General features: G+C 45.3%; 1 protein-coding gene and 1 long non-coding RNA gene across 5 annotated transcripts in view; one reads left to right on the forward strand and one right to left on the reverse strand.

Moving 5' to 3' along the window:
- Window positions 1-2,619: 2,619 nt before the first annotated feature.
- LOC144688928 (interleukin-6 receptor subunit beta-like) lies at window positions 2,620-119,873 on the forward strand. 4 transcript variants are annotated; one of them, XM_078555965.1, is made up of 18 exons: window positions 2,621-2,777; window positions 10,912-10,959; window positions 12,129-12,317; window positions 51,230-51,318; window positions 59,080-59,394; window positions 72,088-72,220; window positions 76,959-77,140; window positions 79,641-79,798; window positions 91,360-91,513; window positions 91,991-92,073; window positions 93,001-93,205; window positions 98,173-98,358; window positions 106,320-106,421; window positions 109,335-109,481; window positions 116,311-116,451; window positions 118,008-118,104; window positions 118,235-118,316; window positions 119,048-119,872. In XM_078555965.1, the coding sequence occupies exons 4-18, from the start codon at window positions 51,234-51,236 to the stop codon at window positions 119,561-119,563; spliced, it is 2,586 nt and encodes an 861-aa protein (XP_078412091.1). In that variant the 5' UTR covers window positions 2,621-2,777; window positions 10,912-10,959; window positions 12,129-12,317; window positions 51,230-51,233; the 3' UTR covers window positions 119,564-119,872. The 4 variants fall into 4 exon arrangements, with proteins under 4 accessions (XP_078412092.1, XP_078412091.1, XP_078412090.1 ...); XM_078555964.1 differs by lacking the exon at window positions 12,129-12,317; XM_078555966.1 differs by lacking the exons at window positions 12,129-12,317; window positions 109,335-109,481 and having other exon boundaries at window positions 2,620-2,777; window positions 119,048-119,873.
- An 18,967-nt stretch (window positions 119,874-138,840) lies between these two features.
- LOC144688931 (uncharacterized) overlaps window positions 138,841-144,179 on the reverse strand; it is a 7,838-nt gene continuing 2,499 nt past the window's right edge. Inside the window, exons 1-2 of the long non-coding RNA XR_013578509.1 lie at window positions 143,482-144,179; window positions 138,841-139,814 (exon numbers count right to left, since the gene is read on the reverse strand). The exon at window positions 143,482-144,179 is cut by the window's right edge and continues 2,499 nt beyond it. This is a non-coding gene — a long non-coding RNA (uncharacterized LOC144688931). The remainder of the gene's footprint in view (window positions 139,815-143,481) is intronic.

A 144,179-nucleotide genomic window follows, 5' to 3' on the forward strand; every position in this document is an offset into this window, starting at 1 on the left:
GAGGCCAAATCCTGGCAGATGGATGGAAGCGGCCTCCTGACGACAGACTGGAGGCCGGTGGGGCCTCCACAATGATGGCCTAGTAGCTGCAGCCACACTTATTTTAAAATATTTTTGACACCTTCAGAAGGTATCTGCACCTTGAGGCGCTCTGCGTTGTTGCTGTCCTCCTTGGCAGCGCCTGCCTATCCTGGTGGTTACCGTCTGTACCCTGCCTGTTGTGAACAGTGGCTGGGATGTGCTGTTTGATACGATCCACCAGCCTTTGGGATGTACGGCCTACATACCTAGCATCACACTGGCACTGAAATTCGTATACCACATTATTCATTTGTCTGATAGCCAGAATGTCTTTTTGGCTTGACGGCAGCATCCTGCTAGTGGTGAATATCACTTGGGTGTTAAGAAATGACTAACCAATCAGAGCCGCAGTGCTGCAATGATGCACTTTCGGAAGCGAAGTGACTGCATCCAATCAGTGGTCAGCTGGAGTGCCTGAATGTTCGGCAAGCACTGAGGCCGTAACTGCAGGCCCCACACATGTGCACCAGTGTCAGCTACCTGCATTAAAGATGGCGCAGAGCAAACAAACACAGATCAAACATGGATGGCAAGCCCAGTCTGCCAGCCTGCTCCCTTTGCCATTGATGTGGCTTAAAATCTCCTGGAAGGCTCTCTTTAGCCATTGGGAGATTAGTGACAATTCCAGGAGATCCCTGGCCATTCCGGGAGGGTTGCCAACCCTATTGTGGATGTTTTTCTTGAGTTCAGCAGAAAGTGCGGTTGCTTCAGCGCTGACCTCAAGATCTAATCCATTGTTTTAGGGCCATCGACCTGGACCTCTGTATATCATTGGCTAAGCAAATGTCCCCTCAAATTGACTCAAATAAAGTTCAGAAACTCATGTTTTATCTAGTTTTTGTGTATTCATGGGGAAATAACTTCACAGTAGCTTTCTCAATGTTCACCAGCTCTATATACTGCTTCCTGGATTTTAAAGCTGTCAGGCCTATTTTACTATTGGTGGAGGAATGGGCTGGGGGAGACCTACACATATCAGTCCCGGTGCAATATAAATAGTCAGTCTTATCATCAATCATAGTAAAACCTTATGCGGTTCCAAATGCTCAAATGGGGAGGGGGAGGGCTTCATTAGACACCGCTGGGACAATGATTGATTGATGAGGAGGTGTATAGCTCAGACTATTTAACTGTATCTAGTTGCTCCAGTGTGTTCATTAGCCAAGAGAATGAGAAACGTAATGAACCCAAGCTTCTCAGAGGTGGGTCCGATTCCAGTGGAAATGCTCTGTCTCTAGCAGTCCCTCGAAATGAGGAGGACGCTTGCCAGGGAGTCCATGACAAGCGCTTGCGCGTGGCGTCTTACAACATGGGGAGGCTGTTGTACTGCAGCTACCTCGCAGAGTGGAGACACTAAGGGCGGAATTTTGACGCCAGCGGGATTTTACAGTCCCGCCGCAGTCAATGGAGTTTAGAATAGCTCGCCACATTTTACGGCCCCATCGCCGCCGTGATGGTGCTGTAATATTCTAGCCTAGGCCATGGGTTTCATCAAGATCCCAGGTTGAATGCCTGACATATGCTGAGTTATCTGATGTGAGGTGGGTCAGCTCTGCAGCTACTGCAGTTGCCCTCAATGATTCTAGATCAAGGAAGGGGGAAATGGTATAGCCCTCTTTTTCTAGCAGACGGTGTCATTTAAATCTCTGTCTCTATGTATGTGAGGGAGTTTTTTTTTTAATTCATTCACAGGATGTGAGCTTCACTGGCTGGGCCAGTATTTATTGCCCATCCCAAGTTGCCCTTGAGAAGGTGCTGGTGAGTAGGTGGTGGTTGTTAAATTAGGGCAGGATGTAGCTACTTTGCTCCTTATGATTAACTAGCTCCATTCACATCCATCTTTCAAATGAGACCAAGGCTAAACCAAGGCGCCATCTGCATTCCCAGGTGTCGGTAGCACTCAGTCAAAGAGGAGCAGGGGAGTTTGCCCCGGTCTCCCAGCCATTACTTATACCTCAACCAAACTTAGTAAAAAAAATAGATCTGGTCATTTATCTCATGGCTGTTAGTGGGAGCTTTGTTTCCTACATTGCATCAGCCGCTACTCTCTATAAAACACAGTTTGCTGAGAAGGGTTTTGGGAAGCCCTGGTGTATAAATCCAAGTTCATTCACAAATTAAAATCAGTCACTTCAAGGGCTGTCAGTGCCAGTAAAACAGGTACCCCAGCCTAAATCGGAGCCTTCAAGAATAGGTCATACAGTCATAGTGAAATGCTGTGTACAGATCCAGTACAGCCAGCATCAAAAACAAAAACATTAATACCTGGAAAAACTCAGCCGGTCTGGCAGCATACTGTTCTGTTGAGGGGTCATGAGGACTCGAAACGTCAACTTTGCTCTTCTCCACCGATACTGCCAAACCTGCTGAGTTTTTCCAGGGATTTCTGTTTTTGTTTTGGATTTCCAGCATCCGCAGTTTTTTGTTTTTAACAGCCAGCATCAAGCATGACATTCTTGTAAACTGATTGGTGATGTAGCGCTGGGAGTCGCCCTATCTCAATCTTTCATTGGCTTTTGGCGTTGCCAATGTTCCACACAAAGCAACCAGTGGGTATAAAATTTCCACGAACCGAAGTTGCCGGAATAATGCTCCCAGATGTTGGCTAGAAAAATATATTATTTTTAAAGTGTTAAAATGTGACAAGTAAATGATGCTGCCCTTGTAATTTTGACTGGAGTTCGGCAGAGTTGAAGGTAAGTCATTTTTAAAATATATATATATATACGTTGTTGCGAGATAATTTTAATGTGCCATGTAGTGTATTCGGGGTGGAAATGTTTCGGGGAGGAGATTTGAAGCAGCGCAATAACCTTGATTTATTTTTTTTTAAATGCCATACTTAAGAATAGATTTGAATCCGAATCTGAAATGAACTGGGTTTTAACATTGTGCGGCATTCTGCACTGACCCCGCTCCAGTTTAACCTGCAGGACCAGCGCCTGTTTCACCACAAGTCCCAGTTACCTTCAAAATAACGCGCCTGACGTGAGACAGCATTCATTGCTTTCTGGAAGATTAGTGGGGATTGAAGTTTATAAACTTAAGAGAGGTGGTCGTCTACTTTCAAGGGCTCAACGTGGAGGTGAAACAGACAGATCGTAAAAGTTTCATGTTCACTCCTTCAATGTTATCTGCGTTTGTGATTGGCAGAATTATGTCGGCAGCCCTCTCACGAGTTACTGTAACTTTGTGGAAGTGTTGTGTTTCAACAAAGATGTGTGAGTTAGGTAAAAATGCGTTTTCTTTAATACAATGAAGCAGTTAAAAGTGAGGGTTCAGGTCTCACTCAAATGAAGACAGGCGCTCCAGTGAGGGGTAAGTTGGAGTACTGAGGGAGTAGCGCACTGTCAATCGTGCTGACTTTCAGATATGAAGTTAAACCGAGAGCAGCCTCGTCTGCTCTCTCTCTCTCGAGAGTGGTTTTAAAAGCTCCCTCAAAAGTATTAGGAAGAAGAGCAGGGGAGCTATCCCCAGTGTCTTGATCAAATCAACATCACAAAATCAGGTTACCTGGTCATTATCACGTTCCTGTGTGTGGGAGCTGGCTGTGTGCAAATTGGCTGTACCACATTTCCTACGTTGTAACAGTCACTACACTTTAAAAGTTCTTCACTGGCTGCAAAGCACTTGGGACTCCCTGTGGTTTTGAAAAGCACCATACTGGTCACAAGGCTTTTGTTTAAACTGAGTGAGTGCCCTCAAACTTATTTTCAGGATTTGAAGGGTATTTTCTTAAACAGTACAAAGAATTTTGAAATAGCAGGAAAACCAGTTTGAACTAGCAGGAAAAGATTAATTGCACCCTTGGAAAACCTTTTGCAAGAAGCTGTTAGTCACACTGTTCATGCTATCTAACTGCACTTTGCTTGACATTTTTTGAATCATATGTTTAATGTGTTGGAATAAATTTTAACACTAATAGGCACACTGTGGTTTGTAGAATTGTGCTTTGTTAGATAGCAATGTCAGAGCAAATAAATAAGACTAAATTAAAATTGTTCTGAAATAAATGGAATGCCCGTTACCTTTCTCAGGGGTGGTATTGATGCTGAGTGGAAAAAAAATTATGACGTTAATTGAAAATCATTGAAAATGTAGAGAATATTGGATACACTGAACAAGTTAAGAGCTTAGCTTAAGAATTCACATGATCACATGTCTTTTCAAACAAATACTTTCCTGTCACGAACATACATATGAATTATGAATTAGGAGCAGGAGTAGGCCACTCAGCCCCTCGAGCCTGCTCCGTCATTCAATAAATTCATGGCTCTACATTCCCACCTATCCCCCCGATAACCTTTCAGCCTCTCGCTTATCAAGAACCTATCTACCTCTGCCAGAAAAATATTCAAAGACTCTGCTTCCAGCTATGCCTGTCTCTTTATGGGGTATGTGGAACATTCCTTGTTCCAGTCCTACTCCAACCCCCTCCCACAACTCTTTCTCCGATACATCGATGATTACTTCGGTGCTGCTTCATGCTCTCGTCAGGACCTGGAAAAATTTATTAATGTGGCTTCCAATTTCCACCCCTCCATCATTTTCACATGGTCCATCTCTGACACTTCCCTTCCCTTCCTTGACCTCCCTGTCTCAATTTCTGGTGATAGACAGTCCACCAATATCCATTACAAGCCTACCGACTTCCACAGCTAACTCGACTACAGCTCCTCACACCCCACTTCCTGTAAGGACTCCATCTCATTCTCTCAGTTCCTTCGCCTCCGTTGCATCTGTTCTGATGATACCACTTTCAAAAACAGTTCCTCTGACATGTCCTCCTTCTTCCTTAACTGAGGTTTTCCACCCACGGTGGTTGACCGGGCCCTCAACTGTGTCCAGCCCATCTCCCGCGCATCCGCCCTCACACCTTTCTCCTCCCTCCCAGAAACATGATAGGGTCCCCCTTGTCCTCACTTATCACCCCACCAGCCTCCGCATTCAAAGGATCATCCTCCACCATTTCCGCCAACTCCAGCATGATGCCACCACCAAACACATCTTTCCTTCACTCTCCCCCTCCTTCGGCAGCATTCCATAGGGATCGTTCCCTCCATGACACCCTGGTCCACTCCTCCATCACCCCCTACTCCTCAACCCCCTCCCACGGCACCTTCCCATGCAACCGCAGAAGATGCAACACCTGCCCCTTCACTTCCCCTCTCCTCAGCGTCCAAGCGCCCAAACACTCTTTTCAAGTGAAGCAGCATTTCACTTGCACTTCCCTCAATTTAGTCTACTGCATTCGTTGCTCCCAATGCGGTTTCCTCTACATTGGAGAGACCAAACGCAGACTGGGTGACCGCTTTGCGGAACACCTTTGGTCTGTCCGCAAGCATTACCCAGACCTCCCTGTCGCTTGCCATTTCAACACTCCACCCTACTCTCATGCCCACATGTCCGTCCTTGGCTTGCTGCATTGTTCCAGTGAAGTTCAACGCAAACTGGAGGAACAGCACCTCATCTTCCGACTAGGCACTTTACAGCCTTCCGGACTGAATATTGAGTTCAACAATTTTAGTTCATGAACTCTCTCCTCCATCCCCACCCCCTTTCCATTTTTTCCCCCTCCTTTTTGTTTTTTCCAATAATTTATATAGATTTTTCTTTTCCCACCTATTTCCATTATTTTTAAATGTATTTCCATCCATTGTTTTATCTCTACCTTTTAGCCTTTTTAGATTCCTTCACCCCACTCCACCCCCACTAGAGCTATCTGTACCTTGTTGGTCCTGCTTTCTACGCTTAATACATTCCTCAGATAATATCACCACCTTCAACACCTCTTTGTCCTTTTTTCTGTGACATATTTTGGTTATCTCCACCTATCACTGGCCCTTTACCTAGCTCTTCTTGTCCCAACACCTCCCCCCCCCAAACCAGCTTATATTTCACCCCTTTCCTGTTTCTACTTAGTTCTGTTGAAGGGTCATGAGGACTCGAAATGTCAACTGTGCTCTTCTCCACCGATGCTGCCAGACCTGCTGAGTTTTTCCAGGTATTTTTGTTTTTGTTTTTGTTTTGGATTCCCAGCATCCACAGTTCTTTGCTTTTAACTCTGCTTCCACTGCCTTTTGAGGAAGGGTGTTCCAAAGACTCACTACCCTCTGAGAGAAAAAAATTCTTCTCATCGCTGTCTTAAATGGGCAATCCCTTATTTTTAAACAATGACCCCTGATTCTAGATTCTCCCACAAGAAGAAGCACCCTCTCCACATCCACCCTGTCAAGGCCTCCCAAGATCTTATATGTTTCAATCAAGTTGCCTCTTAATCTTCATGTGTGGAAGATAACCTGAATCTGGGGTGGAGTCTGCAACATGTGGGGTATTTCACTTATGAGTTGGTTAAGTTCAACAGCTTATCCTTAAGTTCCTGTTTGTATGGGTGTGACATGAAATTTGGGGAAATTATTACTTATTTTAGACTATCACTGGTGTGAAGATTGCCTCAACGTCTCCCACAGCATTATGTTGAAGCAGCGTTCTATTCTTTCTGGAAGATTTGTGAGGATTGACGTTTATAACCTGTAGAAAGTTGGACAGCAACTTTCAGTGGATCAGTGTGGAGGTGAGGCATTCAGATCAAAAAGGTCTTGTATTCAATCATTGGACTGTACTGAGTAAGCTGATCTCAGGTTGGGTTTGAGTGGACAGGGAGGATAATCTTTATTGGCCTCAGTGGACCTATGGAAGAGAAATAACAAACACAAAGCCTGCTCTCACTTGCTGTGCAGTGACTGCTGCTGTAAATGTGCATTTGTGGATATCAAGTGAACACTGGGCTATCCTGAACTCTGGCGCCACCAACCATTGAATAACGTGCTGTGCTTGCTGCCTGTTCTCCCACAGGAGAAATAGCCCCTTGGATAAGATACGAGCAGGTGCTTGTGCCTGTTGACCTATACAAGGCAATAAAGAGAAACGGAAGGTAAACTTGCAAAGACAAAAGAAATTACAAATGAGCATTGCCTCAGCAAATGCGTGCATTGATACACCTACCCTTAAAATACTCATCCTTGTTTTTACGTTCCCGCTGAAGTCAATGGAGTTTAGAATGGCTCGCTGCATTTTACAGCCCTGTCCCCGCTGCGATAGGGCCATAAAATTCTGGCCTTTATCTCTGTAATCTCTCTCAGCCCCATAACCCCTTGAGATCTCTGCACTTTCCAAATTCTGGCCTGTGAGCACCCCCAATTATAATTGTTCCACCATTGGTGGCTGCGCCTTCAGAACCTGAGCCCTAAGCTCTGGAATTCCCTCCCTATATCTCACCATCTCTCTTCCTCTCTTTCCTTCTTTAAGTCCCTCCTTAAAATCTACCTTGTTGACCAAGCTTTCAGTCATCTGCCCTAATATCTCGTTATGTGGCTTGGTGTCAATTTTGTTTCGTAATGTTCCTGTGAAGTGCCTGGGATATTTTATTGCATTAAAGATACTATATAAATGCAAGCAGTTTTTGTTGTTTTATTTACCCTGAAACAAACTTAAGAAGCATACTTGTGAATTGTAAGAGCTAACTGAAGACAGCGGACAGGGAAATCTTCCAGGTATTCCTTTGTAGGATGGGAGACTGGCAAATAACACTACACAATTTAAGTAAGCCTGCAAGAAACTATTACTGCCTCACTCTGTGGTCGGTAACTTTGCTGTTTACACTGTTTCACAAATGTTGGCTGCTATTTTTTGTTGCAAATTTGGCTGTTCTGTATGGGGATTGCCCACATAGTAAAATACATGGTGAATCTAGAAACTAAATACAGTGAAATCACGATGAGTCAGACTTGGACGACGTGAAATTCCTGTTATGTCGAAATCATCAATCTTTCCCGCCAGCAGAATAGCAAATCCCATAGGACGATGCCTGCGATAAGCTGGCGATTCTGGATGAGCCAAACTCGTCTAAGCTTGTCATATGACCGCACCAACCAATCAGAGCGAAGTTAGACCACACACGAGCACAAAATCATGCTGCACTGGGCAAGCCATCGTTTGACATCGACCTCCCTTTGAAAGGATGTACAGAACTTGCGAGCGTGGGTAAACCTGTGAGAAAGTTAAGAGTTGTCGATTGGAGAGAAGGTGAAGTTGATACAGCAAGTGAAAATGGTGGTGTGAAGTGGAAAGCAGACTTTGTGAGGGGGTGGGAGATTCCACCATCGAGTTTATCCACCATTGTGAAATACAAGACAAACATCTTGGAACTGTTCAACAAACAGGCATTCTCTCCGTCGAGGTAGAGGATGTGGACAGCTGCCTGTCTCAATGTTGGATGAACCCTGCTAATGTGGCTCAAGGCAGCCCAAGCAGAGAATGTCCCCATCTCCGGCCTAATCCTGTAGTAAAGGGGAGCCACCTTAGCAAAGAATCTGGGCCACATGGAGCTGACCTGCAGTGACAGATGTCTAGACAGATTCAATACAATGCATAGCATCACCTTCCATGTGGTAAGTGGTGAGGGTGCAGGGTTACAGGATAGATGACAGATGATTGGCTTAAAAATGGCCTGGCCCAGGTCACGAATGAGTATGACATTTTTAACACGGATGAAACTGGACTGTTTTACTCTCTTTTGCCAGACTGCGTTTTGATGTTTAAAGTTGAAACATGTATAATCGTGAAAAGCAGAGCAAGGAATGTGTCACAACTGTGGGCTGCACCAACATGGATGGCGTCATAAAACTGCTGCTTCTTGTGATAGGAAAGTTTTTTTTTTAAATCCAAGAAGGTATGTTACTTTGTGAATGTCAAGACACTGGCCACACAGCATGGAGGCTAACTAAACAGCTTGGGCGACCTCCAGCAATTCTGAGGCGTGGATCAGGAAAGTGGACAAATTGTATCAGCGAAAGAAAAGGAAGATTGCCATCATTACAGACAACTGCCTTGCTCACCCGACATCACCTCAACAGCTGATGTTCTGATACGGGCTCAAAGTCAACTCAATTTCTCTCCCCACCGATGCTGTCAGACCTGCTGAGTTTTTCCTGCATTTTCTGTTTTTGTTTCAGATTTCCAGCATCCGCAGTATTTTGCTTTTATCTTAAGCTGATGTTCTTACCTCCCAACGCCTTGGCCAAACTCCAGTCAATGAATCAGGAGTGATTAGGAACCTGAAAACCCACTATCAACAACAACTGATATCTCAGGTTATCAAGGCCATCGATAAGAAGCAGGAGTACAATCCAACTAGAGGCCATGTTCGTGACGAAGAAGGTATGGAAAATGGTGACGGAAGCCACGATTGCCACCTGCTTCCACCACACTGGGTTCAAACGGGTTACGACTGCATGAGACGCCAAGAATGAGGAGGAGTAGTGTGAAACCTGCCTGTGGGAGGCTGGCATGGAAATTCCAGCAGAGATGCCCATGGAAACTTACACAGAGATGGACGATACAGTACGCTGCATGACACAGCTGACAGATGATGCAATTCTAGATTCAGTACGTTCTTCAACTGAGGAGGCCAGTGACTCTGAAGAATCTGATGAACGCCCATCCACTTTCCCACCTGTTTCCCCTAGCTGATGCTGCAAAGGCTGTAGAGATGCTCTGGGATTTCGCACTGCAGCACAAAAACATTGAAAACATGTCTGTCTGCATTGACGACATGGTGGACTGTGTCGCGTACTTCTGAAGCCAGAATGCTGAGCAGAAAAAAATTACGCAGTTTTTCCAGAGCTAACTCCAGACATTTTTCAACGCAAGGCCCTGGCCTTTAACAAGGTCAGGCCAGAGTAAGGTGTAAACAAATTGAAGAAAGACACCCTTACTGCTTTACCGTGTTTTCACTCGGCATTTGAATCCATTGTTTTTGACCACATTTGTAGGCCTACCGGGTTACATAGTGATGCATTCATGTGGGAATGGGGCCTCCTTGACTATCAGGAAGCTCTGCTTAACATGAATTTGTGGTCCGATCCCTTGAGATTCGATTCTTTGGAATTTTACTGTAGATCACTGTCTTACTGTAAGGAAATTATATCAGTTGCTATGAGTAGAATTGCATAAATTCCATTTTAATGCTATTCCTATAGACTAGGAACATTTAACACTTGGGACAGAATTTTACGGCCCCGTCATGGTGGGGACAGAGCTGTAACATGCAGTGAGCCATTCAAAAGCCCATTGACTTCGGCGGGACCGTAAAATCCCACTGGTGTAAAATTCCGCCCTGGGTTTATGATTGAACATAAAATGAAAGAGATAGCAAGATTGGTTTTTTTTTTGAATGCGTATAATGGTGGGAAGCCTCATGCTGCAGATCAGGAAATCACAAGCGCACCACCTACGATGTGTCATTGTCTCCTATACTTTCCTGACCTTTGTGCTAATGGTGGTCAAGCTTCCCCAGTGGTAAAGTGCATTCATAAAATTGGCATAGGAAGCGATGATTAGCAAACCCTTTTTACCCAACAACAAGGTTATACTTCCTTTTGTTTCCATCCACACTGTAGTCTATTTTAATGTTGTTAATTATTCTTTTTTCCCCTTTTTGGAATGGATGCAGTTGCCATTGTGTCCGCCAATGAGTTAGAGGTGCTTTGGGACTTATCTTTTTAATTTGGAGGTGTTTCCAAACTCATCAAGAAAACCACAGAGTCCCTCGAATACAACAGGATTATTTCCCCAGCAAAATATGGTGAGTGGTGGATAGGTACATAATACAAATTGATCATTTGTCTTTTCCAATCCCAGTTACTTACAGCAGTGGGAATTACTGAATGGTCTCCATTCTGACCAGGATATGTGGTATCACTATATGCAACTTTCTCCTTTTGTTGTCTCAGTTAGTCCCATGCCCTAAAACTGTTCCTTTTGTTTCAGATATAAAGAACTCTGAACCAATTGAGCAGATGCTGCACTGAGCAACAGGTGAGTCTTAATGTAGATACTAATGCATAATGGATCAGATCATATACATCAGACAAACTGATGCTTTATCTGATAACAATGGATTTTAGTGTGAGTATTGTTACAAGTTTACATTTAATGTAGATAAAAAAGAGCAATTAAATACAAGGATGCACCTCATCTTGTTATAAGTCATTCTAATTTTGTGTAGGTAAGCGGTTGAAGTATTAGGTAAATTTATGATATTTCCCCAGACCAGAGCTTCGCATGCTAGGGGTTCCCATTGAAAATTTGGGTGTATTTCCCTGTGCCAGGATTTTTCCTTCATCATGTATGGAAAATGATAACAGTATACTTGCAGCTTCCTGATGGGCACTCCAGCCAAGCACATTAAGCCTTTCTTTGTGTTCATTATTTGTGCTTTTGTTAAGGTCAGCAAACTTTTTCCACACTTTCTGTCAAATGTGTGGGGTATACGGAGTTGTATTTCCATTCTTGCTATTTTTCACCTTTTCATTATTCTTTCACGTGATGTCAGCATCACCGGCAAGGCCACATTTTCCGCCCATCCCTAATTGCCCTTGAGAAGGTGGTGGTGAGTTGCCTTCTTGAGCCACTGCAGTCCATCCGGTGCACATGTACCACAGTCCTGTTAGGAAGGGAGTTCTAGGATTTTGACCCAGCGACAGTAGTTTCCAATCAGGATGGTGTATGTCTTGGAGGGGAACTTTCAGGTAGTGGTGTTCCTATGCAACCACCGCCCTTGTCCTTCAAGGTGGCTTGGGAGGCTTGGTGCAGCACATCATTTGTATAGGACATACTGCTGCCACTGTGCGCCGATGGAGAATGGGAATGGAGCTGGGAATCCTGGGATTGGGCCTCCCTGCCTCTTCTCCTCCTGCTGATGCAGGTTTCCCCATGTCAGGATGGCAAAATCCAGCTCATGGTGTTTTGTGTATCCATTCAATGCAATCTATGTTGCGAGTGTGCATTAATAAAATCATGATCAATTGCCACTGACAAGGACCCAGAATATCTACCTTCATGAGTTAAACAGAGCATCAGAATAGGATTTACTTCCATATGTCATGATCAACCTATACAGTGCTTTCCCCTATATACTGATGTAAACATGGGAAAACTGACTGAGGAATAATTCTTAAAGTGAACCTTTTTTTGTGATCTTGTAGATATTTGATCTTCACATCAAGCTGTTATTCTCAAAGTGTAAATTGGTGGGATTTTTCACACATTGTACTAAGTGCTGGAGCGGGCATGAAAACTGGCGTTTTCTGCGCCAGCTGCAATGGCGGGTTTTTGCGCCATATCGTCCGCTACCCACCTCATTAATTACGCACGGGAAACACGCCAGATCACTGGTGGGTTGTTAAATGTCAAAGATGTTTAGGTTTTCTCTTGTTGGAGATGTTCATTGCCTGGTTTTTGGGTGGCATGAATGTTACTTGCCCAAGTAGGTCCAAATCTGAATGTTGTACAGGTCTTGCTGCTTGCTGTCTTCATTATCTGAAAGGTTGCAAATGGAACTGAATTGGCTACCAATAAAATTCAAATTTAGATAATGTTCCAAAATTTGTCAACAATCTGTTGGAAATAATTAGTTGGTAAAATAGGGCATGGCTCACTCTGTTCCCTTCACCTCTGGTAGTTTGTGAACAATCCAGACTAATGGAAATACAAATCTTGTCTCCTTGCACATTGTTTGAGTGCAAGCGAAATGATTTTGGATGTCTTAACTTGGTTTCCAACAGACCAGAGCTGAGACTGACAACCGCTGCAATATCTTGCCTCCAAAGTGCAGATGAAATTCAAATCAAGTGTTCTATCAATAGGAAGATAAATGTTGATTTAAAATCACCTCTGTCCTATCCATAGTAAAATTTTGAGAGGCCTACCATTAACTTATATCATACAGAGATGTAAAATCACCAGCTTGGTAAAGTGAATGTGTAATTACATAAATGACATGTAATGGTTTAATAGGCTATTCAAAGGGATATGACAAAGCTGACGGCCGACCATGTCTTGCATTTCAACAGAAATATACTGTATACTAACTCTTGCCTGTTACCTGTATTTGTATCTTACTGTCTTTTTTTTGGTATGTTATCCTTTTGTGCTCATCACTGTGAAGAACATCAATGTTGAAGAGTGGATTACTGTTCTATTTCTCACACCAAGTGGCATTCGCACGTCAAGGTGTGTTAAAACTACCGAGGCATTCTCATTCCCTTCTGTTCCTACAAATATTCACAAATCCAACTTCACCAAGAAGCCCTTTGCCCTCACAGACCTAACCATCCATCCCCTGTATTCTTTGATCCCATTGTGCTTCTGGTGTATGTCTGTTTGTTAGCCCCTGAACACTTTGAAGTGGATGTGCCTATGGCCCATGTGGACCTCACCCATCCCCATCTTGAGGCCACACACTGTTCAACATCAATAACCCCCCACCACCGCCCCCCCCACCCCACCCCACACCCTCCCCCAGTCATGTGTCTGAGTGCAACTTTCCCTGCTCATAACCCCCAGTACAGGCCTAGCCCTGCAGCTCCTTCTCTTGCCTCAGGCCTCCCCCAGTGGAGCCATAGCCCGGCAACCCCTTTAAAGGCACACCTACCTTAACGCTGGTCTGGTAGGTAGCGACTTGCCTGTGACAATGCCCTGAAAGCAACGTGGTGCCGCCTGCAAAGCTTGGCACTGATTCCTGCCAGTGCTGTGCGATACCATTCTAATTACGCGCTGGCGTATCATAATGATCCAGCGTGGTGCGGGGGGAGGGAGGTGATTCCAGCAAGCAGGGCTTATAAATTGATCCAAATATATTAAAATGATGTTCCTGAAATGCTGCAGTGGGAAACACAGCCTGCCATCAACAGGCGGAGCGGACGATCGCAAAACTGGTTTCATGGCGACGTAAAACCGATGTTTGGCCTTCTCACGATATCTTCCGCGCCTGCCCACCATGACGCCCGCTGCGAACAGGGGCAGAAAATCTCAGCCTTAGACAATTATTAAGTGTTACATGAACACAGAATGTGGCATCACAGCTAACCCTCGAGGTTACAAGAAATGCACGTTACAGCCAGATGAGCTCAACCTTATATCCGCTCTCCTAATTCAGATTGCAAAAGCCTCCATTCGTATAAATCCTGAAGTACATTCTTTCACATGATCTTGGTGCGCTTTATCAGTTCTTCAGTCATTATGAAGATGTTCCAGGCTCTTTAAATATCTTACCACACAAGGCTTGTTTCAAATGTCTGTGATTCCATTGCGGTCTGGCATTCAGGTTCTAGTTGAGTGTAGAGTGTGTTTTTTTTTGGCTTTACCACAAATAACTTAGTCTCCAGGCATGCAGAAAAAGTGACAAAGCTAGACTTAAATGTAAACAGCTGTAACCTAGCCTAGAAAGCAGGCTGTTTCTGACCTCTGTGCTGGGACTGCAAAGCTCTGCAGGATTTTAATTTTTAGTTCTAAATATAATACAGATTCTTATTAAAAATTGGTCTTTTTACTAACTCCTGATTTTGCTTTTTCACAAGAACACGAGTTTGGAAGCTCAGCTCAGCTTTGTGTAGCGCACCAAAATTTCAGAGATGGAATCATTGGTGAGGATTGAAGATAATGGTTTCAGGCATCTAGTACTTAACTGGAAAAAAAATTACAGCTTGTCCAAAACTGGACTTTGGATAGGAATTTTGGCCTGAATTTTGCGCTCGTCGGGCGCGCGCGCGATCAGCGAGCCCAGGAGTGGTCAGAAAATGGTCCCCTGGCCACAGTTTCACGCTGGCTGGCCAATTAACGGCCAGGCAGTGTGAAACGCGCCCTGGGCAAAGCTCAGCACTGCCGGTGAGGACGGGAAGAGGACAGGTGCCGACCTCATCATGGGTGCTGGCGAGTACTTCTACTGAGCTCCCTGAAGGCAGACAGATGCAGCTGCAGGCCTCCAACAAATAAAAGAAAGCACCAAAATGCTGCAGCACAATCAAGCACCCGAAAGCAGGCTTCATAAAAAATGCTGCCTCCAGATATTTATTTTTATTTTATATCCTAACGGAGATTTCATCCCGCCCTTGGATGAGGTTTCATCAGATATGTAAAGCTCACCTGGCCGATTAGCCTGCCCGCCAACCATAAGTTGGACGGGCCACGAAAAATCGCTTACAATTGGGCAGTTAATACCCACTTAATTGTCGGTGGATGCTCTTTCAACTTTTGTGGCACCCCCCCAAATGAAATATCACATGAGTCATCCTCATCCAACGTCATCTCGTACAATTTTACGCCTGTTTGGGTCGGGTGTACGTGCACCCGCGGGACGTTAATTCTGGCCCATGTCTTTGCATAATGTTACAAATTAGATGGGGAAGAAGAGGGGGCCAAGGAGAGATTCTTGGGGGCTTGAGAGACAATGTTGCAGGGGTGGGAAGAGAAGCCAAGTTGGCGATGCTGTGGCTGTGATTGGATAGACAAGAGTTAAGCCAAACAGGTAGTCCCAAATAAAAACAGAAAATGTTGGAAATACTCGGCAGGTCTGGCAGCATCTTTGGTAATAAGAACAGAGTTAATGTTACAGGTCATTGACCTGTCACCAGAACTGGCAAAGGCAAAAGGTTGGACAGAGGTAGGGGAAGAGGGAACAAAAAGAAAAAGAACAAACTGTGATAGGGTGGATTGCATGAGAGAATAAATGAGAAAAGAGGTGTTGGGACAAGGCAAAAGGAGATGGTAGTGGAACAAGTAAAGAAACAAGACCTGGGTCAAGAGGAGGTGTAAATGGCAACAGCAGAAACATTACTAGCACCTGCTATCCAAAAAGTTGGGAACACGGGTTACGATCTGAAATTATTGAACTCAATGTTGTGTCTGAAGACCATAAAATGTAATCATTCTCAAATATTCTCTGACTTGTAGGAGAGTAAATTGTGAAGAGGACATGAGGAGGCTACAAAAGGGCATAGATAGGTTAAGTGAATGGGCAAAGATCTGGCAAATGGAGTATAATGTGGGAAAATGTGAAATTGTCCATTTTGGCAGGGAGAATACAAAAGAAGTTTATTATCTAAATGGTGAGAGATTGCAGAACTCTGCGATTCAGAGGGACCTGGGTGTCCTAGGTCATGAATCACAAAGGCTAATATGCAGGTACAGCAAGTAATTAGAAAAGCTAATAGAATGTTATCATTTATTGGGAGGGAAATTGATTACAAAAGTTGGGAGGTTATGCTTCAGTTGTACAGGGCACTGGTGTGACCACATCTGGGATATTGTGTAAAGTATTGGTCTCCTTATTTAAGAAAAGATGCAATGCATTAGAAACAGTTCAGAGAAAGTTTTCTAGACTAATACCAGGAATGGGTGGGTTGTCTTATGAGGAAAGGTTGGACAGGTTAGGTTTGTATCCACTGGAATTTGGAAGAGTAAGAGGCGACTTGATTGAAACTTTTAAGATCCTGACGGAACTTGACAGGGTGGATGTGCAGATGCTGTTTCCTCTTGTGGGAGAATCTTGAACCAGGGTCACTTTTTAAAAATAAGGGGCTGCTCATTTAAGTCAGAGATGAGGAGAATTTCTTTTTCTCGGAGGGCCATGACGTTTTAGAACTTTCTTCCTCAAAAGGTGGTGGAAGTAGAGTCTTTGAATGTTTTTATGTTAGAGCTGGATAGATTCCTGATTAACAAGGAGGTGAAAGACTACCAGGGGTAGGCAGGAATGTGGGGCTGAGGTTACAATCAGATCAGCCATGATCTTATTGAATGGCAGAACAGACTTGAGGAGCTGCTCCTAATTCATATGTTTATATGCATGTAAGTTCGTTTCTAAAGCTGTTTTCTAATTCCGGCTAAATGAGCCTTTCTCTACCATGCTTTAAAGCATGTTGAGATATATCCCTTTGTCACGGGCAGTGTATGGGTTCTCGTTAGTTGAGCATTTATATTGGTTAAAATGTACATTCCAGTCAGAATGGGGAAATCTTAGATAGAAAGATCAAAGCAAGTAAACAAGCCAAAAGAAAGTGCATTTGATGATTAAGAAATAAGGTTAATAAGAGAAAGCCTTTTATGAAATTTTCCTATGTAACATTTCTGCCTTTTAAATCTATAGATTTTGCAGTAATTGATAGATTTCATTCTTTTATTCATTCATGGGATCTGAACGTCGTTGGCTAGGCCAGCATTTGTTGCCCAGCTCTAATTGCCCTTAAGAAGGTGAACTACCTTCTGGAATTGCTGCTCTCTATGTGGTGTAGCCTAAAATGCTGTTAGGGAGGGAGCTCCAGGATTTTGACCTAGCGACAGTGAAGGAAGTATCAAGTCAGGATGGTATGTGGCTTGGAGAGGAACTTGCAGGTGATGGTGTTCCCATCCATCTGCTGCCCTTGTCCTTCTAGGTGCTGGAGATCGCGCGCTTGAAAGGTACTGTTGAAGGAGGCTCGGCAAGTTGCTGCACCGAATCTTGTAGATGGCATACACTGCTGTCACTGTGCGCTGGTGGTCGTGGTGGTTGAAGGAGTGAATGCTTAAGGGGGTGGATGGGGTGCCGATCAAGGGGGTTACTTTGTCCTGGACCGTGTTGAGCTTCTTCAGTGTTGTTGGAGCTGCGTTCATTCAGGCAAGTGGGGATTATTCCATCACATTCATGATTTGTGCCTTGTAGATGGTGGACAGGCTTTGGGGAGTCAGGAGGTTGAGTTACTTGCCACAGAATTCCCAGCCTCTGACTTGCTCTTGTAACCACAATATTTATGAGGTTGGCCCAGTTCAGTTTCTGGTCAATGGTAACTGCTAGAGTGTTGATGGTGAGGCATTCAGCAATGGTAATGCCATTGAACATCAAGTGGAGATAGTTAAATTCACTCTTGTTGGAAACAGTCATTGCCTGGTACTTGTGTGTTGCGAATGTTACTTGCCGCTTATTAGCACAGGCCTGAATGTTGTCCATGTCTACTTCAGTATCAGAGGAGTCACAAATGGTACTGAAAATTGTTCAGTCATTAGCAAACATCCCTACTTCTGACCTTATGATGGAAGGAAGGTCATTGACGAAGCAGTTGAAGATTGTTGGACCCAAGGCACTACCCTGAGGAACTCCTGCAACAGTGTACTGGGGGCTGAGATGATTGGCTACTAAGAATGCAACCATTTTCCTCCTTGTTAGGTATGTTTCCAAACAGTGGAGCGTTTTCTCCGTGATTCCTACTGACTTTAATTTTACTAGAAGCTTCTTGATGCAACATTCGGTCAAATGCTGCCTTGATGTCAATGTCAGTCACTCTCACCTCGCCTCTTGAATTCAGTTCTTTTGTCCATGTTTGGACCATGGCAGAACTCGAACTGAGTATTGGCAAGCAGTGCTGCTTGATAACACTGTCAATGACGCCTTCCATCACTTTGCTAATGATTGAGAGTAGACTGATGGGGTGGTAATGGCCAGATTAGGTTTGTCCTGCTTTTTGTGGACAGGACATACCAGGACAACATTCCACATTGTCAGATAGATGCCAGTGTTGTAGCTGTACTGGTGCAGCTTGGCTAGAGGCACAGCTAGTTCTGAAGCACAAGTCTTAAGTACTACAGACAAGATATTGTCAGGGCCCAGAGCCCTTGCATTATTCTTCGGCTATTTCTTGATATCACGTGGCGTGAATTGGCTGAAGACTGGCACCTGTGATGCTGGAAACCTCAGGAGGAGACAAGATACCTAATCCACTCAGCATTTCAGGCTGAAGGTGGTTACAAATGCTTCAGCCTTGTCTTTTACTGAGTTCCCCATCATCGAGGATGGGGATGTTTGTGGAGCCTCCTCCTCCAGTTGGTTGTTTAATTGTCCACCAGCATTCACGGATGGATGTGGCAGGATTGCAGAGCTTAGATCTGATCTGTTGATCGTGGGATCACTTTACTTGCTGCAATTCCATGCTGCTTCCACTGTCCAGCTTGGATGTTGTCCTGTGTTGTAGCTCCACCAGATTTTGGGAAACTGCACCCTGCTGTCTCATTGCTTCACGTAGGTGGCTGAAGTGAGGGGAGATGGAATTGACCATCATCACAGAGGTGAAACTTACAGAATACTGAAAGGCCTGGATAGAGTGGACGTGGGGAAGATGTTTCCATTAGTAGGAGAGACTAGGACCTGAGGGCACAGCCTCAGAGTAAAGGGAAGACCTTTTAGAACAGAGATGAGGAGAAACTTCTTTAGCCAGAGAGTGGTGAATCTATGGAATTCATTGCCACAGAAGGCTGTGGAGGCCAGGTCATGGAGTGTATTTAAGACCGAGATAGATGGGTTCTTGATTGGTAAGGGGATCAAAGGTTACGGGGAGAAGGCGGCAGAATGGGGTTGAGAAACTTATCAGCCATGATTGAATGGCGGAGCAGATTCAATGGGCCGAATGGCCTAATTTCTGCTCCTATGTCTTATGGTCTTATGGTGATGACTGAACAGGGTTTAGTGCAGGGCAGAATGCAGAGTATTGAGATTTTATGGAAGTTGGAAGTCTTTTGATGTACAGCGACCTTTTCCATTAAATATGCAAACTAATAAAATGTGACTGCAAACAAATACATGGTAATGTGTTTATTATACAGTAATGAGTGCACATTTTTACTTTGTAAAACTTTATTATATTTCTGTTCCCAGCTTGCCTTAGCATCTTCCGGATGAGAGGAATCAAAATATTTATAAATTGATAGCCTGGGGTACAATAAGTAATAATTTAGCAGGATGAGAAACTGACAGTAGTTTTATTAAAAAATCTGTTAATCACTGTGCTGTATGAAACATTACATATTCCCTGCTACAAGCAATAGTTTATTTTTTTCTAAATGATGAGACTAGGTGCCACTTAACTCCGGAATGCTGAAAGCTCAGGAACAAAGACTCTTGGATTTATTGTGCTTAGGATGGTTCATGCAAGGACAGAAAGGAAGAACCTGCATTTATAAGGTACCTTTCACAACCTGAGGGCATTGACTTTACAGCCAAGTAAAGTGTAGTTGCCATTGTAATGTGGGAAACACATTATTTGTACACAGCACAATGTGATAATGATCAGATAATAGGCTTCAGTGATGTTGGTCGAAAAATAAGTATTGACCAGGGCACCAGGAGAACTCTTTCCTCTTGTTCCTTGGGATCAACTAAATCCACCTGGGGGCGCAGAGAGGTGCTTGGTTCAAGGTCTGATCTAATAGGCAGCGCCTCTGATGGTGCAGCACTCCCTCAATACTGCAGTGAATTGTCAGCCTGGGTTACGTGGCCCAAGTGGGAACTGAGTCCGTAACACTCTGACTCAAAGGGCAGAATTTAATGTTGGAGGTGTGATGGGGTGGATGTGAGGTGGGCAGGGTAGGGTACGGGTGAGGTGGGCGAAGTGGGGTACGGGCTGTCATCCACAGCGAGATACGTTGGCACCCCCAGCGACCCGATCTCCACAAGCCCTGATGGCATGAAGTCCCGAATTGGCAGTGGGAACCCTGCCATGGGGCTCCTGGCTCCCCATGGGGCCATTAAATCGATGCATTTGCTCCTGTGGGATGGATATTCCACCCCAGGAGCTGCTGGCTAATCAGAACCTGAGCCGGGAAAGGTTTGAATGCTGGCTCTTCACCTGACGCGTGATGAACCTTCTGCAGCTTTAACTTCAAAGGGGTTTCATCTGTGAAAAACATGGACTCAAATTTTTAAACTTTTCTCGCTTCCATGATCGGCCCTGGCATGGTCTTGTCCTACCTTCAGCTGGAGTGATACAGACAGCAGCTGAACGCCCGCAGCCCCTGGGTTTTAGGCTTTTAACAAGCCCTGGACTACTTTACTTAGCCTGTTTGGAAGCGCGGGTAAGCAGGAGGTCCCCTCCCACCCCTCCCCCCCTCCCCCCCCACTCGGGAAAACCAGCGACACCAGGAACGAAGGTGGGATGACTGGCCGTCTGGCGTCACCGCCATTTTTGTCAGGCTGCCCATCTCCGTTCCCGCCTGAATCGGCCTGCGAAACGCCAGGCCCCGGAGCCTCGAATCAGGGCAAGGACGACCCACCCAGTGCCAGCGAGGGTCACCGTAGCCCTTTTGCTCCCCGCAGCCGTTTCCTTCCAGCCGAGGTACCGCAATTCACCCTCCGCAGAAGCTTCTGCGAGGTCTCAGAGCTGCTGTACAGGAGGAGAGGGAATTTCATCCTCTTCTCCCTGAGGAAGGAAGACAGGGTTGAGAAAGCACTTGGGGTTCGCCATAGTACCGAGCATACTATCGGCTACACTCAAGTGGCTCTGCAAGGCAACTGGGGATACCGCAGCTGTAAATTCAGTCAATGTGCAGTTGGTGTGCAGGCACACCAAGAAATTCACCTTGGTAAATGCCCACTATTGTGGCAGCACCCATAATGTTTTCACCCAACAACGGTCAGCAATACCAACCATCTACTGGCCACCAAGACAGACAACAGGAAGGCTGCTTGGAGCCAAGGGATAAAAACAGGAGGACACAAGAATTAGGAGCAGGAATAGACCAGATGACCACTCAAGGCCGCTCCACCATTCGGTGCAATCATGGCCAATGTTCTGCCTCAGCTCCACTTTGCCACCCCCTCTCCATATCTCTTTATTGCCTGGGAGATCAAAAATCTGTCTATACCAGCCTTGAATATACTCAACGATGGAACATCCACAACCCTCTGGGGTAGAGAGTTCCAAAGATTCACAACCTTCCAAGTGAAGAAATTTCTCTTCATCTCAGTCCTAAATAATCAGCCTCTTATCCGGAGATCATGCCTCTGTGTTCAAGATTCCCCAGACAGAGGAAACAACCTGTTGACCTTGGCAAGCCCCTTCAGAATCTTACATTTCAATGAGATCACCTCACATCCTATTATACTCCAGTGAGGAGACCCCTTCCACACATGGCTCAAGACCCCTGCCACCATCTCATCGTGGAAGGTCAGAGGGCCATCACTGAACACTTTGGGGCCTCTGGTAGCAACATGGAGCAAGCTATTGGTCTCCTCCAATTTTGTTGCCTAGATCACTCAGGCCGTGGGTGGGTGGGGGTGGGAGGGGAGAGTGGGGTGGCGGGGCGGAGGGAGGTGCTTGGGAATTTTTCCCAGTACTCACTTGAGAGGGTCTTCACATTTTTGGTAGTGTGATGTGTCCTGCGTAGCCTCGCAATTATGAGGGCCCAACCACCACCTCCTGAGATTTGGAGCCACCTCAGTTCAGAGGGGGAGAGGGAAGGGAGGCACCACATGCAGCAGATGCAGCTGGATGGAGCAAAAGAGACCAATTGGTGAGGTTTTCTCTTCAGTTGAATAGTTCCCCACTCCAACATGGACACACCATCCCCTTACTATACATCCATTTCTGGCTCTCCATGGCAAAGTCCCCTTAGGCTATATCACTGAATAAAAATCAACAGCACTAATCTTTACAGAACAACTTTATCCATCAAAACATCAATTATACAAAAAATCCAGGACTAATTACCCTCATGCATTCCCTTAGTGCATGCCTTGAAGGCGCCCTTGCCTGTCTTAGTGTACCTACACCGTGTTACTCAAATGGCGACAGCATGGCTGCTGACTTGCACTGGGGGAGACTTCAGTTGGCCTTGCAGGACAATCTCAAATAGCTCTGGGCCTTGAGGGCCTGGCTTGGGACTGCATCACCATGGTATGGGTGGCAACAGCCTGGGCTGATTGACCGAGAGGCACCAGCAAGGGCACTGACAGAGTGGCAGTGGTGGGTGTACAAATGCAGTCATCCTGAGGGAGGACAGGGGGTTGTGCTCCACACTGCCACAGCAACTCACATGGAATGGTATCTCAGCAGAATGTCAGTGACCGTGTTCAGTGTGATTGTGTGATACCTGACATTGCCAAACAGCTGGCAACACACGGAGGCAGTGAGAAGTGTTTATGGCTGGTGTGCTTAAGTTGTGTGTGGGTAAGGATGTCGGGGGGGGCTCCTGAGGAGTGCTGTTGGGTGAGTGATGGACGTGTGGAGCACTGAGCAGTGTAAGATGCGTTTGGGTGCGAGATGTAATGAGCAGGTACATTTACTCACCTTGACTGTCTGAATCATTAAACTTTATTGCGGGACTGCTACCAGGTCCATGATGCTGTATACTGGGCTTTCACCACCCTTGCCATGTGCTCCAACTCACTTTGGAGGTTCAGTCTGGAGGCTTCTTGCCCCTGCCACCCACCCACAGAAACCTCCTCCTTCCTGGCTTTGGCCTCTCAGCAGAGTGAGTCCAGGGCAGCATTGCTAAATCTTGGAGCCCTTTCCTTCCCTTAATTGGTGTGAGATTACCTCTATCAGAGCCCAAAAGCAATGTATTGCTGCAACTTCTCCTTTTGTCGGGACTGCATCTTTAAGTTGGAAATAAAAACAAAATGCTACGGATGCTGGAGATCTGAAATAAAAACAGAAAGTGCTGGAAAAACTTAGCAGGCCTGGTAGCATCTAAGGAGTGCGAAACAGAGTTAATGTTTCTAGTCCAATATGACTCTTTGGAACTGATGAAAGGTAGATATTTCAATCTTCTTCACTTCTGAGGAAGAGTCATATTGGGCTCAAAACATTAACTCTGTTTCTCTCTCCCACAAATGCTGCCAGACCCGCTGAGTTTTTCCAGCCCTTCCTGTTTTTAAGAAGGAAAGGCTGCTGAGAGCATGTGGTTTCTGAAGACCATTCCTCAGCCCCCTGGAGTGTGCAAAGGACGTATGCATTGAAATGAAGTGTGGAAGCCACTCCATGCCATGTTACAGTCATGGAAGTGAGATGTGTAGACGCACTTCATGGGCTGAATTTTCCCCCCCATCGGGTGGGAGTTGATGGGTGGGCGCGTACAGGCACGCTTCTGATTGGCGTCCCCAATCAGAGGTGCAGCGCCATTTTACGCGGGCGGGCCAATTAAGGCCCACCTAGTGTGACGTCCGCATGGAAGCGCTATGCGCTCCCTGTGCGGGCGGGGGGATTCCTAAAATCGAGAGTGTACTCTTTCGCGCATGCGCACGAAAGAGCGCACTCATCTCCCTGAAGCTAAGTGCAGCCTCAGGGAGATTGGCTCTAAATGTGAAAAAGCTCAAAATAGAAAAATAAAATTTCCCTAACATGTCCCCTCATGTGACAATGTCACATGAGTTGGGACATGTTCATAATTTCCAAAAAGATTTTACTAAAATTTTTAAAACCCTACATGAAACCCACCCGTGGATGAGGTTTCATGTTTTTTCTACTTCCCAACGGGGCTCCTGGTCTGCCTGCCAACCTTAAGGTTGGACGGGCAGGTCCACTAATTACTTCAATTGCTCTGTCAATGGCCTCAATTGGCCATTGACAGGTCGGCAGGCGTGCTGCTGATTTTGCTGCGCCCCCGCCTTGCTGAAAATTTAAATAGGGCGCGGTGATGTTGGGAGTTCCGCCTGACATCACCGCGTGTCATTTTACGCATCGGCGAGCGGGCCCCACCCCCGCTCACTGACAGTAAACTCCTGCCCCATGTCTTACCATGCAGTTCCCAACAGGCACAGGCACACCATGGCTCCTGTGCCCAAAATTCAGGGTGATTAAATTTCATGTCGCTATTTTCCAACATGGTATTGGAAATCATTTAAAATAGCCTAATGCTCAGTTAAAGTAGCAAAGAATTTGTGGTTCAGTTTTTTACATTCTGACTGGTTAAGTAAAATATTTAGATATTTATTAAAATACATTAATTTTTCAACATTATCCACTTTAAGGCTGATTTCAGCAAAAATAGTACTGGGATTCCTCTGCTGTTGTAGCACATTGCACTTCAAGAGTAGTGAGCTGACCTCACTCATAACTTGGCATGTGTGTTAATTAGATTAATAATAATCTTTGTGGTTTCAAAAGGTTCTTTTGATCAAGCATCTTTTACGTCCAATTGCGATTCCTCGCTGATGTTCCCAGTACCGTAATCACTTCTCATGATTATTTACTCCCTTCCTATTGAACCATACTGGACCATGGCATGGTGATAATGCACTGTCCCTGGACAACAGTCTCTTGGGCTTTGACCTTAAAACATGCTTTCTGCCGCTAACACGACTTTATTTCTCTTCTCCATCTTCTCCAGGAACAGTTGGATTTAAAGTTCATGTGTTAAATAAAGCAGATCACTAGTTACTTGACTTGATAGAAAAATGTACTAACTGCATTATGCCCATTCAATAAGATTAGTTGTTGAGTTGTGCATCCATTATGAAAATTAACTCTTAACTTATACAAGTCTCAAGATCTCATCATTGAGGCATCTAAAGAACGCATATTACAACATGTTTGGCAGCGGTGGTAGCTCCTAAAAGATATCTCATCAGTGGTGATCTGAAAGGTGGCAGCATTTTAAACAATGAACCCAGAACAGTATCACAAAGTGTGAAAAACTAAAAACAGCTGAAAAAAAACTAGACAGATGTGTACATAAGAAGAATAATTGAAGAAACAATTGCAGAAGCTTTGCTATAGCCTTAGAAGTTGAGGAATCCACCAGAATGAGTGGAAATTTATTGTAAGACCCCTAAGTGATGCGGAGTAAAAAAGGAAAAAAAAAAACTGGTCAGGTCACAAAGACAGGTGATCAAAAATACAAAATTTTCAAGATCCTAAGTGACACAGTTAAAGAACCTGGTCAGATACGGGTGAGCAGATTACAAAAAAAAAAGATGTACTTACATTAGAGATTAGGTGGCAGTCCCTTGGCTCAGCATTTCCAAAGAGTAGCTGGAAGACAGCTGCGAGTTAAAAAAAAAACCTGTAAAATTAAAATCAGATGGCAGAGTCAAGAAAGAAACGTGCAGGGCACAGTAAAAAAAAAGGAAAAAGCCTGCAGAGTTTGAGACTGGGAACCCCTTTCAATCGGGTAGAGTTTTTCAAGAAAGGGAAAAAAAAGAATTGTTGCTGTTCTCAAGAGTTTAATAGAAACAGCACTGAGAGTAAAAAAAAAATCAAAACCTGCAGAGCTGACAGCTCATGGCTTTCAGAAACAACACGCCTGCCAAAACTCTCAAAGCACAAAAGCTCAATGAGACCTGCAGAGTTTGAAAAAGCAAGAATCGCCCAGCAAAGAAATGTTGCAGCATTTTCATTAACAAAAAGTTTGAAAGAAGGCCCGCGATCATGGGGATTCCAAAAAACCGCAGGAAAATTATTAGAAGAAAACCAGCTGGCTGCTGACAGCCCCCAAAGTTCAAAATAAACTAGATCTGCAGAGTTCAAAAAGAAGAAAAAGGGAGAAGAAAATATTACAGTTAATTATTATTTTTTTTTAAAAAGCAGCCACGATTGCCAGGGAGCCCACCGAAATCAGAAAAGCATCAGAAAATCACAGTGACAGAACCAACAGCTCTAGAAATCTTAAAGTGAAAGCGAATGGTTACTGCACTGACAGTCATAAAGGGGTAACAAAATTTAAAGCTGTAACTACAAACAAAAAACAAACAGCCATGGACAGTAAATTAGAGCCAGGTGCATTTTTGCAATGGAAAGGGCTAAACCAGACCCAAGAGTGGGAGTCTTGGAGAAGACAATTTTTAGCTTACAGAAGACTTACAGGATTAAGTAAAAAATCAGAAGTACAAATTGATCATTTTTACTTGTGTTTGGTCCATTTGCTGGTGCTGTACTCCACAGCCAACATACAGATCTATAGTTGACAATATTTGGTAAGATATTAAAAGGCTTTGACAATTTTTAAAGTCCAAGTTGTGGAGAGTGCAGACTCCAGAAGAAAGTCCAGCACACACCCAATAAAGTTCCAAGGCCAACAAGAGACCCAAGAGAGAGGGCAACAAAAGACCCTAGAGGGAGGGTGACAAAATACCCCAGAGAGGGGGAGCCAAAAGGTCCCAGAGCAAGGGAGACAGATAGCAGTACAGAGTGCGCAGATGGCTGCGAATGAAGAAAAGCTATCTGAGGTAACTCAAAAGAAGCAAAACGTGCAAAAAGTGAATGAAGCTGTTCTACAGGAAAATGTTTGCATCAGAGCTGGACTGGAAGATTTGACGCACAAGATTCAAGCTGAATATATACCTCTAAAAACACATGATAAACTGAAGTCTTCAATAAACAAAGGTATTCAAGATCTGAACAAACAAATCTCAGAGATGACACAAAGGTATCAGGAGGAGATAACAACTCTCAATTCCACAGTTGGCAACTTAAAGCAAGAGTTGGGAAAACTCAACCAGATGAACAGCCAGGCAAAACAGCAGACAGAAAAGATACACAAAGAACTGAAGGACTCCTTGAAGAATCAATATATAGCCATGGAAAAACATGAGGAGCTAAAAATGATGTTGAATTTTGCTTCAGAAAAAGCTGCGTTAGAACTATCAGTAGCAAGGAAATGGTGCACTGCAGAATCTGCGACACATCAGGGAGAGGGAATGTTGCTAGATGCTTTGTACCAGGAGGTAGTCGCATTCCTTAATGATAGGGCCTCCTGTGACTGCGAGAGAGGCAGGCAAGAGGACCCAATGCAGGAGTGAGAGCTCTGCAATTGTCCAGTAGGGTTGAGGTTCTCTCAACTTGTTCGGGTGAGAGCGAGGGTTGCAGAGTGGATGAGCAAACTGACCATGGCACCATGGAATAGGAAGCCATTCAAGTGGTGGGGGAATGGGGAGGGGAGGGGAGGGAAAGGAATGTAGTGATAGTAAGGGACAGTATAATGAGGGGGATTGACACTGTTCTCTGTAGCAAAGAGTCCAAACAGCTATGTTGCCTGTCCAGTGCCAGGGTTTGGGACATCTGCTCAGGACTGGAGAGGAACTTGCAGTGGGAGGGGGCTGATCCAGCTGTTGTGGTCCATGTAGGTACCAATGACATAGGTGGAACTAGGAAAGAGGTTCGATGCAGAGAGTATGAGGAGCTAGGCACTAAATTGAAAAGCAGAACCCCAAAGATTATAATCTCTGCATTATTACCTGAGCCACGTACAAATTGGCATAGGGTACATAAAATTAGAGGGATGAACATGTGGCTCAAAGACTGGTGTGGGAGAAGTGGGTTCTGGTTTGTGGGGCACTGGCACCAGTACTGGGGAAAGTGGGGGCTGTACTGTTGGGACGGTCTACACCTGAACTGGGCTGGGACCAGTGTTCTTGCAAACCACATGACTAGGGAAACATAGAGGGTTTTAAACTAAATAGTGGGTGCAAGGGATCAAATGTGGAAAGATGTGACATATCAAAGAGTAGAGACAAGGTAAGAGAGGAAAATAGTAATATGGGGATTGAGGGTTGCAAAATGGCAGGAAGGGACAGAGTAAAAAACCTAAGATTGCACAAAGAATCAAGACTAGCTGTCACAAAGATAACAAAAAGACTGAACTATAGGCTCTGTATCTGAATGCGCATAGCATTCATAACAAAGTAAACAAATTGATAGAGCATATTGAAGGAAATAAACATCATCTGATAGCCATTACAGACACCTGGCTGCAGGATGACAAGGATTGGGCCCTGAATATTTAGGAGTATTTGACCTTCAAGAAGAATAGGAAGCCAGGTAAAGGTGGAGGGGTAGCACTGTTAATCAAGGATGGCATTTGTGCAATAGTTAGAGATGACCTTGCTTCAGGAGACCAGGATGTAGAGTTGGTTTAGGTGGAGATGAGAAATAGTAGGGGAAATAAGTCACTAGTGAGAGTGGTCTGCAGGCCCCCTTACAGTAACCACAGTGTAGGACAAAGTATACAAGAAGAAATATTGGGTGCTTGTGATAAAGGGACGACAATAATCATGGGTGGAAAAATCAGATTGACAGTAGTAGCCTGGATGAGGAGTTCACAAAAGGCTTTAGAGATTTTTTTTAGAGCAGCATGTTCTGGAACCAACCAGAGAGGAGGTTATATTAGACTTGGGCCAGGATTTTACCGCCCCTCCTGCCCGGCTGGATATTACGGTCTCACCGAACTGGATGGAGATTTAAAAGGCTCGCCGCATCCACCAGGGGAAGACATGCCATGAAGGGGCCATAAAACCCTGGCCATGGTATTGTCTAATGTGACAGCATTAATTAATGACCTCAGAGTAAAGGCACCGCTAGGTAGCAGCAACCACAATATGATTGAATTCTACATCCAGTTTGAAAGGGAGAAGAGTGGTCTAAGACTAGCACTTTAAACTTAAATGAGGGCAACTATTTGGGCGTGAAAGCTGAGCTAGCTGAAGTGAACTGGGATATTAGGCTAGGGGATAGAGCAATGAAGAAGCAGTGGCAGACATTTAAGGGGATATTTCAGAATGCTCAGAATAAGTATATTCCTACCATAAAGAAAAATTCTAAAGGGAGAACGCACTTGGGAGAACTAACAGATGGTTAACTAAATAAGTTAGGTAAAGCATCAAACCTAAGGAAAAGGCATTTAACTACGCAAAGATGAGTGGCAGATGATTGGTTATGATATAAAGAACCGCAGAGAGTGACTAAAAGGTTATTCAGGAGTAAGGAATTAGAGTGAGAGGAAGCTAACTAGAAATGTAAAAATGGATAGCAAGAATTTCTACAGGCATTTAAACAGGAAAGGAGTGGGTAAAGTGAGTGTCGGTCCTCTAGAGAGTGAGAATGAGAGTGAAATTAATACTTGGTAATAAGAGAATGATGGATGAAATGAACAAATATTTTGCTTCTGTCTTCACTATAGAGAATACAAAAAACATTCCAGTAATAGCTGTAAATCAGGAGGTGGAGGAGGGGAGAGAGAAATTCGGGGAAATTATAATCTCTAGGGAAGAAGTATTGAACAAACTGATGGAGCTGCGGGCTGACATATCTCCAGGTTCAGGTGGGCTTCATCCTAGGGTCTTAAAAGAGGTGGCTAATGAGGTAGTAGATGAGTTGGTGTTAATTTTCCAAAATCCCCGAGATTCTGGAAGGGTTCCATCAGACTGGAAAGTAGCAAATATAACCCCTCTATTCAAGAAGTGAGGGAAGCAGAAAACAGGAAACAATAGGCCAGTTAGCTTGACATCTGTCGTGGGGAAGGTGTTAGAGCCGATCATTAAAGAGCTGGGCACTTAGAAAGGTTCAAGGTAATTGGGATGAGAGAGCATGGTTTTGGTGAAAGGGAAATCATGCTTAACCAATTTATTAGATTTCTTTGAAGGAGTAGCATATGCTAAGGCTAAAAGGGAGCCTGTAGATGTACTTGGATTTCTAGAAGACATTTGATAAGGTGCCACATCAAAGGTTATTGTGGAAAATAAAAGCTCATGGCGTAGAGGTAACATTAGCATGGATAGAAGATTGGCTAGCTGGCTGGCTGACAGAAAACTGAGAGTGTGTATAAATGCGTCCTTACCGCTTGGCAGGATGTGACGAGTGGAGTCCTGTAGGGGTCTGTGCTGGGGCCTCAACTTTTTACAATTTACATCAATGACTTTGATGAGGGGAGCAAAGGCATGATAGCTAAATTTGCAGATGACATTAAGAAAGGTAGGAAAGTGTGTTGTGAAGAGGACATGAGGAGTTTGCAGACGGATATAGATAGGTTGAGTGAGTGGGCAAAAATCTGGCAGATGGCGTATAATGTGGGAAAATGTGAAGTTGTTCATTTTGGCAGGAAGAATAAAAAGCAGAGTGTAACTTAAATGGAGAACGACTGCAGAATGCCGAGGTACAGAGGGATCTAGATGTTCTCATGCATAGGTCACAAAATGTTAATATGCAGATACAGCATGTGATCAAGAACACTAATGGAATGCTATCCTTTAGTATTAGAGGAATCGAACATAAAAGTAAGGATGTTATGCTTCAGTTATATAGGGCATTGATTAGACCGCATTTCAAATGGGCAGGTCCTTTAACTACTTCAATTAATTTTTAAATGGCCTCAATTGGCCGTTGACGGGTCGGTGGGCGCACAACTGATTCGGCTGTACCTCCACTGATCTGAAAATTGAAATGACGCGGGGTGACATTGGGAGTTCCGCCCGACGTCATCCTGCGTTATTTTACGTGTCGGCGAGCGGGCCCCGCCCCCTGCTCCCCAAACTCAATATCCTGCCCCTGGGATCTGTAAATAGTTTAAAGATGAACAATAAAGGGTTCATTTTGAATTTACAAGTCTCAAGATCTCATTATTGAGACATCTAAAGAATCCATGTTACAACACTTCTGTTCTATTTCATAGTTGGTTTTCCATTGTACTTTCTTTAATTCCGTTTGCATCCCCTTAAAATCAACTTTTTTTCTGATGTATTACTTTGTCTTATTTATGTCCTTCTCAATCATTATTTTAACATGATGTCATGCTCAGTAAAGGCATGTCATTATGTTAACTTTACACGTGGATTGAGGTCATATGGAAGCTTCTGGAGCTGTCTTTTATTTATTTAAAATGGATATTGATGAACTGTTAAGATGGTTGCCAAGGGGTCAGATGATATTTGCTTATTCAACACAGACTATCAAGCTTCTGGAAAGTTCTGAATTGAATAACAATGCCCCGGGCCTCCCTGGAATGGACATGCCAAAACAAATGCTTACTGTGGAATTCACCCTTGCCATTATTTGAAACTTACTCAAAACACAAAATCAATGGACTCCTAGACACTATGTCTCTAGGTTTTCAATTCAACAAAGGAAAGCTGGTGAGACTAGCTATGCACAAGTTAAGCATGAAACACCACCATCTATCTCCCATCATATATCAATGGCCTTTTAGCTTTGAGCCATTCAGGTGGACAATGGCTGTGAACCATGTGAGTGAAACTGGCTTCTGATACTGAGATCCTTTATTATCCCAAGACCCTGAAAAGAAGGCAGACTGCAGAAGAATAGCCTTAAGACAACAGCTGCAGAGAAAGGCTATGCTTTCTTTGCCTTTTGAGAACCGTCAGTCGGCAGCCACTCTGAGAACCAGACTCTGAAACGAACTGTAAATCATCAAGCAGCCAAAATACTTAACCTATTCCAGTTTCAAATTTCACCTGAGAACCAAAGTCCTAGATATTCAACTACAAGAAATTTCAGAACCTGCAACGAACCCTTCACTTTACAAGACCCTCAGCTCAACTTTAAATCATTGAATCCATTCAAGAAACCATTGGCCTGCCACATGGGAGACCGGGAATCATAAATCAGAGACTGAATTAACTGTAATCTGTAAAAGTGTACTATCTTTATCTGTGTCCAATCTTTGTGTGTGTGTCATTGTGTCACATCGGGAGAAATGTGTGAAAATAAATAAATTTCTTTATTTTAAACTCATGGAAGTTTGCTGCTGAATTATTTAATTGGAATACACACTCCAAGGGTAAGAGAAGGCACACCTTTTTCCATATAAAACACACTGATTATGGTCAGTAAGAGAGCAAATACACACTGTCTGTAACACTTATAATGTTGTGATCGCTATTGCCTAGATGCTCTCCTGCGCTTATTTCTATTAAACAATTCTGTTTCATTTTCCATGACTGAAGAGAAGGGATATGCCAATGAAGATGCGGGGTGGGAGGGGACTAACATGGAGCATATACCAGTTGCGCCCATTACTGTGCTGTAATTTTATGTCATTTGTTGTCTATGCCAGATTGGTGCAGTGCTTTGTGGACATAGCAACAAATGGGAAATCTGGGCTGATTAAAAAAGCACCTTTGTGCAAACACAGAGGGGGAAATGATTCCAAAGTGGGTGGGATCAAGGGTTTGCATACCAATCAACTTTGGTGTCCAGATTTTTTTTAAAAAAGCATTACATAGAGACTCTAAGAGAAAGATTTTCGACCTGCTTAAGGTTTAGTTTACAGTAGATTCTGGGTGCACATTGGATGATAAAAGAACAGAGTACCTGCTAGTTCAAAACCTGTCCTTGTTCTTCATTCAATATTAATGTCCTGCAGTGCCTTCCACAGTCTAAGGTGGCATACAAATGAGATTCATTTAACCCTCTGAAATACAAGGTTGGACTTTCCATTTTTACTGCGTATGGATTGCCTCCAATAAAGAACAGCTGTGTAAAAGTGTTGTTACTGGTTGCTAAGATTGGCATCATCCAGTTGGAAGTGCCGTTAAAGCTATCTTGTAGGATAATGTCCTTTGCCGAGAATTATTGCTAAAGAATTGATGACTTTTTTCAGGAGGTTTTTCTTTTTGCATCTACCTGATTCTGCACCACTTCTGGTACTATGGAGATTGTTTGGATGGTCAGCCCTGAAGCACAGGGCACTAAGATGCCCCTGTAAAGGAATCCCTTGCATCTGCATTATGAAGTGGAGGATGAGTAAAATAAAAGAAGAGGTCTACTGTAGAGGTAGCCCAGAGCAACCAGTTGCCAGCTGCTGGACTTTGTAATGCAACTGAGAAGTGACCTAAATTAAACCTATGACAAATGAAAATTCAGTCTTGCCATCAAGAACCTCTTGACAACGACATCAGCTTATTCATTTGTTGCAACTTGGGTCTGTTTCACAGCTACCAAGAATGTCGTCTGGCATTCTGGTACTCTTTTTCAGTGGCATTCCTCCACCCTGCCCTGAATCTGTACATATTCTGTCAATGCTAAAAAAAAAATTGAAATAAAGGAAATCTTTGTGCCCTCCTAATGTTTCAATGAACGGTACAGTCCCAAAACATAACAATTTTATAAACCTTATAATTGTAACATGGGTTTGAGAGGTTTTGCCAAAGAAGACTTGGTGACTTGCTGCAGTATATCCTGTGGATAGTAAGTGCACCAGCTGCAATATGCTGGTATGGAAGGGATGGATGCTTAAGAAGGATACTTATCAAGTAGACTGCTTTGTCCTGGGTGGTATTCAGCTTTTTGAGTGTTGTTGCACTGCACTCACCTATTTAAATGTAGAGTATTTTATTAAAGTCCTGACTTGTGTCTTGTAGGTGGTGGAAAAGTCTTAAAGGCTGTGCCACTCATGACAGAGTGCCAAGCCTCTGGTCTGGTCTGTTTGCCATGGCATTTGTGTGGCTGCGTCAGTTGAGTTTCTAGTCAATGATGATCTTGAGGATGCCGATGTTGGAGATTTGGTTATGGAACTGACATTGAATGTCAAGGGGAGGTGGTTAAACACTTTGTTGTTGGAGATGTTCATTGTCTGGTGCAAATTTTACTTGACAGTTATCAGGTCAAGCCCGAACATTTTCCAGATCTTTTTGCGTGCAGACCTGGACTCCTTCATTATCTGAGGAATTTTGAATGGAGGTGAACACTCTGCATTCATCAGATGGAGGGAAGATCATTGGTGAAACAGCTGAAAATAGTTGGGCTTAGGACAGTGTCTTGGAGAACCCCTGCAGAAATGTCCTAGGCTAAGATGATTGGCCTCCAACCAACGAAACACATGAACCCAACGAACTCCCACTAACACTACTAAATAAAAAACAAATCTAAAGCCTTCCTTCCATATGCATGTAGAACATTAAACTGCACTGCATGTATTTTTATAATTATGTTTGTACTTTGAATCTAATAACTTGGAGATGTGTGATGGATGTTCCAAGACAAGTTTTGCCAATGAAGCATTCTGTGGTTTCCTTTGGAAAAAAATGCCAACATGTTTCTATTTAATAAGACTGCAAGTCTGTTTAACAAATGTTTTGTTAAGTGTAGACCACTTGAGTGTTTCATGTTCTTCGTTAAGAAAAATTTACAGGACTAAAATTTAGTTAGAATATTAGAAACCAAGTCAGAAGTTTTGAGCTCAATTTCCACCATGGCAAGTTACGAATTGAATCATTAAATTTGCTGAATTATTTGCTAACTCACTGGAACTGACTATCATTGAAACATTTGTAGACTTCTGCAAAACAGAAAGAACTAAAGAAATGAAAAAGAAGCTTAACATGAATGTTAAGTCTAATATTTTTTGGGAGTTTAGAGAGTGACAATGCCTTGAAGTGAAGAATTCTATGGTATGCAGTGGTGAGGGTTGGTTTTGAAGTTATGAAGGAAGATGTCAGGGGAGCTGATGGCGTGGTGGCATTGTTGCTAGACTAGTAATCCAGAGACAATGCTCTGGGGACCTGGGTTTGAATCCTGCCACAGCAGATGATGGTGGAATTTAAATAAAAATCTGAAATTAAAATAAAATAAATTAAAATGTCTAATGATTACCTTAAAACCATTCTGGTTCACTAATGTCCTGATCTGGTCTGGCCTACATGTGACTCCAGACCCAAAACCAAGTGGTTGACTCTTAAATGCCCTCTGAACAAGGAAGGGTAATTAGGGATAGGCAATAAATGCCAGTGACAAATTAAAAAATATATATATACTGGGGAAGAACAGCAGGTATCAGACAACCTACTGGCTATGACAGAATGAAACCAATTCTACAAATGCCTTGTCAAAATTGATTGAATTGAAAATCTGTGTCATCGCCTGCAAGGGAACCTACAGTCTGTATGGTACTGCCAGTGACCCTTAAGGTCACCTTGTCTTTTTTTGCCTCTCCGAAGCTAGCATAGGAGTTATTGTGATATAAACCAAGGTGAGTGATGTGTAGATAAAAGCAAAAAACTGCAGATGCTGGAAATCCAAAACAAAAATAAAAATAAAAATACCTTGAAAAACTCAGCAGGTCTGGCAGCATCTGCGGAGAGGAACACAGTTAACGTTTCGAGTCCGTATGACTCTTCAACAGAACTAAGTAAAAATAGAAGAGAGGTGAAATATAAGCTGGTTTGGGGCAGAGGGGGGGATGGGGCAGGTAGAGCTGGATAGAGGGCCAGTGATAGGTGGAGATAACCAAAAGATGTCACAGACAAAAGGACAAAGAGGTGTTGAAGATGGTTATATTATCTAAGGAATGTGCTAATTAAGGGTAGAAAGCAGGACAAGCGAGGTACAGATAGTGGGGGTGGGGTGGGGTGAAGGAATCAAAAAAGGCTAAAAGGCAGAGATAAAACAATGGATGGAAATACATTTAAAAATAATGGAAATAGACTTTAAAGAAGGTGCAGAAAAGGTTTATGAGAATGGTTCCAGGGAAGAGGGATTTCAGTTAAGTGGATAGATTGGAGAATCTGGGATTCTTCTCCTTAGAGAGAAGAAGGTTGAGCGGAGATTTGGTAGAGGTGTTCAAAGCCATGAGGAGTCCAGATGGGGCAGAATTTTATGTCCTGCGGGCAGGCGCACGCCCAGCCTGATCTGGCGTAAAATAGCACATGATGACTTCGGGCGAGCGTCCTAACGTCATTGTGCACACAATATTTCGGGCAGCAAGTGCGCACGAGAGTCGGCAGGGCGCCCGCCAACAATTAAGAGGCCTATTAAGGCCATTAAAGTTTCAATGAACATGGATTTTTCGCTGCCCATCTAATGTTGCGGTTGGCGGGGAGGGGGTGGGTAAATGGCCATGCGGCCTTTACATTTTTGAGGAAACCCCATCCAAGGGCGGGCTGAGGTTTCTGATATTAATTTAAAAAAATGTTTGGGCAGAATTTTTATTATCTATATGTTCAGGCAAGTGAGTCCTTTGTAGGGACATTTTTTCATGTTCTTTATTCTTGTATTTAAAATTCTTCAGCCCCTGGAGGCAGCTCTTTTGCCTTCAGGGAGTTTTTATTGTGCGCTCCCCCTGCGCCCGCGCTGATGTCAGCACTCGCCTTCTTCCCGCCCCCCACCCCCCGGCAGTGCTGAGCCTTTCAGCGCGTCTTTCACGAGGGCTGGCCGTTGATTGGCCAGCCAGCCTGAAATCGCGGGTGGCGGCCCGTTTCCCGGCCGCTCTGGGGCCCGCCCACCGCGCCCACCCAACCACCTAAAAATCCTGCCCATGGAGCAGATAGAAAGAAACTGTTCCCATACCCGAAAGGGTCAAGAGCCGGGCAACAATGTTTTAAGATATTGGCAAAAGAACCAACGGCGGCAGAAGGAAAACGTCTTTATGCAGCAAGTGGTTAGGACTTGGAACGCATTGCCTGAGAGTATGGTGGGTTCATATGGGACTTGTGGCTCTTGTGGAATGGCCTCCTGTGTGGAACCATCTTATGATTCTATGGTTGTTGGGGGTGGTGGTGGCGGGGCAGGGCGCTCAATACAGCGTTGACTGAAGCTGAACACGGCCGCCCAGGAGCAATAACACACTGTGGGTGGCTTTCAGCTGAGAGTTGGATTTCCCTCAGTGGGAGGAAGTCTTGCCCTTGAGAGCCACTGGCCAATCAGATTGGCCGGCAATTCTAGAAGTCCTAGCAGCACCAGGACTCAGTATTGGGTGTTGCTGGAACAGCAAGGAAGCCCTGGGAAGAGGAGCAATGGATCCCGGACTAATGTAAGTCCAGAGCTTTTAGGGATGGAAGGAACTGGGGAGCCTTGGAAGTCCGGGGGGGAGGGAATGGAGGGTTGAGATGAGTTGGGGGGGGCAGATAGGGCAGTGGTTTTGATGGCCAGGCAAGGAGGAAGGGTTCAGCATGTCCGTAAACTGAACTTGTTTCTAGCCAATTCCTGTAGCCTGCTGAAGTTATGTTCCTGAAGCAAAATTTCTCTTCAAAAATTGGTACATTTTTTTTAGCAATGATGTTAGAAACTATTACATTTTTCTCCTGCATTAGTTTCTGTTGTTGTAACAGGTACCAATTGCACATAAGAACACAAGAAATAGGGGCAGGAGTGGGCCATTCAGCCCTTCTCCACCATTCAATACTATTTCCCATAGCTTTCTTTTTCAGGACTTTCTCCCAGTACTTCTGCTTGCTGCTACAACTAGCAACAAATGATGAGGGTAGGAATTCTTTGGGAAATTCACATAGCTCTTCACAATTTAGAGGTGGAAGATAAATTTGTGAGGGGACACCAAAGCCATTGGCCCTGATATTAAAAGGGAGGGTGCAGAGAAAACCTCAGCACATTCTGATAATCTGCAGGTCCCCCACCATTCCCTCTGCCTCCCCCTTCCCCACCCCACTGACCACCAGCCAAATTAATAGCCTGGCTGGTGGGCACAAGCAGGAATTTGTGACTCCCAGAATGTTAGTAGGGATGGTGGTCATGATGAAGATGCCTGGGGCTGAGGTAGTGGGTGGTGGGTGAATCTGGCCAGCTGTGACGGGGAGGGGAGGAGATTCTGCCTGCAGTTGTAGGGGTTGGGGGTTGGTTGTCTGGCCACATTTAGAAGCCAAATGGCGGTCATTAGACCAGTAATCTAGAGGCCCCGGCTAATGGTCTGGGGATATGGGTTCAAATCCCACAACGGCAGTTGGTGGAATCTAAATTCAATGGAATTGAAAAGCTAGTCTCATGGTGACCATGGAACCATTGTCAATTTTTAAAATTCATTCATGGGATGTGAGCCTCACTGGCTAGGCCAACATTTATTGCCCATCCCTAATTGCCCTTCTTCAGAGGGCACTTAAGAGCCAACCACTTTGCTGTGGGTCTAGAGTCACATGTAGGCCAGGCCAGGTAAGGATGGCAGATTTCCCTTCCCTAAAGGGCATCAGTGAACCAGATGGGTCTTTACAACAATCAGCAATGGTTTCATGGTCATCATCGGACTTTCAATTCCAATTTTTATTGAATTCAAATTTCACCATCTGCTATGGTGGGATTTGAACCCGGGTGCCCACAGCATTACCCTGGGTCTCTGGAATACTCATCCAGTGACAATACCCACTATAAAAACCCATCTGGTTCACTAATGTCCTGTAGGGAAGGAAATCTTTCGTCTTTACCTGGCCTGGCCTACATGTGACTCCAGAGCCACAGCAAAGGGGTTGACCCTTAACTCTCCTCTGAAATGAGGTGACAAGCCACTCAGTTCAAGGGCAATTAAGGATGGGAGGCAATTGTTGGCCTTGCCTGTGATATCCACATCCCATGGAAGAATAAAAAAAATACATGGTAGTAAGTGGGATAGAGGGGAGTCACTGACTCTCATAATTTTAACTGCTCACCCACCACAAGGCCCTATCATTAGAAATATATTGAATTCCCAATAGCCCCATGCATAAATATACAGCATTGAAGATCAAAATGATTCTTAAGCTTAATCTTTGGTTTCTGCTGAGTTAGTTGATGTCTCTTGAGACAACAGTAGGCTGACAGTTGGTATCTGTGTTTGTGGATCTGATTCTTCCTGTGTTGACAGTGGATCAGAACAGGATTTTTTTTTTATTCATTCACGGGACGTGGGCTTCGCTGGCTGGGCCAGCATTTATTGTCCATCCCTAGTTGCCCTTGAAGGTGGTGGTGAGCTGCCTTCTTGAACTGCTGCAGTCCATGTGGAGTAGGTAGACCCACAGTGCTGTTAGGAAGGATTTTGACCCAGCGACAGTGAAGGAACGGTCAATATATTTCCAAGTCAGGATGGTGAGTGACTTGGAGGGGAACTTCCAGGTGGTGGTGTTCCCATCTACCTGCTCCCCTTGTCCTTCTAGATGGAAGTGGTTGTGGGTTTGGAAGGTGCTGTCGAAGGAGCCTTGGTGAATTCCTGCAGTGCATCTTGTAGATGGTACACACTGCTGATACTGTGCATTGGTGGTGGAGGGAGTGAATGTTTGTGGATTTGGTGTCAATCAGGCCTAGAAATACAAATACAAATTTTGCCAAGAGCCTGGCCCTTGTGGCTTGTTTATATTCATAGAACATAAAAGTCCAATTGGGGACTGTTTTCTCCCAAGTTAAAAAGGCATCTGATAGGCTCAATAGTATTCATGGGCAGAATCGCCCCAGATTTGCACCAAGTGCGGTATTGGGCGGGTAAAATGATGTTTCACCCGTCGGCTGTGATGCCGTGTCATCCCAAACCACTGCATTACTTAAGCATTCCCGGGAAACACGCCGTTTCCATGGCGGGCGGGATCTCATTCGCCCGCCACGCCATCACCTCGCCGCTTCATCATGCTGGGCGCCATATTTAAAATCCAGCCACACGCGCACACTTCTCAGTGATTCCAGCCCGCGACTGCTACAGGGAAGATGCCCACGAAAGGCAAAAAGACGGCAGCCCCCAGGTTTGGCGGCTGTCACAGGAATGCCATTAGGACGCCGTGGAGACCCGCTGCGATGTCCTCTACACCCGCTCTGGCCGCGGGACGGGCAGGGGCATCACCAATCCAGCATGGGAGGCGGTGGTCAGCGCCAATGCCCTGCAAAAGAGGACAGCCACTTAGTGCCGCGACGGGATGAATGGTCTCATCCGTTCTGCCAGGTTAACCCACTCTTCTCATCACTCTCAACGCACACACTCATAAACCCATCACACATCTAATGGGATCTCACATCTCAAGGGACAACATCACTAACTCTCTCACACACACCCTCACATCTCCCTCAGGCTCATATCCTCTGGAGCTCACATCCTCATTCCTGCCCTTGTCTCCGCTCACCACACAAACATTCCAGGCAGTGCCATGCATCCTGCTCACACTCTCTCCACCTGTTCCATGCAGGAGAAGCCTGCTCGCATCAGCAGGGAGAGGCCCCCGACCAGGGGTGAACTGGTCCACATTAGGCCCCTCACTCACTTTGAGAAGCGTGCCATTGTGCTGACTGGTGAGGATGTGGACCCTGCCTGCGGCGACAGTGAGGTCAGTGGCGAACACCCACGTGAGGATCCTGCACCACATCATCCCTCTCTCAATGCAACTGTGAGTGCTCCCTCTCCTGCTTTTGACTCTGCTGCCATGCACTCTAATAATATCTAATAATAAAAACAGAAAATGGTGGAAAAACCCAGCGGGTCTGAGGTCCGCTACGGACTCTAAAAGTTAACTGTTTTTCTCAACACAGATGCTGTCAGACCTGCTGAGTTTTTCCTACATTTTCTGTTTATATTTCAGATTTCCAGCATCCACAGTATTTTGCTTTTCTGCTATTTATCTTTACTTTGGTTCACAGGGAGCTCTGCCCAAGGGACCGACACCCTCAGCCAGCCAGTCCCTCAGCTCCGTCCACGTCCTCATCTGCAGCCAAGAGGACTCCTCCTCCAGGGAACGAGTTGGAAATAAGCAGCCCGGGAGACCATCACCACAGAAGGAGCAGCTGGCGTACGAGCGATTCTGGAGGGAAAAGTGTGTCTGTGTGGCAGGGCCTTTCGGAGCCTCGTGCAAACGCTCTCCCACATGCAAGGATCCTTCACGTTTCACGTTCATCTCAATGTCCCGAGTATTTTGAATGCTGCCTGCTGGGGTTTGCTTTCAGTTGTCCATCTGAGGCTGCCCAGCCACTGATCACATTCCCATGCCGCACGTTATCTTGCCCACCACAACTCTCGATTCACTTTCGATTTGGACAATGTGGTGCTAATTCAGTTTTACTTTCGCTCCCCTTTCCTTTACCATCTCCCAGTCACCCATTTCCTTTCCCCCATCACAGTTGACCCCCACCTCACATTCCACCTCCCCTCTGTTACCTTCCAGCCCCAACCCTTTACCTTCGGGGATGTGCAGGTGAACGTGCATGTTCCCTTTCTTCCCAAAAATCCCACCCTCATCCCCATTCACCTCCCGACCTCCTCCTTCCCACCCCCAGGCTTGGTGTCTGCCTCTGGATCCCCACCAATTAGCCTCGCCGTCCCTTCTATCACTACCGTCGAATCCTCACCCTACAGCCTCACTCTGCCCTCGGTCATTCTCACCCTTCCTCCATACCACGACCACCCTCAGTTCACTCCCCAGGAAGCAGACATGGACCTATCCAACCCTTTCCATGCACATTCACCTGCACATCCTCCCCCTCCGCACCCCTTCCCCACTCCGCAGCTCTTTGTCCCCCTGGACACCCTCCCCTCTCTGCACTCCTTCCTCCCCATGGACACCCTCCCCTCTCTGAACCCCTTCCTCCTGTTGGACACCCTCCCCTCTCCCTTCTCCTTCCTTTGCACCTTCCACCCGTCCCTTACACTTACCTCCCCAGTTGCCGTCTTCTCCCCGTTAGCCCCTACTCCCCCTGTTTGCCCACCCAAGCTCCCCATCAACACCTTCATTCCGCCCCTCCCAACCTCACTCCCACGCCAGTGGGCATGGAAAATCCCGGCCTCTATTTCCTTTAAATCCGCCTTGTACTATTTCAGCATCTATCACCAAAGAAAACCAAATCCCAATCTTGTTCTATGACAAAGTCCTTGTTTAGGATTCAGCATGGTAGTAACACTATAACAGCTCCTTTCTTGAGTCTATGTTTGTGTGGTGTGCCCATTGGAGACTGTAGAAACTCTGGAGAGTATAGACTGTTATCATCGTCTTCATCTATGGAGTCAACTTGATGTATTCCTTTAATTCGCCTGATAAATCTTCTAAAAACCTTTTCATTCAAATCTAAACAACCTCTCCAGCCAGGGTAACTTTGTTGTTGGACACCCCTGTTTTATTACTCCACGAACTCCCCCCACCCGCTCACCTGTGTCACATACTCCAGTCCTCTATGCGTCTCACATGCCTCCGCCAGGCACCGCCCGCCAAATAAACCCTCTGGCAGTCAATCGCCTTATATTGACCAATCAAAACAGTCTGGACAGGCAAGAACTAAGTTTTATCACTATAGATGTGCAGCAGATCTATGGTGCAATTTTCTATACTGAACACTGCGAAGACTTTGGACTGCTTTCCTTCTTTGTGAAAAAAATGTTAAAACTTTCCAGTATTGCCAACAACTTTTTTGTTTCCCACATGCAGCCCTCCCTCCCTTACAAATAAAGAGTACTGGATTACCTTGCGAAGAGTGCAAACAAAGCCTGATTGCCAAATAGTAGGATTGTTATATTTGCTTTTTAATAGGAGTGTTTGTTTATTTCAGGTTTTTGAGCTATAGCAACAGGGGTAGGCCTCTCAGCCCCTTAGGCCTGCCGCCGTTCAGTTAGGTGATGGCTGATCTGTACCTCAATGCCCTTTGCCCATTGTAGCTAGATGTCCCTTGATACCCTTTCCCAACAAAAATCTTTCGGTTTCAGTTTCGAAAGATCCAACTGTCTCAGAATCCACAACCTTCTGGGGTGAGAATTCGAGATTTCTATCACCGCGTATGTCAAAAAATGCTTCCTAATTTCCTTCCTAAATGACCAAGCTCGAGTTTTAAAATAACGGGCTGGATTTTGTGGTCAGTGGTGCAACAATGACACTTGTCGCTGACATTGAATCAAAATACACACCTACTGTTGTAGGATGGCCGAGTTGTGCTATGAAGGATAGAGTTGATCAGCAGACACTTCTTGGGTGGAAACTTAAAGTTTATTTACAATATACTCAGCAGCTACCACACATGTGCTTTGAACTCCAACTCTATCTCTACACTGACTGCTGAGGTAGCCCGTGCTACTCTCTTATTGGTTACTACAGATCATGTGATCTTCCTTAACAAGTATTATTCCTAAAGGTACATTTCACACTAAATAAAACCATAATTACTGCATTCCTCCCCCTGTAACTCGGCTATACATATTATATTTACAAGTACATATTTTTCAAGACAACATAATATTTACACTGGGTAAGGAATTTACAAGTTCAGTCTTCCAGGTGGTTTCCTGACACATGTGGAATGTCGCAGCTCCACAACTTCAGATTCTTTGTCAGGAACCTCCTTTTCCGGAGTTGCCTCGGCTCTTACAGGAACATCAGACATGTCTGTCCTGGGTTGAATATCCTCATCAGGAAATACAGACCCGGCCACGATCACTAGTGGAACCATACCCTGGTGATTTGTCTCTCTCTTCCTTAAATGGTCCACATGTTTATGGATGATCTGGCCTTTCCCCTCCACGTGGTAAGATAAAGGTCCAGTCACTGCATTTATTTCACCCGGTGACCACTTTGGTCATTCCCATTTGGTATACCGGCTCTCCCACGGTAAATTTCCTCTTGCGACTATGCCAGTTGTGTCTAGTTTTCTGGCTTCCCTGAATCCTTTCCACCTTCCTCTCTAAATTTGGCATTATTAAGCTCAATCTTGTCCCGAGACAGTGTTTCAACAATAACTCTGCAGGTGTGACACCTGTTGTTGTCTGAGGGGTAGTCCTGTAATGAAAAAGAAAGCGTGCTAGCTTGGTTACCAAGGAATTGCCAGTTAGCTTTTTCATGCCCGCCTTGAATGTTTAAATCGCCCTTTTGGCCAGACAATTTGAGGAAGGGTGGTACGGTGCAGTTTTTACATGAGTGATACCGTTGAGGCTGATAAACCGTTGAAACTCAGCACTCGTATCAGAAACGACTACTCCTGGTAGTCTGTGAATGGCAAAACTCTGATGTAGTTTACCAATTGTAGCGGCCGACGTCGGTGACTTCACCTTATATACATCCAACCATTTTGAATGGGCATCGACAATGAGTAGAAACATTGTTCTCAGGAAAGGTCCAACATAGTCAATGTGTAACCGCACCCAGGGTCTACCTGGCCACTCCCATGAGTGTAACAGAGCTGTCACTGGCAACTTCTGCAGTTGCTGACATTGCACACAGTGCTTTACTAAACTCTCTATTTCACCATCCATCCCAGGCCACCATAGATAGCTGTGTGCTATGGTCTTCATTCGGGAAATTCCTGGAATGGGCACTGTGTAGTTCAATTAAAAGTGGCTCCCTTTCCTTTGGAGGAACTATCACTCATGCTCCCCACAATAAGATGCCATCCTGGCTGGTTTTTCATGTCTTCTGTTGAAGTATGGTTTCATTTCGTCAAATACGGGCTCCTGTAACCAACCATGTAGCACTTATTCTCATACCTGAGATAGGACAAGGTCCCGACTCTGATCTGTTGAACACATACCGGCGCAGAATCTAAGAAATTTAACTGTAAAACAAGTTTCTGTGGAACTGGGATGTATTCATCATTTTCTTGTAAAGGCAAATGACTAAGGGCATCAGCGTTTGCGATTTGATTGCCAGGCCTATGTACAAAAGTGTATCTGTATGCTGCCAGAATTAAAGCCCATTGTTGTATTCTTGCTGAAGCTATGGGTGGTATAACCTTGTCCTCACTAAACAATCCAAGCAATGGTTTGTGGTCTGAAGCGATTGTAAAATGGTGGCCGTGTACGCACTGGTGAAATTTCTTGACACTAAAGATGATGGACAGGCCTTTTTCTACCTGCGAGTATCCCTTTTCCACTGTGGTGAGCGTTCTTGATATGAAACCTATTGGCCGTTCCGTGCTGTAATCCATCCGATGGGAGAGCACTGCTCCCACTCCATAGGGAGATGCATCACACGTCAGCACCAACTCTTTCCTCTGGTCATAATGCACTAATAGATTGGACAAGTGCAACAATTGTTTCACCTTTATGAAACCTTCTTTCTGGGGCACCTCCCAAGACCAACGTTGGTTCTTTTTGAGTAGAGAATGCAGGGGGGCCAGCACTGTAGACAAATTAGGTAAGAACCGCCCATAATAGTTGATCATTCCTAGGAATGATTTGAGCTCTAAGCGTTCTTTGGTGCAGGTGCCTCTCGTATGGCTCTCACTTTCTCCTCAACCAGGTGGAGGCCCTGTGAATCTACCCGGTGACCCAAATAGATTACCTCCCTCTCTTAGAACGTCCACTTTTTTCTAGCGCAGACTTTAATCTCCGCCTTCTTTTTGACTTCACTGTTGGCCAGACTTCTCTCAGATGCAAGCTCAACTTGTCTGAGCTCAGTAGCTGAAGGTCCCAAAATTTCACTATCTGTCTGCTTCTTGGAAAATTTTGCAACTTTTGCTTCCAAAGCCTCTTTGGTTTCATTTAGCTGATACTTTAGCTCTTCCAGCTCTTCCATCTCTTTTTTGTATTCCTTTGCTGCCTCCTGGAGAATTGAGTATTGTTGTGTCTTCTCTGTCAACTCATACTTCTGTTTATTCAGAGAATTGCTGAATTATTTCTGTTTCACTTTATACTTTTCCAGAGGTACAAACTGACCTGAGGGAATCTTGTAGTGTGTGAAGGTCTTTCAGCAGGTTTTCTTTCTCCCTTCGAAGGTTGTTCACCTCATCTTGAACTCTGTCATCAAGCAGGGTTCCTTTGAGTTTCTTCTGCTGTTCCTCCAGGTTTTGGCTTAGGACAGTCTGCATTTCTTCAGGTTGTTGAGTCCTTACACACTCCTTTTTCAAAATAGGAATGCTTCCAGCTTCCTTTTGGAATCCCAGTGGCCAATCAAGGTTGATTTCCCTTAGCCAATTTCGCCCTAGAAAGCTTTGTCCTCTGCCTCTCAATACAAGCGCTGGTAGCTTAGCTGATTGGCTTTCATAATGGACAGTTACTCTGCCTTTTACTTGAATGTCTTCACCTGTATATGTGTTTAGCTTGGCAGCTGTTTCTTCTCAACTTAATTGATGTTCACCATTATTCAGATATCTAAAGGTATGTTCCCCAATTACTGTAGTGGAAACTCCCGTGTCCACTTCCATTCTAACAGGTTTGTCATTCACTTTCACTGTGACAAATATTGGATCTGTCTTTCCAACATTAAGATTAAACGAATGAATGTCTGAATTTGTTGTTTCGGGCTCTTCTACATTGTAGATTTCATTGGGCTTCTTCTTTTGTTTACAAGCCTGCTCGAATCTTTCCTTGCACGACCTCATTATATGTCCATTTCTGTGACAACGGTAGCATTCAATTTTTTAAAACTGCCAATCGCGAACAGACTGATTGTTTGCAACTGTATCAAAATTATTCTTCGATTTCGCTGCTAAGCTACTTTTCGGCTAGTGGGGGCTATTTCCCGCTCTTCGGCAGAGTCTCGCTTTTTTGCACCTCTTTTGGCTGAGGTTTCCCACCCGATGTGGAGGACGGCACTCTTTTGCGCACCCTGTATTGCTTTTGAATCTCTTACTGCGCTTTCCATGGCCAGCGTTATCTCTACGCTTTCTTGAAATCCTGATTCACTTCGGACAATAATCTTTAATGAATAGTGTCCTCTTTCACACCACACACTGAACGATCTCTGAGCATGTCGTTTAGAGTCATACCGAGCTCACAATGCTCCGTTAGCTGCTTCAAATTTGCGACGGAGCATGCAATTGCCTAACCCCGGGCTCTATTTCGCAAATTACACCTGAACCTCTGCATCATGACTAAGGGCTCTTCACGAGGTCTACCAATTCATCAAAATTCTTCGAAGATGGGGTTCTTCGCCGCTTAACAGCGGTGTTAATAAGGTAAATTACTTTTTTAATGGCCTTAACAGGCCATTGACAGTTCAGCAGGCGTGCAGCCGCCTCCAGCTGCGCGTCCGCCAAACGAAGGATCTAAATGACACACGATGACGCCAGGACGCATGCCCGAGGTCAACTCGCGTCATTTTTGCATGTCGGCAGGTTGGGCCCGTCCCTGCACGCCAACGGCAATATTCTGGCCCATGTTGACCTTTTAACAAGATTTATCTGATTTGTTTAAAACAGGATTTATTTCAAAACAGCAAGTCTATTTTTTTTTAAAGTGATTTACATTAAAACAATGAAAATCTAATAAATCTTGTTTAAAAAATAATTTGCAGTAAAGCAATGGAAACCTGATTTGAAAATGGTTAACGTTAAAGCAATGAAAATGTGTGATAAATCTTTTTACAGCATTTTTCCAGGACTGGTCTAACTAATGATTGCGATTCTAATACTGTCACCCATTTATAGTTGAACTATGTGCAGTGGTCAATAGGTCCTGAAAATTTTGTACAACCTATCTGCTCTGCGGCAGCTAGTGCTTAAAAACAGGGGCATGGCTTCCTTATCTCCTACTTAAAATTATTCTTCAATTTAGGTGCTGTCATTTTTCTTTTTTCTTCGGCTAGCGGGGCTCTTTCCCACTTCTCGGCGGAGTCTCGCTTTGTTGTGCCTCTTTCGGCTGAGGTTTCCCGCTCGATGTGAAGGACAGCGCCATTCCACGCAGCCTGCGTTGCTTTTGAACGCTGTCCAACATGAGGCCTTGGGAACCCGCTGCACTACACTGTTCTCACCCGGCCTGAGCTGGAAGGTCAGAGGGAAAAGGAGTGGCTTCATTTTAACGTCAGTAACTAGGAGCGGAGTGGCAATCTGACTCTGCCACCCTGTGGAGGTTATGGTCCGATGTATCTCTCACAGTTTACTTTCACAATCAGTTTTCCTTTCACCAGAAGAAACTGAAGTGGATCCAATGCATGAGTTGCAAAGTGTCTGGCATCTTAACTCTACTGGCATTTTAATCCGGGCTTTGTACGTTTTCTGAAGTCCCCTCTACCGTTTGATGTGCTTTTGGTTTTATTAAGACCAGCTGCAAGTTGAATTAATTGAATAGCATTAAATACCACCAAAGTGCTGAGGCAGGTGTTTTTTGTCTGCTAATAATAGACCCAAAGCTAAAGTTCAAAAATCTGAACGGGTGACTCCTGTGATGGCTCAGTGAATTTATCCAGTAAATAGCGGAAATCCAACAGGCCAGTGTGCGGAAGAGTCAGTGCCGTAGTATGCGGATGTCAGGTGAGCACAATCACTGAGGTTTCCCCATGAATAACGGTCTCTTAGGCAAGGTACAGCAGGAGAATGGTGCCTCAGAACTGAGGGAATGCTGCACTGCTGGAGATGCGGAGATGCCATCCCTTGGATGAGGCAAAACCAAGTCTTGTAAGCCCTCTTAGCTGGATTTAAAGGATGCTATGCTACTGTAGAAGAGTAGAGGAGTTCTCACCAGCGTCCTGGCCAATTGTTATCCTTCAATCAACACCTAGGGCAGGATTTTCGGGTGGTCGGGTGAGGGGGCATGTGGGCCTGGGAGCGGCTGGGAAACGGCCTGCTAGCTCGCGATCGGCCCCCCCGACCACAATTTCATGCTGGCTGGCTAATTAACAGGCCAGCCAGTACACAAGGCGCGCTGAGAAGCTCAGTGCTACCGGGGTGGGGGCGGGAGGAGGGCGAGCGTAAATGTCTGCACCTGCGGGGGGTGGGGAGCGGGCACTGAAAGCTCCCTGAAGGCAGGGAGCTGCCTCAGGAAGCTAAAGAATTTTAACATCAAAAGTAAAGATTTTGAAGATCAGAAAAAAATGTGCCCTCATCGGCCTCACTCACAGGAACAGAAACGTAATCAAAATTATGTCAAAACGTTCTGATTTTTTAAAAACAGTGTGGAAACCTCATCCCGCCCGTGGATGAGGTTTCCTCAAAAATGCAAAGGCCGCCTGGCCAATTCGCCCGCCCAACCATAAGGTTGTACGGGCAGTGAAAATAACAGTTAATTCATACTTTAATGGCCTTAATAGGCCCCTTAATTGTCAATGGGCGCACTGCCAACTCTCTCGCGCGCCCGCTGACCGAAATATTACGCAAGTGCGCAATGACTTCAGGATGCTCGCCCAACATCATTGCGTGCTATCTCATATTTGAATGTGTCGAGTGCACACCCACAGGCCGAGCACAAAATCCTGCCCCTAAAATCATTTTCTAGTCATCATCACATTGCTGTCTGTGGGAGCTTGCTGTGCATAAATTGGGTGCTATGTTTCCTACATTACGACAGTGACCACACTTCATAAAGTGCTTCATTGGCTATAAAGCACTTTGGGGCATTATAAGATCAAATAAAGTGCTGAAAGAATAAAAATCGTTCTTTCTTCGTACTCTAGCAAAGAAAAGAGACAAAAAGATTTGCTGCCATATATTTACAAAAAACCTGAACAGAAACTAGGATTCAACTGCACAATATATAATTTTGCCAAAATCTTATATATGGGAGCAGTGTGTTTATTAGAACAGTATCTCCCGTCTTTCAGATAAGAAATTAATTCAAGACCTCTGGTGATGTGTTTATAGGCGTGTTTGCCTTTTGTCAACTGGATGTGGTGAACCAATTGGTCCTAGAGCAAGATAAAATGAGAGTAAGCCTAGTACATCGAAGAGTATGCAAAGTGGCACAGGAGAGGCAAAGCAAGAGATGCAGAAGTATGAGGCTGTCAAAGTGGAGCAGTGGGTTTTGTAAGTAATTGCTATGAAGGGATCTGGGCACCTATATTGCAAGATTGCTCAGTTGGAGCCTCCTTCACCAAAGCTGTTTTAATGAGTGTGTACTCTTCCCTATAGCTTGGGCACTGTCCTGCAACTCTTTGGCTATGTAGGGCCCTTGAGTGTTCAGGTGCCGATGCAATAAAGATATTTAAGGCTCATGAGGAGCATAAATACCAGCATGGATCTGTTGGGCTGAATGATGGGCTATTTCTGTGCTGTAAGTACTTTGGAATACATGCAGTGAAGTTATTGGAGAATAAGGTGGAAGAGCCAAGAACTGTTTGCCTCTCGCCTGTTAAGCATCCAGTCCGCAGCTGAAGAGTGCGGGTTAAACTGTCCCTTTGCAGGCTGCACAGAAGTCTCCAAGCAGTTTAACTGCTGAGACCTGTATTACATGGGTTTTGCCCCAATGGGAGTGGAAATGAACAGATTCAGGAAACGTACATCTTCCTCAAAGGCATTTGACGGATGCAGTCGTTTTGAGGTCAGTGGGTTCACGGACCAAATGATCAAATCTGACTGTCAACATGTCTTGAGGTTGTTCATAATGTGTATTTATGGAAGCAAATTTCATGCGATGGGTCTCCCAAACCTCCACTGTAACTTCAGCAGGAAAATGACAGAAAAGGCTACGGCAAGGTAAACTAGCAAATGACTTGGGTTAATAGGATTTGTGAGGGGTTGGGGAGGTGGTGACGTTGTGGTATTGCCACTGGACTAGTATTTCATGAGACCCAGGATAATGCTCTGGGAATCCAGGTTCAAATCCCACCATGGCAGATGGTGAAATTTGAATTTAGTAAAAGTCCGATGATGACCAGGAAACCATTGCTGATTGTTGTAAAAACCCATCTGGTTTGCTAATGTCCTTTAGCAAAGGAAATCTGCTGTCCTTGCCTGGTCTGACCTACGTGTGACTCCAGACCCACAGCAATGTGGTTGACTCTTAAATGCCCCCTGAACGAGGGCAATTAGGGATGGGCAATAAATGCTGGCCTAGCCAGTGGCACCCACATCTCATGAACAAATACATATAAAAAAGTTTCTGTTTTCAAAAAATGTCCTTGGTTCCTATACTGACTTCTTAGGAGCTGTGGTTAACCTGTAACTACTAAATATTTTCATGGTAACTTAAATTTGGTCTGCCCTAACACTGAAGCACATGGAAATTGTACTCTTTCAATTGAACATGAAAGCAAGTTCTCAAACGTTTTGTTCTGCAAAAAATGTTGATCTTTGATTAATTGCTTCACAGAAACGTTTTGCATATTATTTGAATTAACATGTTATTATTCTTGTTATTTTTAGATCGACGAGAACAATAATAAGCATGGCAGCAAAAATGTTAATCTTTGATTAATTGTTTCACAGAAACATTTTGCATATTATCTGAATTAACATGTTATTATTCTTGATGTTATTTTTAGATTGATGAGAACAATAATGAGCATGGCAGCTAACGTGCGCTTCTCTAAGCTGGTGGTCTGTTTTCTGCTGGTCCCCTTCATTGGTGCAGGTAAGACGTAGAGTTTATGGGTATTCAGCAATCGTATAAAATTTAGGAAGTAGAATGAGATATAATCTGTTAACAAGTTGCTATTTTGCGACACATTAGAAATCACTGATTCCTGGGATGGCAGGATTGTCGTATGAGGAGAGATTGTGCCGACTAGGCCTGTATTTACTGGAGTTTAGAAGAATGAGAGGGGATCTCATTGAAACGTATAAAATTCTGACAGGGCTGGACAGACTGGATGATATTTCCCCTGGCTGGGGGGGTCTAGAACAAGGGGTCACAATCTCAGGATACAGGGTAGGCCCTTTAGGACTGAGACGAGGAGAAACTCCTTCACTCAGAGGGTGGTGAAGCTGTGGAATTCTCTACCACAGAGGGCTGTGGAGGCCAAGTCAGTGAACATATTTAAGAAGGAAGTAGATCGATTTCTAAACTCTAGAGGCGTCCAGTGGGTATGGGGAGAGAGCAGGAATATGTTATTGAGATAGAGGATCAACCATGACCATATTGAATGGTGGAGCAGGCTCGAAGGGCCGAATAATCTACTCCTGCTTCTATGTTCTAAGATTACTGTGGCAGCAACAGCACCTGATCTTGACATTTTTGAACAACTTTCATCTATTACCATTATCATCAAAAAACATCCAAAGTGCTTCACAGACTAAAATGGATGCCAGGCCAAAGAAAGAGATATTTGGGGCCAGGTTTTCATAGAGTTGGGAAGACTCTGTGGGCCTTTAAAAATGGCAGGAGGAGCCCATATGCAGAAGTCCCGTCCCCATTTCTGACAGATCTCATTTTTGGCGGTAGGGGAAAGTGGGGGAGGAGTGTGATTCACACAGGCGGGAATACCAAACTCTGCAGTGCATTTTGAATTTAGAGCTGAGTTCAAACGGACCCCATTTTGGCTTTTGCAAGGGCCTCAACTCACAGTATGGCAGTCACAAATTTATGGAGCAGACATAAACACTCTTGAAGGGAGGATAAAGTCTGTTTAAATGTCATGTTCTAAAGTTTTTTCAATCCCTGGCTCCTTAAGCGGTAAAAAAAAAAAGGCCGAAGCTGTCAGTTAACGTTAAGAGAAAACCTCTGCTAGACTGCTTTCAGTGACAGGCCAGCTGGTGTAGCATCTGTTTGAGCAGTTTCAATAGAGTTCTTTGCTGACATTTCCCGAAGGACTATTCATTATGACTGCTTGGCTGAATTTCTGAAGCTACAATTATCTCAGCAGGAGGTTATGAGTTGACAATATGATTGAAGCTTAAAGAGGCTGTTAAAGGATTATGGGTATGAACAAAAGTTTGTTATTGTAAGAAATTAATCACTTGTGAAGATTTAAAAGCTTTGATATTTTGATGAATGGGAGTTTTTTTTTCATTTTCAAGTCTGTATAGTGAAAACTGTATTAGATTTTTAGAAGTTTATGTTATTTCATCTCCACGTGGCTCCTGAGGTCTGCTCTGGTTGAGTGACTAGGGAGTTGGCATGGAGAGTATAAGGGGGTCATGGGGTTAGGTGGGGGACATGAATTAGAATGGAGGGTTTGAGGGGTCATGGGGATTGGTGAGGGGGAGTGAGGGGTGAGGGCTGGAGGTCCTAAATCTTCTAAAACAATTGGGACAAAGTCCCAGAGAACCAAGACAAGCCTTCTAGCCAGCGCACTTCAGCATTCACCTGCCCTTATGGCCGCCTATTCTCTACATCAATAAATCTCTGCTTTTGGAGTCAGCAGACCCGACCCTTCATCTGCCCCAACAGAGCTAAAGATCCTATGATTTGGGGTACTTTTTACCGAGGCAGGTCTGCCAAGTCAGGAAATTTCACATCTCAAGCTACCTGCCTCCTTAACCAAAATCCAGCCCTAGGTCACCAAAAATCTGGCCAAAGAAATCAGTTTTAAGGAGAGTCTTCGAGGAGAAGTGATGGAGCAACAGAAAGGTTTAGTGATAGAATTTCTGAGTATGGTTAACCAAACAATGGTGCTAGATGCAAGAGTTAGAGAATTGGAAAGATTTGGTGTGGGGGAGAGGTCATAAATGGATTTAAATACAGACAGTAGCAGTTCAAACGAGTGGCTCATCACCACCTTCCCAAGGGCAATTAAGAATGGGCAATAAGCTCTGGCCTTGCTACCGACGCCCACATCCCCTGAATGAAAAATTAAAAGGTGACAGCCAAGGAAAAGCAAACAGACATTGTGAAATCCAGTCGAAGATCACTTAAAACCTGTGCGCATGCCGAACTTTTCCCAGTTCTGATGCGAGGTCATCTGTTAGGGCAGATGAAGGATGGGGCCAGGTCTGCCGACTGAAATGTCACAGATGCTGCCTAACTTGCTGAGTATTTTCTGTTTTTATTCTTGAATTGTATGTGGCTGGTAGTGTTGGCTTGTGAAAAGAAGATAGGAGATTGAATCTGGCCTGTGCTTTACAATTGCAATACTGTCATTGCTGCTCAGGCACACAGTGATCTAAACCAGGGGATGGCAACCTATGGCACGTGTGCCAAAGGTGGCACGTGAGATGGTTTTGAGTGGTACTCACACTGCCAGCCCAATGAATGGCACAAAAAGCTCTAAAGAACAAAATATTTTGTCATTTACTTATACCATGAAGGGATGTTACATTGATACAAGAATTTAGATTTTAAATAGTAAATGCTTGCGTTTTATTCCTTACTGGGATATTTTAAAATCCCGATTTCCTGCTTACATCAGTTTTATGTAATGCGGAAGAGTGCAGTGTGTTTGGCGTTGTGAGTGCCGTCTGTCGTGATTTTTTTTCATTGTAAATTGAGCGGCACATTTGACAACATGTCAGATCCTAAAAAAGCGTCTGTTCGTTTCAGCCTTCTTGGGCAGATGAATCAAAAGGACCGTGCTGTCTGTGCTTTCTGCTATGAACGTGTTTGTCGCACATCAAGTGTTCAGTGACGTTTTCAAAAGAAGCATTAGAAAAGCTTAGATAAAAGCAAAATACTGCGGATGCTGGAAATCTGAAACAAAAACAGAAAATGCTGGAAAAACTCAGCAGGTCTGACAGCATCTGTGGAGAGAGAAACAGAGTTAACGTTTCGAGTCCGTATGATTGGCTCTGAAGAAGTCATACAGACTCGAAACATTAACTCTGTTTTTCTCTCCACAGGTGCTGTTAGACCTGCTGAATTTTTCCAGCATTTTCTGTTTTTTGCCTTAGAAAACCTTCTTTGACGAAGCGGACAAGGTTGAATCGATCAAAAAAAGGCAGTAGCAGAAACTGAGAAGCAAAGCAGCATTTTTAAATGCTTAAGCATAAATAAAAATCAAGCCACAGAAGGAAGCTACAACATTGCACAGTGCATTGCAAAAAAAAAGAAAGTTGTTTACAGAAGAAGCTTTCCTCAGCAGTTTGAAGGTTGTGTTCAACGATTTGCCAAATAAAGACGTGATCGTATCTAGAATAAAAAGACTGCCTGTCTCTGACAGAGCCATTGAGAGACGCGCAAGTGAAATGGCAGAAAGCATTAATGAAAAGCAGGTGACTGCATTGAAAGACACAGCGGTGGTTATCGTTGCACTCAAAGAGAGCGTGGATATAAACGATGTTCCACTTTGGCAGTTATTGCAAGATATTCTGCTCCTGAGAAATCTGAGAGGAACTTTGTTGTTTTATTTTAGTGCATATGAAATAATATTCTTCCAAAAATGATTCACATTAGATACAAGAAATGACTTTGATTTATACAACTCTTGTCACACCCTCAGGTCATTCCAAAGCATTTCAAGACCAGCCATTTTGGGGTGAAGTAATCATCATTTGCTTGCTGGCTGATTTTGCATCATGCTAAGACTCCCAGTGAAACAGAATGTGTTCATTGCCAACTGCTTCCTCACATATGCAGATAACTCACCCATACATTCCTCTGGGTTTGAGTGTGAATCAAGAACCATTAACAACCGGGCAGGAGATGAAATATAAACATGCATATGGTCCCATGATGGTTTAGATCAGGGGTCAGCGCCTTTCAGAAGTGGCGTGCTAGGTCTTAATTTATTCAATCTAATTTAAGGCAGGAAACAGCCCTGCATGACACGACAAGGGGGGGAAGATATAGTGGAAACTTCTGTGAACCATTTTGAAGAACGAGGTGTTGATGTCAGAAAAAATATTTTGTGAGGCAACAGATGATGCTGCTGCCACGGTTGGAAAACAAAAGGGATTTGTAAAGCTACTACAGACCAAAATTGGCCACCCGACAGTCAAATTTCACTGTATCATCAATCTAGAAAGCCCGTGTGCTAAAATTTCTAATTCAGATGAATCCAGTGTTGCGAATTGTGAATTTCCTTGTTGCTCAATCTGCTTTGGCTCACAGACAGCTTCGAGCACCACCAGAAGAGATGGACAGTACTTACAATGACATTCCGCTCCACAGCAACGTTCGGTGGCTTAAGTTGTGGCAAGGTTTCGGTGCGCTTTGTAAACTGTTTTGATGAGAACCTAATAAACATTGGGCAGAATTTTTCATTCGGGCGGGTGGGCTCAGCGGGAGCAGGCAGGGGCGGTTGTGGAGCCAATCGCTGCCCACGATCAGCTCCGTGCCGCCATTTTACGCGGGCAGGCCAATGAAGGCGTGAGCGGTAGCGCTCAGTGCTACCTGTGCGGGCGGGGGGGAGGATGGAGAGTCAGGGCCAGCGCTCTGTGCTCCAATCTCCCTGAGGCATGGAGCTGTCTCAGGGAGATTGAAGGGCTTCTGAAAATATTAAATAAGTAACAGGTTTAAAAATTTATTTAAACGTGTCCCCTCGTGACTGTTTCACATGAGATGGGACATGTTTTTATATGTTTGAAAACATTTTTATTTCTTTAATAAAAGCTTTAGGAAACTTCATCCCGCTCGTGGATGAGGTTTCTTAAAAAACGCAAAGGTCGCTTGGCCTTTTCACCTGCCCAACAACCTTACGGATGGACGGGCAGTGTTTACAATGACCTTAATCACTTCCTTAATGGCCTTAATAGGCCATTTACACATCGGCGGGAACGCAGCCAACTCCGGCACGTACCCGCTGAATGAAACCTCGCTACTCAGTGCGATGACGTTGGGTCGCACACCCGACGTCATCACACGTCATTTTATATGTCAGCGTGTCGGGCCCGTCCCCGCACGCCAACTGAAAAATCCTACGCGTTAAAATGTATTACTGACAAACCTTAAATTAGAGTGAATACATGAAGACCTGGCACACCACTTCTGAAAGGCGCTGACCCCTGATCTAAACCATCATGGGACCATATGCATGTTTATATTTCATCTCCTGCCTGGTTGTTAATGTTTCTTGATTCACACTCAAACCCAGAGGAATGAGTTGTCTGTATATGTGAGGAAGCAGTTGGCAATGAACACATTCTGTTTCAATGAAAGTCTTAGCATGACGCAAAATCAGTCAGCAAGCAAATGATGATTACTTCGCCCCAAAATGGTTGGTCTTGAAATGCTTTGGAATGACCTGAGGGTGTGACAAGTGTTATATAAATCAAAGTCATTCCTTGAATCTAACTTGAATAATTTTTGGAAGAATATTATTTCATATACGCTAAAATAAAACAGCCTAATTCTTCACAATTTCTGTCAACAACTGCATGATGAGGGGTGAACTAGATGTCGCAGAGGGTTTTGGTGAGTGGGGAGGAGGGAATCAGCCAATCTTGAGGGTCTGATCATGTGGTGGTAAGCCTGTTGGTTCTGGAGGCAATTCTCTTGCTCCTCCTGAGCCACAAGCAGTGTAATGAAGACACTTACCTTCTGAATCTGACCTTTCCTCCCTCCTTTTAAGCCGTCAGACTTTCCAATGCCCGGGTAAGAAACCCTAGCCTCCATGTGTTAAAATAAAAATCCTTCAGAGATTTTAGTGACTGAGCAACCTCCTGAGATCAAATTGCTCATCTGTCCCCCACCCCACCTCGGTTACGGCCATAGCCTGGATTTTTCAAGTGGTGGATTGTCGCTTCCCACCATCCAAAGAGTCTGTGGTTGGGGGTATCATCTCCACCGATCCTGAGTGCCCTGCAGACAATTTACGCTCACATGAGCATGAATTGGCTGCAGGTGGGACTTCCGCCCCTCACTCGGGAGGAAGGCCCGCCTTAGAGAGCTGCCGGCCAATCAGATTGGTCCCTGTAGTGACAAGAGCTGCATTGGAACAACATGCCTGAGCCTAAGTCCTGGGACTGGAGGACAAGGTCAGTTTATGGGGTTCCAAGGTGGGGGGTGGAAGGGATAAGATAGGGAAGGCGGGGGGTGGGGGTGGCACAAAGAGGGCGATCAGGTGTCGGGGGAAGGCGTGGGGGTGCGGGAGGAGTTCCAGCAGCCACTGGTCCTTAAGTGTTGTGGGGGCGGTGCTACCCATGGTCAGAAGGGGGCTTCTGATAGAGGCACCCGCTCCCCCCACTTCCATTCATTTTTGGGCTTCCTCCAGGTGAATCCGCACCAGTTTAAAAATTGATGCTAGGTGGGAAATGGCCCGTAAGTGGCCAATAATTGCCATTTAAAGGCCTCAATTGGGGCAAGGGTGGGCTTCTCATCCGGGGCCTTGCCCACCCCAGTGTAAAATCGCTGCAAGGTCAGAGCAGGCGGAAAGCCGGAGGGAATCTCGTTAATTCAAATTCACACTCCCCCCCCCGCCCCCCGCCCCCACCCCCGGCAACCTTAAAAACCCACCAGCGGGGGAGCATGAAATTCTGGCCTATAGGCTTGGGGTCAGGTTTGTGAACTGAACCTTTTTACCTTCCTACCCACCACCATCCCACCCATTCTTGGAAGTTAAAATGTCCATTTCTGCAAAGAGTTTTATTATGATCCAACTGTGCTAAAGAAGGAACTTGCAGTTATAAACACCTTTTCATACCGCATAACATTCCACCAGACTTGACGGACGATAGTCACTTTGAAATGCACACACTGTTGCTGTGTGGGTGAAGGCTGCCGCCATTTTTCTCCCCCAGGGCGAGTTTGGAGTCTGGAGGGGTATTTAATCAGGCGGGAGGGTGCCAGTTGGGTGGAAAGGTTCAGGGATGGCCTAGTTAAGGGCCTCATAATACTATCGGCAGGTGGCGCAGTCGCCATGTGAGAAGCCCAAAAAGCAAAGCAAATCCTGTCAAGCTCGCTTGCAGGCTCCAGAGTGGGGTCTTTCATTCAAAAGCACTCTACAGTGCCTGATCCACTCCCCCTGTCCTTTTTTTGGGACCACCTGCCCCCCCACCCCCCACCAACCCCCACCCCTGAGCCAACAACCCCATCCCGCCCTCACTCACCTATGGTCTGGGTCCCTCGCTGGTCCCGGGCCTCTGGTGGGTACACTGCTGGTAAGTATCACTGCTCCCTGGTGTTGCTGACAGAGGCTGTCAGCCCTCTGGGGGTGGGGATAGTTGGGAGGGGGAGGGGCCAGAAATCTGCACCCAGGGTCCTTGATCCTGGGAAAGGCCCGCCACTGGCCACTTAAGTGCCTGACTGGTAGTTACTAGGGTGGGCCTTCCCCAAAGAAGGCGGGCAACACAGGGCTTTCACCTTCAAACCAGTGGGCAACACCCCCATCGCCTGGATTAAATTGGGGCTGAATGTCTCACAACTGCATGAGGGGAATAACCAATTATTCTATTTGAACAAGTCTTCTATGACAAACTTGTCATCCGTAAAGTTCATAATGTTTTAATTCTGCTTTCGGTTTACAGAACTGTGTGGACTGATCGGTAGGGATCACTAACAGTATGATGTTTTGATCTTCAGGCGCAACCAGTCTGCTCTGGGAAAACTGCAGCCACATGACATTGGATTCACCTGTCCTTCACCTCGGTAATCCTTTGTCAGCTACTTGCCGGTTGAAAAGTGAAGACTGCGCTTTTGATTATAGAATTACTGCCACCAACATAGTCTGGCGAATGAATGAGGAAGAAGTTTCAAGAAGCCATTACAGAGCATTAAATGACAGAGTGTCATCGGTGACCATACCTGGTTTCAATCGATTGAAAGGGAACCTGACTTGTTACATCTGGTACAATGAGTCACTGCAGCTACTTCAGTGGGCTGAGGTCAAAGCTGGATGTAAGTTCAGAAAAGGAGTGTGTGGGATTGCAGTTAATGAAAATTCAAAATACATTTCTGTGCTAAATGGTGTTCAGTTGGATTTCAGTTTAATTGACATGTACCAGTTCTTAGAATTGAGTCACCTCATCAACATTTTTTATATTTTCACAAAACATTTGTTTTCACTCAGAGCCTTAAAAAAAATTAGCAAGCATTTACATGTTCCAGTTTAATGTTAGCTCAGTCGGCTGGATGGCTAGAACGTGGTTCAGGGTAACGCCAACAGCATGGGTTTGATTTCCGTTCCGGCTGGGGTAGGCTTGGGACCTGCCTCCTCACCTTGTCCCTAAGAGTGGAAGGCAATGGTAAACCACCACTGGCAAAAACTGCCAAGGAGACCCCTCAGGATGTAACACCAGCAGACAATAAACCAAGGACCCGCTTTTGGGCACAGCACACATGAATGAATGTGAAAGAATATTGGGGGCATTCTTCAACTGACTGTTTCTTGTCTGAGTAATGGGCACCAGACAGTTGAAAGTTTGAAGGGGAAGATGTTGGGCATCTTGACTGTTTGCATGATGTCTAAGGCCTGTTTGGCGTATTTTTCAAGCGGCCCTGCAAGTGAACAAACAACAGGCCTTGCAGTTATGGACATAAGGCTGCTTAAGTATGCAAATCGGGGCACTACACCAGCATCTTTGATTGGGTACTCTGCTGACAGCATCTAAAAATCAAAATACCTCCCCTGCTGACGATCTTGAAGATGACTAAGGTTGTGGTCCTTGGCAGTGTTTCTACATTATTCTATTCGAGCGGTAATGAGTAAAATGCCTAAAAAGAAAAGAAATTAAGATCTTTCTAAGTTTGTTCACTGTTCACAATAACTTCGGTGGTTACCTGTCCTCTCCTGGAGGTGCTGAAGGACCAGATGAAAGACTGTTTGTTTGGGCCAATGATGCTGACCTTGATTTGAGCCACTTACCAAAGGCTGTATTTCAGGGGAGTGTCCAAAATGTGCTCATGGTAAGTTGGGAACCCGGGCCTGAGTCTTTCATAGGGGAGCAGGAGAGGAGTTCCTCAGTGGGAACTCTCCAACACTCAATCCCGTGGAGCAGTCTTGCTCCTTCTCAGATCCTGTATTTCCTCTATATTTGATCTTGTGCATCTCTTCCTCCCTTTGCCTCTTGTGCCTTCAGCTGTCTAGGCCCAATGTTCTGGAACTACTCGCCCTCAAAAAGCCTTCCTCTGAGGTTCTAGGGGTCCCGCTGGGAGCTGGGATACTGTGTTGGAGAACCGAGGCGGACCTTCTAAATGGCCTGCTCAGCACCCACATTCCTCACCCGCTCCAGGGCGGCTTGCAAATCCCACTGTGAACCTGATCCCGATTGTGAAAAGACAAAAAAATGGCATGTGAAGTCACATGTGGGTCAGGTATTCAGTTTGCGAGCTGCGAAAGCGTGTAGGTCGGGTTTTCCTGAGCCCAAACAAAGATTCAGCCCCACCCCCCCAACAAAAACCTTTTTAAAAAAAAAATTACAGAAAATGGATTAGCAGAAAGATTAGGATGGTTGGCCAACCAATAGATTGGTCAAAGTGGTCGGTCTCAAAGAGGCCTCTCCAATGGGGAGAGGGAGGTTAAAAAAAAAGGCAGAGGAGTTTAGGGAGGGAATTCCAGAGCTCAGCTTTTAGCTGGCTGAAGGCACGGCCACCAGTGGCGCAGTGTAAGGTCACATGGGGGTGAGGCAGGACGTTGCATCCAGAGGCCGGGGTCAGAGGAATTGGGAGTCAGGAGGGGGCAGGGGGATGAGAGCGATATCACCCTGTAAGGATATGAGGGGAATTATATACAAGGGTGAGGATTTTAAATTTGAAGTGGCAGGGATCTGGAAACTGATGTTGATCAGCAAGGATTGGGGCGGGGGGGCGGAGGTGTAGTGATGGGTGAGCGGAACCCGAGGACTAATTTTAATTTAACTCACCTAGCAAGAAGCTGGCAAGAGTAACAATTAGCGGACTGCTTCACACGTCATTTAACCTTGCTTCACGTTGAAGACGAGGAAAAGAGCAGCGAACCTTTGGATTCCCATCCCAAGTCAGAAGGTGTAAGGTTTGAACCTGCTGCAGATAAATCCCAATTCCAGCGCTGTATTCTGGGTTGAAGGAAAGTGCGATAGTCATGTCACCCCTATGGGTTGTGGCAGCCCATAAGAAGAAACCCCCCCTGCCTAATGGAACCAACCCACTTATCAGCTAATTTAAAAGAAATGGTGAGAGTCATGGGAGGAGCACTCAGTCGGCTCATGGTGTGGCAGACTGTTAATCAACCTGCCAGTCCTTCCATTACTTCATCACTTCCAACAAAGGAAGAAAGTAAAGGTACATAAGCAACAGTGGAAATTAAAATCGAGCAGTGTGCAAAATAAGTGACTGCTCATTCCCCACCTGACAAGGGTCAGACTAAAATTACCCGTGCTGAGAGCAGAAAAAGAGATAGGTTTACGTTTAGACTTGGATGAAAGGGTCCGCTGAATCCCAATTGACTAAATATGGATTTCCACAGCTGTGTTTTTATTTAGATTTTATGTAAACCCCCATTTGGATTCAGAAAAAAAAATTCAACCATGCGTCCGCCAAGTTTTTAAAAGATCTTTCGACGCTAAACTGAGGCCTCTTCTGATCTTTTGGATGGACGTAAAAGATCCCATGGCAGCGTTTTAAAGCAGAGCAGGGGAGTTATCCTCAGTGCCCTGGCCCAGTATTCCCAGTATTCCTCGATCAACACCATAAAATCAGTTTATCTACTCGTGACCACTTTGTTGTTTATGGGAGCTTGCTGTGTGCAAATTGGCTGTCGCATTTCCTAGATAGCAAGAGTGACTACCCTTCAAAAAATGCCTCATTGGCTGTAAAGTACAATGGGACATCCTGAGGCTGTGAAAGTCGCTATATAAATGCAAGTCTTTTTTTTTCTCTCAGGACCCTTACAGTCTTGTGCTTTGCATCGATCCCTAAAGAGGCTAGATAGACTCCATGTTCTCAGCTGTCGGCTAGGATGGCTTTTGAGGTGGTTGCTTTTGGTTTGAGAGGGCGGAATTTTCCAGTCCTGCTCAGCGGCGGGTTTCGAGGCAGGCAGGAGTGGAAAATTCAGGGAGAGGCCCAAGAATCAGATTCCCGCCGGCGGGAAATCGGTTTGTAATTTTCCCCTCACCGCTTTCATAGCGGGCTGATGGTGGGTCGGGGGTTTCCCGCTGATCCATGGCGGGAATGTCATTTGTATGCATTACCATATCACGAATGCTCATTAAAAACGCCACTCGCCAGAGTCACGTTCCCCCTCCCAATTACGTTCTACGCCAGTGGGAAATTAGACCAGGCTGAGTCATGATCGGAGATAAGGGGCGTGCAGCTGTCTGCCCTCACTTCGCTCGTGACTTCGAGGCGGGTACAACATTCGAAGCCCACCTACAACAGTGCTGCTCTGGGCCCTGAGCAATGCCAGTGTGACTCCACACTGCTGGGGGTGTAGGGTTAGTCTGCTCGCGGTGAGGTGCCTCTGTACTCTGGAGGACAGCACGCAGTGTGTTCTGTGGGTCTTTGGCAGGGCTGCACTTTGAAACAGAGGCCAGGGGAGGGGGCTGTGGGGGCTTGAGGGGTAGGGGGGGAAAGGTTGATGGAGGCATGGGGCAATGGTGGGGTCGGACAGAGGTGGGGGTTGGGGGAGTGATGGCGAGCAGAGGGGAGACTGGGGGTTGGGAAGCTGAAGCCTGACATGGGAAGACGAGAATGCAGACACAGAAGAGACACAGAAGAGGGCGGGTGGGAATTGAACAGTATGAATGGGAGGGGATGCACGCAGACTCCAGAACTGAAGGGGGAGGTTGTGTTAGTGTGGCACACAAGGGATGGGTTGCACAGAGGTTCATGGAGAGAGGCAGGGGAAAGGTTTGCCCATGAGGCACAGGTTGCAAAAGAGACTCATGGGGCGGGGGTGCGAGGGTGTGGCGGTGACAAGCCAGAATGTATTGTGATTCGTCATGAAGGAACAGGAGAGCTCATTGAAAGACAAGTCGGTCTCTGGTCTGGGGCCAAGAGGTCAGCGTGAGAGATTAAAGGCGGTCCTGGGACTTTGCAGACCTCATAGTCAGCGTGAGATTAATGGTGGTCCTGAGGCTTTGCGGACCATGCTATGGGGATATGCATGGCACGCACGCTGTAGTCCCACTCCAGGGAGGGGAAAGGCCTGTGTGCTCAATTGGAATAACGCACAGCCTGGTATGCAGAGCATGGTCATAGTCTTACAGTCGGTGGCCATGGGGTTGTCTGGCTCGGTACTGGGTGGCTAATGGGATGATCATGGTTAGAGGAAGCGACTGCAGCCTGTAAATGGGGAAAAGGTAATAAAGCAGGGGGGTGCGGGGGCAGCACTCAAAGCTCTCCTGCAGGGTTGACCTCTGTATGTGACCATGCACCCAGCCTTGAGATGGGGAGGGGTGAGGTCCACATGGGGCACAGTGGAGGTTTGAAGCTGGTCTTGAAGTAAAAATGCAACCACCACCTTGAAGCCCTGAAGTTGTTACACAATCCAAAATCAAAACTGGTAAAGAATCTGCATGAGGGGGGTCTGAGGCACTGGGGGGGGGGAGGAGCCCACAGCTGGATTAAGGGGCCCTTTCAGGGGGCACCCTCAAACTGTTAAGAGTCACAACATTGAAATAGAGTCACAGAGCTGAGAGACAAGAGGAAGACTCCCTTGAAGGTGCAATTGCAGCCGTTGCCTTTTGGTGGGCTTTATCGAGAGCCCACAGGAGACATTGTCTTCACAATACAGTTACTCCATTTAAACATTAACAGAGAGATATGTGAGAATGGAAAAGGCCGGCATCTGTTAAGGAAGCACAGCAGCAGCATACGCTGGATCACCAATGAAAACCTCTAATGTGCTTTCTCCAATTGGCATGGATAATGGGACAAAGCACATCCAGTCATTGTATTCCAGTGTTCATTAACCTGTTACATCAATCAGCCCACAGGGAGAAGGAGGAGTGAATAATGGAGCCAGCGCTCAATACTGCCCTCTTGGTGAGAGTGATCTGCTTGAGGGGGAGAAGGACGACCAGCTTGAGGTCCATGGTCCAGGGGAGCTCCAGCAAGACCCAGAGGACAAAGAGGTTAGGCCCATCCAATGGAGGCAAGACTAAGGGTCTACTGAAGAAGACTTTCCTGTCTAGAGATGAGCGAAAGACAATGCCTCGCACATCTGCACTTGTCAAGATCAGTGATGGATCATATCTGCCACATTTGGTGGGAGGATCTAACACCCCGTGGACTGGGAGGACATCCCCTGCCAGTGCCCCTGAAGGTCACCGCCACACTCAATTTTTTTGTCTGTGGATCGTTCCAGGGATCCACAGGGGACCTATGCAGCATCTCTCAGTCCGCAACACACAAATGTATTGAGGAGGTGACAGCTGCCCTCTACAGTAAACTCATCATTATGTGAAGTTCACACTCGTTGAATCCAGCCAGGCTGCTAGATTTCGGGGGTTTGCAGCGATCTCAGGATTCCCTAGAGTACAGGGGGCAATCGATTGCACACATGTGACTTTGAGGGCTCTGTGGCACCAGCCCCTGATGTTCATTAACAGGAAAGGGTTCCGCTCCATCAATGTTCAGCTGGTGTGCGATCATCAGAAGCACATCATGCACACTCATGCCAGGTGCCCTCAGAGTTCCCTTGACTCATAGATCCTGAGTCACTCCCGGGTGCCTCACATATTCAAAGGGCCTCAGCAATTACAGTGCTGGCTGCTTGAGGATAAGGGGTACCCACTCAAACGATGGCTCATGACACCCATGCATCGCCCTCTGAGGAAAGATACAGCACAGCGCATAGCTCCACACGGTCCATCATCGAGCAGGCCATTGGCATCCTGAAGATGCGCTTCCAATGTTTGGACGGTTCAGGTGGGGCTCTGCAATACTCTCCACAGGGGGAGTCCCGCATCATAGTGGTCTGTTGCGCCCTGCACAACCTGATGATTCAAACCTGGGGGTGGGGAGGTCCCTTGCCTGAGGGAGATATGGAGGAGGCTGAGAGCTGCTCGGATGATGAAGAGCAGGAAGGGCGAGAACCTGAATTGGAAGATGAGGGTCAGCTTCCACGTGAGGATGCCATCAAAGCACAACATGGAAGACGTGCCTGTGCCACACTGATAGCCACACAATTCCAGGGAGAGTAAGGCGCAGGCAACAGGACATAGCCACATTCCTTCTGTCCCTTTAGTGCCATATCAGCGCACCGAAAGGCCTTTGCAACCAGTAATACCGAGAGCAAGTTCAGCATTCGGACTTACACCTTCAACTCTCACGATTCACCAGGCCTTAATCTTTGGAAAGGTCAATGGCAAACCCTGTGTCCATGCGCTCTGGGAAGTGAAAGTTGGCACAACAGCACAAAAGCTGCGTCAAAGACTTGGATACAGTCGTCGCCCCCATAATAAGAAATTTTTAGCAGACACTGAGGTGAGCACATGGTTGGGGAGGGCATCATGGCTGCAGGTCTCGTGTTTTGGCACTTCCAATGAAGACAGCCATCTCATTTGGAGAGACAATTACAGTTAACCCTCCAAGGCTACCTCCATGTTACCCTATAAGGAGTATAAGTTACTAATGCATTTTGCAAATACTTCCAGTAAAGAGTTTGACACATCTGCCTGACATAACACAAGGATTGAGTAACTATCATGACAACACATTACATCACATCACAAAGGGAGGTGATCACTGAGTGGGAGCATGGCTCACCTTTGCAGTAAAAGGGCACATAGATGCATATGTACAACGCCATGAGATGATGAGACCATTCTCATGAACAGTAAGGCCAGAATTTTCATGTTTGCGTGCAGGGGTGGGCCCAGCATGCCGATGCGTAAAATGATGCGCGGTGACATCAGGATTGCATCCCGACGTCACCGCGCGCCATTCCGATCTTTCATTCGGCGGGGGCGTGCCGGAGGTGGCCGTGCGTCCGCTAAACTGTCAAAGGCCTGTTAAGGCCATTAGGAGACTAATTTAGGTAATTGACAGGGCTGCCCGCCCAACCTTAAGGTTGGTGGGGCAGGCGAAGAGCCCAAGCGGCCTTCGTTACCTGCTGACTGCTACGCCCTGTTGACTTTGATGACTTTGGCGGGTGTCTTCTAGAGGTTCGAGACCTGGAGGGCCCCGGCCTGCTCTGGGTCTCCTGCTGTGAAGGGTGAACCCTCCTCAGTCTGTATAGCTGGAGATGATGGGGTCACAAGCAGAGGGGATTGGGATTGGCTGGATACTCTCGGACTTACCTGGGTGGATCGCCCTGTGTTCTCCAGCTGCTGGTCCAGCTAGGAGTGCCCGAGGATGCCCTGAGGAGAAGGGGGTCCTGGGAGGGAGGTCAAGGTGCCCCACCCCCGTCTCGCTTATCAACTGATGGATCCTACCTATGCCTATAGCGATGGAGTGCGGGGTCCGAGATCAAATCCAGCAGGATCTGCTGGACCAAGGCCTCCAAGATGGCTGCCACCCTTCCCATGGAGACCTCAAGGCGTTCACATGTCAGAGCCACGACATCAGACAATGTGATGGATTGGTCCATCCTTCGCTCTAATCTGTTGACTGCCTCTCACAATTCTACCTGAGTTTCCACGCCTGTCGGTGCATCTCCAGCATGTTAGAGACGGCTGCTTCCAGAGGCTCATTATCTGACTCAGGCTCTGTGGTGCCTGATCTCCAGCAGTCCTCCGGGTGCCAGAGACCTGGGTTGTCACTGCCTTCGACTACTGTGGACACATGTCAGGTAGGTTTCCCCCAGAATGTGACCTAATCTAGATCCATGACCCACCAGGTATGTGTCTCTGCGCTGGTCAAGGGTGCAGGGGAATGCAGTGATGGTTCTTCCTCTGATGCATCCTCAGCTTCCTCCTCTCAGGTGGCCTGGGAGCTGGGGCTGGGGTTTATGGTGGCTCTGGTGGTCTGTCTGGACCTGCTGGTGTCTGTAAGGGACAGAAGGTAGATTTAGTTCATAAGCAGGCAGAATACAACATTGCATGTCAGCCACTGTGATTATCAGGATGTGATCAACTCACGGAGGCCTCATCCCTACTGCTGGCTGGAAGAGGCTGATCTCGCCTCCCCCACTGAAGCTCGGTCACATCCTCCTCAGAGTGGGACAGCTCCTAGACGTCTGCCATCCCTCCTCCCGTCTGGGATATCACCCTCTGGTTGTGGGTAGGCTTGGCCTGCATGAAGATAAATGGAATGGATCGTGCTGAGAAGAGATAGAGGAGAGGCTGGGAAGCATACATGCCTCCTGTGTGCGCTGAGCCCTCCTCAGGAAGGGCTGAGGATGGAGGTTATGCAGCATGATCGATGAGATGCTGATGATGTTCAAATGTCCGTGAGACAATCAATGCTGATGTGTCCCCCGCTCATATTGTGCGAGATCCCTGAGTGTGCAACATCTTTATAGCGCATTATGCCATAATGAGAGTGTGAGACTGGAGTGAGCTGAAGGTGGAGTTACCCTGGCGGAGTGGGTGAGATCACTCAACCTCTTCCTGCACTGGATGACATTTCTCAGGTGGACGCCAGCCACTCTGACCTCCCTTGCAACTGCCTCCCAGGCCGGTGAGGTGAGGCTGGTGGGCTTCCTGGAGCCATCCCAGTGCTGGCAGACTCCATGGACGAAGGCCTCAAGGGAGTCATCGCTAAACCTGGGAGCAGCTTTTTTTTTCCTTTGGTGCAGCTATTTCAAGACATTTCCTGCACACAGCTGGCCTGCTGAGAGTAATGTGTGAGTTCAGGTGGCGTTTAAATATGGCTCCCGGACCTTCGACCCCATTAGGTAATGGCGGGGCCCGCCCACCATGTAATTCGGAGAGAGATTCTCGCCGATGTATAATTAATGAGCTTCCAAACATGAAATCAGGTGCTATTTCCCGCCGCGCCTCACAGCAGGGAACGCGCCACAAAACCCGCCCACCATCGCTCTTGGTGTCCGGAAGGGAAAATTCCATCCAAACTATCCGAAGTAGTTTTCTTTTCCGCCTCCTCTAACGGCAGAGTTGAAACCATGGCCTAATTTTAACTCTGTGCAAGTGGATGGGTTTTGAGTGTGTTAAAATCTCACCCGATGTGTTATGCACCTGCTCTCTGCTAGCGCTGTCCCTATCATAATTTGAACCAAAACACTGAAATAATTGGGGAGAAATTTAAACATTTTAATCTAAAAGAAAATATGTAGAAAATATTACAAAAGTTTTCCAAGATTTGAGTGAACAGGATGCTATTTACAACCCTAGATAGTTACCAACCTACACTGTAAAAGCTAAATTATTTGCGTCAATATTTCACAGCTGGTTAAATAATGGAATGCAATGTGTGAACATCGTTTATATATATAGCCTATCAATAACAAAATAATAAATCTCGCCAAGCAGTCCATTAATGCAGAAAAATTATCTTGAAAACGAAAATCATTTTTTTTAAGAACAATATTGAATTCGCTAAATCAAAGACATCTTGCAAGAGGCAGGAAATTACTGCCACCTACCTGAATATGAAATACATCACACTAAGGTTTAGTATTTCTAGTCACAAAGAATAGATTTGATATATGGTTCTGACAAAGAATGTAGAGTTTCCCTGGTGTCAAGGCCTACACTTAACCATCAACCTGGAGACATAGACTAATTAGTCATTTGTCTGAATGTTGTTTGTGGGATCTTGCTTTGTGCAATTTTACAAAATGGACGCAGTGCTTCACTGGATGGGGAACACTTGGGTACATTACTGAGAGATGCAATGTTGTGCTATATAAATACAAATCCCTCTTTATACTGGGAGATACAATGCCTTCCTTGTGTAAATCTTCCTAAAAATAAAACGCAGGAATCACCTGGGAAGGAAATTGCAGTGCTGTGCAGCCTGACAAAATGTGAGGGAGAAGGTGACTCTTCACCACTGACTGTCAGAAGCTGCTGCCGCTTTAAGAACCTTTAAATCCTGGGGTGATATTTTCTCCAGCACCCTCCACCCCTCTCCCACGTCAGCACTTCGGTCTCATCGTCTGCAAGATTTTCGCTGGTGGCAAATGCAGTTCCCCAGGAGTTCCAAAGCTTTGGCAGCAAACAGGAAAGCCTGACTTCATCAGTGTAAATGGCTGCAGTGAACTTCAGGGCCAGTTGCTCTCAGGAAGAATGACTGAGCCAGCGGAGATCTGAGGCTCCGAGTGCCTGTTGCTGATAAAGCTAACAAGCGAGCCGTGATGGGGTGGCTTCACCGTCCCCTCAGTGACACATCATTGGTCATTAGGCAGGGGCTGACAAGCGGCAGGGGCATAACAGAGGGGGCAGCTTCCTCTTGTGGTGACCACGCACCCATCCAACCCCATGGATGTGGATGGTCGGCCAAGTGAAATGGCCAAGACTGAGATTGACAGATTTGTGTTAGGAAAGGGTATCAAGGGACATGGGGCAATTGTGGGTAAATGGAGTTGAGGTACAGACCAGCCCTGATCTAATTAATTGGTGGAATAGGCTGAATGGGCTCCTGTTCTTAAGTTCTCCTTTTGATTCTCCTGCTTACTCTGTGCCCCAGTGATCTGCCCCGATCTCATAAGCCCTAGAAGCAGCTGTTGCCGCAGGGTCAAGATAAGGATAAAAATCACCCCCAGTATATCTTGTGATATACTGTGAAACTGCGCCACAGCATAAGTATTGTCGGGAGACAGAGGAAGGTAAAGGCTAGATTCACCTTCCCGCTCCTTATGCAGACTCTCTGGTGAGGGCATTCTGCCTGGGTCCTGGGCAACTTCCCCCTCCCCACCCCCATTCCCGTGTGTCACCATGTGCAGGATTTTCTCCGCTTCAGGACCCCGCCATCAGTCTCAAATCGGGTCAGAAGTCCGCAATGTGTGAGGAAACAGCCTGTTCTTTTTCTCTGGAACATCCAGTTAACGATTAGAAGGCGGGTTTGCCTGTGGGAGAGCCAGCTTGAAGGCATCAGCAGGATGCCTTGGCAGCTAAGGTGAGAGAGAGAGAGAGAGAGAGGGCAGCCCAAAATGGAGATGTTCTCTCTCCAACATTTCCAAATTTAAAGCCTTTGCTGCTGGGCCACCATTGTGGAATGGGGCTCACTGCACAGGTCGGCCTGCAGTTGCTGTCGATCCCAGGCAGGCTGGGGTCTCTCTAAGCCTGTGTGGTGTGCTGGCCCCCCCAGCCTGCTACCTCCCAGACAGCTGTACCATCCCTCGCTGCCTGCGGGGACTTGGAGACGGACTGGAAAATCCCAGTCGGCCTACGACAAAAGGCCGCAGAAGGCCTTTATTAATGTGTTCAGTTGGCTACCTGCTGCTCAGAGCCAGGAAGCCCTGCCCGCCCTCCCATCCCACTTGCAGAAAAGTGGTTCCGGGACAGGTTGGAACCAGGGGGCCGGCCTGCTGGCCACTGGCACTATTTTTAACACCCACCATTCCTAGGCCTGGCAGGGGCTGAAAATCCTGCCACGCTTTATCCTGCGGTTGCCAGCAGGCGCTTTGAGGCAGGAGTAATGGAGCTTGAGTTTCCCCCATGAGGAGGGAGAGGCCTTCGAAGCAGCTCCCCTTTCTCCAATTCGGGAACCCCCGGTGACTTTAATAGCTGTGGCTCCACCCGGGCATTTCTGATCATTTAACGGCCTGGCCGCCCCCTTCAGTGGTAGGCCTAGAACTTTTTTTTGCCCAAGCGCTAACAGCTCTCTCGTGGCACTGGGAACTCTATGCAGCCCTCCAGGCATCTGTAATGCCCCCCCAATCCGGGAAACTGGGGAAGGGTTGCAGTGTTATCGGAGGAGTGGTCAGAAGTTTCAAAAAACACTATCACTGGTCACTTCCACAGTATTCTGGAAGAATAGGAAGAGCGCATCCTCACTGGTACCACATAAAATCTCGGCTTGCAAAAAAGAGGTCAGTACAATTGACTGAGGAAGTTAGAAGATAAATTACAAATGAAGAAAACATTATAGGATATGCACAAATTGCTGAAGGTGGAAGGACAGGTTAAGAAAATGGTTCAAAAAGCATATGGGATCCTGGGCTTTATCAGTAGGACTGTACATAAACATAGATTACAAAAGCTAAGAGGTTATAATGAACTGCTTTAAAACACTGGTTTAGCCTTAACTGGGGTATTATACCCAGGTCTGTATTTTAGGAAGGATGTGAAGACTTTAGCGAGGGTGCAGAAAAACTTTAGAAGAATAGTTCCAGGGATGAGGGACTTCAGTGACGTGGATAGATTAGAGAAGAGAATGTTGAGAAGAGATTTGATAGAGGTGTTCAAAATCGTGTAGTTAGGCAAAAAACTGACATTGAAGGAAGGGTCAAGAGCCAGAAGACATCAATTTTAAGGTGAATGGCAAAAGGACCAATGGCAATGAGAAAAGAACCTTCTCGTGCAGTGAGCAGTTAGGATCTAGAATGCACCACCCGAGTGTGTGGTAGAGGCAGATTCAATTGTGGCTTTCAATAGAGAATTGGCAAATCAGCTGAAGAGAGAGGATTTGTAGGGCGATGGGGAAGGGATGGGGAGTGTTCTTGCAGACAGCGGCACAGACGCGGTGGGCCGAAGGGCTGCAACAATTCTATGTGGTGTACGCATTTGTGCAACATTAGTAGCAGATATCTCCTTTGTCTTCCAGTTCCTCCAGAGAGGCCACGCCTTTCATTCTGCACCTCTTACTGGACTTCATTTTTGTCGCAAAGCATCATTTGTAATTGGGATCCTGGACCTGAAACTTATCTAGAAACAAACTTCACGCTACATATATCCGAGTGAGTAATCCGATTCAGAATTTAACATTGCTCGTTCAAAACTGGATGGCGGGTCAGATGTAGCAAAACCCATCAAACCCAAAACTGAACCAACCATTCTCCATTGTTATTTCTAACATATTAGGGCAATTAATGGGAAAATTAGATTAATTTTCCAAGTATAGCTTTTTTATTGGCTGAATTTGACCAGCTACCCCTTTTAATTTATGGTTTTTAATATGTTCCATTTATTTTTTTTAACTTTTATTTTTGTACTCTGAGGCTGAATCACTTTTCCATTTTGGGCACTGCCATGTCATCCTCAAACACTCACAGGGCAGCTCCAGCAAAAATACAGAGAACATGACCCGACAATACATTTTAACTGCAATCTTGGAGAACGTGATTGATCAGAATTTCTGTTTCATGTATTCATAGACCACACCAGATCTCCTAATGGCCTCTTTAAGTGAGATTGCTAATTACTGCTTAATTATGAACAACTTGTGCGGCAGATTCGTATCCACAGATAGAAGCTTCATTTAGCTTGCCAAAACTTACATGACCTAGGACCGACTCTTAGTTTCAGCAGAGAAGGGGAGTTTGACGTCCCATTGGTCTGAGCTGGATGCAAATTTGGGTCTCAGGGAAAGTATGATGTCTCAATACAGCTTATGACACCTTTCCACATTTCTACTGGGCGTTTTCTTGTGGTAAGAATTCATCAAAGGTACAATGTTTTTGTACATTACTTGTTATTTTAGATTTCAAAGGTGTCATTACAGATTTAGCAGGCGTGAAGGAGAAATTAGGCCCAGTAGCTGTTAGTCTGCAAATTCTCTTGCTGGTAGTTTTCACCTTAATCCTGGATGAGTGCTTCAGCTTACCGTGCAACCAAAAAAAACATGGAATAATAGGTATAAAAACAAACATGACAAGTAACCTTCACAAATGCAATACCTGTATTGTAATCCTTAATAACACTTGTAACCATCGTCTAGAATAAGACTTCTGCAGGTGTTCCTTTAATGACTGTTTAGTTTCTGATTGAATAGGTGCACAATGTTTTCTGTCCATCATGGAAATGGATTATCCCAAAGAAGTGGAGCTAATGTTATTTTAATCTGTGCAATAAACCTATATCACTGAAAAAGTGATGCCTCAGAAGTTGAGAGAGGTCAGGAAACTTTAGAGAGAAATTTTGAAGCATGTTGCCGTACATGCCTGACTAGATCTTTAGTGATTATCAATATTACCCTGAGGAATGGGCACAAAATTGACAGGCTCATTATGATTCAATTTTACATTGTTTCACTTCACAAGAATAGCTACTACTCATTAACCAATAGCTACGCAATTTTTCAGGACTCAAATGGTACTTCCCACATCTCTATCACTAAAGCTGCCTCCAAAATGCTTTGTTCATCTCTTGTAGCAAGCACTTTTATTGCTTCATCAACCTTTTGATTCGCCATAAATTCTGAGGGCAGAATTTTACATCCCGCAGGCAGGCGCACGCCTGACCTGATCGAGTGTAAAATCGCTCGAGGAGACGTCAGGCGAGTGTCCCAACATCATCGCGCACTTGCATGATATTTCACTCGGCGGGCGCGCACAAAAGTTGGAAGCGCGGCCGCCAACAATTAAGAGGGCAATTAAGCCCATTAACAGCACAATTGTCTGCCTTCAGGGAGCTTTCTTGCAGCGCTCACCCGCGCCCGTGGAAACGTCATCACTCACCCTCTTCCTGCCCCCAACCCGGCAGCGCTGTTCTAAACTTGCCACATAACAAGCATCTGTCTCCCCCAGCACTCTATTTATTGAGTTAAATTTAAACCATTGTATCATTACCAAGGGCTTTGGCTGGTAATGACCCTTCACAAAGTCCACGAATTGGTCAAAATTTTTCAAATCAGGCACTGGGTGTGGTCAAACTTAGAATCAAGCCGCAGGCTTTATCCCCACGCATAGATAAGAGGATCGCTCGCCTCTTCTCTTCCCCCATAATGTTGTTCGCTTGGAGAAAGAATATGAGGCGTTCAATATAATGAGACCAATCTCCCTTGCCCTCCACAAAAAAAAGCTCCTCATCTGATAGGGAATGCATCTCTCATCTCTTCCAATTTATCAATCTCTCGCTCTCTCTTTCTTTCTATCTTTTTTCTCTCTCCCTCACACCCTTTCTCTTGCCATGCAACTTTTCTTGTCACTCCATTTTGTCAATTGTATGATGTTCAGTGCACTCCTGAACTTTCCTGATTTTCTCAAGTTGCAAACACCACCTTACACCATCTTCATTTTATGCAGCTAAACGTTGAAGGAGTAAAGAAACACTGAAGGAGCTGAGAACTTCCATAGTTTTGAGATCCTAGGAAACAATGGGTTTGATGAGGAGACTGGACAAGAAACCTTGATTTCAACGTAGTGAAGATGTAGATAGGAGGAATTGCATGTAGGATAGTTTTTGGAGCTTAGGAGAGAAAAGGTAAGAAATGTCAGGGGCACAAACTATAATGACTTAAATAAGGTAAAGATAAGAAAAATTGCAACTGAAGTAAAAAGTGAAAGCTAGAGTGTGTCAGGAGAACCACCAATGAGCCAAGTAGCTTTTTCGTGAATTCTTTTCAAGAAAGGTGTGTGGTAATTATGGTTTTATGTGATGTGTAGTATACCTTTAAGAAGGATGTTATAAAGGAAGATCACATGGTCTTGTGTAACCAATAGAGGAGTTGCTTGGGCTACCTCTGTCATCAATAGTCTGTAGTTCGTAGTCAGTACTGTGGACATAGGGTTTGATGTGAAAGCACACAAGTGTCGCAGCTGAGTACGTTTGTAAATAAACAGAATGTGTTCCATCTAAGAAGTGTCTATCTATAGTACCAACTTGCCCCACCACTTACAGTGAGCGTGGAATGAGGATCCACGTGATGCAACAAACTGGTGACGAGGAAAAAGCAAGGATCAAGCAGAGAAAAAGTGAGGATAAAGCAAAGGTGCAACAAACTGGTGTTGAGAGTAAAATGAGTTAACAGAAGAAATCAAGGGAAATGACATTGGGCTGTACTTTGCATGGTAACTGTAAGTAGAATTTCCGTTCAAATCGTCAAAGCAATCCCCTCACAGAATGATGCAATTTGGAAGAATTGATCCTTTCGATCCAGCCGCGGACGATTGGTCTCATTATATTGAACGCCTCATATTCTTTCTCCAAGCGAACAACATTATGGGGGAAGAGAAGAGGCGAGCGATCCTCTTATCTATGCGTGGGGATAAAGCCTGCAGCTTGATTCTAAGTTTGACCACACCCAATGCCTGATTCGAAAAATTTTGACCAATTGGTGGACCTCGTGAAGGGTCATTACCAGCCACAGCCCTTGGTAATGATGCAATGGTTTAAATTTAACTCAAGAAATAGAGTCCCGGGGGAGACAGATGCTTGTTATGTGGCAAGTTTGAAACAGTTAACAGAACATTGTGAGTTTGGTACATCTTCAAACGACATGTTCAGAGATCGTTTAGTGTGCGGTGCGAATGAGGACACGATTCAGAAGAGATTACTGTCCGAAACAAATTTGGATTTTAAGAAGGCCCTAGAGATAGCACCGGCCATGGAAAGTGCAGTAAGGGATTCAGAAGCCATACGGGGAGCACAAAATGATGCCGTCCTCTACGTTGGGCTGGAACCCCAGCCAAAAAGGGCACGAAAATGCAAGACTCTGCCGAGAAGCGGGTGTCTGCTGATCAACTCTATCTATAACACCAACTCGACTGCCACTTACAACAAGCATGCAACGAGGCTCCACGGGATCCAAAAAGGTGTCATAAGATTAGCTGCAAGTTTAAGCTGACTCACTCCAACTGGACTTAAACAAAAAACAACCTTGATGATTTAAATTTTTTGCACCTATTAGACTAACAGTACAGGCTACCTAGGGAGAGAGTTTTCACAGCTTCTCCCACTTTACTGCATTGTCTTTGGTGGAACTTTGGCCCAGCTTCTGTTACATTTCCAGCCATGCGGCAGTGCCAGCGAGAAGTGGGGAAAGCTCTGAGAAAATTCAGGACTTGATTCTATAAAGCTTATCCCCTAACCCTGTGAGACTGGTGAATCGGATCCCTGCGACTCAGATCCCAGTGACAGTGAAGGTCTGGCAGCGCATGTCCAAGCCAGGATGGTGTGTAATTTAGAGCGGAACTTGGATTTCGTGGTGTTCCCATGAACCTGCTGGCCTTGCCCCTCTAGATGGTGCATGTTGTGGATTTTGGAGGCGATGCTGAACAATCCTTGGTGAGTTGCTGCAGTGCATCCTGTAACTTGCACATACAGCAGCCACGGTGCACCAATTTATGAATGTTTAAGCCAGTCGGTTGGGTGGCGAGCAAGCAAACTTATTTTATCCTGAAATAAAAACAGAAACATGTTGGAAAAACGCAGCAGGTCTGGCAGCATCTGTGGAGAAAGAAAAAGAGTCAACGTTTCGAGTCTGTATGACTCTTCTTCGGAGCTGAAGAGAGGTTTTTTTTTTTTACCCTGAATAGTGTTGAACCTCTCGAGTGTTGGTGGAGCTACACCCAGTCTGGCAAGTGACTTAGGGAGTCAGGAGGTGACCTGCTCACCACAAAATTCCCACCCTCTGACCTACTCTAGTAGCCTTGCATTTATGTAGCTGGTCCAGTTGAGTTTTGTGTGTATATACTTAACGCATATGTCTCTACAGACAACTTTGTTCTAAAGTTTTATATTTCTTGTCCATTTCAGAACTATTGGAAACTGCAGTGTCAGATATTTAGACCCAAAGAATTGTACGACAAGTAGGACCAAGAATTCGTGCCTGGTGCTTGTTTTGAATTTGGCTTCTTACCATGACATCTGGGTGACTGCTAAGAATAGACTTGGCACAGAGACATCCAGTCACATGTGCCTTGACGGCATGCTGATAGGTAACAACAGATATGGTTCATCAGATGTTGGAAACAGATGTTAAAATGAGAGTCCCATGGTGTGAGATTTTGTTCACTTATGGCAAGAACAAAATAGATATTTTGGACTGTGTCAGATAAAATGGTTACAGATAAAAAAAATGCATTAACTAAAAAAAAAACTGCTGATTCTCTATTTGGAATTGTAAATCCATCTCGGTCTAGCCACCTTCTGCAAATTTTCTGAAAATAAGTTAATGTTGAATATAATTTAACATACAGCTACATTAGATTTTCAAAAGAACGAAGACTTTGGTGCAAAACTTTTATTCCACCATCAATAGTTCCTTTTATATTACAGAATTACTTTCATATGCTATAATATGCTAGGCTGCTGGTTTTAATACATAAGAACAGAAGAAATACAAGCAGGAGTGGGCCACTCGAGTGACAAGGCGGCCTCCCTTATCATTTGCTGTAGATTTGGGATCACTCTGGACGCAAGTGAAGGCCCAGGAAACCCAACTAGAAGCTAGGCCGGAATTTTCCCAGCTCTCCCGCAGCAGGGCCGGCGAGCCATTGAAATATCCGCTCACATCGGCGGGACCGGAAGACCCCGCTGGCGTGAGGGGCTGGAAAATTGCAACCCTTGTTGCACTAATCTGCTGGTTAAAACTAAATCAATGCAAACAGGAAGTTGTCTGCTCCCTTGGTGGGAAAACACAGCTCCAGTTCGCTCCTGCTAACATTTTTCAACTAGCGACGCCAACGTCGGCCAAGCGGAGTGTGGCTTTCTGTTTTGTGGCTTTGCAATCTACTGTTGTCAGCCACATGCTTAATAGTGCCCAACAGCAAACCTGCATTTATTCTCACAGGCACGGTGGCCGGTGTTTTCCGGCCCCACTGTGGTGGGATCTTAAATAGTTTCTGTTGTAATAAAATTGAACAATGTCTGGTCTGAGTCAGTGCTCGAAGCAGTAATGATCAATTCTGATTGATTATCCTAATAAAGTACCTATGGCACAAAATAGAAATAGTATACAGGGTACTTGAACCTGAGTGAACGTTCATTGATACTAGTGTGATTGGTCTAGTGTGAATCCATTGTTCTTTCAAATCTGGCACTTTAATATGCTGGCAGAATGCAAGTCGCGTCTGTCTCATCATTAAACAAGAAATGTTTAAGTTAATGCATTAAGGTGCCATTTATAATTTAGCATCAGGGGTCAATGGGAATAGGGCAGAAAGATAGTGTTGAAGTAGAAGATCAGTCATAATCTTAATGAATGGCAGAGCAGGTTTGAAAGGCCCAATGGCCTACACCTGCCCCTATCTCTTATGCTTTTAGCACTCATTCATATTTAAGTGGCAGACTTGGTTAAAAAGGCCACCAAATTGGAAATCTCACAGTGCTGTTTTGAAGCTAAGGATTAGGTACACTGGAGGAAGGTTTTGCTCTCTGTATGAGGTACAGCAAAATTGTAATCACTTTCTTCATGAACATATTTACAATTTTTGCCGCATCAACACACAGAGGAAAATTCATCCATTGCCGGGTGTCTAACCTGTGTTTTACACCATCGGGCTGTTTATCTGAATGCAATGATAGTCCTGCGTGGAGCTTTTATTGGAAAATAGCAAGTGCAATTCTCACGATATTCTGTTCACCGGAACCACGTATTAGGAAATTGAGAGCGTGAACCCAAGAGATGCTATCTGTTAAATTTATTGACCGAAAGTGAAGCTGGCATTTCCCAATAAGCTCCCCCATCTGACCAGGTCCCACTCCAGGAGCAAGCATTCAGAAAATTACTCTTAAAATATTATTTGCGTTTCTTAGCAACAAAGTTAAAACTGACAATGGAGAAAAAACATTCAGAGTAACATTACTAGAACTCATTTCGCAATCGATATAGTTCATCTAAACAATTAATATTTACATTTAATATTAACAATTTCCATAATTTGGTATAAACAGCATACATTTTTCCGGAGAATGTGGAATACATCAATATCAATTTATGCTTCCCATACCGCACAAATTTTGTCATTGTTGACATTAAAGTTGGTGTAAGTCTTAAATAGAAACTTTAGCCTAAGGCTCCTTGTCATCTTTACTCTGGGTGCCTGATATTAAAGCACTTGACCCGAATACGAGTTGCAAAAATGGAAATATTTTCCATTACCCAACAATGGTCTTGCTCCTTGCATTGAGTGCAAAAGGGGTGAAAGTGGTCTTGGTAGTCACACAGAATGGGCAATACTCAGTTCACACCCTGACCAATTTTCTTTCTTCATTGATGTCAACAGAAATGAAAATTGGCCAAGTGTAATCCGGGCTGCCAGTTTACACTACCACTCGAGGCAAATTTCACCTCAACATTGGAAAAAAAAATGCTGGAATAATGGGCGTTGGTAACTCGGTTAACAGTCGCTCCTTAATGTTACAAAAATAATTTTCAACACGTTTATGTTGATGCACAAGGATGCATTAAATAAGAAATGTTTTATATTTTCACAGTAAAATTCAAAGCTCCTCAAATAATTACAGTGAAACGAGACGCACAGCAAAATGATTGTTTACTTGGACAATGGGAGATGCCCTTTGAAATGGTTGACCACAGTGAAGCTGCATTTCAGATTCAGCACAAGGCAGTTGATGAAGACAAGTGGACCCAGGTGACTTTCCTATATTAAAAATGGTAGCATTTTAATTATTGTTCTGATTGAAACGACACCTGAGTTACTAAATTAACAGAGGAATTGAATGTTACAACACATTTCAGTATCAGTTCCTTCATAAGAATACCCTTGTGATACCTAAAAAAAAATGCCTGAGCAACTCTATTAAGTAAGCAATATATTTACTAATTCCAATTAACTTAAGTTTGTCCCATAATATTTTGTTTCTGTTCAAACTTGCATTTGGATTACAAACTTAAACATCTGCTTTCAAATTAGAGCATTCAAACTAAAACAGATTTAGTTGATCACTTAAATTCATAGGGCAGAATTTTCTGCCTGTCGGGCGGGCGGGCCTGACCCAATCTCCGGCGGGCGGGGAGCTGATACCCGCCGGAGAAGTGGGCCCCACCGCCATTTTACATGGGTGGGCAAATTAAGGCCAGCCCAGCGTGACGTTCAGCGGGAAGCGCTATGCGCTCCCTGTGCGGGTGGGGGGGATTCCCCAAAAGTGAGAGTGCGCTCTTTCGCACATGCGCACATCTCCCTGAGGCTAAGTGCAGCATCAGGGAGAATGCTGACACGTTAAAAAATATTAAAAATGGAAAAAAAAAATTCCATAACATGTCCCCCCCTCATGTGACAATGTCACATGAGATGGGACATGTTCATAATGTACATAATAACTTTATTAAAATTTTTGCAACCCTGCATGAAACCTCATCCTGCCAGCGGATGAGGTTTCATGTTTTTTCTAGTTGTCGCCGGGGCTCCTGGCCTGCCCGCCAACCTTATGGTTGGACGGGCAGGCCCTTTAATTGTTTAAATGACCCTGCCGATGGCCTCAATTGGCCATTGACAGGTCGACGGGCGCACAGCTGATTTTGCTGCGGGCCCGCCTTCCTGAAAATTTAAATGGGGCGGGGTGACATCGGGGGTTCCGCCCGACAATATCCCGCGTCACTTCACGTGTCGGCGAGTGGGCCCTGCCCCCTGCTCGCTGACGGCAAAATTCTGCCCATAATGTTTATAGTTACAAATAGGAATAAGTCCATTTTTTTCCGGCAAGTGGGTGGCATGAGAAGCATCTCAAAGGGCAGGTTTCCAAAAGGTGAAAAAAGTGTTCGTTTACACTTGCCTAAGACGTTCTTGGCTTTAGATATGTTCTATGACAAATATATATATATACATATATATATATATATATATATATATATATACACATTTATATATTTAGATGGGATCCAGTTTATGGAGCCAAAAAGTTATCCTAAGAAAAATCACAAGGACACACGAGGAGAGACAAAGCTAATTGACCTGTCAACCATTCCTTCCAACAAGAATGATCAGCATTTATAAAATACTTTAAAGTAGAAAAGCCGCTCATGGTATTTCGCAAGCTGGGGGTGAGACTGAAGTAGAAGTAAGGAGGCGAGTTCGGAGAAATGTCCATAGAAGCAGTCAAAAAAAGGTAGGATTTTGAAAGTGAAACCATGTGGGCAAGGCTTATCGATTTAGGAACAGAATTCGGAGTGCGGTGAAAAGAAGGCTGAAGCCATTACTGGTTTTGAGAAGTTAAATTGAGGCCCCACCTCCCGAATTCTCCTGACATAAATCACTGCAATGCACCATTCAAAGAAAAGTGATAAGTTCACTTAGGCCTGAATTTTTCCCGCGTCATGCGGGCTCGGCGGGAGCGGGCGGGGGGGCGGCGGCCGTGGAGCCGATCGCCACCCATGATCGGCTCCGCGCCGCCATTTTACACGAGCAGTGGCGCCACCTGTCCGGGTGGGGGGGGGAAGGAGCGAGACTCGGGGCCAGCGCTCTTTCGCAGATGCGCGCGAGAGAGCGCTTCAATCGCGGAGCTACCTCAGGGAGAAAAATAAAGCGTTTGTAAAAACATTTTTACAGAAATTAAAAATTTAATGAGGCATGTCCCCTTATGCGTCACATGAGGTGAGACTTGTTTTTTATTTTTCATATAAAATTTTTATTTCAGTCGTAAAAGCTTTAGGAAACCTCATCCCACTTTCCTAAAATACGTGAAGGCCGCTTGGCCTTTTCTTAAGGCCAATCTTAAGGTGGGACGAGCAGCATAAACAATGACATTAATTAGTACATTAATGATCTTAATAGGCCTATCAGTTATCGGCTGAGGTGCGCGCCTGCTGAACGAAACATCGCGAGACAGCGTGATGATGTCGGGATGCACCCCCCACGTCATCGCGCATCATTTTACGCACCAGCATGTCGGGCCCGTCCCCCGCAAGCCGACTGAGAAATCCTGGCCTTGGTTTCTTGCCATTATTTATCCCTCAGCCTCAGCACTAAGACAGGCTAGGCTAGTCACTTATTCCTTTCCTGATTCTCAGACCCGGCTGTTTGCCTATTGGCTGTTGCGTTTGCTTCCCTAACAGCAGGGACAACATGACACTGGTGCTGAAGTGCTGTGAGATGTTCCAAGGACATGAAAGACATTACAGAAATGTTCTTTGCTCTTTTCAATCACGCAATGCGAAAGCTAATAATCGAAGGCACACCATCCTAAAGCTATGGACGGGTTTTTTTGGTCCCACCAGCATTGGGCATCATCGTGGGCGGGATGGGAAAATATGGAGGGCAGCCAAAAGTCTTGACTTTAGGCCGCTCTCCAAATTTTCCCATCCCATCTGCGGCGATGCTCACCACTGACAGGACTGGAAAATGCCGCCCTATGACCTGGCCAAGGTGCCATTCTCATTTCACCAGAAAATAAATCAGTTTAAAGCATCACACAAGGGAGGAATGGATATCCTGATTTGGAAGCATTTCAGCAGAGCATTCTTATGATTATCCTTATCTGTCCTGTCTTATACTCTTAATTAGCACATTCCTTTAGATAATATCACCACCTTCAACACTTCTTTGTTCTTTTGTCTGTGACATCTTTTGGTTATCTCCTCCTATCACTGGCTGCTTGTCCCAACAATGCCCCCCCATCCCCCTTAAACCAGCTTATATTTCATCCCTTTCCTAATTTTACTTAGTTCTGTTGAAGGGTCATGAGGACTCGAAACGTCAACTGTGCTCTTCCCCGCCGATGCTGCCAGACCTGCTGAGTTTTTCCAGGTATTTCTGTTTCTGTTTTTGTTTTGGATTTCTAGCATCCGCAGTTTTTTGTTTTTATTTTTATAACAGCAGAGCATTCGTTCATTATGCAGGCACGATTCAAGAGCTTCAGTTTGGCTGGAGCTGTGAAAGTGGTCAATGCCTGGGCTCGCTCTAAGCTGGCATTAATCGTAAACTTTGTCAGCTTGGTTCAGCTCTTCCGAGTCAGGTTTTGGGTTCAAACCCCACTCCAGGATTTCAAGTGCTCACACTTCATTGCAATGCGAAGAAAGCAATGCTCCCTGACCTGCCTGTTAAGGTGGATGTGGTAGATTTAATAACATTATGTTTGTTTTCCGCTGCCTTGCGTATATTCAATAATGTTGTGATTGTGTGCTCTAGGATGCTTTTTTATAGGTGCATCTCATTATAACTGTTCAAAGCAGCTGTATAAAATGTTCCAAGCTAAGGCTGTGGGGGATCTCTTTGGTGTTCCGAGGGCCAACTTTGCACTTTTCTTTCTGGGGCATAACAACAACAACTTGCATTCAAATAGAACCTTTTTTTAATTCAACAAGTGGTTAGGATTTGGAATGAACTGCCTGGTAGGGTGGTGGATATGAATTCAATGAAGAAAATATTGCAGAGAAATGGCAAAACAGCAAGGAAGTGGGGTAAACTGATTTACTCTTCGAAAGAGGCAGCAGAGACTTGATGGGCCAAGTGTTCTCCTCCTTTGCTGTACTGTTCTACCAGAACTATTCAGTCTGCATGGCAACCATCCATTCTGGCACTTAACATTTTCACAGCGCTATCCGAACTGGGTTTGTACATCTACAGAATTTGGCCCAAGCAAGATTCAAAGTTGTGTGGTTTTATTGATGTATCAATAAGGAACAATACAACACTTACCACTGAGTTAGATTCATGCTTCTGGGACCGTCAATTCTGCCATATTATCCTGAGGGTCTACACAGACTTTGGTAGAAGACAGCGTCCTTCCACTTGACACAAACCTGGCAATTGTTGAGGTGTCTATGAATCTGCCAACTGAGCCTGGGCCATGATCTAACACTGGCAGGGAATGTTCTAGGAATCTGCCAACCCTTCAAATGTCTATGTGGAAACAGCAGTGCCAGCCAAGCCTGACACCATTATTCAGTCATGGAAAATGTAGGAGCAGAAGCAGCCAGGATGAAGTTCAGAGGCACTGAGAAAATAGCTTTACATTTTGTAAATCATACTCATTAAAATGTAGTTACTTTTTGGCAGATTATTAGCTGTTTCATTCTTATTCATTCCTTTGTGTTGCGCTGTAGAGTTTTTAGGAAAAGAAGCTGTGGTTCACATAGAAACCTGCATTAAAAGGAATTTATATTGAATTATGCAGTAACAGCAGATATCTATAATCCATCATCATGATTATGAAAGGCAGTTTTATGGAAATTTGACGCTAATCCCATTATAAGTGATAGTATTGTCAAGGTCATAGGGAGTCATATGGATTGGCAGATATTCTAAGGATTCTCTTGTAGTGTTGGTCAGACTAGTCTTGTGCTTCAAGTCTTCAACTTGTACGTCGAATCCCTTTGATGTCAGATAGAGTCAATCAGTTTCTCACGGCACCAAAAGGCTTTTATTCAAATCAAAAAACAAAAAGCCCAAATTCAATTGGAAAGCTCCTGTCATAATGAACACAAAACACAAATCAGTCAGAAAGGTGAGCTTCTTTCCTTGAATAAAACAGCACGGGCAGAATTTTTCTTGCTTGCGGGTGCTCGAGTGTAAAAGAGCACGCGATGACATTGGGCGAGCGTCCTGACGTCATTGCGCACTCGCACGATATTTTGGTCAGCGGGCGTGAGCCGGAGCCGCACCTGCCATTAATTAAGAGGCCAAGTAAGGACGTTAAAAAGCCAATTGATGCTGATTTTCCGTTGCCCGCGTGATTTCACGCTCGTCGCAAGGGCAAAATGGGCAGGCAGCCATCCGACAACTTCAAAGGCTTCAAAAACCTCATCCATGAGCAGGATAAAAGGGTTGAGCAGCATTGCCAGTGTCAGTGGTGGGGAGTTTGGTACATAGTTTGCTGCTGGTGACTTACCCAGCAGCTTCATCTCTGTTTGGGGCTTCATCTTTAGCATTTCCAGGCTTCATTTCAGGTATCCTTGGTGTCTCCAAAGCCCCGGGAGGATTCAGACCGTGTAGACCCTTCCAGGTATCAGACAGCCTTAAATTACCCTGGTAATGGGGATTTGGTCTCCGCTGGTGGCACCTGCTCTAAGGAGGAAGAGAGGGGCAGAAGGGAGAGGAGGCCACATGTCCCAATGCAGCTTCCAGGGGAGGGACCTGTGGGAAGAGAGGCACAGGCACAAGGGGTGCAGGGCCAGCAGGAAGTCCAAGGCGGAAGGGGCCGTAGAAGATGCCACTATCCCACTGCCAGGGTTTACAGACGGCAATGCAGCTATCTCAGTATGTCCGAGGTGCAATGCCGAAGGAGGCTCCGCCTCTCAAGGGAGACAGTGACTTCCGTTTGTCAGGTGATTGGACCTGAGATCAGCTCTGACTGTGTAGGTGGACACCCCATGCCAGTGGCTCTGAAGGTCACAGCGGCTCTCAATTTCTATGCCTCTGGCTCTTTCCAGGGCTCAGTGGAGGATCTGTGTGGAGTCTCCCAATCAGCTATCGATAGTTGTGTCAAGCTGGTGACAGAAGCTCTGTTCAGGCGGTTACTGACCTTTATTCTTTACCGTATGGATGAGGCCAGCCAGGCTGAGCGAGCCAGAGGCTTTGCAGCGATTGCTGGGCTCCCCTGTGTCCAGGGTGCAATAGACTGTACACATGTGGCCATCAAGGTGCCAGCGGGTCAGCCCGGTGCCTTCAACAACAGGAAGGGTTTCCACTCCATGAACATGCAGATAGTGTGTGACCACAGGATGCAGATTCTGCAAGTCTGTGCAAGCCTGGCAGTTCCCATGATGCTTATACTCTGAGACACGCCCCGGTGCCGAGGCCTCTCAGCCTGGCTTGATGGATGGCTGCTGGGTGACAAGGGCTATCTGTTGAAAAGGTGGCTCATGACGCCTCTCCGCTACCCAAGAACAGAGGCAGAGCAGCATTTCAAAAGGAGTCACACCTCCGCAAGGGCGATGGTAGAGAGAACCGTGGGTCTTCTCAAGATGCGCTTCTGATGCCTGGACCGTTCAGGGGGAGCACTACAGTACCCCCAGAGTGAGTGTCACTGATCGTGGTCACATGCTGTGCTCTCCACAATCTGGCACTGGCAAGGGGGGACCCACTGGAGGAAGAGGATCTTGACGCAGCTGCACAGGCCACAGATGATGAGTCCAGTAGTGAGACAGAAGAAGAGCCCGGTGAAGAGAACACTGAGGGCATGAAGGCAGACCTCTGTATCCTCCAGGGAGGCAGGGACACCAGGCACGCCTTGATCCAACGCTCCTTCAGCTAGGCTATGAAAGATCTGCTTCCACCTCATGCCAGGGCTGCTGCCTCCATCCTGGATGTCTGAAATGACCCTTTCATTTGCACCCAAAGTCCACTCAGTGCCTGTGCAATAAAGTCTGCAGCCACTCATGTCCAGCATTAGATACTGGCGTACCCTGCACCAGCAAGAAAAAAGGTGAAGCATACTCAGGCCATCAAAACCAAAACAAATTTAATGTTGTCATCACATTAAAATCATTATGAATTATAATTACTGGTGCTGATGTCCACACTAGCAGATATATAAACCAAACATAAATGAACAGAACATCACCGGTGAGCTGTTCCTCTTGTGCTTATGGTGCCTTGAATTTGTGTTTGCGAGTGCTATGTCTTGGTAGCACCCCCCCACCTCGCTGGCACCAGTATTGGAGACAGCCTGCTCACTCTGCTGTCTTGTTGGCCTTGATGACCTTGGCAATCGGCCTCTGGCCAATGGAGCCTGTGCTGGCCCCACCTGGGAGGGAGTGGCCAGTGCTACGGCTGGCATCTCCCCAGTCGCCACAGCCTCATCAGGTGCAACGGTCACTGGCAGAGGGGCGGAGGAGCTGCTGCTGTCATCCAGAGCGCCCTGAGAGGAGCCGCAGAGATGACAAGCAGCTCATGCTGGGCGCCCCCTGCTCACCATTGATGGACGGGCACCTTAGCTGGGATACTGGGTGCCTCATCCATCTCCCACATTGGCACTTACCACCTGAGGATAGTGCCTGTGTGAGGGTTTGCAGGTCCGAGCACAAGCCCAGGAACCCCTGATTCTGTTCCTGGAGCTACCTCTCCATGAGAGTTGCCACTCTCTCAATGGAGGAGACAGTGCGCTCGGCCATGAGCGACAACGCAGTGCTCATGCTCCGCATGGACTCCTCCATAACAAAGACTATGGCATGCAGACTCTCATGGATCTCCTCCAGATCCTACCACACATCCCGCTGGACATCCAGCATCTGCTGCCAAATGGACAACTCCAGAGGCTCATCATCAGCCTTTTACTGAGCATCATCCTGGTCTCCTGCAGTCCTCTGACTGCAGGCGCCCTGGGAAGATCTGCCTCTGCCTGCATCTCAAGCGAGTGTGAAGTGCCCTCACCAATGTGCACTGAGATACTAGCTGCTGATCTAATGCCCACTGAGGTGCTGGTATCTGCACCGGTGCCTACTTCAGAGAGCGGGTGTGACACAGGTGCAAGTGAAGCCCAGAGGTCCTCCAGCGTCAGGGGTGGCCCTTTGGGGTGCAGAGACTGAGTGCGTGCTGGTGAATCTAAAAGGGAGGACAAGAACATGGCATTAATTAAAGACATCACACTGTCACTGTGCATGCCAGGCACCCTGGTGAGACAATGGAGGTCTGCATCATGGTGCCACTATCTTCCAATGATCAATGGGAACTCCAGGTTTGAGGCTCCCATCAATAAGGAGACTGCACTAGAAAGGTTGCACAATCCGAAACTCTCACCTCTATGCACTGCACTCTTACCTTCGTCTGGCACCCCTGCCTCTCCACACCCGGTTACACGGGGAGCATGCCGGCTCTCACGCTCTAGGACGTCCTACATGAACCTGCTGAGCAGCTGCAGGTTGGATGGGCCTCCGCCCTTCAACCTCTGCTTGGTTATAGCTCGTCTTCTCCTGAAAGGACAGAAGAGCGTTGATTAGTCCTCTCTACCTGCAGCCTGGCCAACCCCAGCTGAGGAACACCTCGCACGGCGCATCCGAGTCATGGATCTCGAGCTGCAAGGCACTGGGTCCAAGCAGCCAGGGCTCACCCCCTTGACACCATTGACATTGGACCTTAAGACCATAAGACGTAGGGGCAGAAGCAGGCCATTCAGCCCATCGAGTCTGCTCCACCATACAATGAGATCATGGCTGATCTGATGATCCTTAACTCCACTTTCCTGCCTTTTCCTCATAACCCTTGATTCCCTTACTGATTAAAAATCTGTCTATCTCAGCCTTGAATATACTTAATGACCCAGCCTCTGTAGCCCTGTGCGGTAAAGAATTCGACAGATTGACTACCCTCTGAGAGAAGAAATTCCTCCTCATCTCTGTCTTAAATGGGTGCCCCCTTACTCTGAGATTATGCCCTGGGGTCCTAGGCTCCCCCACAAGGTGAAACAACCTCTCAGCATCTACCCTGTCAAGCCCCCTAAGAACCTTATATGTTTCAATAAGGTCGCCTCTCATTCTTCTAAACTCCAATGAGTACAGGCCCAACCTACTCAACCTCTCCTCATAAGAAAATCCCTCCATACCTGGGATCAACCTAGTGAACCTTCTCTGGACTGCCTCTAATGCCAATATATCTCCCCTTAGATAAGGGGACCAAAACTGTTCATAGTATTCTAGGTGTGTTCTAACTAGTGCCTTGTATAGTTTTAGCAAGACTTCCCTATTTTTATACTCTATTCCCTTTGAAATAAAAGCCAACATTCATTTAGCTTCTGAACTTGTATGTTAGCTTTTTGGGATTCATGCTCGAGGGCTCCCAAATCCCTCTGTGTGTTGCAGCTTTCTGCAGCCTTTCTCCATTTAAATAATATTCAGCTCCTCTATTCTTCCTGCCAATGTCCCCGGTGGCCGACAGGTACACAGCCCTGCTTGGCCCTACCCGACACGTGAAAAGCCGGGTTTCATGCTGGACCGGCCTTAATCAACCCGCCAGTGTATAATCGCGGGCTGCGGGCCATTTCCTGGCCACTCCCGGTCCCACCGTCAGCCCGCCAACCTCAAAATTCTGCCGCCCGTGATTTGTGAAGTTATTTCAGTCATTGTGGTCCTGAGGTCATTTTATGCTTTAAGCTGGTCTGTGTTTCAGATCTCTGTGCTGAAATGTTTAGCCAATTTGTAATGAGAGAAGAGATTAACAATTATTGCCCTAGTCTCTCGAGTATCTCTGGGCCATTCATGTGCTGCAGCCAAGAGAGTGGGCAGTGGGATGGAATCTGTGGTCAAAGTTTGTACTTTTTTTGAGACTGACCCTAATTGAAAGGGGTAACTGAAAAGGGAAACAGAGAAAGAATGTAGCATAATCTTTGTTTCTAATGAAATTAAAAGAGAAACTGATTGGAAACCAAAATTTCTAGGGAGACTAAACCTGGTGCAAAGATATAAAAGGACACTGATCGATCCAAGCTCAGTAGAAGTTGAAGAATCCAGTGATGCAGTACAGGCAAGCTGAAGAAGACAGAGGCCAGGTCCAGAAGCAGAGAATGAGTTGGTGCAGCTGTTTCTGTTACTTGAAGATAACATTGGTGGATCTATGTAATCCAGAATGAGTTGAGGAGGTTCTGTAGAAATGTTCTATGTTTGGTGAAGATTATGCCAGTGGAACTCAGGTTGGTTGTACGCTTCAGTAAGCTGGGGATCAGACTACGTCCTGGGAGAGGAACTTCAATTTTTTGTGAGGAGAACAGAGCTTTGAAGGCAAAAACAAAAATACCTGGAAAAACTCAGCAGGTCTGACAGCATCTGCGGAGAGGAACACAGTTAACGTTTCGAGTCCGTATGACTCTTCAACAGAACAGTTCTGTTGAAGAGTCATACGGACTCAAAATGTTAACTGTGCCCCTCTCCGCAGATGCTGTCAGACTTGCTGAGCTTTTCCAGGTATTTTTGTTTTAGTTTTGGATTTCCAGCATCCGCAGCTTTTTGCTTTTATCTTAGAGGTTTGGAGGACTTTTGTGACTGAGATCGATGATCTATCTGCTGAATGGACTGCTGAGGCAATTCGTAAGGTCTGCCTTAGTTGTATCTGCCATTTAAGGTGTAATTTATAATTTATAAACAACCACAATTTACCTGTTAATTCATGTTTAATGTAGGTTGATTCTGGGTTTTATGAGTATGGATTGTTAGCTAAGATAGTGCTTAGTGTATACTATGTTTGACTATTGTATAATAAACATTACTTTTTCCATGTTGTTCTTTCACAGAGTGCTTTCTCTTGTTCTGTTAGTAACACATTCTGCTTTCTTACCTTTATGCCACTATCAGCACCTCCTTTAGCCCTCACCACTACCATTAACACTCCCTTTGTCCTTTTGCCCATGACATCTTTGTCAATCTCTCCTTAGCCCCCAGCTATCGCTAGCCTTCTATTCAACTTCGCCTGCTCCACCCTCCCCACCCCCTTAAACAGTATAAATTTCATCACATTTCTACTTCTCTTTAGCTCTGAGGAAGGGTCATACGGACTCGAAACATTAACTCTGTTTCTCTCTCCGCAGATGCTGTCAGACCTGCTGAGTCTTTCCAGCATTTTCTGGTTTTAATTCAGATTTCCAGCATCCACAGTATTTTGCTTTTATCTTAGTAAATATTGATATGTTTTAAAACATGTGGGTTCATTCTTTTAGTAAATAACTGAGATTTCAGATTTCTTCTTTTAATTTAAAAATAGTTACTGGTCTCTACCAAGATCATAATAGCAACCAGTTGTTCACCAGCCTTCTGTCAGTGCTGATGATAACCAGCAGTTGTTAACAGTTGACTCCAAAGAAAGAGAGGTGTTTAGTCTGTGCCCAGTCTCTCCACACAGCAGCATGTGCCTCTCAGTGCACTTACTTCTTGCCATACCACCAAAACAGTGGGACATTAATGCACTTTTTAGTCAGGCTGAGATTTTCTCGTATAACTCTCATATGCTTCTAAGAGTAGGGCAGTAAGTGATATAAATGCCTTTCAGAACTAAAATATGCTTTCACAGAAACACGTGCAATGTCTGATTTGGACAAAAAAAAAACTCATTACATAATTTGTAAAAGGTTGTTAACTGATAAGAAGATTTTCTGTCAGAACGTTCCTGGAGCCTCTGGAGATGTTGTGGTCTCCTCTCTTCCCAATTACCTTATTAAACTGGTGTGGGCAATAAGTCAGTTGAAAACAACACAATAAAATCCTGGCTATTGTGACTTTAGGGTTTTAGCAGCACTTACTAGTTATTCTAAAGCCCTTTTCTTTCTTACACAGCGTCCTTTAACAGTAATAAATAGTACATTCTTCAGACTGTGCAATCTCCGACCTTATACTGCGTACCAGCTAAAGATTCGTTGTAAGCAGAAAATTGAAACTAGCCCATGGAGTGAATGGAGTAATGAGAATACAGGCATTACATCAGAGTGTGGTGAGTACAAAAATGCTCCAAGCTGCTGCGGTTGTCTTAAGTTATAACCTTAGATCACAAATCACTACTGTCAAAACTGTCATATTTGTAATGATGCAATTTATATTATGTATTTCTATTTAACTTGTCTTTATTAAACAACCCCATGAAATCTGAGCGGTTTAGAGGATTGCTAAAGGGAATTCAGCCATTTACATTTTCTTCCTGTGCAATTTTGGGATTCTGCTGCAATACTTATCTTTGTGCATATAGTGTTTAAACATATGTAACCATGTTTATTTAATGCACAAAATCTCATTCCAGTGCCTCTTTAAAAGAATGCATTGTAGTTCATTTAACACAGCTTCAAATTATTTTCAAATAATCCCAAATTGCGAGGAGCTAAATAATATTTTGGCCAACTGTAATTGTACTTTTGGTGTGTTTCTCATTTGCTGTACTTTAATTAATTTGCGCCACCTCCTTTCTTGCTATTAGCTCCAGCTCAAAAGCCACAGATTTGGAGATGTATTGAGGCCCCTGACTCAAATGGAACTCGTAGGGTGCGTCTAATGTGGAAGGTACTCTTTATTATTAACCAACAGAGTGTAGATGTTAGCATTTCAAGTCAGAAATATCTCCTGACTGTCAGCAACATTACTGCAACCTCTACTGTTTGCACTTTTGATGTTGTACATTGATATGAATAAATTTAAAAGACAAGCTATGTGTAATCATTTCACCTATGACATGGCAAAATTAAAATTTCAACTCTCAGGTCAATAAAGTCTGGATGGGAAGTAGGCTTTAATTTAAAATAACATCATAAAATAGCAAAATTACAACAAATCCAATTAATTATGCAAGCCAGCATGTTATGAATAGCCAGCTAGTCCTGTTGCCGTGCTATACTTACATTTGGGGGTTAACTCTAACTTTGCTGCCTAGATGGTAAACTGATGGAATGGATCACCTGCCTAGTGTAAAACCACATGGTTTTTATCTGATGATTTCAAGTGATCTGCTTCATCAAGCTTCCGTCCAGGTGGCAAAGTTGAAAATTATGCTTCATGCTTTTCACAATGATGTGAAAAGTCTGATTTCAGAATATAACAAAAGCTTTTTTCATGTGTCTTTGGCTATATTTTGACTCAACATCTCATCCAATTAGGATTATGTGCAGTCTTAAGTAATTATAATGCACTTTGAAGCTCTTTTACGGCAATACTCTGTACACTAGTGGCCTGATGCATTGAAGGCTTCCCTTCTGTGCTATGATACCAAAGGACTTGTAAAAGCCCCAAATGCAGTAACAACTAAAAAAAGGCCCTGGAACAGAGAAAGCTGCAGAAGGTTTTCAAGCAAACATTATTGCTGTTATTTTTTTAATTGCCCTATCAACTAGAAAACCCTCAACTCAGTTTGTTGTAATCATATCCATTAAACTATTGCACCCATCCAAGTAACACTATTAAATCAACATTAAAACTTGACTATTTTTCACACAGCCACTGAAAAAGAAGGCAGCAAATGGAAAAATTTTGGGTTACAGAATCAACCTGCATGAGCCTGAGACTCAAGTGTACAATACTTCAAACCTAGAGTACAGCTTTCACCTGCCTGATGGAAACTACAGAATCCGAGTGGCTGCTTACAATTCGGTGGGAGAATCTCCAGAGGCTCAGATTATCATTCCTTCATCTAACGAACTAGGTAACCCAAATCACATGTCTCTAACAATAGTAAGGGGGAAAAAACCCATTCCATATGGGTTAGGTTTGCAGGAAAAAACTCAAACCGATTACACAGAGGGAATCACCTTAAAGTTAAATTCTGAATTTAAGTTTGATATTATGGGATGCGATGGTGTAGTGGTATTGTCGCTGGACTAGTAATCTAGAGACCCAGGGTAATGTTCGCCACGGCAGATGGTGGAATTAAAAGTCTAACGCTGACAATGAAAGCATTGTCGATTGTCGTAAAAACCCGTCTGGTTCACTAATATCCTTTAGGGGTCCTTACCTAGTCGGCCTACATGTGACTCCAGACCCCATGTATACCAACAGCAATGACCTAGGGCATTGACCTAGGCACCGGAAATGACAATGACAAACTCAACCCTGTCAACCCTGCACTTGCACCCCGCTCTTTACTAACGTCTGGGGACTAGTGCCAACATTGGGAGGGCGCTGTCTTACCGACTAGCCAAGCAACAGCCTGACATAGCCATCCTCATGGAATCATATCTTGCAGACCATGTCCTAGACACCAACATCACCACCCCTGGGTATGTCCCATCGGCAGGACAGACCCAGCAGAGGTGGCGGCACAGTGGTATACAGTCAGAGGCTGGTCGTATACAGCCCTGGGAGTCCTCAACATCGAGACCCCATGAAGTTTCATAACATCAGGTTACACATAGGCAAGGTTACCACGTACCGCCCTCCCTCAACTGATGAATCAGTGCTCCTCCATGTTGAACACCACTTGGAGGAAGCACTAAGGGTGGCAAAGGCACAGAATGTCCTCTGGGTGGGGGGACTTCAATGTTCATCACCAAGAGTGGCTCAGTAGCACCACTACTGACCGAGCTGGCTGAGTCCTAAAGGACATAGCTTCTAGACTGGGTCTGCGGCAGGTGGTGAGGGAACCAACAAGAGGGAAAGACATACTTGACCTCATCCTTAGCAACCTGCCTGCGGCAGATGCATCTGTCCATGACAGTATCGAGTATCGGTAGGAGTGACCACCACACAGTTGTTGTGGAGACAAAGCCCCATCTTCACATTGAGGATACCCTCCATCAGGTTGTGTGGCACTACCACCGTGCTAAATGGGATAGATTTCGAACAGATTTGGCAATTCAAGACTGGGCATCCATGAGATGCTGTGGTCCATCAGCAGCAACAGAATTGTATACAACCACAATCCGTAACCTCATGACTCAGCGTATCCCCAACTCTACCATTACCATCAAGCCAGGGGATCAACCCTGGTTCAATGAAGAGTACAGGAGGGCATGCCAAGAGCACAACCAGGCATGCCAAAAAATGAGGTGTCAACCTGGTGAAGCTATAACACAGGACTACGTGTGTGCCAACAGCATAAGCAGCGAGTGATAGACAGAGCTAAGTGATGCCACAACCAATGGATCAGATCTAAACTCTGCTGTCCTGCCACATCCAGTCGTGAATGGTCCAGTCATGAATGGTGGACAATTAAACAACTAACTGGAGGAGGAGGCTCCACAAATATCCCCATCCTCAATGATGGAGGAGCCTAGCACATCAGTGCAAAAGATAAGGCTGAAGCATTTGCTACAATCTTCAGCCGGAAGTGCCGAGTGGATGATTCATCTCTGCCTCCTCTGGAGGTCGCCAGCATCACAGACGCCGGTCTTCAGCCAACTTGATTCTCCACATGATATCAAGAAACGGCTGAAGGCACTGGATAGTGCAAAGGCTATGGGCCCTGGCAATATTCCGGCAATAGTACTGAAGACTTGGGCTCCAGAACTTGCCGTACCCTAACCAAACTGTTCCAGTACAGCTACAACACTGACATCTACCTGGCTATGTGGAAAATTGCCTTGGTATGTCCTGTACACAAAAAGCAGGACAAATCCAACCTAGCCAATTACTGCCCCATCAGTCTACTCTCGATCGTCAATAAAGTAATGGAAGGGGTCATCAACAGTGCTACTAAGCAGCACTTGCTCAGCAATAACCTGCTCACTGATGCCCAGTTTGGGTTCCGCCAGAGCCACTCAGCTCCTGACCTCATTACAGCCTTGGTTCAAACATGGACAAAAGAGCTGAACTCCCAAAGTGAGGTGAGAGAAACTGCCCTTGACATCAAGGCCACATTTGACTGAGTGTGGCATCAAGGAGCCCTAGCAAAACTGGAGTCAATGAGAATCAGGGGGAAAACTCTCCACTGGCTGGAGTCATACCTAGCACAAAGGAAGATGTTTGTGGTTGTTGGAGGTCAGTCATGTCAGTTCCAGGACATCACTGCAGGGGCTTCTCAGGGTAGTGTCCTAGGCCCAACCATCTTCAGCTGCTTCATCAATGACCTTCCTTCCATCATAAGGTCAGAACTGGGGATGTTCACTGATGATTGCACAATGTTCAGCACCATTTGTGACTCCTCAGATAATGAAGCAGTCCATGTCCAAATGCAGCAAAACCTGGACAATATCCAGGCTTGGGCTGACAAATGGCAAGTAACATTTGTGCCACATAAGTGCCAGGCAATGACTATCTTCAACAAGAGAGAATCTGACCATCGGCCCTTGATGTTCAATGGCATTACCATCACTGAATCCCCCACTATCAACATCTTGGGGGTTAATATTGACTAGAAACTGAACTGAACTAGCCATATAAATACTGTGGCTACAAGAGCTAGGAATCCTGTGGCAAATAACTCAACTCCTGACTCCCCAAAGCCTGTTCACGACCTACAAGGCACAAGCCAGGAGTGTGATGGAATACTCTCCACTTGCCTGGATGAGTCCAGCTCGCACAACACTCAAGAAGCTTGACACCATCCAGGACAAAGCAGCCCGCTAGATTGGCACCACATCCATAAACATTCACTCCCTCCACCACCAACACACATCTAGAAGGACAAAGGCAGCAGATACCTGGGAACACCACCACCTGAAAGTTCCCCTCCAAGTCGCTCACCATCCTGACTTGGAAACATGTTGCCGTTCCTTTGCTGTCACTGGGTCAAAACCCAGAACTCCCTTCCTAACAGCACTGTGGCTGTACCTACATGACATGGACTGCAGCGGTTCAAGAAGGCAACTCACCATCACCTTCTCAAGGGCAACCAGGGATGGGTAATAAATGCTGGCCCAGCCAGCAAAGCCCACATCCTGTGAATGAATTTTTAAAAATTATGCTGCTGAATTGTATTGGCTAGATGTGTTAAGCAGCAGAACAACTGACTAATGCATGAGCAACTAAGTCATAGGGCAGAATCTTCGGCTCGGCAAGCAGGGGTGGGGCCCGCTTGCCGAGGTGTAAAATGGCGCGGGGTGATGTCGGGTGTGCGTCCCGACGTCACCGCGCATCATTCAGATTTTCAGTTCGGCGGGTGCGCATCGGAGTCAGCTGCACGCCTGCCAAACTGCCAAAGGCCTATTAAGGCCAGTTAACTATCCCTTGAAACAATCAGCTGAGCTTCCTGTCCAACCTTAAGGTTGGCGGGGGGCAGGCGAAGAGCCCAGGCGGCCTTCGCATTTATCATGAAACCTCATCCACGGGCGGGCTGAGGTTTCATGAAGGTTTTTAAAGTCTTGTAAAAATTTTTAATAAAATTAACAGACATGTCCAAGCTCATGTGACAGTTTCACATGAGGGGACGTTCTTAAAATTTTTTTTTCCCCCTTATTAAATGTTTTTTAACTTAAACTAATCTCCCTGAGGCAACTCTGTGCCTCAGGGGGATTTCAGCACTCTTTTGCGCACATGCGCAAAAGAGCGCTAGCCCCAATTCAGGCAACCCCCCCACCCCACCGCCCGCACAGGGAGCTCTCAGCGCATCCGGGTACACATCATGTTGGGCGGGCCAATTAAGGCCCGCCCACATAAAACGGCGGCACCCAGCCAATCGCGGGCAGCGATTGGCTGCACGCACGCCCGCGTCTGCTCCCGCCCAACCCCCCTGATGGGGAGAAAATTCTCCCCATAGTTCTACTCTGATATTTCATTCTCATGGTGCTTAAATAATAATAATACCCAAAGAGACTGTTAACCTGTTTCATGTTGTTGGCTGTCATAAATTGTATCAATATGTTTGTTTAATCAAATCACCTGTTATCTCTGGGAAAGTTAATAATGAAATTCTAGCATTAAGGTCTAGGTGATGCCTGTCTTTAAAAGCTCCTGAAGTATCCATGATTCATGGATAAAAAGAGAAAATGGCCAGGAGACAAAGTGAAGAGCAAGAGCAGATGAACATTTTCCAAATTGGTCAGTTGTGGGTGGAGATCACCTGCGCTGGAACTTATTTTATATCCCGTTGATGTATATTGTTTTCCCATGTCTTGCATGCCCTCAGGAAGTCTCATAGCTCTTTACTTCTAAAGTGTAGTCACTGTTGTGTCTGAACTGTGGCAGTCAAATTGTGCAAAGCAATGTGATAATGAAGATAATCTGTTTGTAGTGATGTTGGATAAGGGATAAATATCGGGCAGGATGCCTGGGAAAATTCCACTGTTCTTCTTTGAAGTAGTATCATGGTATCCTGTACATCCACCTGACAGGACAAACACAGCCTGGGTTTAACATCTCTTCTGAAAAGTGGCAAGCACATCTGATAATGCAACACTCCCTCAGTACTGCATTGGAGTACTTTATCCATGTGGATAGGACTTAAATAAAGTTCTGTAGTGTTCCAGTACACCATCCCACACGGTCCATAAAACTATTCCTTGTAATTGAGATGCATGTGCGAGTTTCAAACTTTAAACCAAAGAATTTAACTCTTTGTTACCGTTGGAGTAAATATTCTGATTTGCATGCTCCTAGTACAAAACATCACTTATCAGTTGGGGATATCAAGAAATTGTGGAAGCATCAACAGTTTATCCTTGAAAAGGACATTATAAGAAGTTTCTTTCTTAGGGAAAATTATTCACTACAACTTTTTTTAAATTACATGAACAGAATTTCCGCCACTATCCCATCTTGTTGCTTCTTCAAGTGGCAACAGCAGCCTTCTGATGCAATGGGAGCCACCCAACATGACAACAACTGGTTATGTGCTTGAATGGTGTGTGGTGTCTGAGAAAGTTGCCTGTAATATCAACTGGCAAAATGTACCTGCCAATAATACAAACGCAATTGTGCGAGGTAAGTAAGTGAACTTTAAATTCTTGGGTGAATTTGATTCGCCTAATAATGATTTTGTTAATCCTCCTTTAACTTAGAAACCTTGCTGATGGAACATGATCTATAGTACAGGTCACCGCCAAGGTTAATTAGAATAGGAGAAGACGAGAATTAATGGTTAAAAGGTTGGATCGAGGGAGTTAAATAGCTCAGCAGTTTTAAAACCATAGAGTTAAGAGTATTAATGCAAAGTCAGTCTGTGGTTAGGTTAAACAGAGATCTTGTTATAATTAGGAGATAATGGTAAAATGACAGAATGCTTGCAACATTCATAACAAAATGGATTAATTGATAGTACAAATAGAAATAAATGAGTATATGATAGCCAATACGGAGGAGTGTTTACAAGGTGGCCAAGGTTGGGACCTGAATATTCATTTCAAAAGGAGAGGAGGAAAGGAGAGGGAATGGGGGTAGTTCTGTTAATAAAGGGTGAGATCAGTACAATAGTGAGAAATGATCTTGGTTCAGAAAATCAAAATATAGAATTAGCTTGGGTGAAGGTAAATAGCAAAGGAAAGAAGTCGCTGGCGGAAGTAGTTTATAAGCCCCCAAACAGTAACTATACAGCAGGACAGAGTGTAAATATCAAGAAGTAGCGGGGGCTTGCAAGAAAGTTACTGTAATATTCATGGGTGATTTTAATCTTCACAGCAATTGGACAAATCAAATTGGCAAAGGTAGCCTGAAGGATGAGTTCATAGAGTGTATTCAGGACAGTTCTCAGAACAGTATATTCTGGAACCTACCTGGGAACAGGCTATTTTGGAACTGGTAATGTGTAATGAAACAAGATTAATTAAAGACCTCATTGTAAAGGATCCTCTAGGCAAGAGTGATCATAACATGATAGAATTTTACAATCAGTTTGGGAGTGAGAAATGTGGGTCCACAACAAGTTTCTTAAACATAAATACAGGCAATTATAAGGGTATATGAAGACAGAGATGGCTACAGTGGACTAGATGGTTAAAAAGTAAGACTGTAGGGGAGCAGCGGTACACATTTAAGGAGATATTTCATAACTTTCAATAAAGCTATATTCCATTGAGGAAGAAAGACACTCCCAGACACTCCCACAATCCATGGCTAACTAAGGATGTTAAGGGTGGTATCAAATTGAAAGAAAGAAAAGGCATACAATGCTGCGAAGATTAATGGTAGGCTGGAAAACTGGGAAAGTTTTAGAAACCAGCAAAGCATAACTGAAAAAAAAGAGGGAGAAATTGGAGTATGAGAGAAAACTGGCAAGAAATATAAAAAGTCAGTAAAAGCTTCTGAGAATAGCTAAAGTGAGCGTTGGTCCCTCAGAGGGTGAGACTGGGAATTAATACTGGGAAACAGGAAATAGCAGGGTGTTTGAACAAGTATTTTGTATCCTACTTCAGAGTAGATGACACAGGAAGCATCCCAGAATAGTAGAAAATCAAGAGGCAAAAGGGAAGGAGGAACTTAAAACAATCACTATCACTAGAGTAAAAGTAAGTAAATTAATAGAACTTAAGGCTGACAAGTCCCCTGAACTTGATGGTCTGCATCCTAGGGCCTTAAAAGAAGTCCCTGCAGAGATAGTAGATGCATTGGTTGTAATCTTCCAAATTTTCCTCGATTTTGGAAAGGTCCCAACAGATTGGAAAACCACAAATGTAACACCTCTGTTCAAGAAAGGAGGGGGACAGAAAGCAGGAAACTATAGGCCAGTTAGCCTGATGTCTGTCATTGGGAAAATGCTAGAATCCATTTGTGAAAGGAAAACTTATAAATTAATTCGAGTCCTTTGAGGATGTAACAAGCAGGGTGGATAAAGGGGAACCAGTAGATGTAGTGTATTTGGATTTCCAAAAGGCATTTGATAAGATGCCACATCAAAGGTTACTATGGAAGAGTTCATGGTGTTGGGGTGATATATTAGCATGGATAGAGGACAGGCTAACCAACTAGAAACAGAGAGATTCAATGGGTCATTTTCAGGAAGGCAAACTGTAACTAGTGGAGTGCCACAGAGATCAGTGCTGGGCCCTTAACTATTGACGATCTATATTAATGACTTGGAAGAAGACACCGACTGTATTGTAGTCAAATTTGCTGATGATACAAAGATAGGTAGGATAACAAGTTGTGAGGGGACAAAAGAGTCTGCAAAGGGACATAGATAGGTTAAGTGAGTGGGCAGAAAATTCACAGATATATGGCAAAATGTGAGTTTATCCACTTTCGCAGGTAGACTAGAAAAGCAGAATATCCTTTAATGGAGAGAGACTACAGAATGCTGCAGTACAAAGGAATCGGGGTGTCCTTGTACATGAATCACAAAAAAGTTAGCATGCAGTACAACTATTATTTAGGAAAGTAAGTGGAATGTGCACCTTTATTGCAAGGGGCATGGAGTATGAAAGGAGGGAAGTCTTGCTACAACCATACAGGGCATTGGTGAGAACTCACCTAGAGTACTGTGTACAGTTTTAGTCACCTTACTTAAGAAGGGACAAACTTTCATTGGAAGGAGTTCAGAGAAGGTTCACCAGGCTGTTTCCTGGGATGAGGGGTTTATCTCTTGAGGTTGTGGGGTTGGGCCTAAACTCATTGGAGTTTAGAAGAATGAGAGGTGATCTTATTGAATCGTATAAGATTCTGAAAGAGGCTTGACACCGTAGGTGCTGAGAGGGTGCTTCCTCTCATAAGGGAATCTAGAACCAGGGAGCACAGTTTCAATATAAGGGGTTTCCCATTTAAGATGGAGATGAGGAGAAATGTCTTCATTCAGAGGGTTATTAGTGTTTGGAATTCTCTTTCCCAGAGAGCAGTGGAGGCTGAGTGATTGATATATTCAAGGCTGAGATAGACAAGTTTTTGATTGACGAGGGAATCAAGGGTTATGGGGATCAGGCAGGAAAGTGGAGTCAAGGCCTCAATCAGATCAGCCATGATCTTACTAAATGGCAGAACAGGCTCGAGAGGCCAAATGGCCTACTCCTGCTCCTATTTCTTATGTTCTTGTATGTTCTTGTGTGGACTAAACCCTAACACCTTTTACAGGTGTGCCAATTATACCAAATTTATCGAACGAGACACAATTTCTAAGTAAAATTAAGTCTCACCCATGATCTCGTGATTCTTTTTTAATAAACCTCCAGGTTTTTTTTTTATACCTGTGCTGCCTGTTTGTTTGCCAGCGTTGCTCCCTCACTGGAGGTCAAGCTCACACATCGCTGATTTCTCAGTAAAATAATGCTCCCACGGCCCAAAAGAAGACGGGACCATGATCAGTCCAGCTTTGCAATGTTTAAAGGGACAATGCACAACATGCTACAGGGTCCCGCCCGCCATTTTTACAGGTCTGTGAAGTCTTCCTGATCCTGCAAAAATCAGGTCCTAGGCCTCATGTGCAGTTTGAATCAACAGTCTTCCGACTTGGAGGCAGAAGTGCTACTGTTGATCTACAGTTGGCACTACAACATAAGTTATAAATTTGTCGTGAGTAATATATACCCACAGAAGCAAGTTACATCAGTAGATAAAACAAAGGTACTAAAGTTAATTTTCACCGTACCAACATTAGAAATCGTTGTAAGATTTGAGTTTTGTCCCAGAGTCCTATAAACTGAGGGCGGGATTTTCCAGCCCCTCCCGGCGCCAGGATTGTCCGGTCCTGCCAAAAGTCAATAGCCGCCGAATCTCCCACGGCAGGTCCCGCCACAATGGGGGCCGGACAATCTCGGTCTGGGCCTTTTGATGTTTTTCAATGAAAGCATATGATGTAGGTTTGATGTAGAAATACAATGGATTTGAGCAGCTGTAAAGAGAAGCAATGAGAACCAAAATTGATGGGGCCTCCCAGGTTCAATTACTCCCCCCACCCCTTGCACCCCACCGCCACCATCCCAATATCCTTTCTTTCTAATCCCACTTCACTTAAAGATGACACTTGGGGCCAAATTTTCCATCCCTGCCCACCGCTGGGATCATCCGGTCCCACCGAGAGTTTTGAACTTTTGGCTGGATCCCCGAATCTCCTGTGGCGGATCCCACCACAACGGAGCCAGAAAACCCTGGCTTTGGTGTTGAATCCATGTTTTTGTAATACACCTTTAAGGGATATCAGCATGCAATCTGAAGGGAAAGGTGTCATGTGATCCAGTCTTAGTTTCACTTTTGCTTTGAGCAGAGCACCCACACAGCTCTGATGCCTTCACGCTTTATATCTATGTAAACAGTTCCTGTCACAGATTCTAACTTTGAGACAAGAGCAGGATGTCTCTGATGGATAGCTGTCTCATTATTGCAGTAGAGAACTGTCTGCATGGTCCAATTAGTAGAAAAACAACTTATCTGCAAGCAATTAATAGGCACAAATGTGCCATGCTTTTCAGCTAGCACATGTCTCCACACAGCAGCTCTGTCCTTGCTTGACCTCACACAAGCTGCATTTAACATAATAAAACATCCCAAGGCACTTACAGGAGCGTTAGCAAACAAAATTTGGCACTGAACCACAAAACGAAATATTGGGGCAGGTAGCCAAAAGCTTGGTCAAAGAGATGGCCTCAAAGGAGGAGAGAGAAGTAGAGAGGCAGAGGGAATTCCAGAGTTTAGGACCTAGGCAGCTGAAGGCACGGCTGCCAGTGGTACAGCAATTAAAATCATGAAGGCTCATGAAGCCAGAATTGGAGGAGCACAAATGATCTCAGACAGTTATGGGCCCAGAAGAGGTATTCAAGATAGGAGGAATTTGTAAACTAGAATGAGAAGTTTAAAATCAAGGTGTTGCTGGACCAAGAGCAAATCTAGATCAGAGAGTTCAAGAGCATTGGATGAACGGGACTTAATTGGTGCAGAGATGGAGGTATGTAGTCTCAATGGAGTTGATTATATTGTTGGAAGCTCCTCTCAGGCTCATATAGATCACCAAGGTTGCAAATGGTCAGGTGCACACTCAAACAGTAACTGGAGAGTATGCTGTTGGTGACCGAAGACAATGGTTTCAATCTTCCCGGTATTGAGTTGGAGGAAATTTTTACTTAACCAGGACACATAAATAGAAGACTCTACTTGATCACCACTGACATTGCACACTGGTGTCATGTTTTTATAATGATATAATATTTTGGCTTGTTTACTGTACAAGACACAAGGCACTAATCGCTCATAAGGGATTGGGTAAACATGTGATAATTTATTAGGACCAGGTACATGAGAGCAGTTGTACGTAGATATAAAGCGTGAAGGCATCAGAGCTGTGTGGGTGCTCTGCTCAAAGCAAAAGTGAAACTAAGACTGGATCACATGACACCTTTCCCTTCAGATTGCATGCTGATATCCCTTAAAGGTGTATTACAAAAACATGGATTCAACACAAAAGCCAGGGTTTTCTGGCTCCGTTGTGGTGGGATCCGCCACAGGAGATTCGGGGATCCAGCCAAAAGTTCAATGATCCCAGCGGTGGGCAGGGATGGAAAATTTGGCCCCAAGTGTCATCTTTAAGTGAAGTGGGATTAGAAAGAAAGGATATTGGGATGGTGGCGGTGGGGTGCAAGGGGTGGGGGTAGTAATTGAACCTGGGAGGCCCCATCAATTTTGGTCCCCTTATCTAGGAAAGATATACTGGCATTGGAGGTGGTCCAGAGAAGCTTCACTAGGTTGATCCCGGGTATGGAAGGATTTTCTTATGAGGAGAGGTTGAGTAGGTTGGGCCTCTACTCATTGGAGTTTAGAAGAATGAAAGACGACCTCATTGAAACATATAAGATTCGTAGGGGGCTTGACAGGATAGATGCTGAGAGGTTGTTTCCCCTTGTGGGAGAGTCTAGGACCAGAGGGCATAATCTCAGAGCAAGGGATTGCCCATTTAAAACAGAGATGAGGAGGAATTTCTTCTCTCAGAGGGTAGTCAATCAGTGGAATTCTTTACCGCAGAGAACTGTAGAGGCTGGGTCATTAAGTATATTCAAGGCTGAGATAGATTTTTAATCAGTAAGAGAATCAAGGGTTATGGGGAAAAGGCAGGAAAGTGGAGTTGAGGATTATCAGATCAGCCATGATCTCATTGAATGGCGGAGCAGACTCGATGGGCTGAATGGCCTACTTCTGCTCCTACATCCTATGGTCTTATGGTTTAAGTCATACATTTGCATATACAATTTTGATTTTTAGATACCAAAATTTGGGGTAATTTTGGAAATGGAAGTACAGTTGTTTGGATAAGAGTTTCTTACTGAGGTACCACATTGCCCCTACTGGAAAGAGGATGTAATTACAGCATGACAAATTTAAATATTTCACATTCTAAATGCAGATAAATGAATTTATAATAGAAAACAAAAACTAAGAACAGGATGTCTCACTTTAAAATAGGAACTGACTTAAATCTTAATGTCCTGTTCTAATTATTTCACCCCTCAAATGGATATATACACAGACGCACAAACCTAGAAATCATTTTTAGACATCAATCAACAAAAAACAATTTAAATTTCTCCTTAACTTGTGATGCCAATAATCAGGAGTATGTATTACCCACTTAGCTGAAAGGCTCTAAAGCTAAAAGGGCAGGAGAGAGTTAACAGAAAAGCAACTGTGGTTTTCATTTTAAAACCTAGGTGCTGATTAAAGTAAAAGAATATACGGTATAAACGTTAACAGCCCGAAACAGGATGGATCTCCATTTCCGTTATGATCTATATATCATTTTCAATCTGAGAAGCTTATCATTGATTTAACTTTGAAGGTAGCCATGAATTAATAGTTAACTGTACAGCATTAAACTCTTTTCTAGGGAAAAATTTGAAAGCATTGGAACCTCCAACTCTTCCGATTGCCCTTTCATTAACTTATTTTAGAGTTCATGAGCAGTTCCCTATTTATCCCGACCTTCGAATTGACATTGTTTGCAGGAAAAATAGCGGATCATTGTAGAGATGCGTAGCTACAAGACAGCATTGTTGGAGCTAGGCACAGTGTAATAAATGTCAAAATGATAATGTTGCCACATTGGATGGAAAATCAAATTCCCTTTCAAACCATTGTTTTTGAAAGAAAGAGTGAAGCTCACTTCTGCTCAGGAGTGGCTCCTTAAAATTGTTTATTGTTGCTGACTTGTGGTCCTGTTAAAAACCGTGTTAGTGAATGAGCCCAGCTGTCAGTTAACGGCCTGAATATCGCCGTCAGCATGCGGGGGGTGGGCCCAACACGCAAAATGACACGAGATGACATCGGGCGTTAGTTAGATCTTTCGTTCGGCAGGCGCCGCCCAAGGCAGCTGTGCACCCGTCGAACTGTCAAAGGCCTATTAAGGCCATTGGGGAAGTAATTTAGATAATTAACAGCGCTGCCCATCCAACCTTAAGGTTGGCAGGGGGGCAGGCGAAGAGCCCAAGCAGCCTTCGCATTTTTCAGGAAACCTCATTCACGGGCGGGATGAGGTTTCCTGAAGGTTTTATAAAATTGTTAATTAATTTTTGCACAAATTCATGAACATGTCCCAGCTCATGTGGCACTGTCACATGAGGGGGCATATCTAAATAATTTTACACTTTATTATTTATAAACTTTTATTGTGTACTTCTTCTCCCTGAGGCAGCTCCGTGCCTCAGGGAGATTTCTGCACTCTTTTGCGCGCATGCACGGAAGAGTGTGCAGGCCCTGACTCTCCCTCTCCCCCCGCCCTGGCCGTGCGTCATGCTGGGAGGGCCTTAATTGGCCCGTCCATGTAAAATGGCGGGTCCACGCCTGCCCGATCCCGCCCCTGCCCAGCCCACCCGACTCAGATAAGTTTCTGGCCAATGTTACGATTATACATAGTGAAAAACTTCCAACCCAACCAAATTGGTGATTTCTTTATGAGATAAAAGTAAAGGATTAATGGATGATGAGAGGGATATTTTTATGTTAAAGCTGTACTGAAATGTGGTGAATTTCTCTTCCAGACAATATTGAGCCAATGCGCCTCTATAATATTTTGCTTTACCCACTTTTTGATGGTTTACCAGGTGTTCCAACATCTACTCAGGCATATTCAAAAGAAGGTGGTAAGTACTATGAATAGAATTCACCATTTTGTTTTTATTCACAGTATTGGATTTTTTTAAAAAAGGTAGATCACTATCTATAGTTATCAAAACGATACAAGAGGGAAGGTTTAGTGAATGTGGAAGTATAAATTAGTTTACAAATAATTTTAATGGATGAGAAACAATGATGAGCATAGCTGCTATTTCCTGATGTGTATATTTCTGCATTTGAGCATGTAAATTCAACCCTAATGTGACATATTAATGTCCTGAATGCATATGAAGAAAATTTTTCAGTCGCTGATCATCTCTTGTACCTCCCATGTGCCTGCTGTCGTTATTCTTCTAGGCGATTTTGTTGGTTTGGAAGGTGCTGCCGAAGGAGCCTTGGCAAGTTTTTGCATCTTGTAAATGGTACACACTGCTGCCACTGAATGTTGGTAGTGGAGGGAGTGAATGTTTAAGTTAGTGAATCGGGTGCCAATCAAGTGGGCTTCTTTATCCTGGATGGTGTCAAACTTCTTGAGTGTTGTTGGAACTGCACTTACCCAGGCAAGTGTGGAGTGTTCCATCACACTCCTGACCTCTGCCTTGTAGATGGTGGACAGGTTTTGGGGAGTCAGGAGGTGAGTTACCACAGAATTTTTGCCTCAAACCCATTCTTGTAGCCACAGTATTTAACTAGCTAGTCCAGTTAAGTTTCTGGTCAATGGTAACCCTCAGGATGTTGGTGATGGAGGATTCAGCAATAGTAATGCTGCTCAAAGTCAAGGTAAGATATTTAGATTCTTTCATGATGGAGATGGTCATTGCCTGGCACTTGTGTGGCATGAATGTTACCTGCCACTTATCAGCCCAAACCTGAATGTTGTCCGGTTCATGCTGTGTATGAGCATGGACTGCTTCAATATGTGAGGAGTTGTGAATGACATTCATTAGCTTACAACCTCACTTCTGACCAAGTGTTGGAGGAAAAGTCATTGATGAAACAGCTGAAGATGCTTGGGCCGAAGACACTTCCCTGAGGAACTCCTGCAGTAATGTCCTGGACACCAGAAAGAAAAAGTGCTAGAATTATAAAAAACACAATGTAAAACTGGTTATTCACTCACAACTGGCACTGCCCTGCCTCCCTTTCAAAACTACTGGAAAGCCCCACTCATGACCCATCTGTTCTTGGAAGCTGTTGTCATATTTATATAGTGCCTCTAATGCAATGAAACATACCAAGGCATTTCACGTGACATTATAAAAGAAAGTATGACACTGAGCCACATAAGGAGATATTAGGTCAGATGACTAAAAGCTTGGTCAAAGATCTAGGTTTTAAGGAGTGCCTTAAAGAAGGAAAGTGAAGTGGAGAGGCGGAGAGCTATGGAGATGGAATTCAGAGCTTGGGGTCTAGGCAACTGAAGCACAGCCACCAATGATGGAGCGATTATAATGCACACGAGGCCAGAATTAGTGGAGTGCTGATATCATGGAGGGTTGTGGGGCTGGAGGAGATTAAGAGATAGGGAGGGGCAAGGCCCCTTCGCCACCTCCCTCTCTTCCCCAAGGTGCTTGAATGCATTGTCACCTCTCAAATCTATGCTTCTATGCCTGGCACCCTTTCACTTATTCTCAGCAAATATTTGACAGCATAGACTTAATAATGAATGTAACTGCTCACAGGCTTCCATATCCCTAGCCAAGGGATGATGAAAGAAAGGAATAATGATCAGGAAGGTGATAAGGCTGCCTTCTGTGCTTTGAAAATGAAATAGCTCTTCTAAATCATCAGGCAATCAAAACCTCAACCATTTTTAACACTTTGATATTTCTGTAAGAAAGTTGCAGGAACTAAGGCTGTCCCAGTGCCTAATAATCTATTTTTAAAACCCGATAGAAATAGGAAAACTCAATTTTGTCCATATGGCTGAAAAAAAAATTACATAATAAAGGTTCTCCTTATCTTTCAGATGACTTAACATGTGATAACGCTTTAGAGCTAAATTCAGGCAGCCATTACAATTTCCTTAGAAAAGGCTTCATGTGACACAACTCTAAAATAATAGAAAAATGCCTCTGAATTCAAATATTCTTTTCACAGTTTAAGAAGAGGAGTATCTTCTATTCTGTTTGTAGATATGACTGCCAGATGAGGACAGGATGAGGCCTAATGCAGATGCTTCCCATGGTTACATGGCCTTTTGGATGCACACCTGAAAAATGGCCACTTGACAAAGTAACATTCATGAAACAGTCCCCCGACAAAGAGTGAGGAAGGGAAGCCGGAGGCTGGAAATTCTGCAATGTGTAACTCTGCAAAGCCTGTCCACCATCTCCAAAGCACAAGTCATGAACGTGAGGGGATATTTTTTTCTTTTCCTTGATGAGTGCAGCTCTGTCAAACTCAAAGCTCGGCACAATGAAGGACAAAACAGCCTGCTTGATTGGCACCCCATCCACCACCTTAAACATTCACTCCCTCCCTCAACAGTGCACAGAGGCAGCAGTGTTTACCATCTACAAGGTGCACTGCAACAATTTATCAAGGCTCCTTCAGCCGCATCATCCAAACCTATGACATCTACCGTCCAGAAAGATAAGAACAGCAGGCACATGGGAACACCATACATGTTCCCCTCCAGATCACTCACCCCATCCTGACTTGGGACTGAGCTGTTGTTTCTTCAAAGGGTCGAAGTTCTGGAAATCCCTTTCTAACAGCACTGTGGGTGTAACGACACCACATGGACAGCAGCGGTTCAACAGCTCAACAGCTTCTCAAGGACAATAAGGGATGGGCAATAAATGCTGGCCTTGCCAGCAATGGGATATGACCTTGCTCACATCCCATGAATGAATAAAAACTATTGGCAGAAAAGATTGAGAGAAAATAACTTTAAAAGATCCTGCTTGGTCTCACTGAAGTTATTCATGTTGCAGCCCCACGACACAGTCCTGCAGTTAGATCTAAGCAGATCTGGAAAACCAAAGTACAGCTCGAGTGGGATGAGCTTCCAATTGATGATCGGAATGGTTTTATCAGGAACTACACAGTATTGTACAAAAACAGGAATGGCAAGCTAAATTGTAAGTAAAACCACCAATAGCTTTGATTCATTTTAGTTATGATTTGGGCAAATGAATTGTTATGGCTCAGTTTCACTCAGAGACTGCTATTAAATGTACCAGAGGCAGTGAAAATGAAATATTGTGGTACTGGAACAGCCTGAGGATACGATTGTTTTAGTGGAGATATTGAACTACATTGACTTTAGTGGCATAAGAGGACAAGAGTAAAACAAGTAATATATTTATAGAAGGCACTGTTTAGGCCACAATTGGCATAGAGTGCACAATATAAATGACATTGTTCAAAAGAGAGACATGTTGCCAAAGCTTTTCACAAAATAGAACAACATCGTGTATGAATTTCAGTGCCCGTGTGATGTCAGGTAAGAAGGCCAAACATTCCAATGATTGGCTGATTGAATCAAACAACATGTTCCTTCGGTTGTTCATAATAGGCAGAGTGCAGACCATATTCAGCTGCCCACGCTTACAAAACCCAAAACAAAACATCTACTGTTAGGTGTAATTTTGCAATTGCGCAACACTAACTGCACAATCCCGAGTGCCCTAATAGCTACACGAACAACCAGTTTAAGATAATCAGCTGAGCTTGTAATGTGGCTTATTTAGGCTGCTGGAGGCAACATACATTCATACACAGAGACCCATTCTCTGCAAATAAAAAGAGTATGTTCGAGCCTTACGCCTTTTTTGAATTACCAGCGAGCTTGGAGAACCTATAGTTCCCTGTTGCTTTCTCCATGACAACACCTCGGCCAACCAGAGTCGACTTGCCAACCACCCTTTTCTCCTGTAGTATAAATTGTTCTGATCATTAGAAATTTGGCATTCTTGCATTTGTCCTGATGAGTGCAAGACAGAAATCTTCAGCAACATGTCTCTCTTTTCAGCAATATTCAAGATTTATACTACTAAGTGACTGATAGACTGACTAGGGAAGGTATTTCCTCTACTTGAAAGTCTATAATTGAAAATTTTAATGAACAATGAGGAGAAAGGTTAGGAGGGATTCCTTTACATTGCATGCAATCCTTTACCACAAGGAAAGGCTGAGGTGGAGAGTGTTGCACATTTCAATGGAAAACAGGATGAAGCAGAGAAAGATACAGGGCTATTAAGAGTGTTTGTCAATGGGAATCATTTTAGATTGCTCCTGCAAAATGTCAGCAAGAACACAATGGACTGAATGGCCTCCTTCTGGTCTGTAAACTTGTATGGGGTTGGGGGTGGCGGGTGGGGAAGTGGTAGCATGGGTGGGTTAGGCTCAATCCTGCACTTCCTTCCCTAAGAGAAAACTTTTAAAAAATAAATGTTAAAAATAGACCTTCTTGACTTAGGGTTTACCATCAGTTGGGACATGACATTGACATTGAACGGAAGTTCCCACTCTTCTAGGCCTCTCATGCCTGAAATCACAAAGGAAAAAATTGATAGGATGAGGAAACGTACCAGTAATATGGTGCAAATGGCCCCTGCCATCTCACCTCTATAAAATTAATCACTAGGCCCAAGAAAACTATAGACAGGCTGGTCTCTGATGGCATCTTAGATTTAAAGAGACAAAAGACATTTTTTTCAATTATTATGCCTGCTTATTTTAAATCAGGGATTGAAATAATGCTGATTAGACAATCTAGGGTTAAGGTCTAATCTCTCTGTTTTTAGATATTGAAAGATTATTGGGAACAACTTTGCAATATCAGCTTTAAGAGTTAATGTCGGTCAATGTGTGTTGGCTGTTTCTTTGGTGTTCCAGACAGCTAGTTGGTTTCTTGGCAACATTCAGTACAAAAGTATTTTTTTTTAAATGACCATGTTCTGAATCAGCTCAATTAAATTTATATACTGCAGGGGCCATTCAGTTCATTTAAAACTGGTCTTAATATCTTCTGTAGAGTAAAATATATAGAAGAACATAAGAAGTAGAAGGGGGAGTAGGCTATACAGCCCCTTGAGTCCACTCTAGCATTCAGTAAGATCATGGTTGATCTTCCACCTAAACTCCACCTTCCCACACTATCTCCATATCCCTCAATTCCCTGAGTGGCCAAAAATCTATTGATCTCAGGCTTAACTATACTCAATGACTGAGCATCCTCAGCTCCCTGTGGTAGGGAATTCCAGTCATATATTTATTTTCCCAATGACCACTAACCATTTATCACACTCGTTTGGATTGAAAATTGTTTTGGACTTTAAGGGCCAGAATTTTCCCGTTGTCGTGTGGGGGGGGCGGGGCCCACAAGTCCGCGCATAAAATGGCCGCGCGGTAACATCGGGCGAGCGTCCCCACATCACCATGCACCATCGCGATGTTTCGCTGGGCGGGCACACGATGATGTCCGACGCGCGCCCACCATTAATTAACGAGCCGCTTAAGGCCCTTGAGTGTTCAATCGGCGGCGATTTTTCAGCGCCCGTGCAATCTTCGGGTTGGCGCACGGGCGCAACGGGCAAGCGGGTAGGACACATTTGTATTAACCTCATCCACGGGCGGGATAAGAGGGATCACTGGGGTCGTGCATGTGCACAATCAAGTATTTATTTTTGGAAGTTTTTCTGTGTGATCTGCAGTACTTCAAAACACATACCAGCTGCTTTTTCTGGACCCTTAACCTTCAGGTCAGCACTCAGCAGTGAGGAATCTTTTCTGGGCCTGCAGGTTTCAGGAAGCCTTCCCTTAGCCTGGGAATGGGAGCTGAACTCTCCACTGGAGGCACCTCCTCTGAGGAGGAAGTGAGGGCTAGAAGGGGGAGGAGGCCAGGAGTGCACATTCAGCCTCCAGGGGAGCCACCTTTCAGAGGACAGATGCAGGCACAAGGGGCACAGGGCCAAGAAGTGGTCCAAGGCAGAAGGGGCCGCAGAAGACGCCACTATCCTGCTGCCAGGGTATACAGGCAGCGAAGCAGCTACCTCAATATGTCTGAGGTGCAGTGCTGAAGGAGGCTCCGTCTCTCAAGGGAGACAGTCAACTCTATCTGTCAGATGATTGGGCCTAAGATCTCCCCTAACTGTGTGGGTGGACACCCCATGCCAGCGGCTCTGAAGGTCACAGCTGCCCTCAACTTCTATGACTCTGGCTCCTTCCAGTGCTCGGTGGGTGATCTTTGCGGTGTCTCCCAATCAGCTGTCCACACTTGTGTCAAGCAAGTTACAGATGCTCTGTTCAGATGGGCATTGACCTTCATTCACTTCCGCTGCGACCAGGCAAGTCAGGCACAGTGAGGCAGAGGCTTCGCGGCCATTGCTGGCTTCCCCCGTGTCCAGGGTGCTATAGACTGTACACATGTGGCCATCAAGGCGCCAGCAGGTGAGCCCAGTGCCTTCATCAACAGGAAGGGCTGCCACTCCATGAACGTGCAGATAGTGTGTGATCACAGGATGCTGATCCTACAAGTCTGTGCAAGGTACCCAGGGAGCACCCATGACGCCTACATCCTCAGACACTCCCAGGTGCCAGGGCTCTTCAGTGCTCCAGCCCGGCTGGATGGATGGCTGCTGGGTGACAAGGGCTATCCCCTCAGAAGGTGGCTCATGACACCTCTCCGCCATACAAGAACAGAAGCTGAGCAACGCGACAATAGGAGCCACGACTCCACAAGGGCTGTGGTGGAGAGAACCATCGGTCTTCTCAAGATGCGCTTCTGATGACTGGATCGCTCAGGGGGCGCACTCCAGTAGCCCCCAGATCGTGTCTCGGTGATAGTGGTTGCATGCTGCGCTCTCCACAATCTTGCGCTGGAAAGGGGGGGACGCAGTGGGCGATGAAGACGTCGACGCAGTGTCTGCGGCTGCACACGATGAGTCCAGCAGTGAGTCTGAGGATGAACACTCACAGGGAAATGCTGAGGGGGTAGACGCTGACCCGGGCATCCTGCAGGGAGGCAGAGACACCCAGGAGGCTTTAATCCAATGAACCTTCAGCTAGCACACCACCGATGGACCACCAGGACAAGCCTGGGCCGTTGGCTCGATACTTGACACCTAAGTGCAAAATCTGCCAGTTTAGCAACAGTAACTAAGGGCCTTGTTAATGAAGCTGAATGTCCAACAAAGCATTCATTACAGTTTTGGAAACCATACACATGTAGAAGAAAAGAGGCACCCTCAGCCATGGTGACATCTCTGAATTTAATGTGTTAAGCAAAGCAACTTATTCCAAAAAAAAACCCAATAATGTTAAAAATCCAATAAAATCATAAGGACCTTATCTCGGGTCAACACAAAAGCACCAGTGAAAAACCCGTCGTGTGCCTTATGCATTTGTTTCCGGGTACTATGTCTTGGTGCTATTCCATTGCTCAGAGTGGTATCTGAGCCAGCCTGCTGACTCTGCTGTCCTGTTGGCCTCGATGACCTTGGCGGCCGTCATCTGGCCCGTGGAGCCTGTGCTGGCCCTGCCTGGGAGGGAGCTGCCAGTTCCACAGCTGGCATCTCCCCAGTCGTCGCAGCCTCACCGGATGATATGGTCACTGGGAGAGGGGCAGAGAAGCTGCCACCTTCATCCGGGGCGCCCTGAGAGGAGCCCACAGAAACAACAGGCAGCTGCTGCACCGACGTGAGGTCGCTTCAGACCTCCCTGCTCACCGTGGATGGATGGGCACTGAGCTGGGAAACTTGATGCCCACACCATCTCCCACATTGGCATTGACCAGCTGAGGTCAATGCTGATGTGAGAGCTTGCTGGTCAGAGCGCATTCCCAGGAAGCCCTGATGGGTCTCCTGGAGTAGGGTCTCCACGAGAGTCGCCACTCTCTCCATGGAGGACGCATGGCGCTCGGACATGAGGCTCATTGCTTCGGCGATTGACCGCGTAGACTCCTCCACCACGGAGACCAAGCCAAGCATACCCTCATGTATCTCCCCCAGATGCTCCCACACACCCGGCTGCATTTCCTGCACCTGCTGTGTTGCAGACGACTCCAGAGGCACATCATCAGGCACCGACTGAGCATGTGCCTGGCCCCCTGCAGTCCTCCGACTGCTGGCACCATGGGCACTCTCTGTCTCTGCCAGCTCCTCCAGCGACTGTGAAGTGCCCTCACCACTGTGGCCCGGGACACTAGCCGATGTTCTAATTCCCACCGAGGTGCTAGTATCTGCGCTGGTGCCTGCCTGGCAGAAATGGTGTGACGCTGGTGAGACTTCAGGCCCCTCAGGTGTGAGAGGGGGTCTCTGCTGCTCCTACTCCCGGCCCTGCTCCAATGATGCTGAAAGGAAGAACAAGAACAGTGGATCACTTAGCGTGGAGACAATGACAAAGTCCATTCCTGTCCCCTGGATCATTATGCGCTCATCCTTCTATAACCAATGGTCAAGCCATGTTGCAAAATTAAATCAATTAACATTCAGCAGTGCTATGTCTGTTGCGAGGACAATGCTGACCTCACTGTTGGGCATAAATACCTGGCAGCCCAGCCTCACCAACACCAGTGAACCTTGGCGCATGGCGCCTCTCCAGATCCAGCGCCTCCTGCTCGAAACGGCTTAGAATGGTGAGTGATCTGCGCCTGGCCACCGCCAGTCCTCACCCGCTCTGCCACGTTATGAATGTTCTTTTCCTGAAAATGAGATGAGCAAATTGCACATGGACTCTGTTCGTGCACAGCCCACCCCAACTAGACTGGGACATATCAGGCCTCCAGTGCCTCCTCACTCCGCTGCTGCCAAACACTCACACAAAAGTGCCAGGCCTGTTCCCCACGGCCCCCCACACCCCCTTGGCCACATGCTGCCTACATCACATTAGGCACCACACAGTATATCCTCCTATAGCAAGGAGGCGCAAGCACATGGAGCGCAGAGGGCAGCAGATGGTTCATTGCCACACCACCTTGAAGCTCCCCTCCCACCATCTCATCACCCTGACTAGGACATGTCCTGGAGTTCTGAGTCTGCACCTAGGTGCAGCTCCTCCAGGTTGTCCCCAAACCAGTTATGTGGGAATCAGTGTAACACATGATGCGGGGGCAAAATACATCTCCTCATCACCCTCTCAGGGTGACCTCAGCATGGGCAGTATCTGCTGGCCCACCCAGCATAGGACAAATGCTTTCAATGATTCAATGCAGTCACGCCACTCATACTTGGGGTGGGAGGGGGAGGCAGCAGAGGGGTAAGCCGACCTGCTGGGTTACATGACCAGTGCCAACATGGTACTCACCCTGCCAGAGGGCAACAAGTCATTGAAGAGCTTGCGACACTGGATCCAGATGCGCCGCACCACGTCGCGGGAGCTCACCACCTCCACCACCTCCACCACCTCCTCCCAGGCGCAATTTGTCATGTGGGGGGGGCCTCCTCCTCCCATCCTGGGGAACCAGCACCTCCCCCCATGCTGCCACCTCTTGAGGAGGGCAGCAAGGCAGTCATCCGAAAAACGAAGGTCACACTGGCCCCCCCCCACCTTACCCTCTGATCTGGCCTGTCCCTTTGCCCTACCCTCCAGCCTGGCCTGCTCACCAGAAGCCCTCTGCTGTGGCCTTGCACTTGCCATTGTGAGCAGCCTAGAAAAGGCCACCAGGCCTTCATTTAAATAGGCCGCCGGGTCGCCATTGGACCCGGCAGCCATTGCAGTCCCGCTGCCGCCCGCCCACTCCCACTGTCCTCGGGAGTTGAGAAATACACTGGATGGGCCTTAATCGGCCCACCCGTGTAAAATGGCGGCGCGGACCCGATCGCAGGCGGCGATCAGATCCACGCCCGCCTACGCCCACTCCCGCCAACCGGAAAATTCAGGCCCAAGGTTTCCTCACCTTTTATTTAGTGGTTTATCTGCATAATTTCTTTAACTCCAATGGGTGTATTTACCTTCTGTTCCCCACAGCTGTTGTCGTAAATGGATCTGAACACAATTACATCCTTGCTGGTCTGTCGGCAAACACAGAGTATGACGTGAACATTATGGTCTCCACAGATGGAGGGAGCACCACTGGCTCCAACCTAGCCATTACAACCAAGATGTTTGGTAAGAATTATAACTTGAATGCCAAGACCTTTCGTAGTTTTGCAAGGTTTAAAAGAAATGTTACCATGAAGTACTGTGTAAAGTTTTGATCTCCTCCTTACTTAAGGAGGGTTTTACTTGCATTGGAAGCAGTTCGGAGAAGGTTCATTCGGCCGACTCCTGGGAATGATGGGCTTGTCTAATGAGGGGAGATTGAGCAGATTGTGCCTATGCTTATTGGAGTTTAGAAGAATGAGAGGTGATCTTATTGAATCATATAAGATTCTGAGAGGGCTTGACAGCATAGGCACTGAGAGAGTGTTTCCTCTCATGGGGGAATCTAGAACTAGGGGGCATAGTTTCAAAATAAGGAGTCTTCCAGTTAACATGGAGATGAGGAGGAATTTCTTCTCTCAGAGCATCATTGGTCTTTGGAATTCGCTTACCCAGCGAGCAGTGGAGGCTGGGTCAATGAATATATTCAAGGCTGAGTTAGACAGATTTTTGATTGACAAGGGACTCCAGGTTTATAGGGGACAGGCAGGAAAGTGAAGTTAAGGCCGCAATCAGATCAGCCATGATTTTATTGAATAGTAGAGCATGCTTGATGGGCCGAATGGGCAACCCCTGCTCCTAATTCTTATGTTCATTACAATAAAAAACAGCATATTTCTGGAGTTTTATTTAAGTAATTTACTAAATAACTGAAAACATATTAAAGTTTTACTGGTACACAATGTTCTGCTGAGTTTAATTGCTGCAGAATATGTCTTTTATGTGAAAGGGCTACAAAGATGTCAAAATATGTACGCAATGTGAAAACAATTTTCTTCAAGGAAATTACAACTTACAAATTTTTTAGAGTGTAAATTTGACTTGACCGAACACGGGTGCAGAACGGGCAATAGCAAATCCACAGACCGCTTTGTGGTCCATCCAATTTTTTTTCCTCATTGACTTCAATGAGTCAAAAATAGCTCAGAGCCTCTTCCAGCATCTAGGAGGGGTTGTGGATGTGGATGACATTCTGCTGCACCCACTAGGTCTCATGAACGCCCCCAAATCTCAGTTACACATTTGGCCCACACTTCACAGTCTAGCAAAGCCCAATCTCTCCCCCCGCCCCCCACCTTAGACCAGCTTATATTTCACCTCTCTCCTAACTATACTTCAGTTCTGCCGAAGGGTCATGAGGACTCGAAACGTCAACTCTTTTCTTCTCCACCGATGCTGCCAGACCTGCTGAGTTTTTCCAGGTAATTCTGTTTTTGTTTTGGATTTCCAGCATCTGCAGTAGCTTTTAGCTTTTTGTTTTTACCTAATTGAGGCTTGGCTTCAGCAAATCATGTACAAAGTTCACTCACGTACAGCCATCATTGTAGGCATAAATGGGGTGGAAGCAGGAACGAAGCCAACCTCCATTCACTTTTTGTCGAGCTGCACTGTACTTTACAAATGAGTGCTTGCTCAAGGTAACTCTTACTTAATGTGCATGTTTCCACCCATTAGTTTTGCATCGTGAAAAGTTGTTACCTTGGTGCTTTAGCACTAATAACTGCTACATTTCCCATTTCCAGATGATGGCGAAGTTGAAGCCTTCCTGATGATTATCTTTTTATTCTCTCTGTTGATGGCACTGATTACTATAGCAACCTGTATCTACCAGCAACACAGGTATGTGGCAGCAATGTGTTTCAACATGTCACAATGTGTGAACTATGGTAGGCAGAATATCTGTAAGACAGATCTGGAGGCATCATATTAAAGCAGCATTCTGTTGTCCGTTTATCTCTTGAATCTGCAGAATTAAGAAACATTTCTGGCCCAACATTCCAGATCCTGCAAATAGTACCCTTGCCCAATGGATGCCAAAGAAATTATGGGAGGTAATTCTTGTCCAATTAATCGTTCTTCATGCATGAGAATTACAAGCGATTTTATCACAAGAGGAAAAGCAGCCCTGTTGATTCTTCATATAAATAGTGTCACATAAAGAGCAATACCCCTTAAGAAATCAACAGCAGTTATAAAACAGCAGTAGTTATAAAAATTCAGTTATCCAGATCAACTATGATAGTGTAGCTCAGGCAGCTTACCACACACAAGGTTAAACCATCTCCCTGATTGTTTTCCTGTTTAGAGCATCAGTTGTAACCTTCACAGTGGAGCTGTAGCAAAGAGCCAGCATAGACATGATGGGTCAAATGGTTTTCTTCTGCGCTTCTATGGTTGATATTGAGCTTAGGCAGTTTTGTTATGGAAATGGTATTGTATAAGCGCAGATTTTTGCTGATGGTTGCTGAGGTAAAGACTGTTGACCCAATTTGAAATCATCTACTATTGCCCACTATTGTCTCACAAGCCTACTAAGCCAAAGAGATGACATTAGCATTAGGAGACTCATAATTACAGGATGCGGGTGACACTGACACAACCCTGATTTCCACTGAGCAGCTGATGTTGGGTAATCTTCTTGAATCGTTGCAATCTTTGTACTAATGATGCTCCTACAAGATAGTTAAGTAGGGAGTAGACAGCTTTCTATAATGGATAGATGTTGGCAGATACCTCACAGAACAGCAACCATTCTAACTTATCCTACTTCCTGTTTTAAAAGGATGTAAAAGAGTTTCGAGAGGAGCCGAGTCCAAAGACTCCAGTCCAGGTTGTCCATTGTGGCGGCCTGACCAAAGACAATATCAGTGGCACGAATTATTACTGGATACAAGAGATAAAACATGGGCACTATTCAAAGACTGAGACCAACAGCTTAAATGAAGCTAACAGCAGCACCAAGCAATCATTACAGGACTTCAGCTCCTGGCAAAATGAGTCCGATCCACAGGAAAGTTTCCAGAACCTCTATATTGCCCTGGAGTATAGCAAGATAACCAGAAATGAGTACAAAAGACACAGCAATCCAACATTTGCTGTTGTCCCATCAGACTCCAGTCAGTCCCTTCTTTCGTGCTTATCTCAAATTATTTCTAGTGAAGAGCAAAACCGGTTACCGGTGATTCACAATATCCCAGACAGCAGTCATGGTAAAACACTGCAGGAGTCAAATGATACAATAAATGAACGGGAACTGTTACATGGTTTTCCATTCTTGATGAACTTAAATATCCATTAGAGTCCTGGTGTATTAAACTGAATATACTGTTTTGCACAAGGCTGAGTGGGCCAAAGTATCTTTTCCTTCCCTCATTGTTCATATGTTCATGTAACAATTACAAGAACTTGTACTTATATCGCTCCATTAATGTAATCAAACATTTCAAGCGGCGTCACAGGAGCGTAATCAGACAATGAGCCACATAAGGAGATGTTAGGACAGGTGAGCAAAAGCTTGATCAAAGAAGCAGCTTTTACACAGAAACATAGAAAATGGAGCAGGAGTAGGCCATTCGGCCCTTCGAGCCTGCTCCTACATTCATTATGATCATGGCTGATCATCCAACTCAATAGCCTGCTCCCGCTTTCTCTCCATATCCTTTGATCCCTTTCGCCCCAAGAGCTATATCTAACTCCTTTTTGAAAACATACAATGTTTTGATCTCAACTACTTTCTGTGGTAGTGAATTCCACAGGCTCACCACTCCCTGGGTGAAGAAATTTCTCCTCATCTCAGCCCTAACTGGTCTACCCGGTGTCCTCAGACTGTGACCCCTGGTTCTGGACTCCCCCATTATTGGGAACATCCTGTTAGTCCTGTTAGAATTTTATAGGTTTCTATGAGATCCCCCCTCATTCTTCTGAGCTCCAGCGAATATAATCCTAACCGACTCAATCTCTCCTCATATGTCAGTCCCGCCATCCCAGAAATCAGTCTTCACTGCATTCCCTCTATAGCAAGAACATCCTTCCTCAGATAAGGAGACCAAAACTGCACACAATATTCCAGGTGTGGTCTCACCAAGGCCCTGTATAATTGCAGCAAGAAATCCCTGCTCCTGTACTCGAATCCTCTCGCTATGAAGGCCAACATACCATTTGCCTTCTTTACCGCCTGCTGTACCTGTATGCTTACCTTCAGCGACTGGTGTACAAGGACACCCAGGTCTCATAGCACATTCCCCTCTCTCAATTTATAGCCATTCAGATAATAATCTGCCTTCCTGTTTTTGCTACCAAAGTGGATAACCTCACATTTATCCACATTATACTGCATCTGCCATGCATTTGCTCACTCACTCAGTTTGTCCAAATCACACTGAAGCATCTCTGCATCCTCCTCACAGCTCACCCTCCCACCCAGCTTTGTGTCATCTGCAAATTTGGAGATATTACATTTAGTTCCCTTGTCTAAATCATTCATATATATAGTGAATAGCTGGGGTCCCAGCACCGATCCCTGCGGTACCTCACTAGTCACTGACTGCCATTCGGAAAAAGACCCCTTTATTCCTACTCTTTGTTTCCTGTCTGCCAACCAGTTTTCTATCCATCTCAATACACTACCCCCAATCCCATGCGCTTTAATTTTACACACTACTCTCTTATGTGGGACTTTGTCAAAAGCCTTCTGAAAGTCCAAATAAACCATACCCACTGGCTCTTCCTCATCAACTCTACTAATTACATCCTCGAAAAATTCCAGTAGATTTGTCAAGCATGATTTCCCTTTCATAAATCCATGCTGACTCTGTCTGATTCTGCCACTGTTTTCCAAGTGCTCAGCTATTAAATCTTTTACAATGGGCTCTAGAATTTTCCCCACTACCGACGTCAGGCTGACTGGTCTATAATTCCCTTGTTTTCTCTCTACCTCCCTTTTTAAGCAGTGTCTTAAAGTAGGGCAGAGAGGGGTAGAGAGTTGGAGAAGTTTAGGGTGGGAATTCCAGCACTTAGGTCAAGGTAGTTGAAGACATGCATGCTGTTATATGATGTTGTGTGTGCCTGCATGCCACTGTAAGGTAAAGGTGCTCAACAGAGCAAAGGGTTAATGTGGGAGTGGATCCAAGTCTCAAGACCTCATCATTCAGACATCTAAAGAACCCATATTACAATACATGCCAGTGCTGGAGCAAGTCAAATCAGGGATTCGGAAGAAGCCCAATTTATTGGGGTGCAGGTATCCCTGTGGGCTGTAGGGCTACAGGAGGTTACAGAGATAGGAATAGCGATAACAGCAGCATTATTATCGGCCAATACTATGCTTTCATGATTTTGCTTTACTCAAAATGCCAGTCAAAAGTTACATTGCCAATATGTCCAAGAAAACAAGCTTTGGTTCAATCCACGCGTTCTACTGCTGAGGGAAATGCACATTTTTAAAACAAAATAATCGACGTGGGTGAAGGTGAGACAAAGTTTTATCCGCTTCATTTTAAATGTTTGTAAAGCGCAGTGAGATCTGCTTGAAAGTAACTTTAAAATAATTAAGAGTTTAATAAGTCACCACCTTGCTACTTCCTGAAATGCAGCCCGTGATGAAATGAAAGAAAAATACTCAGAGAAACCTACCCTTATTCTCACCATGGATAACTGGTGTTAAAACCCAATCTTGGGCACTTGGAATAAATGGGCTTATGTCTCAATCACAATAATAGTCAGGAATTTCCTATAAATACACTAGAATTCTATGTTAATATTGAGCCAACTGCAAGTGTAATGCAAAATGTAGAATTGGCACTTGTAGAATGCATGTGTATTAATATCTTCTCTCCAACTTTACAGTTATAAACATGCAGGCCATTCAATTAAGGAGCAGTGGTTATTTCAATGTTGATTATGGATTCTAAAATACATATATAACAGGCAAAATATTGATCAATACATGTACTGTAATAATAGTTTCTTCTAATCAGTAGGGGCTTTTAGTAATTTTCCCTACAATGGCATCAAGATCGTGACCATATTATAACTTTCAACCAGGACTAGGAGGCTGCAAAGGGCAATAGACAAGTCAGTGGATAACAAGGCGGCAGTTGGGGTATAATGTAGGGAAGCGTGAGGAGATCTGATAGAGATGTTCAAAATCATGAGGGGGCTGGACAGAGCGGGATAGGGAGAAGCTGCTCCCAATCGTAAAAGGATCAAGAATGAGAGGGCACAGATTTAAAGTGATTTGCAAAAGAAGCAAATGTGACATGAGAAAAAAACTTTTTCACACAACGAGTGGTTCGGGTCTGGAATGCACTACCTGGAAGTGTGGTGGAGGCAGGTTTAATCAAGGCATTCAAGAGGGCATTAGATGATTATTTGAATAGAAACAATGTGCAGGGATACAGGGAAAAGGCAGGGCAGTGGCACTAGGTCATAACGCTCAGTTGGAGAGCTGGTGCAGACATGATGGGCTGAATGGCCTCCTTCTACACTGTTAAAAGTCAGTTATTCTGTGTTATTCACTTTGGTAAAAAAAGCAGAATATTTTTTAAAAGGCATAAAACTTGCAAATGCCGATGTTCAGGGGGACTTGGGTGGACTCACACCAGGAACACAAAGTTAATATGCAGGTGCAGCAAGCAATTAGGAAAGCAAAATGGCACATTAGCCTTTATTGCAAGGGGACTAGAGTACAAGAATAAAGAAGTCTTGCTACAAATAGATGGGACTTCGGTGAGACCATACCTGGAATACTGTGCGCAGTTCTGATCTCCATATTTAAGGAAAGATATATTGTACTTGCATTGAAGGTGGTCCAGCAGCGGTTCACTAGATTGGTCCGAGGATGAGAGAGGATTGTCCTATGATTAGAGGCTGACTAAATTGGGTGTATAGTCTCTTAGAAGAATGGGAGGTGATCTCAATGAATCATACTAGATTCAGGGTGCAACACTGAGAGGTTGCTCTCCCTGGCTGGGGAACAATGGGGGCACTGTTTCAGGATAAGGGGCCAATCATTTAGGACTAATGTGAGGAGAGGTTTTTTCACTCAGAGGGTTGTGAATCTTTGGAGCTCTCTATCCAAAAGAGTTATGGATGCTCCAACTTTGAATATATTTAAAGCTGAGATGGACAGATTTCTGGTCTCTCGGGAAATCATAGGATATGGGGAGTTGTCGGGAAAGTGGAAAATCAGCCATGGTCGTATTGAACATTGGAGCTGGCTCAATGGGCCGTAAGGTCTATTCCTGCCCCTAGCTTTAAAAAAACTTACTTGTCTTTGCTTATAAGTTGGAACTACTCTGGAGAAAATCAGTTCCTATGGTGCTTAAATCCTACACTTAACATTTTATTTCCCTGTTTCTTGCAGGTTTTTCACCATCCATTATTAATATTGCCTCCCAGCCTCTGCAGGTTCTACTGCTAAACATCTCAGTGGCTTAGATATTTCTGACCGTCTAGCTGTTTATTTCTCTCATGTCGGCTTCCTTTCGTAAGATAGATGTTCCTCTCATACCTAAATGTGAGGGAAAAAGTTGGTGCAAATACAAAATTCTGACTGGAGGACCGTAGTTCAGGAGTGTTCATCTATCTCTGTCTCGTGCCACTCAGTTTGCTGGACTATTGCTTCGCAATATTCCTGCCTTACTTTGTAATGAAGAACAGTGCGAAAAGGAGGAAATATTCAAGAAGAGAGAATGAAAAGCTAATGAGAATCTACAGTGGCTTTCAAAGGGAAATTGGATAGGTACTCAAAAGAAGAATAATTTTCAGGGATAGGGGGTGAAAAGATAGAGTGTGGGGCTAATTGGACAGAGATGGCACAGACAGGACAGGCCCAATGGCCTCCTCCTGTGCTGGAAGGCTTTATGGCCCCACCTATAAAAAGAAGTAGGCCAAGATAAGAAGTGATAGCAAACATACAAAACACGAGAAGTTAAAAACTTGAATCAGAATGTAGAAGTAAACGATGGGAGAAATGAAAAGAAAAGCGAAGATGTGATTTAAAATTGAAATGGAAGAGAAAGGTAAACTCTTGGCATTGTCTATAAAACAATGGGAGCCCTGGGTCAGAAACTGGGACCCGTTGCGAACTTGTGATAATATTCCAAGCCGAAGCTGTGAATTCTATATTTGTAACTAATTGAAATATTCTGGTAACTATCACACATTAATGATTTCATTACATCTGAAGAATAGACACTGGATAGCTATGGTGTATGGAAAGTGCAATGAATTAATCTCTATTGATGCCACAGGCCTGAGTCAACTGCAGATATATAGATCGATCATTTCCATACCTTCAACTTATTAGCATCTGCTCATTATATGCTTAATATAATACGGGGAGACGGTGGCATCATGTAATGTCCCTGGACTAGTAATCCAAAGGCCCAAGCCAATGCTCTGGGGACATGGCAACCATTGGAATTTAAATTGTTAATAAATCTGGAATATAAAATTCGTCTCAGTAATGGTGACCATGAAACTATCAGCCATTGTCATAAAAATCCATCTGGTTCACTAGTGTCCTTTAGAGAAGCAAATCTGCTGTCCTTACCCGGTCTAGCCTACATGTGACTCCAGACCCACACCAATGTAGTTCACTCTTAACTGCCCTCTGAAATGTTCATTCAAGGGCAATGAGGGATGTGCAACAAAATGCTGGCCCATGAAAGAATAGAAAAAAATTAAAATTATGCATTGCTTTGGATCCAACCAGGCTTCAGGCTATTTTGGATCTGGTCATGTGTGTTGAGGCGGGTTTAATAAATGATCTCAGAGTAAAAGATACCCTAAGAAACAGTGACCATACATGGTAGAATTTAGCATTTAGTTTGAGAGTGAGAAACTTGGGTTGGAAACAACTGTGCTAAACTTAAATAAGAGTAATTACAAAGGAATGAGAGCAGAGTTGGCTGGAGTGGACTGGGAAAGGAGTTGAGCAGAAGAAAGACAGCTGATGAACAATGGCAGATATTTAAGAAAATAGTTTATGACTCACAACAAAGATGTTTCCCAGTGAGGAAGAAGGATTCTACGATGGGATAAACCAACAAATGGTTAACCAAGGAAATTAAGAACAGTATCAAATTGAAAGAAAAAAATATACAATGTGGCAAAGATTAGTGGTAAACCAGAGGATTGGGAAAGTTTTAAAAACCAACAAAAGATTACCAAAAAAATAATAAAGGAGGAGAATAAACTTTGAGGGTAAACTAGCAAGTAATATAAAAACAGACAGTAAGAGTTTCTTTAAATATATAAAAAGGAAGAGAGAGGCCAAAGTGAGCATTAGACCCCTTAGAGAATGAGGCTGGGGAAATAATGGGGAACCAGGAAATGGCAGGGAGTTCAATAAATAATTTGCATCAGTCTTCATGGCAGAAGACACTAACAGCATTCCGAAAACACTAAATAATCAAGGGGAAAAAGGGTGGGGGGGGGGAGAGTAAATACAATAATTATCACTAGAGAAAAAATACTAGGGAAACTAATGGGACTAAAGGCCGATAAGTCCCCTGGACCTGATGGGTTGCATCCTAGGATATTAAAGGAAGTAGCTGCAGAGATGGTGGATGCGCTGGTAGTCATCTTCCAAGAATCCTTAGATTCTGGAAAAGTCCAAGAGGATTGGAAAACTGCCAATGTAGCACCCTTATTCAAAAAGGGAGGGAGACAAAAACAGGTAACTATAGGCCAGTTAGCTTAACATCCGTCATTGGGAAAATGTTAGAGTCTATTATAATGGATGTAATAGCAGAGCATTTAGAAATACATAACCTAACCAAACAGAGTCAGCATGGCTTCATGAAGGGGAAATAATGCCTGACAAATTTATTAGAATTCTTTGAGGAGATAACAAGCAGGATAGATAAAGGGGAATCAGTAGATGTAACATATTTGATTTCCAAAAGGCGTTTGATAAGGTACCGCGCATAAGGCTACTTAAGATAAGAGCCCATGGTGTTGGGGGGTCATATATTAGCATGGATAGAGGACTGGCTAACTAATAGAGGACAGAAAGTTGGGATAAGGGGGACATTTTCAGAATGGCAACCTGTAGTGGAGAGCCACAGGGATCAGTGCTGGAGCCACAATTATTTACAATATATATTAATGACTTGGATGAGGGAAGTGAATGTACTATCACCAAGTTTGCGGATGACACAGAAACAGTTGGGAAGGCAAGTGGTGAGGATGACACAAGGAGTCTATAGAGGGATATAGAAAGGTTAAGTGAGTGGGCAAAAACTTGGCAGATGGAATATAATGTGGGAAAATGTGAGGTTATGCATTTTGGCAGAAAGAATAGAGGAGCTGAAGATAATTTAAATGGAGAAAGAATAGAACAGAAAGCTGCAGCACAAAGAGATTTGAAGGTCCTTGTGCATGACTCACATAAAGCTAGCTTACAAGTTCAGCAGGTAATAGGGAAGGCAAATGGAACGTTGGCCTTTATTTCAAAGGGAATGGAGTGTAAAAATGGGGAAGTCTTGCTTAAACTATACAAGGCACTAGTCAGACCACACCTAGAATACTGTGAACAGTTTTGGTTCCCTTATCTAAGGAAAGATGTATTGGCATTGGAGGCAGTCCAGAGAAGGTTCACTAGGTTGATTCCGGGTATGGAGGGATATTCTTATGAGGAGAGGTTGAGTAGTTTGGGCCTGTACTCATTCTAGTTTAGAAGAATGAAAGGTGACTTTATTGAAACATATAGGCCAGGATTTCCCGGTCGGCGCATGGGGGGGCGGGGTCCGCTCGCTGACGCGTAAAATGACGCGGGATGATGCCGGGCGGAACTCCCGACCTCACCGCGCCTCATTTCAATTTTCAGGTTGGCGGGGGCTCAGCTGAATCAGCTGTCGACCTGTCAATGGCCAATTGAGGCCATTGACAAAGTAATTAACGTAATTAATGGACCTGCCCTTCCAACCTTAAGGTTGGCGGGCAGGCTGGGAGCCCTGGCGGGCTTCAGAAAAAGCATGAAACCTCATCCACGGACGGGATGAGGTTTTATATGGGTTTTTAAAAATGTAATTAAAGTGTATTTAAAAGTGATAGACATGTCCCAAATGTGTGACAGTTTTTTTTCTCTGTTTTTAAGATTTTTTCTTGTGGAGCCGATCTCCCTGAGGCAGCACTTAGCCTCAGGGAGATGAGTGCGCTCTTTTGTGTGCATGCGGGCCTTAATTGGCCCGCCCATGTAAAATGGCAGTGCAATCCCAATCGGGGGCTCTGATTGGAGGCATGTCTGCACTCACCCGCTCCTGAACTTCCCCCCCTGACCGGGGGAACATTCCTACCATAAGATTCTTAGGGGGCTTGACAGGGTAGACGCTGAGAGGTTGTTTGCCACTGTGGGAAAGTCTAGGATCAGAGGGCATAATCTCAGAGTAAGGGGTCACCCAGTTAAAACAGGGATGAGGAGGAATTCCTTCTCTCAGAGGGTAGTTAATCTGTGGAATTCTTTACCACAGAGAGCTGTAGAGGCTGGGTCGCCAAGTGTATTCAAAGCGGAGATAGACAGATTTTTAATCACTAAGGGATTCAAGGGCTATGGGGAAAAGGCAGGAAAGTGGAGCTAAGGATTATCAGATCAGCCAGGATCTCAATGAATGGTGAAGCAGACTCGATGCCCCCCATTGGCCGACTTCTGCTCCTACGCCTTATGGGGCAGGATTTTACGTTCCACAGGCGGGCGGGTGAGTGCCCGATCCGATCAGGTGTAAAATAGTGTGCGATGGCATTGGGCGAAGATTCCGACGCCATCGCGCACTGGCGCAACATTTCAGCCAGCGGGCGGGGCGAGAGTCAGCAGCACACCTGCTGACAGGTAAGAGGCCCGTTAAGGCCATTAATGTATTAATTAACAGCGATGGGCGAATCGGCCAGGCGGCCTTTGCGTTTTTTGAGGACGCTTTGTCCACGGGTGGGATGAGGTTTCCGACATTAATTTTTAAAAAAAGTTTTGACTTAATTTTTATTTACGTTCGTGTGAGCGACTCCTACATGGAGACATTTTTTTCAGGTGTTCAAAATCTTTACGTTTGATTTTAAAATTCTTCAGCTCCCTGAGGCAGCTGCCTGCCTGCACAGACTTCAGTGCTCACCCTCCTCCCACACCCCCAACCCCCCACCCCGGCAGCGCTGAGCTTTTCGTCGCGCGTTAACAGCCGGCCAGCGTGAAGTCACGGTCAGGGGGCCGATCGCGGGCTGCAGACCGTTTCCTGGCCGGTCCTGGGCCTGTCCACCCGACGACCTGAAAACCCTGCCCATGGCCTTAATAAAATGTAACAATGTGCACACTGTCTCCACCCAGTGGCCAGCATAAGCAGAGCAGTTTCATTTACCTTTGTTTCAGATGATTCATCATCACTGCTGTGTAACGATCACTAATAGTATGTTAAAACACAGCGTGTTGAAATACTATATTATTTAGTAATGTGCTGTACATTTACACAGCTGGCGTGGTATACTTTTTGATAATTCAGCTCATCTGCTTCTGAAACATGCTTTTATTACCCCAAAACGTGACTATTCCAAAACACTCCTGGCCAGCCTCCCACCTTCTACCCTCCATAAACCTTAGGTCATAATAAAAACTCTGCTGTCCATGTTCTAACTGTCGCCCATCACCCCCGTACTCACTGACCCACTTTGGCTCCTGGTTAAGCATCGCTGTGATTTTGAAATTCTCATCCTTCTTTTCAAATCCCTCCATGGCCTCGCCCCTTCCTTATCTTTGTAATCGCCTCCAGCCTTACAGCCTTGCGAAATGTTTGCAGTCCTCCAATTGTAACCTGTTGCACATCCGAGGTTTTAATTGCACCACCATTGGCGGTACCTTCATCTGCCTCAGCTTTACGCTCTGGAATTCTCTGCCTAGACCTCCCCACCTTCCTCTCTCATTCCTCCTTTAGGACGCTCCTTAAAATTTACCTCTTTTACTAAGCTTTTGGTCACCTGTTCTAATCTCCTCAGAGAGTTCTGTTTCTAATTTTGTTTGACACCACTCCTGTGAAGTGCTTTGGGGTGTTGGAACTCTATGTTGCTGTTGAAAATTAGTTCCTGGACTCACAAAATGATAAACTTTCAAATGACACTACTGTATACTTGCGTGCAAACATTTTAACCGTGTTGTTGGCTTGAAATCCCTTAATGACCAGAGAAAGGAGTATCTCAGAATATATAAGCATTTCATGTTACACAAACACACTTTCCCCAGGAAAATATAATTGCGTTAATGTAAAATAAATGCTTCTTATGCAAGTGTTGGTAAAAGCTGTTAATCAGTTTTGCATTAATATGTTGCAATAGCAGTGTTGTATTTGTAAAAGAAAAGAGAAATGTGGGCAAAAATATATTTTTATATGCTTATTATTTCGTTATGACAATTCCATGAAGATGTGGAGCCCTCTGTTGACTATTTTGTATAACTACATTTTTTTTTGTAAAATTGTGTCTAGCAAATGCAATGTTGAAGCCCTCTGCGCCAACCCAGCAATCTTACCTCTTGCACATTAAATCTTTAATATATGAAACTAATGAATGCTTCTCCTAAGTACTTTTCTGGTTATTGATTTCTACGACTCTACAGTATTTCACAATATGTTGCAGGTCGTTCATTCTACTATATTCTTCAGCATTAACCTTCAGAACTACAATACAAGCTTCCTCTGGGAAAAGAGAAGGCTTACATTTATATCGCGCCTTTCACAACCTCAGGACCATTGTGCCCTCACAGCCGCGCAGCAACCCAGAAGTTCCTGCGCAGGCTGCACAAAAGTTTGCCCCTTTAAGTCACCGCACGAGAAAAATTAAAGGGTCCGCACACTTATACAAATCGACCACATGGTCCATGCTCTGGACATCCCCTTAAAGTTAAAGAAGTATTTTTAAAGTGTAGTCACTGTTGTAACGTAGGAGACATGACCATTAAGTTGCGCAAAGCAAGATCCCACAACCAGCATTGTGATAACAGCCAGAAAATCTGATTTTTAATTAAAAGCAAAACAAAATACTGCAGATGCTAGAAATCTGAAACAAAAACAAAAATAGCTGGAAAAACTCGCAGGTCTGACAGCATCTTCATCTGATGAAGAGTCATACGGACTCAAAACGTTAACTGATTTTTAACTATGTTGATTGTGTAACTTTTTTAAAAAAAACTCTTCCTTGTAGTGCAGTGAAGCACCAAAATGAAATCATATCTAAGAGATAATAAGCTGAAATGGTCAGTGAATTAATGCGTTGTTGAACATGAGCTATTCAGACCAGAAAGGTCCCAGATCGAACCCTCAAGTCCTTGTCAAGTGGGCTGCTGTCAACCAGGTCAGTACAGGAGCATTTCAATTGGCCCTAACACCCTTGGTCGGGTTTCCTGTCACTGTTCAGAGGGCCCCTGAAGGAGGTGCAGGATGGATGCTGAGTGAGACTAATCTCCAGACTTGTGTTGGAGGATAAACCAGGGAATGGTGAGAATGCTTATTCATTGTGCTCAAAGATTGAGATCTAAATGATGATTAAGCATTGTCATATGTAGCCCTGACTAATATGTCTTTAAGGTAATTGGCAAGAGAACAGGAGAACTTTTTTTTTTACACAGAGAATTGTTCCAAATGTAATGCACTGTATGAAGGGCCAGTGGAAACAGATTCAAAAATAACTATGAAAGGGGAATTGGGTAGACACTTAATGGGGGAAAATATGCAGGCCTACAGGTAAAGGGTCAGGAAATGGTACTAAATAGTTAGATAGGCCATTCAAAGAGCCAACTCAATCACTAATGTCCTCCTTCTATGCTGTATCATTCTATGTTTCTATACATTACACGCTATATTTAATGCTCATTCATACCATCATCATTATATACAAGTGCTATGTATGAACTACTATAACCATTCTGTACAATGTCTAATCCTCCTTCATGTTTTCATGATGTCTCTACTTCCTAAACTTAATTTTTTTAAATTATTTATTGTTTCATGGGGTGTGGGTATTGCTGCATCTGTTGCCCATCCCTAATTGCCCTTGAACTGAGTGGCTTGCTAGGCCATTTCAGAGGGCAGTTAAGAGTCAACCACACATCGCTGTGGATCTGGAGTCACATGTAGGCCGGACCAGGAAAGGATGGCAGATTTCCTTCTCCAAAGGGTATTAGTGAATTTTCCGAAATTCCATGATAGTTTCATGGTCACCATTACTGAAGCTAGCTTTCAATTCCAGATTTATTAGTGGAATTCAATTTCCACCAGCTGCCTTGGTGGGATTTGATCCCTGCTCCCATTAGCCTGGGCCTTTGGATTACCACGCCACCGTCTCCCTCTACATTAATAATATAGACTGATGACAAATCCCGGCTGCGGTAATTATGGTTTTATGTAACGTATAGCACACTTTTGAGAAGGATGCTATAAAGGAACATCACATGATCTTACGTAACCAATAGAGGAGTAGTGCGAGCTACCTCTGTATTCAGTAGTCTGAGTTAGTGAGGAGAAGCATGCGGACAGGTTTTGAGTTGAAAGCACACAAGTGTAGCTGTTGAGTACCTTTGTAAATAAACAGAATGTGTTCCACCTTAGAACTGTCTGCTGATCAAGTCTGTCTATTGTACCAACTCAGCCATCCCAAAACAAGTGTGCAAACTGGATCAATAAGTCCCAAAAAACTGGTGACCAGGATCCAACCCCATCCCACTAGTAATTGGGCAATTATGAATGGATGGTGACCCCTAAATTCATTTTTCCCAGCCTGTTGCTGAAACAAGGGATTAGGTGCATCTCAGTCTTCACTCTCATCCTTGTTTTCAAATCCTGCCATGGCCCCACCTCTCCCTATCTCTGTAACCTTTTCCTGCCCCATGGCCCTCTGAAATATCTGCACACCTCTAACTCTGACCTCATGAACATCCTCGATCTTAACTGCCCCACCACTGGCGGCCATGCCTTCTACTGCCTAGGCCCTAGGGCATTGCAATTCTCTCCCTATATCTTTCCGCCTCACTTTCCTCCTTTAAGACACTCAGTAAAACCTACCCTATTTAACCAAGCTTTTGATCACCTGCCCTAACATCTCCTTATGTGGCTTGGTGTCATATTTTGTTTTATAATGCATTGAGGGACATTTTATGACTTCTGAGGTGCTATATAAATATAAGTTTGTTTTGCTGTTATTGACCCTATCAGTCCACCTTAAACGTGTCTTGAGATGATTGTATTGCTCATTGAGCTAATTGATCACTTTTAGTTTTGAATAACATAGGAACTAGGGGCAGGAGTAGGCAATTCAGCCCCTCGACCCTGTCCCCGCCATTCATTACAATCATGGCTGATCTCATTACGGCCTCAACTCCAATTTCCCACCCTCTCCCCATAACCTTTCAACCCGTTACTAATTTAAAAATTCTCTCTCCTCCTTAAGTTTATTCAGCGTCCCGGCATCCACTGCACTCTGAGGCAGTGAATTCCACAGATTCACGACCCTTTGAGAAAAGTAATTCCTCCTCATCTCTAATTTAAATCTACCGACCCTTAGCCTAAAACCTACGGCCCCTCGTTCCAGAATGCCCCACAAGGGCAAGCCTCAAGTTTGAAGATTCACACATTAATGAAGAGGCAGACTAACAACAATCTGATGAAGGATGATGAAGTGGGTGGTGAAATGGCACTCCCCATCACAACAAGCTTCAAGGAGTGAGTCTAAAGGGCCATGTGGGATTCATAAAAATACAGCAGATCCTGGCTCCAAAAGCACAAGTTGGCAACTTAAACACATTTGTGCCCCAGATTTTCACTTGCAACGTGACATAACTTCTGGAATGGAACTGGAGAAGAAGATCAATTTGATAAGTCAAAACAGACTGAATTTTCAAAAAGTGAGAAACCTAAACAGCCTATGACTTTTTTTTTGCAGTCTCGCTATCCAGTCTGTTATAACGGTCCATCTCATGGTTATATTTTTTTCACCCTTACCCCTAAACACTCCACACACCATCCAGAGATGGGAGAGAAGACAGGCAGCCATTTCCTTCCTGAGCCCCTAACAACCCCGCTTATGGGCATCCCAGAGTCGCTGTGGTGACCGGTCTTATCCAACTGGTTTTGGTGACCTAAAGGGGTCAGAGAGGAATTTTCCAGCAAAAACACAAAGTTCTGGAAAACCTCAGCAGGTCTGGCAGCAGCTGTGGAGAGAGAAACAGAGTCAGCGGGTAGAATTTTCCCATCCCACCCGCAGCAGGTTTCGTGGCGGGCGGGAGCGGAGAATCCAGCGGCCGGCAAAAAGCCAGAAATCCGCGAGCATTAAAATAGCTTGCAATTCTCCCGATGGTTGGTTATCCCGCCGACTAGTGACGTGAATGCCATTTGCATTCATTAACATCTCATGAATGCTCATTAAAACAGCTGCTCGTTGGAACCTTGCCGAGCCTTCCAATCTTGCATCACGCCAGCAGGAAATTACGTCAGCCTCAAACCCGTCTGAAAAGGGCTGGTGTGCACAGGTCAGACCTCGGTTCACTTCAAGGTGAGTGCAACATACATAGCCAATCTGCCATGGCGCTGTGCCAGACATGATGCAATGAACTCTACTCTGCTGGGGCTGTAGGGTTGGTCTGCTCCTGCTCTTTGCCCACATTGTCCCGAAGAATGCCACTGTGCTGTGGTGCTCATGCAGGCCTCCGCTTTCAGAAACTAGCACTTCAACCGGGGGTGGGCTGTGAGGCGAGGGTGGGGTTGATGAACACAAGGTGGGCAGCGGGGAAGGAAGGCCAGGGAATTGCAGTGAGGAAGAAGGCAAAACACGAGGGGGCCTTTCTGGGGTCACCCTCTAACTTCTTGTTGCCACAGGAGTGAACAGGTGTCTGCTTAGATAGAAAGGAGGAAGACCTCCTTGTGATGAAAGCCACTGAAAGCCAATGGCTTCATTAGCACTGTTAAAGGGCTACTCAGAACCCAGTGGCTTCAGATCACAGTCACTGCATCTCAACAGTAACATATAGGAATTTAGAGTTTGGGAATGCAGGCAACAGTGAAGGAGGCACAGCTGTATCATATATGGCACTCCACCAACGAACACCTGTCACCTGTTCACCAGATTTAACACTCCTAATGGGCCAAAGGGCATCCACTCATTGACCATATTGTGCTGGTTGGAAGTCAAGCATCTCAGTCCCAGGACATCACTGCAGGAGTTCCTCAGGGTAGTGACCTAAGCCCAACCATATTCAGCTGCTTCATCAATGACCTTCCTTCCATCATAAGCTCAGAAGTGGGGATGTTCATTCATGATTGCACAATGTTCAGCACCGTTTGCGACTCCTCAGACAATGAAGCAGTCCATGCCCAATGCAGCAAGATCTGGACAATATCCAGGCTTGGGCTGACAAGCGGCAAGTAACATTTGCGCCAAAGAAGTGCCAGGCAATGACCATCTCCAACAAAAGAGAATCTAACCATCTCCCCCTTGACATTCAATGGCATTACCATTGCTGAATCTCCCACTATCAACATCCTGGGGGTTACTATTGACCAGAAACTGAACTGGACTAGCCACGTTAATATGGTAGCTACAAGAACAGGTCAGAGGCTAGGAAACCCTGCAGCAAATAACTCACCTCCTGACTCCCCAAAGCCCGTCCACCATCTACAAGGCACAAGTCAGGAGTGTGATGGAATACTCTCTACTTGCCTGGATGAGTGCAGCTCGAACAACACTCAAGAAGCTTGATACCATCCAGAACAAAGCAGCCCATTTGATTGGCACCACATCCACAAACATTCACTCCCTCCACCACCGACAAACAGTGGCAGCAGTGTGTACCATCTACAAGATGCACTGCAGCAACTCACCAAGTCTCCTTAGGATGCACCTTCCAAACACACGACAACTACCATCTAGAAGGACAAGGGCAGCAGATACATGAGAACACTACCACCTGGAAGTTCCCCTCTGAGCCACTCACCATCCTGACTTGGAAATATATCACCATTCCGTCACTGTCGCTGGGCCAAAATCCTGCAACTCCCTTCCTAACAGCATAGGGGGTGTACCTATACCAAATGGACTGCAGCGGTTCAAGAAGGCAGCTCACCACCACCTCCTGAAGGGCAATTAGGGATGGACAATAAATGCTGGCCTAGCCAGTGACGCCCACATCCCTTAAATGGGTAAAAAAAACGGATTGGTCATTAATATGCCGCATCGGAGATTGGAGCACAGAGCTAGGTTAGGTCGCTCATCTCAGTTAAACTTTCGCATCCCACACACGGCTCAAGCTGTTACATATCGGCGATGCCATCTTGGTCACCTCGATGTGTGTGCTAGTATCTCAGGGACAAGGTGGCATCAGCCACTATGCAAGTAAGGCAGGAAAAACTATGGACCCTTACAGTTCACATTTGTTTCATCTTCTGAGCTTCACTTTCTTACCCCTTGAATCATTAATGTCTTCAATGTTTCCTTTCAGAGAGAAGGCAAAAGCACATATGGTCCAGGGCTCAATGCTGCGTTTATCAGGGTCCTAATGCAATGGAGGAGGTGAAGGAGGGAGAGGCAACTCCGCGCACAGTTCCAGCACGAGGGGCATGGTCAAGCAGAGCCAGAGCATGATCAGGAAGGTCAGGAGGACAAACCCCGACAATGGGGTTGACTCACCAGACTTAAGGTTTATTGTAGAATAGTCTCCTATTTACAAATGAGTGAGAGGCAATGACATGCATGTCTGCACTTGTCCCGAGCTCTAGTATGTCACATATGTGTAGGGGGTGGTGGTGTGTGTCAGTTTCACCTCTGACTTCTAAGCGGCTCAAATCGCTCCCACTCCCTGGGTTCTAGACCTTGGACTTATTTGGGGGTTGTGACAAAGTGCATCAGACAATTGGTTTTGGTGCAAGAAAAACTGAGTTTATTGAAGTCACAAATGAATTTATAACATTAGGATTACACTGAGATTATACAGACTTACAAAGTACACTTAGTTAAGAATGGGGAACACACGGCATAACGAGGGAAAAATCACGCTACTAATCCCCTTACCCTTGTCCCACCCCCAAAACCTAACTAAATTGAACTAGGAGAGGTCAGGGATCATGTTCACCAACCAGGGTTCCTTGACAGTTCGAAATCCAGCCAGGTAAGCTGGTTGCAGTTTTGGGGTACGCTCTTTGTGTCCTCTGGGGCCTGCCATCCCCACGTGGTCCTGGTCTGTGGAATCTGCGAAGGTTCTTCAGTTGGGTGGAGGGCACGGTTGTGGGTGGTCGATCTTCGTGGAGGGCTGCGGTTGCGGCCTTGTTGTCTTCAGTTGAGCCTGCCACCCCGTGCCCCTCACCGTGATGTTGCCTGCGGGTCTGCGAACTTCCAGATCTTCTTGCTTAAACTCTGTTTCAATCGCTCCCAACTGCTCACTGCCTGCTAGCTGGTTTCCCTCTCTCTCCTTCGTAACTGACTGCCCAGTTACACTGTCTTTCGAATTTCTTATTGGAATCCAAATCAAGGTTAGTTCTTTGTTTGAATTTGGTGGGCTTCCCCTGGTGATTGTTGTCTCATTGTTTTTAATGGGCTCGCATGATGTTTATCATTGTCTTCCTGCCCCTGTAACTAGTTTTGAACTGAAAGCCATTGTATGTGTGGAGTATTGATGGGTTCGCATAATTGAATTGATTGTGCCTTCCTGCCTTAGTAGTTAGTAGTGATTATTTATGCAAGATTTTGATGGGCTTCAGTTTCATGTGAGGTGAAGTCTTTCTCTGGGTTGATTGTATTAAAGGGAAGAATGCGTATTCTGTCTCCTCTCGTTGTCTGGTTTCAGGCAAAACAATACACACTGCACTCAACAAGCCCGGGCATGTCCAGTCCCAGGCCTTCATGGGCCTAGCCTCCTGTCTGCAGCGTTTTACACTTAACTCAGCAGTTTAAAAGTCCAAAAGTCATATCCTTGTTGATGTTATGAAAAATGTGGGAATTCTGAGAACCGTTCATATGTCACATTCTTCATGAAGTTCTGCCGCCACATGGATTTGATGGGTATCCCCTGGCAGTGACTTTGAAGGCGACTGCAGTGCTAAATTTCTTTGCCGCTGGTTCTTTCCAAGGATCGACAGGTGACCTGTACGGCATCTCTCACTGCACAACACACCGATGCATAAAAGAGGTCACAGAAGCCCTTTACAGGAAGGCCCATCATTATGTCAGGTTTGTTCTGGATGAAGACATCCAGGCTGCAAGATTCGCCAGCTTCACCATCATCTCAGGCTTCCCAAGAGTGCAGGGTGCAACAGACTGCTCCCATGTGGCTGTACGGGCTCCATGGCAGCAGCCCCTAATGTTTATAAACCGCAAGGGCTACCATTCCATCAATGTATAACTGGTGTGTGATCACCGGAAGCACATACTGCACGTTTGTACACGGTACCCTGGGAGTTGCCATGAGTCTTACATCCTGAGTCACTCCCACGTGCCTGAGATTTTCAAGAGACCATTACGTCTGCAGGGATGGCTGTTTGGGGATCAGGGGCACCCACTAAAACGCTGGCTGATGACACCTCAGAGTCCTTCTGAGGAGAGGTACAATGCTGCTCACAGCTCCACACATTCCCTTATAGAGGAGACCATAGGGCTTCTGAAGATGCGCTTCAGATGCTTGGACTGCTCAGGTGGCTGACCACAATATAATCCTGACAGGGTTTCCTGCATCATCGCAGTGTGTTGCACCCTTCACAATTTGGCTATGCAAAGAGGTGACCCCCCCTGCCAGAGAACGACCTGAAGGAGGATGAGAGCTCATCGGAGGATGAAGATCCAGAGGTCCAGGAACCTCAGGAGGCTGCTGAGGGTCAGCATGAGCGTGATCATGCCAAGGAGGAAGGAAGACATGGGAGACGTGCCCGTGATACGTTAATTGCTGACAGGTTCCAGGAGGAGTAAAGTTAAGTGAGGGAATATGGCCACATCTCTCCTAGCCCTCAATGCCATTTACTTTCATCTCAGGTGATGTCCACCCACTTGCAGTGAGAATGAGTCCAGCATTCACACTTGCGCGTTCTGGTCTCATGGATCACCAGGCCATGATCTTTGCTTTGGCTCGTGGGGCCCTGTGAGTGAGCTCACCCTGGGAACTGAGAGTCCATTTAGGAACAAGAGTGATACGAGAGAAGAAGTGAAGCCTTCGCCGCCATCTAATGATGCAATCACTGCTGCGACTGAGGTGTGGACATGCCCAGGGATCCCCTCCTCCCGTGCGTGTCTTGTCTTCTGCCACTACTACTGAGGAGACACAAATGCTGCTAGATTATCAAAGCTGATGGGCTGCCCTCACTCAATGGTGTTCCTCGAGGAAGAAGGGTTAGAAACATCAACATTGCACACTTCCAATAAAGATTTAAACACATCTCCCTGATGTCACACAAGGGGTGCGCAGACTAGTTCTACTGAGGTTGACATCACAGGAATGTGAATCTCACAGTGGGACACTATCACGGAGTGGGAGGAAGGCTAAACCTCAAAATAAGAGGATTCCAAAGAACAAAATCACAATACCTTCCGTCGCCCAAAACATTCACATAACCATCAGAAGTTATGTCACAAAAGTGCAATTTATTTACATGCCTAGCACACCCATGACCCAAAACTAACATCAATTTTTCTTAACTTTCCTAACTTTACCGCTACACCTGGGTGCAGCCCTGACATCCGCAGCAGAGATGGAGACAGCCTGCTGACCACTACGTCCTGATGTCTGCGATGACCTTGGCTGATGTCTTCTGATGGCCCGATGCCTGGAGGGCCCCCAGCATGATGAGGGTCACCTGCTCAGGGACAGAAGTGCCCTCGGCAGCCTGAGAAGCTGGAGTGGATGGGATCACAGGCAGAGGTGCCGTGAGCGGCTGCACACCCTTGGAGGCCCCCGGGGTGTCCGGCTGATGCTCATCCTCCCTTTGGGAGCCCGAGGGCCCCCACCCTGACTCCTGCAGGAACTGGTGCACCTGGAGGGAAGTCATGGTGCCTCGTCCCCCATGTCGCCTACATCTTGATGGTGTCCACCAGGGTGTGTGACCATGAAGTGCAGGGCCGGGCGCAATGACCTGCTAGACCAAGGTCTCCATGGTTGTCCACCAGCCTTCCCATGGTATCCTTGAGGCACTCACGTGTCGGAGCCGTGACATGAGACAGAACACAAAAGGGCTCCTCCATCATTCACTCTAGTCTGCTGAGAGACTGTCGAATCTCTGCCTGATGTGCCGCCGCCTGTCATTGAACCTCCAGAATTGAGTTGGCGGCCGCTTCCAAACGCTCATCATCAGACTCAGACCGAGCAGGTGGCTGGTCTCCTGGGCTGTCCCTGCCTCCGACTGTTGCGGGGATGTGTCAGTGACACGTTCCCCAGAAAGTGAGCCCAAGCCTAATCTACAGCTGTGTCCCACCGACGTGTGTCTCTGAGCTGGTGGAGGGTTCGTGTGAATGCCGTGATGGTCCTTCCAGCGCTTCCTCTTCGGACATGGTCGGGGGGCTCAGTCTGGTGCTGGATTGGCTTGGGGGCCTCGACCTGCTGGTGCCTAAAAAATAGAAAATAGGGTTTCAGTTAATGAGCATGAGCTAGATAAGACTGCGCGTGACACACTGTGAATGTCAGGATTTGATGAAGTGATGGAGCTGTGATCCGTACTAGGTGGCTGGGAGAGGCTGATCTCCCCTACCCCACAGGAGCGATCCCCACCCTCCCCAGCCAGCTCAGCTGCAGCCTCCTCACACTGAGCGAGGGCAATGATGTCGGCCGTCTCTCCCCCCGGTCTGCGATCTCTCGCGCCTGTTGTGCGCCAGCTTGGCCTGTATGAAGAAGAGAGAAAGGCATGTGATGAGAAGGGATGGAGCAGAGGCTGAGAGGGTGAGATGCATGTCCCCTGTGTGTGGTGAGCCCTCCCCAGAAAAGCCCGAGGACAGAGTGTGAACAACGTGATAGATGGGACGGTGGTGATGTCTCGGTGAGAGAATGAGTGTTGATATCTGTCCCCCGCCAACGATTGTGTGAGATCCCTGAAGAGAGAAGCCGTGTGAGTGCATGAGGCCACCATGAGAGTTTGATATTGGAGGGAGTTGAAAGATGACTTACCCTGACGGAGCGGATGAGATCATTCACCCTCTTCCTGCACTGGGTGGCATTTTGGGCGCAGTTGCCGGCCGCGCTGACCTGCTCCGCGACGGCCTCCCAGGCCGGAGAGCTGAGGCTGCTGTGTTTCCTGCAGCCGTCCCTGGGATACAGGACTTGCCGGTGCGCCTGCACCTCTCTGATCAAGGCCTGGAGGGCCTGGTGGGTGAAGCGGGGGCGCTGCCTTCTTCTTGGGGCTCTCGGCCTTCTGGCTGCAAGACATCTCTGCACCTGTCCGCAAGACAGGTGGGCTGGAGAGAGTGAGGTAATGCGTTGGACGGGCCTTTAAGTATGGGACCTTCGACCCTGCCAGCTGACGGCGGGCGGACGAATCAGCTCCCGACCCGCCAGGCGATTCGGCCCCGATACTCACCTGGGCATAATTAATGGCCCTCCGAGCGCGGAATCGGGCATGAGTTGCCGCCATTCCGGCCAGCGGGGTGGACAGCCCCACAACTGCCCACCGCCGCACCCAGTCTCGCAAATGGAAAATCCCGCCCGACGTTTCAAGCCAACATGATTTCGGGACAGGAGAGGAATTTTTCTGTGTTTTGCACCCCCGCCCCCCCACCGAATCGGCCTGGGCTTTTATCTGGTTTTATTGCCTCTCCCGTGAGGTTACATGGTTTTCAGTGAGGTGGGGAGCACATTGGGTAACTGTGACGCTTTGCAGTTCGTGGATTAGGCCGGATGGGCTCAGTGGTCTTAGCTTGTCTGTCACTGTCGAATGTTTTATGTGAGAAATCGATGGCAGCATCGGCCCAGTTCAGATCAAAAGTAATCATGCGGCAAAATCATGAATACAAACACATTACTCAACCTGATGTAAAAATTATCAGCATCTCAAGCTGCTTAGCTCATTTGGTAGCGCTTTGTGTTTCCAAATAAAACAGGAGGTAATCAAGCCCCACCTTGAGCATATATTCTTGACAAATCGTTTTCTTCGAATCTGTACATTAAGTAACCTTGAACATCAGATACCATTGGGCAGGGTTTTCCGGTCGTCAGGCGGGCGGGCCCAGGAGCGGCCCCGAAAGGCTCCGCTGCCCACCATCGGGCCCCAACTCGCAACTTCACGCTGGGCAGCACAGAAACTGCCCGCCACCTAACGGCCAACCGGCGTGAAACGCGCGCTGAGGAGCTCAATGCTGCCGGGGTGGTGGGGGTGGGGGTGGGGGGGGCAGGAGGAGGCCGATTGCGAAGGCCTGGCCTGCACGAGGCAGCCCTCGCTGAAGGCTCCCCCAGGGCACCGAGCTCCCTCAGGGCACCGAGCTCCCTCAGGGCACCGAGCTCCCTCAGGGCACCGAGCTCCCCCAGGGCACCGAGCTCCCCCAGGGCACCGAGCTCCCCCAGGGCACCGAGCTCCCTCAGGGCACCGAGCTCCCTCAGGGCACCGAGCTCCCTCAGGGCACCGAGATCCCTCAGGGCACCGAGCTCCCCCAGGGCACCGAGCTCCCCCAGGGCACCGAGCTCCCCCAGGGCACCGAGCTCCCTCAGGGCACCGAGCTGCCTCAGGGAGCTGAGGCATTGTGGAAACAAAAATCAAAAGATTTTGAAAATGAGAGAAACGTGTCTCCACACGTGACTCAGTCACAGGAACAGGGACATTTAAAAATGATGTTTAAAAATTATGTTTTTAAGTGACTGTTGGAAACCTCGCTGTGCCCGTGTAGATGAGGTTTTCTAAAAAAATCCAAAGGCCAATTGGCCCAGCGAAAAATCGCTTTTAATTACTTGATTAAGGGCCTTATAGGGCGACTCTTGTGCGCGCCCTCCGGCTGAAGTGTCGCACGAGTGCGCGACGACGTCGGGACACTCGCTTGACGTCATGACGCGCTATTTCTGCGCCGGCCCACATGATGTAAAATTCTGCCCCATGTTTTGTCATTCATTTTTCTTAGTGTTGTGTGCATGAAGGTGAGGGCTGTTATGGCTGGGAAAGGAACACTTTCCATTTTAGGCAAGTAGTTAGTCTTTAACACCACACATTTCCACATAGATGGAGCACTTTGTGCCAATAATTGTCTCAGTCCTAGGATCAGAAGTGCTCCCTGCAGTGCAATAATGTGGAATTTCTCCATCTCCCACACAATCCATCCTGGACTGCTCTGGTGCCATATTCATCATGTAAACACACATCTTAACATTGAGGCTTTTCAGTCTGGGACAGGCATCTTCACAATTACGCTCTATATTGAATGATAGACATGAAAGGGCTCCACACTGATTATTGAAGCTTGTCATTGGTGACCTTCTTCTTTGCTCATGATCTTATATTAAAAACTACAGGATGCCTGGCTTCCCAGAAATGAATAAAAGTTCTGAAGAGTTGATTGTGTGCACATCAAGGTTTAACAGAGGTTTTAAAAACAAGTTGAAACAGGCTATCTGATACAACATTGGGAGAAGAATTTAACAGGAGTACACTCTACCCAGCCTGTCAATCACTCCTTCCACAGGGACACGGGTAAAGTTGCTCCTTTTTTTTCCATGGCATAGAGGCCAACATGGCTTGGCTTCATTCCAATAAAAATAATCAATGTGCACAGTGTCACATGCACATTGAATTGAAAATAAAAAGCCTAATGACTATGCATTTCATAAAACGCTGGTGGTATAATGTTGATATACTTTTTTTGTATAAATATATCATCCAGTAGCCACAATAGTGTAAAATCTGTTTGCTTTTCTATCATTTGCTTCACACTTTAATCAAACCAACTTGGAAAAGACCTCAGTTTTGTCGAAATCAAATTTGGGGTAACACAAGAAGGGAATTAAATTATCATTTCTATAAATTTTTAAAGATCGAAGAGAAAATTTGCTGAAACGTTCGTATCCTAGCCAGGCAAGAAGCACTGCCAAGATATGCAGGGGTAGCTAATGAATTGATGTCCTTCCACTCTACTTCCACATCTTCATATTGAAATAATTCACGTTCATTCAGCCATGGACCTTGCTCTTTCCCCACCCTTCCCCCACCCACACACCCACACCCACACACACAAACAGCACTGAGGAATATCACGTTGTATCTTAGCAACAAAGCTAAATTAAAGATCCTGCACCCATCTTACCTCCAGTGACATTTGAAGTAGCTGTTACATTTTTCCTTTCTATATCTGCCTTTTGCATAAAATTCTACTTAAGAACATAAGTGAGGCACTTTGATAAAAACTTTAAATATGTGGTTCGCTGATAGGAATTATTAACCACAAGACAGTTTTCAAATGTAATTAATATTTGACATGTTTTTAACTCTAACGTCACACTATTTCAGTTTTATTTAAATGTTCATTATGAAACCCTGTACTTGCATCTCTTTTTTCAATATTCTCCTTTCTCTTCTTGAAGTAATGCCTTACATTGGCTGTGGTTCCTTAGGAACATGGCAGGCATCTGAAGTAGTCTTCCAGTGTAAGCATGTCGGTAGGTTATTAAATTGTGGTGGTGGGAGGAGGGGGGTAGAGAGTGTTGTTTTATTTCCATTGTTCAGTTTCCTAATAAACCAGCATCGAGTTTGAGAAAGAAAAACAATTTGGTTTGCAATGATTGAAAAAGTATGTTACATTTGTGTAACATTCAAAATTCAAGCTCTGCTTACAACCCCACTCATGCAGATTCAGCTACTTCTGCAGTCTGACTTTAATTGCTTGTGCTTAGTGGAAACTATTTCTGATTAAATGGATATATCCCTACTTCCAGCCTTTAAAGCTAACATTCACTCTTATTTATAATTAACCATTTCTTATAATATTTCATGTATATTATTATT

Source organism: Cetorhinus maximus, chromosome 13 (genome assembly GCF_964194155.1).
Source record: "Cetorhinus maximus chromosome 13, sCetMax3.hap1.1, whole genome shotgun sequence".
Taxonomy (NCBI): domain Eukaryota; kingdom Metazoa; phylum Chordata; class Chondrichthyes; order Lamniformes; family Cetorhinidae; genus Cetorhinus; species Cetorhinus maximus.

Coding starts and splice junctions, on each gene's coding strand:
- LOC144688928 (XM_078555965.1), top strand. CDS start 51,234: ATGAGAACAATAATGAGCATGGCAGCTAACGTGCGCTTCTCTAAGCTG. Junction 59,395..72,087: donor GGCTGAGGTCAAAGCTGGAT/GTAAGTTCAGAA, acceptor TTTGTCTTCCAG/TTCCTCCAGAGAGGCCACGC. Junction 79,799..91,359: donor ATGAAGACAAGTGGACCCAG/GTGACTTTCCTA, acceptor TTTCTTACACAG/CGTCCTTTAACAGTAATAAA.